Below are 144179 nucleotides of genomic sequence, written 5' to 3'. Positions count from 1 at the left end.
TGAGCTAGTATCAATTGCCATTTGCGGAAGAGCGTTCCAAACTTCTACCACCCTTTGTGTGTAGAAATGTTTTCTAATCTCGCTCCTGAAAGGTCTGGCTCTAATTTTTAGACTGTGCCCCCTGCTCCTAAAATCCCCAACCAGCGGAAATAGTTCCTCTCTATCAACCCTATCTGTTCCCCTTAATATCTTATAAACTTCGATCAGATCACCCCTTAACCTTCAAAACTCCAGAGAATACAACCCCAATTTGTGTAATCTCTCCTCGTAACTTAACCCTTGAAGTCCTGGTATCATTCTAGTAAACCTACACTGCAATCCCTCCAAGGCCAATATGTCCTTCCAAAGGTGCGGTGCCCAGAACTGCTCACAGTACTCCAGGTGCGGTCTAACCAGGGTTTTGTATAGCTGCAGCATAACTTCTGCCCCCTTGTACTCCAGTCCTCTCGATATAAAGGCCAACATTCCATTTGCCTTCTTGATTATTTTCTGCACCTGTTCATGACACTTCAATGATCTATGTACCTGAACCCCTAAGTCCCTTTGGACATCCACTGTTATTAACTTTTTGCCATTTAGAAAGTACCCTGTTCTATCCTTTTTTGATCCAAAGTGGATGACCTCACATTTGTTTACATTGAATTCCATTTGCCACAATTTTGCCCATTCACCTAATCTATCAATATCGCTTTGTAATTTTATGTTTTCATCTACACTGCTTACAATGCCCCCAATCTTTGTGTCATCGGCAAACTTAGATATGAGATTTTCTATGCCTTCATCTAAGTCATTAATAAATATTGTGAATAATTGAGGCCCCAAGACAGATCCCTGCAGGACTCCACTAGTCACATCCTGCCAATGTGAGTACCTTCCCATTATCCCTACTCTCTGTCGTCTTTCGTTCAGCCAACTTCCTAACCAAGTCTGTACTTTTCCCTTGATTCCATGGGCTTCTATCTTAGCTAACAGTCTCTTATGTGGGACCTTATCAAATGCTTTCTGGAAGTCCATATAAATAACATCCATTGACATTCCCCTGTCCACTACTTTAGTCACCTCTTCAAAAAATTCAATCAGGTTTGTCAGGCACGACCTACCTTTCACAAATCCATGCTGGCTCTCTCTGATTAACTGAAAATTCTCGAGGTGTTCAGTCACCCTATCCTTAATTATAGACTCCAGTATTTTCCCCACAACAGATGTTAGGCTAACTGGTCTATAATTCCCCGGTTTCCCTCTCTCTCCTTTCTTAAAAAGCAGAGTGATATGTGCAATTTTCCAATCTAGAGGGACAGTTCCTGAATCTAGAGAACTTTGAAAGATTATAGTTAGGGCATCCGCAATGTGCTCACCTACTTCCTTTAAAACCCTGGGATGGAAACCATCTGGTCCTGGGAATTTGTCACTTTTTAGTGCTATTATTTTCTTCATTACTGTTGCTTTACTTATGTTAATTTTATCGAGTCCCTGTCCCCGATTCAATATAAGTTTTCTTGGGATTTCCGGCATGCTATCCTCTTTTTCGACTGTAAATACTGACGCAAAGTAATTGTTCAACATGTCCGCCATTTCCCCACTGTCAATGACAATATCCCCACATTCAGTTTTTAAGGGGCCAACACTGCTCCTGACCACCCTCTTTTTCCTAATATAACTGTAAAAGTTCTTCGTATTGGTTTTGGTATCCCTTGCGAGTTTCTTTAAACATTAAAGGGCTGGAAATCCTATGCAGTCGATTGCAGGGTAATGATTTGTATAAATTAAGGTGCTGTTTTAAGAAGAAAGATTGTTTTAACTCCTGGAAAACCATGCCGTGCACTGACTTCTGCACCTGAACTTGCGATACGGACTCTTGTTACACAAAGCTTTGGGACAGAGGGCAGTAATTCTTTAAGTCTGATATCTGGATTAAAACCAGAACAGCAAACCCTCAACTCTAGGAGCTAAACAACGACATTGGCAAACTGACCTTTACCTGCTCACCATTGTAATCTCTGAAGAAAGCTGCAGTCCTGCTTGAACTCAGTTGGGCCAATCTGAATGTCTTTCTCTTCCTTCTCTAAGGATCTCCTGTCTCTTCCAGCTGACGCTCCCATTTTCTGTATGGCCTTTAACCCATTCTTGTTTCCAATCCTGAAGCCATGCTTTAAACGCCATCTTGGAGGCAATCACCAAATCGCCAACTTGTAGCTGGGTAAAGGGGGGGTTGGGGTGGAGGTGAAATGTAGTGTCATCAATCTCTGGTACATCTCTCCATGATCCAAAGAAGGCCCTGACTCCATTTTGTTACAAGGTTCAGATGCGTTGTTGGAAAAACAATCATTTTTTGCATCTGTTTTCACTATGGAGAAGGACGATGTAGACATAGAAATATGGCAGGGGGACTGTGATATACTCGAACATATTAACATCGAGCGGGAGGAGGTATTGGCGGTTTTAGCAGGCCTAAAAATGGATAAATCCCCAGGCCCGGACGAAATGTATCCCAGGCTACTGTGTGAGGCAAAGGAGGAGATTGCGGGGGCTCTGACACATATATTCAGAACCTCTCTGGCCACAGGGGATGTGCCAGAGGACTGGAGAACCGCTAATGTAATACCATTATTCAAGAAGGGGAGTAGGGAAAAAGCGGGGAACTACAGGCCAGTGAGCCTAACATCAGTGGTAGGAAAATTATTGGAAAAAATTCTGAAGGACAAAATTAGTCTCCACTTGGAGAAGCAAGGATTAATCAGGGATAGTCAATATGGCTTTGTCAAGGGAAGATCATGTCTGACTAATTTGATTGAATTTTTTGAGGGGGTGACTAGGCGTGTGGATGAGGGTAACGCAGTGGATGTGGTATACATGGATTTCAGTAAGGCCTTCGATAATGTCCCCCACAGGAGACTGGTCAAGAAGGTACGAGCCCATGGAATCCAGGGTGCCTTGGCACTTTGGATACAAAACTGGCTTAGTGGCAAAAGGCAGAGGGTGATGGTCGAAGGTTGTTTTTGTGACTGGAAGCCTGTGGCCAGTGGGGTACCACAGGGATCTGTGCTGGGGCCCTTGCTGTTTGTGGTCTACATTAATGACTTGGATATGAATGTAAAAGGTATGATCAGTAAGTTCGCTGATGATACAAAGATTGGTAGGGTGGTAAATAGCGAGGAGGATAGCCTCAGTCTGCAGGACGATATAGATGGGTTGGTCAGATGGGCGGAACAGTGGCAAATGGAATTTAACCCGGAAAAGTGCGAGGTGATGCACTTTGGAGGGACTAACAAGGCAAGGGAATACACAATGAATGGGAGGACCCTAGGCAAGACAGAGGGTCAGGGGGATCTTGGTGTGCAAGTTCACAGATCCCTGAAGGCGGCGGAACAGGTAGATAAGGTGGTAAAGAAGGCATATGGGATACTTGCCTTTATTAGCCGAGGCATAGAATATAAGAGCAAGGAGGTTATGATGGAGCTGTATAAAACACTGGTTAGGCCACAGCTGGAGTACTGTGTGCAGTTCTGGTCGCCACACTACAGGAAGGATGTGATCGCTTTGGAGAGGGTGCAGAGGAGATTCACCAGGATGTTACCAGGGCTGGAGCGCTTCAGCTATGAAGAGAGACTGGGAAGATTGGGTTTGTTTTCCTTGGAGCAGAGGAGGCTGAGGGGGGACATGATTGAGGTGTACAAAATTATGAGGGGCACAGATAGGATGGATACTAAGGAGCTTTTTCCCTTCGTTGAGGGTTCTATAACAAGGGGACATAGATTCAAGGTAAAAGGCGGGAGGTTTAGAGGGGATTTGAGAAAGAACTTTTTCACCCAGAGGGTGGTTGGAGTCTGGAACTCACTGTCTGAAAGGGTTGTGGAGGCAGGAACCCTCACAACATTCAAGAAGCATTTGGATGAGCACTTGAAATGCCATAGCATACAAGGCTATGGACCAAATGCTGGAATATGGGATTAGAGTAGACAGGGCTGATGGCCGGTGCGGACACGATGGGCCGAAGGGCCTCTATCCATGCTGTATAACTCTATGACTCTATGACTCTATTTATTTCGACACCAGAAAAGCCACCTGCTGTGCCACAGATCAGTCAGTGCACCATGTCAAAAGCAACCTAAACAGGACGCACGATTCAGAGCTGTCAAGAATGGGACCCACTAGCCAAAAGTCGCAGTTGTGGCCTCACACTGAAGGTGTGATGGGCTATACCTCCAGACTCAACTATTCCAATGTTCTCCTGGCCGGCCTCCTATCTTCCATCCTACGTAAACTTCAGCTCATCCAAAACTCTGCTGCCCGTATCTTGACTCGCACCAAGTCCTGTTCTCCCATCACCCCTGTGCTCGGTGACCTACATTGACTCCCAGTCCGGCAATGCCTCAAATTTAAAATTCTGATCCTTGTGTTCAAATCACTCCATGTCTTTGTCCCTCCCTCCAGCCCTACAACCCTCCGAGATCTCGGCATTCCTCCAATTCTGCCCTCTTGTGCATTCCTGATTTCCTTCGCGTGGCCGTGCCTTCAGCTGTCCAGGCCCCAAGCTCTGGAATTCCCTCCTTAAACCTTTCTGCCTCTATACCTCTATCTCTTCCTTTAAGAGGCAGCCTAAAATCTATCTCTATTACCTAGCTTTTGGTCACCTGTGCTAATATCTCCTTAAGTGCTTCAGTGTCAAATTTTGTCTAATAACGCTCCTGTGAAGCGCCTTGGGATGTTTTACCACGTTAAAGGCACTAAATAAATGCAAGTTGTTGTTGTTGTTGTTATATCTTCTCCCACATTATACCGAAGTCTATTTTCTGTAAATCTGTCAAGTATTAATTGTTTGGAGAGTGACAATCACTCATTGAGGTTTACAATGTCACCTACTGTACTGTACATCACACTGCAAAGTCAATACACAGTTAGTCCAGGTCATAAATCTCACTCCTAACATTTCTTCAGCTTTGACTGTGTGGGGAAAGGTTTAATCAGACTGTCCTGAACTCTACCAATGCTGCACTGCTATTGATTTCTCTTTATAATGTACTAATATTAATCTTTAGCCTTTGCATGTTAAGCAGTGAAGTTTAAGTCATTTTAAGTATCACTGGACTATTGGACCAGGGCTGGGTCTACAGCAATGATCATTTTCAGGATGAAGCAATGAGACATGCCATTGCATACTGATTCCTAAGTTTCAGATAACTTTAATCATTTGATAACAATATGGGAAAACATGTAACAGACAGTAACTCCTCGATTTTAAAATTCTCATCCTTGTTTTGAAATCCCCTCCATGGCCTCGCCCTTCCCTATCTCTGGAACCTCCTTCAGCTCTACAACCCTCCGAGATCTCCTCGCTGATCCAATTCCGGCCTCTTGCGTGTCCCCGATTTTCATCGCTGCGTCATTGGCGGCCGTGCCTTCAGCTGCCTAGGCCCTAAGCTCTGGAATTACCTCCCCAAACCTCTCTGCCTCTCTACCTCTCTCTCTCCTCTGTTAACAGGATCCTTAAAGCCTACCTCTTTGACCAAGTTTTTGGCCACCTGTCCTAATATCTCCTTACATGGCTCAGTGTCAAATTTTGTTTGATAATCGCTCCTGTGAAGCGCCTTGGGACGTTTTACTATGTTAAAGGCGCTATATAAATGCAAGTTGTTGTTGTTATGCAAAGGAAAACATCTGGACATATATCATCATTTTTAATTGGCATTGCTGATACAGAAACAAAGACATGCTTATAATAATATGTTTCACTTAGTAGAACAGCAATTATATGGATCAAGAGTGATAGGATAACAAAGTAAGGGAGCTATCAGTGTTAGTCCAATGGGGAAAGAGCTTGTTAAGTAAGAAAAATAAAGTTATTGATAAGGGATAAATCACTCAAATTCTCCCCATTGTAAGATGGCCGCTGTGTTGGATTGACACATGGAATGGCCACTATATTAAATTGGGAAACTGTTGCTCGGCTGACTGTTAATGAGAAGATGGGTCATGAGGCTCACTGACCAAACTGATCAAGTGAGATTCGCACACAATTAATCACCGTGTCGCAGCCACAATAATTCAGGACATAAATATAAGGGTAGTGAGGGATCTGGGCACTGCAGTCAAGAACGAGTCCTTGGTTTGGTCCCCAATTTGAGGCACCCAGGGCAAGGTAAGCCTGACCAGCACTTGAGTCTGGGTGGCATAAACGGGAACCCTAAAGGTACTTACTCTGCGTATGTTGTGCTAAAATTGTGTTTGTGTAACTCGAGTTAGACAAATAAAAGTGTTAATGGTTAATCTAACATTGTGTGTATGTGACTGTAATTCCCAGAGTCACGAGTATTGTAACGTAGGGTAAAGGCACATTCCTTTCTGCCTACATATTTGGCAACCACGACAGGACCCTGAGGTTAGACTATTATACAGAATGTGGGGCTTAGGCGGTAAGGGGAAGAGAAAGTGGCCCACTCTGGGCCATGAGCAAAGGACCAGTATTGTCTGTGAAAGATAAATCCTAAGGAAGAATGGATGAAATCTATTTTGGTAGCATCCAATCTGAAGGACCGAGCGTTTGAGTGGTCGGAAAGTTCGGCCCGAAAAGAGAAATCCGAGCGGGCAGTCTGGCTTTTGGCCGTGAATCATGAAATTACTAATAAACAAGGGGAGAATACCCAACAAGATGGGGAGATCAAACGGTTGAAGGAACAGTTGAGTAATCAGTAAACAGTGGTAGAAGGGTTGATGGAAGAGCTACAAAAGGTGGGGGAGGAGAAGTTACAAATGCAGGAAGACTTTAAGTGTGAAAAGCAGTTTCGATAGTGTTCTCTGACTAATGCGAAGGTTAAATTGCAGAAACAAACACAGGGAAGAGATGAGTGGGAGCAGAAATGTGAGACTGCGGAACAGGGGTGTGAGGATTTGGAGGCAGCTTATAGAGTTTTAAAACAGCAGCAAAGTGAGATTGCTTGTCAGTGTCAACAAGAAATTAATAGGCTGAAAACAGCACTCAGTGCCCAATGTGGGGCTGTCTGTCGAATGACCCAGGCTATAGAGCGGGACGAGACAGAGGTACAAGGACCCGATGACGGGACCCAACGTGCTGAGAGTCGCCCTCCTCCATTTAACCCCTGTGGCCCTCAGGCAAGCCCGATGTTGCTGATCGTGCAATGGAAATACCCCCGGGTCAGAATGAGGGTGACGAACCCGTACTTGTGAGCACCCTTTTTGATTCCCCACACTACGGGCCAACTACCAGAACTTGCTATGAATTTGCCACCTATCAGACACGGCCAATCGCCCGAACCCACCTTCTTAATGGCAGCACAATTTGCCGGCATTCATGGCCTGGACGAGGAAGAAAATCGGAAATTGTTGTTATTTACTCTTGATCCTGGGATATACGGGGGGGCTGGGACAGGACCTGAAACTAGGTCGGGGGACTACCACCGGCTTGAAGGCAGCGATCTTGAAAGCTGTCGGCATGTCAGGAGGGAACCCCATCCTGGAATATTCCCAGACCCGAGAAAAGCCAGGGGAACACCTGCAAGCTTTCACCGATCGACTTTGGCCTTCCTATTTACGAGCCCAAGGAGGGGTGGCAGCCTGCTACCAACTACAGGACGGCCTTCTAAACCACTGGCTCCGGACACTGATCAGTCAGTGCCTTCCCTCGATCCAAGTCAAGGCACTTAATTGGTTTGACCCAGTCAATGAGAATAACACCGAGGCAGAGGTCCTACGGAGACTCACCCTCCTCCATACTACCGACCGAGCGCCAGAACTCAAGTCTGGCAAACTGTTCGAGAATCACCCAGGAGGAGAATAAGCAATGGAGACAAGAGGGGAAAACCCCTCCAAACCGCAGACAGGGCTGTGCTATAATTGTGGGAGGAGAGGCCATTTCGCAAAGGAATACAGGAAACCGCGGCCCCCGCGGGATTCTAAAGACCAGTCCTCAAACAAAGGTGAGCTGCAGTCCATGCTGCTTCAATTGAGGCGTGCCCTGCAGACCCAGTGAACCCGTACACGCTGCAATGGGAATGACTAGCGGACCCCCAGGGTCTGCCCCGCGATGGCCCAGCCTGAGAATCTGACCCCGATCACCTGTGATGGGTGGGGTCGCCCCTGGGTGAAATTAAAGGTGACGGGCATGGGGGGAGATTATTTGGTGGACTCCAGGGCCTCCAGGACAGTTGTCCACGATGGCGACCCTCTTAACTCAACCCACTCATGGGGAGAACCTTAGAATCTCTCAGGATTCACGGGCCAGGAAAGGGCTGGGGGGATATCCAAACCTTTAACAGTCACAATCGGTCTGCTCCAAATGGATTGGACCTGTATTTTAATGAGATGGGAGCATGGGGGCAGTGGGGTACTCGGGCCTGACTGGATGCTTCACCATCAGGCGATTATAGATTTTTAAAATAATTGTGTTTGGGCAGGGGCAGGAGGCGCAGGGAGTCTGGACGCCGTCATGATCATTCCCCCTGAATGGGGACCGGTGTGTGTGTTACACCCGTCCACTGCATATGACCTAGAACAGCTGAGTGCTAATCCCCCTGAGACATTGAGGGGAGTGGTTAAGAAACATGTTTTTGCATGTCATATGACTGAGGGAGAATGACCGGGGTAGAAATTTGCATCGACAGACAGCCAATGCCAAAGCCACAAAAGCAATATCCCTCCCCCCGCGGCGGCAATCCCCACCGTGAGCCAACGGTTAATTCCCTGGTTGAACAAGGGGTTTTGTGCCCCATCGCCACTGAGGTTAATTCCCCTATCTGGCAGGCGAGGAAACCAGATGACTCATGGCGCATGACTACAGACTATCACATTCTAAACCAGCGTCCGCGCCCACCGTGGCAGCGGTGGCGGACCTTGTGCCAATATTCCCCCGGCCGCCACCACTTTTACCATCTTGGATGTCTCCATTGGGCTTTGGTCAGTTCCCATTAGAAAGGAAGATCGATATAAATTTGCTTTTACTTTCAAGGGATAACACTACTCTTGGACCTGTCTCCCACAGGGAGTCCCTCTATTTATCACCAGTGTATGGCGCAGGCACTTGAGGGATTCTCTAAGCCCTCTTCATTGGTGCAATATGTAGACGGCCTCCTACTATTGACCGAAGGTGGGGAAGATCATGGGCAGCTGCTGGGGGCACTCCTCCAGTTACTGCAGCAGGCAGGATTACAGCTCAACCCAAAGAAAGCCCAGATCGGACAGTCACAGCTCCAATTCCTGGGTCTTACCATAAATCAAGGTGAAAGGGGCATAGACCAGGCCAAACGGGAGGCTGTTCAAGCCCTCCCTATTCCGGCGAATGTCTCTACCCTCCGATCGTTTCTTGGTTTCACCGGTTACTGCAGGGAGTTTATTGAGGACTATGCGGCGATGGCAGCCCCTCCGTACTCCCCTTTAAGGAAAGATCAACAGTGGACCTGGGATCCCAGTTGCCAACGCACTTTTGAGACCTTAAAGAACCAGATTCAACAGGCCCCAGCTCAGGGCTCCATCCACCGGAATAGACCCTTTGTTCTCAAGGTAGCCGCCTCAGAACTAGGGCTCAGTGCTGTCCTGATGCAGCCCATGCACGGTAAAGATCGGCCCGGATGCTCGGCCACCTGCTGGGGGTCTTTTGGGCGGTCAAGCACTTCACAGTCTTTACAGGGGAGAGTCCCATTCACTTGCTTACACACCACACCCCCACTAAGTAATTATATTACTGACTGGACGACCGCAGGATGGCACTGTTAGCTGGACGTTCCTACTGCCCAGTCAACAGATAGCCGTGCAACAGTTAACGCAGCCCAAACTGGCCCAAAATAAGGCTAATCCAGGGACCCCACGTGAGTGCCGCTTGGAACATAATGGTTGTATTTACGGGGTCTTGCTTACCGAGCCATGCCACAGTATAGGGATATGGACCCCCACAGTATAGGGGTATGGACCCCGTATGGTATAAGGGTATGGACTCATCCACGGTATAGGGGTATGGACCCCGCACGGTGTAGGAGTATGGACCCCGCACGGTGTAGGGGTATGGACCCCGTATGGTGTAGGGGTATGGACCCCGCATGGTGTAGGGGTATGGACCCCGTATGGTGTAGGGGTATGGACCCCGCACGGTATAGGGGTGGACCCCGTATGGTGTAGGGGTATGGACCCCGCACGGTGTAGGGGTATGGACCCCTCACGGTGTAGGGGTATGGACCCCGCATGGTATAGGGGTATGGACCCCGTATGGTATTGGGGTATGGACCCCACACGGTGTAGGGGTATGGACCCCACACGGTGTAGGGGTATGGACCCCGTATGGTATAGGGGTATGGACCCCACACGGTGTAGGGGTATGGACCCCACACGGTATAGGGGTATGGACCCCTCACGGTGTAGGGGTGGACCCCGCATGGTAAAGGGGTATGGACCCCGTATGGTATAGGGGTATGGACCCCGCACGGTGTAGGGGAATGGACCCCGTATGGTATAGGGGTATGGACCCCGCACGGTGTAGGGGAATGGACCCCGTATGGTATAGGAGTATGGACCCCACACGGTGTAGGGTATGGACCCCTCACTGTATAGGGGTGGACCCTGCACGGTATAGAGGTATGGACCCCTCACGGTGTGGGGGCAAATAAATGAAAGAGGAGAAAGCCACTTCGGTTTTCACTTAATTAACTCACAAACTTCCTGAGGAACAAGCCAATCAGGAGAGTTACCCGTGTGTTCTCTTTTAGGTTGCCACGACAACTCCAAAGATTGCAATGTCCTGCAGAATCGTAATGCCAATGCTGGGACTTGTACTTATGGCCTCTTGGGGTCCAGAGTGATCACTGCTCACCAAACAACGGGCATAAATGATGAATACAACGTGAGTAGCACCCTATGCTCCAACGGACAAGTCTGTTTAAATACACAGAGCCACTATCAATGTGCCTCAGTAAAAAGGGGACCGCTACAGGGATATAAGATGCCCCAGAATTGGAGACCAATCTGCTACTGTGGGATGGATGCAAGGCACGTGTAACATGTTTGTTTCATGCGATGATTGTGTTCATATTCCGGTTGATAACGGTAAGTCAGGGATACTGAATATCACAAAAGAGTCGGGTGTGAATCTATGGTTTGTATGTTTGGCTATCCCCGAGGAGCTGGAGAGTGTCAGAGGTTGTACAGCTGACAGATCACCTGGCAGACCCCCAGGGAAAGGAATCCAGTGGTCCAGAGGGGGAGACGTCAGGGAAGACTGGCCTTCTTGGACTTCGGCCCAAAGCGTCGAGTGGCCGGTCACCGCTTTTACACATATGGTGCAGTGATGTAGGGACAGAAACCCAGGGATCACCTTTTGAGAATAGCGTTAAAATAGTAGTGGTACCTGGGAAAAAGACCCATTTTGACACCAATCATACTTGCTCGGGTATTTGGCAAGGGCCTAGTAATGGCCGGTGGTACACCACACACACCAGATCGTGAACAATAACATCGTACGGGAGAATGTTCCCTTGGTTTTTGAGATCTCGGCTCTAAACGTTCTGGAACAGTTATGTGAGCGGAGATACCGATGACTATTCCAGACTCTGTTAGACCAAACAATTGAGAACTTTTCTAAACGCACTGCAGGAAGAGAGTGGGGAGATGAGTGGCCACCAGGAGAGGAAGAATGGGTCAAGGTGCCTGAACAGGAGGGGCCGAATAGCTCCAGCAAGGGGAATATAACTGTATCGTAGAGGGGTATGCATAGAAAGAGAGACCTCATGGAATGGCTAGGGATAGGAGGAGCCCTGGGAACCGCAGCAATGAATTCTTGGGATATAGAGGATTTTTGGGAGGAACATCAGGCTCGGGCAAAGCTTGCACGGTTTGCTGAAAGATATGAATGAGGAACAAAAGCGGTTTCTAAGTGAGCACACCATAATGCTCCAGTCAATTATTGAGGTCGTGACATTATTTCGGAAAATGAGGAATGCAAAGGCGGTAGCGTGCACGGTGTACGGGAATTTCCTCCTCACACCAGTACAGGAGGGACTACAAGACCTAGAAAAGGGGACGATCTCTGGCTGTCTCTCCAACGTACCCTGGAATTGACTCCCCTCCTCTGTGTAAGATCGATAGATACGGGAGGGCAATGGTGGCCCGAGGACCGTGCCCTAGTAGTAATCACACGGATAACAGTCCCAGACTCTTCATTGGGGCATCCCTCTGGTTGCCTAAAATGGAGAAGTCACAGGAATGGGAATTATTTACGGTGTCCTCGGTGGGAGTATTAGATGGTGAAGTACATTCGGAGCACATTAAACCGGCCCGGACCTTGATAAGGAGAGGCGTAACTTGGAAGGCACTTAACACTGAATGTTGCCACCTGATTGGAGGAATATTGGATGGCTCCTGTGATGTAACCGAACCAGGGGATCCGGGATCTGATTCACCTTAAACGAGGACGATCCCTCGGCCTGTTCCATGAGGGTTGAAAAATGGGGCATCCTGAATCATAGGGTGGTATCTGCCCCCAATGGCACAATCTGTGGAGTATCCAATCGAAAAACGTATAAACATGGATTAAAGGCATGCGCGTTGACACCCTCTAACCTCTGCTTCCGCCCCACTGAGAAAACCATCATTGGGGAGGATCAGTACTATCTCCGCACCAGCACAACTCCACCGCCCTCCGAGTAAAAATCAGAGCAATCACTGCAGCCGTTGAGGCAGCACACGCCTTCGGGCACCCAATCCCTCCATTCTCTCTAAATCTGAAGCAAATCTTACAAGGCACCTTGACCTCCCAGACACATCTGGTAACCATGCAACAGAAGGTTAAGGAAAGAACTAGTCAGATAGATGAGGAATTAGGAGTGGGACCCTAGCATCGGACAACATACAACCTGTCCCAAAATCCCTGGCTACGTCTAACATCAGTGATATTGTTATTTGTACAGTCTTGTTTTGTCCTTATAATGCTTATGTATTGCTGTTATGTTCTGTGCCTGGTGAGGAGCCTACGGGTTACCCAGGGCCAGATGGAAATGGTGCAATTACTATACTCTGCGGGAGAAAATAAATTGTAACGTGAGAGGGGGACTTTATTTGTGCTGCCCAGTTGCCAATGAACATGCCTTCTCTGACTTTCAGTCAGTAAAGGCGTGTGAGGGGGGACATGTAAGGTGGCCATTGTGTTAGATTGACATGTGGAATGACCACCATATTAAATTGGGAAACTGTTGCTCGGCTGACTGTTAATGAGAAGATGGGTCATGAGGCTCGCTGACTAAACTGATCAAGTGAGATTAGCACACAATTGATCATCATGTTGCAGCCACGATAATTCAGGACATAAATAAGAGGGTAGTGAGAGATCTGGGCACTGCAGTCAAGAACGATTCCTTGGTTTGGTCCCCAAGTTAAGGCACCCAGGGCAAGGTAAGCCTGACCAGCACTTGAGTCTGGGTGGCATAAACGGGAACCCTTAAGGTACTTATTCTGTGTATGTTGTGCTAAAATTGTGTTTGTCTAACTCGAGCATTGTAACGTAGGGTAAAGGCGTGTTCCTTTCTGCCTACATAATGCCAGTTGTTGTTCTGCAAAGGAAAACATCTGGACATATATCATCATTTTTAATTGGTATTAATGATACAGAAACAAAGACATGCTTATAATAAAATGTTTCACTTAGTAGAACAGCAATTATATGGATCAAGAGTGATAGGATAACAAAGTAAGGGAGCTATCAGTGTTAGTCCAATGGGAAAAGAGCTTGTTAAGTAAGAAAAATAAAGTTATTGATAAGGGATAAGTCACTCAAATTCTCCTTATATAGAGTTGTATGTTAACTTTTATATAATTACCAAATGCAGAATTGTATGGATTGTCACGTGTATAAAAACAGTTTGTAATAAGTATTTAGATTTGTTAAGACCTAAGATATTGTGCTCAGAACTGCGACACGATTGAATCTCCAACCATCCATCATAGGGTGTGGGTGTAAGTTCTACGCTTTAACTGCATGTTTAAGTACTATAGCATGTACTGTATGATTAATAAATCTATGGCCAAGATCCTCACGCTAACGGCTGCTCCAAGCAAGGTGAGGTACACAGTAGGGAGACAGAAGGGGAACAGAAGCTCTCGGTTGCATCAGTGCTAATGATAATCCAAAAGTTGCTGGCCGCCCAAACACCATCAATTATGCGACATATACTGAGCATCTTACTGAATCCTCAGGGACTACAATTCACCCTGTCAATCATTTAAAGGAAATCACATTTTGTACTCTCAAGAATTTTTCACTAAAACTATTGACAGGACAATATCAAGAACTACTTGAATTTATATATATTTCAGCTCTATTGTTATCTAAGAGTATTTCTGAGTGGCTTTACCCTCAACCAACATAGGATTTAGGACTTCTTGAATTTCATGCATTTTCATAACCTATAGAGAACACTTTATACACAGGCAAAGCCCAGCAACCACTACCTTAAAGCCACAGGAAAATTAATCAAAAGAAAAATTACCAGAATTATTCCAACAAACAAAAGTTGAATCACACTTAAAACACACAGCACCGACCAATCGACACACTCCACCAAAAACACACAGCACCGACCAATCGACACACTCCACCAAAAACACACAGCACCGACCAATCGACACACTCCACCAAAACACACAGCACCGACCAATCGACACACTCCACCAAAACACACAGCACCGACCAATCGACACACTCCACCAAAAACACACAGCACCGACCAATCGACACACTCCACCAAAACACACAGCACCGACCAATCGACACACTCCACCAAAACACACAGCACCGACCAATCGACACACTCCACCAAAACACACAGCACCGACCAATCGACACACTCCACCAAAAACACACAGCACCGACCAATCGACACACTCCACCAAAAACACACAGCACCGACCAATCGACACACTCCACCAAAACACACAGCACCGACCAATCGACACACTCCACCAAAAACACACAGCACCGACCAATCGACACACTCCACCAAAACACACAGCACCGACCAATCGACACACTCCACCAAAAACACACAGCACCGACCAATCGACACACTCCACCAAAAACACACAGCACCGACCAATCGACACACTCCACCAAAACACACAGCACCGACCAATCGACACACTCCACCAAAAACACACAGCACCGACCAATCGACACACTCCACCAAAAACACACAGCACCGACCAATCGACACACTCCACCAAAAACACACAGCACCGACCAATCAACACACTCCACCAAAAACACACAGCACCGACCAATCGACACACTCCACCAAAAACACACAGCACCGACCAATCGACACACTCCACCAAAAACACACAGCACCGACCAATCAACACACTCCACCAAAAACACACAGCACCGACCAATCGACACACTCCACCAAAAACACACAGCACCGACCAATCAACACACTCCACCAAAAACACACAGCACCGACCAATCGACACACTCCACCAAAACACACAGCACCGACCAATCAACACACTCCACCAAAAACACACAGCACCGACCAATCGACACACTCCACCAAAACACACAGCACCGACCAATCAACACACTCCACCAAAAACACACAGCACCGACCAATCAACACACTCCACCAAAAACACACAGCACCGACCAATCGACACACTCCACCAAAAACACACAGCACCGACCAATCAACACACTCCACCAAAAACACACAGCACCGACCAATCGACACACTCCACCAAAACACACAGCACCGACCAATCAACACACTCCACCAAAAACACACAGCACCGACCAATCAATATTTTAATGCTCTTTCGTGGGACCTGGTATTGGTTTTTCACACTGTAAATAGCAGCTCAGATCTGACCTCGGTCAGACATATCCCCTAAACCGCTCCCCACCCCCCCCACTCCCCCAACTGCCCCAGTGTAGGGAACCTGTGACCACTTGTGTAGCACTTGCTTATGGTGACTTCCACCATCGAAGCACATGGTGTAGTTAATACATGTGATGTAAACCTTCCCTCATTCTGCCAACATTCATTCCCAAATAATGACAGAAAAAATGAAGGAAACCCCACAATATATGTATTGGCCAAAGGAGATGACGTGCAGCATTCAGTGTAAATATTACAGGGAGAAACAATTACAATTCTACTACTACATTACAACAGTGAGTACATTTCAAAAGTACTTAATTGGCTGCAAAGCGCAATAGGACATCCTGAGGTTGTGAAAGGCGCTATAGAAATGCAATTCTTTCTTTCTTATGCTTCATTCCTGCTATTTGCGATGCTCAATAAGCACTAGATTGACTCCTGGGATGAGAGGGTTGTCCTATGAGGAGAGATTGAGTAGAATGGGCCTATATCCTCTGGAGTTTAGAAGAATGAGAGATGATCACATTGAAACATAAGATTCTAAGAGGGCTTGACAGGGTAGACGCTGAGAGGCTGTTCCCACCGGCTGGAGAGTCTAGAACTAGGGGGCATAGTCTCAGGATAAGGGGTGGGACATTTAGGACTGAGATGAGGAGGAATTTCTTCACTCAGAGGGTGGTGAAAATTTGGAATTCTCTACCCCAGAGGGCTGTGGATGCTCAGTCGTTTAGTATATTCAAGACAGAGACCGATAGATTTTCAGACTCTAAGGGAATCAAGGGATACGGGGATCCAGCAGGAAAGTGGAGTTGAGGTCGAAGATCAGCCATGATCTTATTGAATGGCGGAGCAGGCTCGAGGGGCCATATGGCCTACTCCTGCTCCTATTTCTTATGTTCTTATGTGAGGAGAGGAGTTAGGAGAAATTTCTTAATGCAGGAACGTTGTTGGAACTTGGAATGCTTTTGCCACAGAGAAAAGAAATAGGGAAAGAAATTCTTGCATTTATATGGCACTTTTCACAACCTCGGGACATCCCAAAGTGTTTTACGGCCAATTAAGTAATTTTGAAGTGTAGTCACTGTTTTAATGTAGGAAACGCAGCAGCCAATTTGCGCACAGCAAGCTCCCACAAACAGCAATGAGATAATGACCAGATAATTTGTTTTTAGTGATGTTGGTTGAGATATAAATATTGGCCAAGACACCGGGGAGAACTCCCCTGCTTCAAAAGTACTTAAAGGTGAAGCAGACACCATTGTATCCTTCAATGACTGTCCAAGCAATCGCAGAAATATAAAAGACCTCATGACACAGGTGTGAATAGTGTCACGAGATCTTCCACATCCACGAGTAGGTAGACAAGGCCTTGATTTTATATCTCATCTGAGAGGTGACCTTGAACACTGGAGCACTCCCTCGGTACTGAAATGTTTTCCTAGATCATCTTGTCAAGACTTGAACTGTCTGACGCAGAGGTGAAAGGGTCATCAACTGGGCCAAGCTGACACATGAACTCCAGCAATTGTTCCCATAGCCTGCTTGTTCACCTTATGATTGAAGTCAGAAGACTCCAATGAGCCATGTTCCTCAGACAGCTACATCTCCTGCTTCCTGGCTGCACGCCGACACCTGCTGCTACTGGACCAGTGCATGTGTAGGTGATGCTTAGTCCAGGGTGCTATGTGTTGGAGGAAAGGAAGTTGTAGAAACCCTCTGTACTATCGGTAAGTTCTACCACCAGCCCAAGACTGTGTGTGAGAGCCACAGTGAGTGCCTGTCACACTTAGTGACTGACAAATGGTAGCCCTGCTGGTCGAACCAGTTTCACTGTACACGTACATAAATCAATGCTTAAGAACATAAGTACATAAGAAATAGGAGCAGGAGTAGGCCATTCGGCCCCTCGAGCCTGCTCTGCCATTCAATAAGATCATGGCTGATCTTCCACCTCAACTCCACTTTACCGCCTGATCCCCATATCGCTTGATTCCCTTAGAGTCCAAAAAATTATCGATCTCAGTCTTGAATATACTCAACAACTGAGCATCCACAGCCCTCTGGGGTAGAGAATTCCAAATGTCCAACCCCTTATCCTGAGACTATGTCCCCAAGTTCTAGACTCTCCAGCCAGGAGAAACAATCTCTCAGCATCTACCATGTCAAGCCCTCTTAGAATCTTATATGTTTCAATGAGATCACCTTTCATTCTTCTAAATTCCAGAGAGTTTACACCCATTCTACTCAATCTCTCCTCATAAGACAACCCTCTCATCCCAGGAATCAATCTAGTGAAACTTCGTTGCACTGCCTCTAAGGCAAATATACCCTTCCTTAGGTAAGGAGACCAAAACTGTACACAGTACTCCAGGTGCGGTCTCACCAAAGCCCTGTACAATTGCAGCAAGACGAGACCGTCAGCCACCTCCTTCTGGAATGTGCCTTTGCAAAGAAGGTCTGGAGAGAGATGCAGTAGTATCTGTCCAGGTTCATCCCGAGCAGTTCTGTAACACAGAACTCTGTGCTCTATGGGCTGTTCCCGGGGACGCACACTGAGACGGACATCAACTGCTGCTGGAAGACCATCAACTCGGTGAAAGACGCCCTTTGGTCTGCCCAAAACTTGCTGGTCTTCCAGTGCAAGGAGCTGTCCTCGACCGAGTGTTGCAGACTGGCACATTCCAAGGTCCAGGACTACGTGCTCAGGGATGCACTGAGGATGGGTGCGGCCGCCGCAAAGGCTCTGTGGGGAAAGGCAACCGTTTAGAGCCTTCCCGCCATTGTATACCGAGGGGCTGCAATCAGGGAAAAACCCCCTCGGGCAGATTGTAAAATTCTATTTGATGTAATGTAACTGTAATGAATCTGAAATGAACCTGTAAAGAATCTGTAATGTACCTGTTATCAATAATCTGTATTGAGTGTATTGCAATGAGGCACCCTAGAGTGTCATGAACTGTAATTATGTCCAATGTGTTCATTGAACTGTACTTGATGTAACCTGCAAATTGTATAATCTGTATTGTGTACGTTTGGAATGTGATATGAGAACTGGATTGCATGTATTGCTGCAAATTTTATGAATAAAGCATATTTTTTGAAAAAAAATGACTTCCTTACTCTTGTACTCCAACCCCCTTACAATAAAGGCCAACATACCATTTGCCTTCCTAATTGTTTGCTGTACATGCATGTTAACTTTCTGTGTTTTGTGGACAAGGACACCCACATGCCTCTGAACACCAACATTTAATAGTTTCTCACCATTTAAAAAATATTCCGTTTTTCTATTTCTCCTACCAAAGTGAATAACCTCACATTTCCCCACATTATGCTCCATCTGCCACCTTCTGCCACTCACTTAACCTGCTGATATCCCTTTGCAGACTCTTTGCGTCCTCCTCACAACTTACTTTCCCACATAGCTTTGTATTATCAATAAACTTAGATACACAACATTTGGTCCCTTCATCTAAGTCATTAACATAGATTGTAAATAGCCGAGGTCCAAGCACTGATCCCTGCAGTATCCCACTAGTTACAGCCTGCCAACCTGAAAATGACCAGTTTATTCATATTTTCTGTTTTCTGCCTCAATCCTCAATCCATGCTAATATATTACCTCCAACCCCATGAGCCCTTATCTTGTGTAATAACCTTTTATCTGGCACTTTATCAAATGTCTTTTGAAAATCCAAATATACGACATCCACTCGTTCCCCTTTATCTACCCTACTAGTTACACCCTAAAAAACTCCATTAAATTTGTCAAACACAATTTCCCTTTCATAAAACCATGTTGACTCCACCTAATCATATTATGATTTTCTAAGTGCCCTGTTACCACTTCCTTAATAATAGATTCTAGCATTATCTTAAATTCTCACTATCTCACTAACTTAAATTGATGACCCAGCCAGAGGAAATAATCTTTCTCTATGCAATTTATTAAAACCCTTCCTAATTTTTGAAACATACATGAATTCCCCTTTTAGCCATCTCTGCTCAGTGAAAATATTTCCAGTAATTCAAGATTCTCCCCTTTGATATCAGCCTTGTCTCAGTGGTAAAACTCTTTCCTTTAAATCACAAGGTTGTGGGTTCACACCCCATTCCAGAGACTTGGGTACATATTCTAGGCTGACGCGAGAGGGAGTAGAATGGTGCAGTACTGAGGGAGCGCTCGTGAGATGTTAAACTGAGGCCCTGTCTGCCCTCTCAGGTAGATGTAAAAGATCCCATGGCACTATTTGAAGAAGAGCAAGGGAGTTCTGCTGGTGCCCTGGCCAACATTTAAGGGGCCTCACCACTCCCTGTCTCTGTAACCTCCTCCAGCCCTACAACTCTCCGAGAACTCTGTGTTTCTCAAACTCTGGCCTCTTGCACATCCCTGACTTCCTTCACCCGACCATTGGCGGCCGTGCCTTCAGCTGTCCAGGCTCTAAGCTCTGAAATTCCATTATAAACTTCTCCGCCTCTCCGCCTCTCTCTCCTCCTTGAAGAAGCTCCTTAAAACCTACCTTTTTGACCAAGCTTTTGGTCACTGGCTTTAGCACACTTTTACTGCAGGTTTCTGGGGTTAATTTTTGCTGGGAGTTTTATTCATCAATTATTTTCCTATGCAGAATTTTTTGTTTGGTTAGCAGTATGTTTATGTAGAACCTAATCTAGCTAAATATTGACCATCAGTCAACTGGAAAGCTGACTGGCACCCCATCTACCACCCTAAACATACACTCCCTTCACCACCGGCGCACTGTGGCTGCAGTGTGTATCATCCACAGGATGCACTGCAGCAACTCGCCAAGGCTTCTTCGACAGCACCTCCCAAACCCGCGACCTCTACCACCTAGAAGGACAAGAGCAGCAGGCACATGGGAACAGCACCACCTGCACGTTCCCCTCCAAGTCACACACCATCCTGACTTGGAAATATATCGCCGTTCCTTCATCGTCGCTGGGTCAAAATCCTGGAACTCCCTACCTAACAGCACTGTGGGAGAACCTTCACCAGGCGGACTGCAGCGGTTCAAGAAGGCGGCTCACCACCACTTTCTCAAGGGCAATTAGGGATGGGCAATAAATGCTGACCTCGCCAGCGACGCCCACATCCCATGAATGAATAAAAAATAAGTATTTAGGAGAGCAGAAAGGGCAGAAAAGAGGTGAACACACAAAAGCAAGAAAAACTTACATTTCTATAGCGTCTTTCATGACCTCAGGACGTCCCAAAGTGCTTTACAGCTGATGAAGTATTTTTGAAGTGTAGTCACTGTTGTAATGTAGGAAACGCAGCAGCCAATTTGTGCACAGCAAGGTCCCACAAACAGCAATTAAATAAATGACCAGATAATCTGTTTTAGTGATGGCAGTTGAGAGATAAATATTGACCAGAGCACCAGGGAGAAGTTCCCTACCCCTCTTTGAACAATACCGTGAGACTTTTTATGTCCACCTGAGAGGACAAACTGGGCATCGGTTTAATGCCTCATCCGAAAGACAGCACCTCCGACAGTGCAGCACTCCCTCAGTACCACACTGGAGTGTCAGCCTAGATTACATGCTCAAGTCTGTAGAGTGGGACTTGATCCCACAAACCTTCCAACTCAGAAGCCAGAAAGCTACCAACTGAGCAACGGCTAACACCTAAAAATAAAATAAATAAAAGGAACTCTTACAGTACAAACTGTCAAAGGGGCTTAGGGAGTTACAAGGTGTGTCGGTAAGTCAAGTCCAACTTAGCGAGGGCGTTTTTTTTGAAGTACCAAAATTGCTGCATTTCATGGTTAAAGTGGCACCCAGTGAAAGAAATCATCGCAGAGAGATCATTGAGCATGAAAGCTTGTACCAACCGTATGCGTCATTATGCCCGCATTATCTGCAGGACTTTGTTCACACATGTGGCAAAAACCATGGGAAAGTGGTTCAGCAGGTTCTCAGCCAGCGCATAGCTAGTAACAGATGTACACCAACTGCTCGAGTAGCAGATGTGTGCCACCTGCTCTAGTAACAGATGTACACCACCTGCTCTGGAGGCAGATGTGCGCCACCTAGTCTAGAGGCAGATTTGTGCCACCTGCTCTAGTGGCAGATGTGCGCTACTTGCTCTACAGGCAGATGCGTGCCACCTAGTCTAGAGGCAGATGCTTCCAGGACAACAGCAGCCAACCAGCACCGCAGCAATGGTGCTGCCAGGGAAAGTCAAGGTAACCTCCTCCCTTAATTTTTCACCACTACTTCCTGCTGTCCTCTGGGAAGGATGCCCTGGTGTGGCAAAAAGGGCAACCCTCCTCTCACTCACACTTCCTGCAGCAGCACCTCCACTTGGTCAGCCATCAAACAGTGGGTTCAGGCGTTGCACCCTTCCATTACTTGTCCACAAACTCCATTGCACCAGGTACTGGATTTAACCAGTCACTCCCTCCACCACCGGCGCACCATGGCTGCAGTGTGGACCATCCACAAGATGCACTGCAGCAACTCGCCAAGTCTTCTTTGGTAGCACCTCCCAAATCCACAACCTCCACCACTTAGAAGGACAGGGGCAGCAGGTGTATGGGAAACATCATTAACTCCAAGCTCCCCTTCAAGTCACACATCATCCCGACTTGGACATATATTGGCCGTTCCTTCATCGTTGCTGGGTCAAAATCCGGGAACTCCCAACCTAACAGCACTGTGGGAGCATCTTCACCAAACCGACTGCAGTGGTTCAAAAAGAAGGCAGCTCACCACCACCTTCTCAAGGGGCAACTAGGGATGGGCGATAAATGCTGGCCTTGTCAGCGACACCCAAATCCCAAGAATGAATTAAAACAAATTCTCCTCCAAATAGCCATCAGAAAGCCTGAAATAGTCATTTAAAATATCTCCAGCTTTTTTCAAAGCTAACAAAATTATTGCCCCCACTTACTCTGAAGGGTCCACAACCTTTGAATTTTTCCGGTTGCTTCTAAAGAGCAGAGGGGGGGAGTGCAATCTCCCACCCACCACACGGCAACACACACTGCAACCCTCTGACGACCTCCCAGGATCAAGCCAAGAAGCTTTCCTGCATATTTACTTAGGGCAGATCTCTGAACGTCCCAGGAGATTGGACCCAGGTTGAAAGCTGCAAGCATAAAACCCTCTGCTCCCTCACATCAGGGCATTTATTTTTTAACAGCACCACATTTATAGAAGAAAGAAAGCGAAAGATTTGTTATAAAACTTTTTTTAATTGGTATAGTAAATAGTACATTCCAGTCATATTAAAGATCCCAGATTTAACCCATGTTGTCAGGATGTGCTGTGCACACGAAAAGAACTCTAACGACGACAGTGCCTTTAACGTAGTAAAACATCCCAAAGCGCTTCACAGGAGTGTAATCAGACAAAAATTGACACTGAGCCATAAAAGGTGACATTAGATCAGCTGCTCGAAAACTTTGTCAAAGAAGTAAGTTTTAAGGAGGGTCTTAAAGGAGGAGAGATGGAGAGGTATGGGGAGGCAATTCCAGAGCTTAGGGCTGAGACAACTCAAAGCATGGCCGCCAATAATGGGGCGAAGAGAATCGGGGATGGACGAGGCCAAGATTGGAGGAGCGCAGAGATCTCGGAGGGTTGTAGGGCTGGAGGAGGTTACAGAGATAGGGAGGGGTGAGGCCACGGAAGGATTTGAACACGAGGATGAGAATTTTAAAATCGAGGCGTCCGGGGACCGTGAGCCAATGTAGGTCAGGAAGCACAGGGGTGATGGATAAACGGGAGTTGGTTTGAGTCAAGATTTTTTACAGTGTTAAGTTGTATGCCTTCTTCAAGCCAGTTTTAATTGCATAACTATCGCTGTAACATAGTTCTACAATCCCACCAGTAATTTTTAATAAACTGAGTAATATAAATGATGCCCACCAGCAAACCTCACTTAAAAATACTTTTTAAATTAAATGTTGTGCTCATCAAGGGAAGCGATGTCAATGGTTGGGGAATGGAACATTTCCTATTTCAGCTTCCCAGGCCCAGAGAGAAGCCCTTTGACTCTGCCCCAAGATAAGAAAAGTGCCCCCAGTGTCCCAGTGTGACATTTTCCCCATTTCCTACATCAGCCGTCTTATGGCCTGTCTGAGTGAGATTGCGAATTAGTATCGAACTGGGGACAGTTTTGCACATTGTCCACTAGAAAGTAGGTTGAGACCGGCCAAACTCATCTCATACAGAACCCTTACAGCCAGCAGACAGCGGAGACTTTCATCACGCCAGTCTGGGCTGGATTTAAACCCCAGTGCCAGGGGGCAAAGGTCAAGACCACTGCTCCATCCACCAACAGACCTCCTTTAAAAAAATACTTCTTAAGCTATAACGATATGTTACATTTAATATATTAGTCTTATCTCTGATTTACTTCTTAAATTCAAAGAGCTAGTGCAATCTGCTATGTGCACGTGTCCAGAGTGTTGGCTTGAATATTTGGTTCCTCAAGGTGAGGGAACTTCATTGAACTCAAATCCAGCCACCCTACCTCTGCCCATTTCAAACAGGGCTCCAGAGAACAAAGTTCAACACTTCCCAGCTTCCTAAAAACCTGGATCGGGGCTGGTGAATGAGAACCTTCAGGGGGCGAGCTGAATAAAGTATCTCTGTAAGAGACTCTGGGACATCTCCTTGCACCCTGTCGGATTCACTGACGGAGGAGAAGCCCTGGCACTAGAGCCAGGTGGGAGAAGTAATGACTCTTAAAATGGATCTCTCCCTTATCACAAGTTGCTTGGAGAGCCATCTTCTCAATACAGTAAGTTCAACATTTTTACTACAAATGCCTTGGAAGTCGTTAACTTTTTGGTTGAGGCTGCACTTTCGCACAAGGCTGTTTTCATATTCTCCGTTCATTTGTTATAGGAGAAATAAATCACCGACCGATCCCTCGGAAAAACCAAAACTACAGGCACTCTGCACAATCTCCAAATCACCGAGCTTAAAAGAAATGCCTTCATCTGAGATGGAGGCACTGCAACAGCTCTCATTTGTTGGAATCCGTTCTTGGTTATTGCTGGTCCATGAGTTACAAAGTGCTTTTAACATTGTGTCCAACAGCTAAGAAACCTTCAATTTAAAGGCACACAGGTCCTGTACATAAGACACTCAACTGCCCCTGGAGTAGGGCTAACATCAGCTCATTTTCCACTAGCCTCCTGGGAGATAGAATTGAGGGCCTTTCCATTCGTCCATCGCTTCTACATTGAAGGAGACCTTTCCTGCGAATTTTTCTGAACGTTGCTGATCTTTTTTTGGTGACACAATATTCTCTTCATGAGAAACATCTTGGGGGAAAATAGAATTAGGCAGAGAAAAAGGAATCCAAACTCAAAATCTGCAGCAGCTCGGTCAATCTGCAGGCCTCTCGCAGCTAGGCTATTCAATGTCACTAGATTTCCAGCAGTTTCTTCCTTTTTATTTCTGCTGCATGTCACTTCTTTCCCAATTTAAATGAGTACGGACATCTCCGGACACCCGAGAGTCAAGAAAGATTCCTTCATATTGGTTAAAAAGAACATTGGGGTAGAACTTCCGATCAGCGAAGTTCGATTATTTAACACGCTTGTGTCCCGTATTCACTGATTAACACTGTTGTTAACGCTTCTATTTAGCGGTATGAACACTTTATTGTTTTTCCATGAACTTTGACAATTGGAAGTTCTACCCTGCAATTGTCTTCTCTCCTTGTAAAACATTTTTTAGTTGCATATGTGCTGCTCTTTATGTTCACAGTTCTAGGGCTTAATGTCTGAGAAATCTCCTAATTACCCAAGTTATTTTTGTGCCCTTATTATTTAGGGGCGGACACCCATTTCCCCGTTTGTGGCCCACCTTGGGCCAAAACAAAAAAGTTCTGCAGTCCTGAAGAAATAACCATCACCCTAGAGAGAACCCAACAATAGTTTTTTTTAAAAAATAAGAAATAAACCATCTGCCAAGTTTTTGGAAAGTAAAATCAGGAGGAGGCAGGTCCACAATAGTGAGGGGACAATCTCCTCCCTCCACCTACCATGTCCCATTCCCCATTCCCACCACCAACAACCACCACCCCATCAGCCATTGTCACTCCCCCAGCCCGTTCATCTCTCTCCCATTCACCGCTCTCCTAGCCCTATACATCTGCTTCCCATACCATTCTGTCACCCTGTCCACCCTGCCTCCGATCGGTTCCCAACCGATCTGGTTGCAGCTGTCCATAGTCAGTACTGGTATTCAGTGCCACTTCCCCGTGCTGCAAGAGAAAGTGATGAATCCTATTAAGAGCAGCGGGTCTACCAGGTTCCGCTGTGTGAGAAGGCTTCATTAACACTGCAGTCCCATCGCGATAAAAGAGCATCTTCACTCCTGCTATGAAAGGTGGCACAGTCTCACCTCCCGCTAGCGTTCCTCCACTTTATCTCAATGGAGAGGGCAGCACTGAATCCTAACACCACAGCCAGACTAAGGCAGGAACAAAGCAGTGGCCCTGAGGTTGGGCTGTGCAAGATGGGAAAGAGAGGTGCACGGTGATGGGATTCTGAGAGTATTGGAGGGGAAAAACAGATTCAAGTCAAGTCTAGGTTACTGGCAGGTCTTTTTGAAAGAAAAAATCATCTCAACAATGTATAGATGACGATTATGGTGAAGTGAGATATTTGATAACTCCAGCGTTCTTTAGCTTCTTCAAACACAGGTGTTCATGGGAGATATTGTGCACGGAGTTCTGAAAAAGCAAAAGCGGTCATAATTATTAAGTAGGCAACAACCCCAAAGAGCAAGCTACTTATTACCAATATACAAAGACTGAGGAGAAACCACCACACCAGAGTCAGGGCACTGACATGAGTCAAAGGGGTACATTTTCCTGCTCTTGAGTGCAGTGTACAGGGGAAAACAAAGACACCGAGTATTAAAGCAAGGGAGTTATGCTAAACCTTTATAAATTGCTGGTTAGGCCTCAGCTGGAGTACTGTGTTCAATTCGGGGCACCACACATAAGGAAGGATGTCAAGATTTTGGGGAGGATGCAGGGGAGATTTACCAGAACGATGAAAGTTCATCAACCTGAAACTTTAACTCTGTTTCTCTCTCCACAAAATGCTGCCTGACCTGCTGAGTGTTCCTCGCATTTTCTGTTTTTATTTCAGATATCCAGTATTTTGCTTTTGGCTACTAGAATGATACCAGGGATGAGGGACTTCAGTTATGTAGAGAGACCAGGGTAGCTGGGATTGTTCTCCTTAGAGCAGAGAAGATTAAGGGGAGATTTAATAGAGGTGTTCAAAATTATGAATGGTTTTGATAGAGCAAATAAGAGAAAACTGTGGCAGGAGAGTCAGTAACCAGAGGACACAGATTTAACATAATTGTCAAAAAGGAGATGAGGAGAATTCTTTTTACGCAGCGAGTTGTTATGATCTGGAATGCACAGCCTGAAAGGGCGGTGGAAGCAGATTCAATAATAACTTTCCAAAGGGGAATTGGATAAATATTTGAAAAGGAAAAACTTGCAGGGCTATGGGGAAAGAGCAGGGGAGTGGGACTAATTGGATAGCTCTTTCAAAGAGCCAGCACAGGTACGATGGGCTGAATGGCCTCCTTCTGTGCTGTAAGGTTCTATAAAATCAAGCAGGAAAGAGCACATTCTCATTAAGATCCTGCCCAGTTTTCCGTCTGCCCCGGTGAACCAGTCCCAAACTTCGACCTTTTAACCTAGAATGGCAGACAACAAGAACATTCTAAAACTATTGAACATTCAGGTATGGAGAACACCATCGCTTAAAGCAGTGGTTTTCAAAGTATGGGTCGCAGAACATTAATCACTGGGTCCCTTCCCCGGGAGGCCGAGTCCCCCGCCTGCCACGATCGCGCTGGCCTCTGTCCCACGACAAGCTCATCATGAAGAGTCGCCCCGATGCGTCGAGCAACAGCCAGGACGCGCTGAGCCCTCTCACCCCCCCTTACTGCTGCTGCACGCTGCTCCCCGTGGCGACGGGAGAGGGGACGAGACGAGCAGGTGCATTGTGGGTGCCGTAGGCCGCAAGCTGGAGAACAACCATGGCGACCAACATCGAGGAGATCTTCCGGTCTTTTGTGGTAAAGAAGATAAAGGAGATGGAGAACGAGAAGCAGCGGAGATAAGGGTGGTGGGGGCTGTTCGATTTTAAAGAAAGATAGAGTGGGGCGGGGGTGGGAGGAGAAAACAATACAATGGTTTTTGTTTTAAATATAGGTGATATGGTTCACGCTCTCAGTAAATTTTCAACCTGATCCCGGCGGCTGTGAATCCTCCGGGTGAAAATGGGAGACGGACCTGGAGTAACATGTTTATAAAGAGAGATCAGGGTTTCCAGTCCGGAGTTTAATTTCAGACCGTTTTATTCACTCGCCCCCACGTCTTTTGTTGGGCTCAGAAAACAGGCCTCGTCCCGCTGTTCTCCATAAAGAAAACACCCACCACATCCTGGCCCGTGTACTGGGAGCAGCGCGGCGGCCACTCCTTCAACTGATCAACCCAGAGGGCCACAGCAGGCAGCCTGTTTCTCCTGAAGTTTTTTTTAGTGGGGGGGAGCATGTGGAAGTTGACTCCGACTCCTCTTAAGAAGTTTCTTCCTGAACCGCTGAGCTACAGGTCATCTCGTCAGCTTTGCAATGTTCCTTTTTGGAAAATAGGCCTGCACAAAGGACTGAAAATGTAATCCTCCTAAAGGCAATTTAATATTCTAACTATCTAATTTCTGATATAAACTGGATTGAATTGATTTCACCTTGTGCTGTAGCGCTGGCCTCTTTTTAGGAAGTGACCCTGTATTTTTCCCCTGGGGAAACAGTAGCAGTTTACAACCTGAAAGTTCGTTCTTCCACAGATAGCTGGCAAACGTGAACATACCTGACATTTACAAGTTGAAACGACTGTGATCGTTCTTTGACAAACCCTCACGTCCACCCCTCCAAAAAAGTATTCAGAAAGTTACCGTTCAAGTCTTCAACATCAATGTTCTCTCAGCTACTATAATTTCTTTGTGTTATTATATTGAAACTGCCCTGTATTTGTTTTGTACTGGTGTAGATTTGAGACTGCAGCAAGTTGGCAGTATCAAGTTATATTGTCCCACACGCATCACCCAGATTGGGGGAGAGCAGAGCCTCTGCATGTGCTTATCCAAATGTGGGCACAGAGCTGTGTTTACCAGCTGAGAAATTTAGATGCAGTCCAGCAGCAAGGAAAGTCTGGGTTATTTAAAAAAATATATACTTTAATAAGTTAATCCTGAATCAATAATGAAGCTAAACTTGATGCCTGAGCAATCAAACGAGCCGTGCAACTCACCTGTGATAGCACATTGAAAACACGCCTTAGGCCATTCAGTTTGTCATCTTTTGGGAGCAGTGCTTTCAAAGAATATCCACTGTTAAGGTTAGTGTTCTGATGTTACCGTCCACAACAACCTACATGTGCCAACTGGGATTTTTGACTTTGACAGGATTAAAAACAAGAGCGAGAAACCAACTTAACAGCGCTCCTGATCTGCGTGTAGCACTTTCATCTTGCGATCCAGATTGGAACGCGATCATGAACAACCGGCAGACTCACCCATCACATTCAGTACGAGAAACTCAACCTGATCTTTTTTTATATACTCTGTTTAAAATGTTCTTCAAGTAACATCGATGTCTAATTTTAGTTATTACTTGAAGTGAAGTGGGTTAATTTAGCATGTACTGCCCTTTATTGTGATGTTATGCAAACTCTAGTTTTTTGGGTCCCTGGGGTAAGTGTTTTCTGTCACTGGGTCACGAGAAAAAAAAAGTTTGCAAAACACTGACTTAAAGGTACAGTTTGTGTGGTATAGTGTTTCGTTACCAGAGTTAGTCTCCTGCAATAGCATCATTGATGACACACCATAAAATCTGATGTTTCTAAAATCCAATGCAGTTCAAACGTTCACATTCCAAAAATCAGTACCATCACACCCAGGTACATAGCAGTCAGCACATGAAAAGGTCCAATCTAAATATCTAAACTGAGTTTGAAAGATTGGCATGGAGGAGGAACATAAGACACAGGAAACAGAAGTGAGTAAAGAATAAACAATTTTTTTTACTTTGATGAGTAGCAAAGTTTTACTGTTGAATAAAACATTGTTACTCTATATAACACGTGTAACTATATTCTTCCAGTTAAGTTACCACCTCTCTGTACCCTATCCACGTAGGCTTCTGCCCCACCCACAGTACTGAAACAGATCTAACTGAAATTTATCCCTTTCTTTCATTGTCCAGCTCTATGGGACTGCCTTCATCTGGATCCACTCTTACCGATCTGATCAGGGTGACTCCAGCAGTTGTTCCTTTCCCTGTGCCACACCATCACCTCTGGAGTCCCCACAGATCCATCCTTGTACCCCCTTGCCCTTTGGCAACGTCATCTGCGGACATGGGGTCAGCTTCCACACCTATACCGATGACATCCAGCTCTACCTTTCCACCACCTCTCTTGACCCCTCCACTTCCTCTGTGCTGCCAGACTATTTGTTCAATATCCGGTTTTAAATAAGCCCTTATTTCCTCCAGTTGAACAATGGGAGGACCAAAGTTAACATCTTCTGCCTCCACCACAATGTCTACACCCTCGTCACTAACTCCATTCCCTGCTCCGGCCGCTTTCTTAGGGTGAAACAGACAGTTCAGCATCCTGTTTCACCCTGAGCCAAGCTTCCGACCCCAGAACCTCTCCATCACGTAGACTGCCTACTTCCGTTGCTGCCCCTCCATCATCCCAACTGCCACTGAAACCCTCATCCATGTCTTTATCATCTCCAGACTCAACTATTCCAATGCTCTCCTGGCCAGCCTTCCATCCTCTACCCTTCAAAAACTTTGGTTTATCCAAACCTCTGCTGCCCATAACCTATCCTGCACAAAGTCCCAGTTACTCATCACCCCTGGTCTCCCTGACCTACATTGGCTCCTGGTACCCTAATGCCTCAAATTTAAAATTCTCACCCCTGTGTTTAAATCCCACCATGGGATTATCCCTCCCTATCCCTGTAACCTCCTTCAGCCCACAACTGCCCCGCCCAAAGTCTCTGTTCCTCTGAATCTAGCCTCTTGTGTATATCCCTCCATTTTCCCTACAATTAGCGCCTATGCCATCAGCTGCCGAGGCCCCACAATCTGTATTTCTCTCCCTAAGCCCCTCCATCTTTCAATCTCCCTCTCCTCCTTTAAAGACCCTCTTTAAAACTCACCCCTTTGGCCAAGGTTACCTCCACCTCCAATAATGTTTTCTTCTTTGGCTCAGCAGCTGGTTTTCTTTATGCGTCCATGAAGCACCTTGAGACATTTTTCTACATTAAAGGGCTGGAATTTTCATGAGGGTTCTCCAACAGGAGATCAGCAGAACTCCGGGGGTAGTAGGGGCCGGGGAAAAAGGCACAAACACTACAAATGGACATTTACGCCACTTCTCTGGAAGATCCGCAGATCTCCAACTGAAGGTACGGCAAAAGATTGGAAAATCCCATGGAAATTCAGGGCTGTTATATAAATGGAAGTTGTTGTTGCGAAATCAGTCTGAGGCAGCCTGTTCAGCTAAAAACATGATACATGATACTTGAAAGTCGAATATTTTCCATTAGAACATAAGAAGATAAGAAATAGGAGCAGGAGTAGGCCATCCGGCCCCTCGAGCCTGCTCCACCATTCAACAAGATCATGGCTGATCTTCTATCTCAATGCCATTTTCCTGCACTATCCCCATATCCCTTGATGCCTTTAATATCTAGAAATCTATCAATCTCTGTTTTGAATGTACTCAATGACTGAGCCTCCACAGCCCTCTGGAGTAGAGAATTCCAAAGATTCACCACCCTCTGAGTGAAGAAATTTCTCCTCATCTAAGTCCGAAATGGCCGACCCCTTATTCTGAGACTGTGACCCCAGGTTCTAGACTCCCCATCCTCCCTGCATCCACCCTGTCAAGCCCTGTAAGAATTTTGTATGTTTCAATGAGATCACCTCCCATTCTTCTAAACTCTAGAGAATACAGGCCTAGTCTACTCAATCTCTCCTCATACAACAATCCCGCCATCCCAGGAATCAGTCTGGTGAACCTTTGTTGCACTCCCTCCATGGCAAGTATATCCTTTCTTACGTAAGGAGACCAAAATTGTACACAATATTCCAGGTGCGGTCTCAACATGGTCCTATATCATTGCAGTAAGATATCTTTACTCCTGTACTCAAATCCTCTTGTAATGAAGGCCAACATACCATTTGCCTTCCTAATTGCTTGCTGCACCTGCATGTTAGCTTTCAGTGACTCATGTACAAGGACACTCAGGTCCCTTTGAACATCAACATTTCCCAATCTCTCACCATTTAAAAACTACTCTGCATTTCTGTTTTTCCTACCAAAGTGGATAACTTCACATTTTTCCACATTATATTCCATCTGCCATGTCCTTGCCCAGTCACTTAGCCTGTCTATATCTCCTTGAAGCCTCTTTGCATCCTCCTCACAACTCACATTCCCACCTAGTTTTGAGTCCTCAGAAAACTTGGAAATATTACATTTGATCCCCTCATACAAATCATTGATATAGATTGTGAATAGCTGGGGCCCAAGCACCGATCCCTGCGGTACCCCACTAGTCACAGTCTGCCAACCTGAAAAAGACCCGTTTATTCCTACTATCTGTTTTTTTTAATTCATTCATGGGATGTGGGCGTCGCTGGCGAGACCGGCATTTATTGCCCATCCCTAATTGCACTTGAGAAGGTGGTGGTGAGCCGCCTTCTTGAACCGCTGCAGTCCGTGTGGTGAAGGTTCTCCCACAGTGCTGTTAGGAAGGGAGTTCCAGGATTTTGACCCAGTGACGATGAAGGAACGGCAATATATTTCCAAGTCAGGTTGGTGTGTGACTTGGAGGGGAACGTGCAGGTGATGTTGTTCCCATGTGCCTGCTGCCCTTGTCCTTCTCGGTGGTAGAGGTTGCAGGTTTGGGAGGTGCTGTTGAAGAAGCCTGGGCGAGTTGCTGCAGTGCATCCATCCTGAGGATAGTACACACTGCAGCCACGGTGCGCCGGTGGTGAAGGGAGTGAATGTTTAGGGTGGTGGATGGGGTGCCAATCAAGAGGGCTGCTTTGTCCTGGATGGTGTCGAGCTTCTTGAGTTGTTGGAGCTGCACTCATCCAGGCAAGTGGAGAGTATTCCATCACACTCCTGACTTGTGCCTTGTAGATGATGGAAAGACATTGGGGTGTCAGGAGGTGAGTCACTCGCCGCAGAATACCCAGCCTCTGACCTAATCTTGTAGCCACAGTATTTATGTGGCTGGTCCAGTTATGTTTCTGGTCAATGGTAACCCCCAGGATGTTGATGGTGGGGGATTCGGCGATGGTAATGCCGTTGAATGTCAAGGGGAGGTGGTTAGACTCTCTCTTGTTGGAGATGGTCATTGCCTGGCACTTGTCTGGCGCAAAAGTTACTTGTCACTTATCAGCCCAAGCCTGGATATTGTCCAGGTCTTGCTGCATGCGGGTACGGACTGCTTCATTATTTGAGGAGTTGCAAATTGAACTGAACACTGTGCAATCATCAGCGAACATCCCCATTTCTGACCTTATGATGGAGGGAAGGTCATTGATGAAGTAGCTGAAGGTGGTTGGGCTTAGGACACTGCCCTGAGGAACTCCTGCAGCAATGTCCTGGGCTGAGATGATTGGCCTCCAACAACTACTACCATCTTCCTTTGTGCTAGGTATGACTCCAGCCACTGGAGAGTTTTCCCCTGATTCCCACTGACTTCAATTTTACTAGGACTCCTTGATGCCACAATCGGTCAAATCCTGCCTTGATGTCAAGGGCAGTCACTCTCACCTCACCTCTGGAATTCAGCTCTTTTGTCCATGTTTGGACCATGGCTGTAATGAGATCTGGAGTCGAGTGGTCCTGGCGGAACTGAAACTGAGCATTGGTGAGCAGGTTATTGGTGAGTAAGTGTCGCTTGATAGCACTGTCGACGACACCGTCCATCACTTTGCTGATGATTGCAAGTAGACTGATGGGGCGGTAATTGGCCGGATTGGATTTGTCCTTCTTCTTGTGGACAGGACATACCTGGGCAATTTTCCACATTGTCGGGTAGATGCCAGTGTTGTAGCTGTACTGGAACAGCTTGGCTAGAAGCACAGCTAGTTCTGGAGCACAAGTCTTGAGCACTACAGCCGGGATGTTGTCAAGGCCCATAGCCTTTGCTGTATCCAGTGCACTCAGCAACTGTTTTCTGTCTGTTAACCAATTCTTAATCCATGCCAGTATATTACCCCCAATTCCATGTGCTCTAACTTTGTTCACCAACCTCCTGTGTGGGACCTTATCAAAAGCCTTCTGAAAATCCAAATACACCACATCCACTGGTTCCCCGTTATCTCTTCTATTAGTTACTTCCTCAAAGAACTCCAATAGGTTTGTCAAACAAGGTTTCCCTTTCATAAATCCATGTTGACTTTGCCAAATCCTATTATTATTTTCTCAGTGTCCTGTTATCACATCCTTTATAATGGATTCTAGCATTTTCCTTACTACTAATGTCAGGCTAACAGGTCTATAGTTCCCTGTTTTCTCTCTCCCTCCTTTCTTCAATAGTGGGGTATCGCTATTGCTACCTACAATTGCATTGTAGTTTTGTCCAAATATTCTGTACAAAGTGGGTGTCCTTGTACAAGTATAAACTGTGCTGCTCAAACTGTAATAACCCAGTATCAGTTTTCCACATCCATGTACAGTTGCCTTCTTGTTCATATTTTTCAGGTCAAATACAGACTGGCTGCTGGGCTTTGGGAGGGACTATTTTTCAAAGGACACTCCAAGGGATGGTAGGGCTGGAGGGAGGGGCACTCTCAGTCACCGGTGATGCAGCTGTTGGCACCACACCCCTCCCAGAAAGGCCTTTAGACCTCTCTAAAGAGCTCCAAATAGCTAAATCCAGAAGCAACAGTGGTGTTGGGTTGCTGTTTGCATGCTCCTTTAATGAACACATTCCGTCTGCTCAACCAACCATGTCCAGTCCAATTTCATGGTGCTATGTGGTTGAAGCACAACAATGTGCACTTGGCTGTTGCCAGACCACACATTGGCATGGACACTGCCCATGGCCTGCTGAAGTCGGTCCAAACCCTCCTTGGCTATTTTGGGGCAGGTTGTTTCAAAAGGTTGCATCCAGCTTTTGAGGTTGATATTTCCCCTCATCTCCTGATGCAAAAGTTTGAGGTTCCTCTGGGCCAAACCTGAGGAATCAATGACAGGTTAAGAGGTCTTCCTGCCACTCAGCACATGGTGTGGACTGTTCTCCCCAAGGTGGGTACATGTCAAAGGCTGTAGATAATGCTCTCAGAATGGTCTCCACAAGAAATGGAATGGAGCTGGAGGATGACAACCCATCTAAGGAAACAAAAAAGGACAATGTCTACAGTTATGATTTTATGCATACACTGAAGGGATACGATAGACTATTGCACACAGGGCTACGTCCATCGAAGAGACTGTAAACTGTAAGTTAAACTCACCAGACAGCTGCATGATGTTTCAGCTTCAGGTATGAAGATCTCCACCATCTGGTCGTCCAGCAGTTGGACTTCCTTTGGGTTGAAGATTACTACAAAATTGTCCCTTGGCTAATCGAGCATTATACTCACCAAACTTTCCATGTCTTCATTGTCCACACGTATAAACTTCCTCCCACCATTGCACAGAAAGCAAAATATTTGTCTCCTCCTGGCCTCTATTTTTCATCTCGATCAGCAACTTGCAATTTTACTTCATTTCAATTATTAACATACATGATAAAACATAAAGACCCTCATTTCAATACCTGCAACTAGCTTCTGATTAGATGTCTTGATTTGGCACCAGCTGCAATGTTTTGCAAGAGTTGCCACTTATGTACTTAAGAGCTAACTAGGACCCATTACAATCAGGACCTTTTCTAAGAGCTCTATACCTACAGATTAAGTCATCACCTCCTCCACATTCCAATGCTTTGCTCATTGATCCCCAAAATACCCTATTAATGGGCAGTAGCTTTGGGTGATGGATGCTACGGAACTGCTGGGGCTGATTTTACTGGTGTAAGCTGGGTGGACCAGATGGAAAGACTGGTCAGAATTCCATCAGGCCGGATCTCCACTCAATTTACGTCACATAGGCGGAGGACGCCAGCAGTGGAAACCTCAAACAAGCGGGCGCTTCATTTAAATACTTATTTGGGGGTGGGGACCTCCTTCACGCCATTTCTCGATGCTCTGCCGTCCAGGACTTTGGTTCCAAGTAATGCCAATGTGAAATGTGCATCAAAAGTTGATAATGAGACAATTGTAATTGGTAGCTTATTTAAAGAGCACTGTAGGTAAATTGATTCAGCAGTTTGAAAGCGATTCCTGAACCGCTGGCTCTCATGAGAGCCTACCACCCCACAACTCCCAACACCAGTACTGGTACCAGTGGGAATCCGATTATTTGAGGTTTGGTAGGAGAAGATCATCATTGGAAGGATGCCAGGTGTAAGGATCAGTAAGCTCTGTAGAATAGTAAGAAGCATTTAGGTATGCATTGATAGAGGCAAGGGTTAAATTGTATTAAACCACACACTGGACACACTAAGGCATGGCAGCAAGAAGTTAGTTGTAGGATGGTTTGAAAATTGCAAGTTAATTGCTGGGCCAACGCCAAAACGTCTGGTGAGGGGTATGCGAGTGTAAATGAAGAATAGGCCTCTCTGCAATAAATGCCTAGAAGAACAATGGGTGTTCATGTGTGTGGAATGTAAGGAGAACAGTAAACAGGTAATGTCACTGACGAGCATGTGCGAGAGGGAGAAAGTGGTCTGCGTGACCACAAATGTGCTTACGTATTAGCTCTGCATATTTACGGACTAACCGGATGTACTAGCAACCAGCTTACATACTAATACCATGATTACCTTATGTAATTAACCGTATAAAGGTACAGCACACTTTAAGAACTAGAAGGGATGAGACTACCCTGAGCAGTCAGAGGATGCGGTACACGAAGCCCGATGAGTTCTTTGTTTGTGAGTATAATTGATGTCAATCTCAAACACTGCGAGTACTGGGTTGTATTAGTGTGTTTACAAATAACGATTATTAATCACTGTGTTGCTGTTCACTGGGAGCTGGTTTGAGACTGGATGAACGAACATTACTGAGGACCCTCTTCAATAATGGCCTGGTGTTTCTAACACATTCCACTGTCTGAAAGCAAACCCCAGAGCATTTTATAAACACACGTTTAGATGTGCCAGGTTAGAAAAATGTTCTGGACAAAAGAAGCAGTCACGTTTTTGCATTTTTTGACCATTTTTCCACAGAAAGGAGCTGGATTTTTAATAGCAATGGAGTAGAATTATGCAGGGATTCCTCGAACTCCCACCCTAACCTCAGTGGAAGATCGGCAGCATTTCCAGAGAAACTGCATAATTGGCTGCTTACGCCATTTCTCCAGGGTTTCCATCAATCTACCGTTGACGTTACGGTGGGAGATCAGAAACACAGCCATAGAAATTCCAGATGACTGTATATTCTCACAAGCCTAAAGAAGGAGACAATTATATGAAAGGTGGTTAATATGCTAATCGGAAGTTGTTACTCCCAGGCACCAAAAAATAAGCAATTCATTAGTTTGTCATGGTATTTGGAAAGACATCGTTCACCATTGTTTTGGAAAACCCTTTGATCTCTGTCAGTCTGTGAGATGAGCACAGAGTAAGAGCCTTTTAAGAATGGAACATAAATAGCAAGGCTGGCAGAAAATGGCTGCCAAAGACAGGGGTTGCTTTAGTGAGAGAGGTTCTGCCCTGGGCTGTAGGATAAGATGCAGAGGGATTTTTAAAGTTGAGTAAAATGATCCAGTGAAGTGGAGATGGCGGTGCCTATTTTTTATTTTGTATCATTTCAAGAATGTAAGTTGTACCGATTGAATTAAGAGAGCCTGCTCTGTGTATTTCACCATACTGTGGAGTAAAGCAGCTAACAATTCAAGCCAAAGTTCACCTCATCCACTGTTAAATACCTGGATATCCAGTTCAGGTCACAAGAGGTTCTACTGTTACTGCCCCTAGGTCTTGCTACTGTACAGGTAGACTGTAGAGGAGAGATTGACTAGAATGGGCCTATATTCTCTGGAGTTTTGAAGAATGAGAGGTAATCTCATTGAAACATATAAGATTCTAAGAAGACTTGACAGGGTGGATGCTGAGAGGCTGTTTCTCCTGGCTAGAGAGTCTAGAACTAGGGATCAAAGTCTTAGGATAGGGGGTCGGTCATTTAGGACGGAGATGAAGAAAAATTTCTTCACTCAGAGGGTTGTAAATCTTTGGAATTCTCTACCCCAGAGGGCTGTGGATGTTCATCCATTGAGTATATTCAAAGCTGAGATCGATAGATTTATGACATTAAGGGAATCGGGGGATATGGGATAGGGTGGGAAAGTGGAGTAGAGATAGAAGATCAGCCATGATCTTATTGAATGGCGGAGCAGGCTCGAGGGGCCATATGGCCTACTCCTGCTCCTATTTCTTACGTTCTTATGTTCTTAGACCTAGGGCAGTATGAGTCAACTCCCATAAAAGTAAGATGTCCAGACCACTTATGGGAATGGCTGATGCCACTAAACACAAGGTAACTACAGCAGACCTGAATTCAAAACAGAAGCCTTAAAGTAGAATATAAAACCATCCACAGGGATTGTTTCCATCTGATACTTACATACATCAATTTCATATTTAGCCGATCGAAGTAATGAATCGGTGCGTCTTTTTGATTTAACGGATAGCCAAATCCAGCAATGTGGACTTCATCACAATAGTTCAGGGCCATTGTGACAGCTACAAACCCAGTGGTTGGGTGAGCTTTTCTCTGTGGATGGAGAAAGAGATTTATATTGAAATATATATCAAAGCTAAAGGCTTAACAGTGAGACAACATGACTTGGGAATCAGTGTATGAGGGAGAGAGGGGGAACAGAGGAGACCAAAAGAGAATGAGGGAAGGTTCAAATGACAAAGTGATTACGAGAGGCATAGTGTGGAGGCAGGGAGAGAGGGAAAGCGAGACTTTTGAAATGAAGACAGTCTAGTAAAGAACAAAGCTCCATAGTGCAGGCCACTGGGAAGGAATGGGTTTCAAAATATCAAGCATTAGGTAATGAATAGATGACTGGGTTTGCAATGAAGAAAAAGGGATCGAGCAAGGTGAAGAGTTTCATAATTTTGAGGTCCCGAGAAAGAACGAGCAGGAAACAATGAGATGAGTTTTGGCTTCAAGACAATATGAATGCAGGGAGGAAGAAGATAATGCAAATTTGGAGCCTAGGAGGAAAGCTCACATGGGCAATGCCCATAATATTATGGATAAAACAAAAGGGAGACAAGAACCATTACAATGGAGAGTGGCTGCTTCCCCAGGTATGGGAGTAGCACTGAAGTCTTGGACACATTTCTGTCTTATTTTATTTGTCCTGGGGATATAGGCAACACAATATTTATTGCCCATCCCTAGTTGCCTTGAGGGCATTAAGAGTCAGCTGCATAGTGTGGGACTGGAGTTACATGTAGGCCACGGGAGGTAGGAGTGGTAGATCCAGCAGCTTTCATGGCTCACAAAATACCAGATTTATTGAATTCAATTTCACAACTTGCCGTGGTGGGACTTGAACTCATAACCTCAACACAATAACTTGGTTATGTAGTCCAGTACTATAACCATTAGGCTATCATATCCTAGTCATAGCAAGCTAAGAGTCATTTATGGACAATAAATGTTTGATATGAAAGAGGAATCCAGGCTTTCTGAAGAGAACTTTAGTAAGTGTAAAGTGCTGCACATAGGAAGCACATGGGCAACACACGTACTTCATGAATGGTGGTGAAATAACTAAGGTTGAAGTTGAAAGAGACATAAGTGTCTTAGTAGACATGAAGCTCAGCATGGCCAACCAATGCCAAAGCAGAAAACAAAGGCAATAAATGTTGAACTATCCAGCAAAAACAGAAGAATAAAAGTCAGAGGAAGTAATGATCCAAATATGACTGGAGAACACTTTGAGTGGTGGCTTCAATTCTGGTCATCGAGACATAAGGGAGACAATCAAACATTGGGTGCATTACAGAAAAGAGCTTTGTGTTAGAGGTATGAGTTATGAGGAAAGAATGGAGAATCTTGGCCTTTTCAGAAAGGAGGCATCTCAAAGGTGATCTTCAAGAGATATATAAGATTGCAACAATATAGAAAAGGTAAATCTGGAAAGTTACTTTAAATTAAATTGCGAGAGTAAAACAGGGATCAGAGGTTCAAACCAGTAAAACGGCAGATTTAGGACTGATATCAGCAAGTTGTTCTTCACAGAGAGAGAGGGATCAAGACACAGAATAGCCTCTCAGAGAGGATGGAGGCAAAATCCCTGGAATCATTTAAAAACCAATTGGATGCTGCAAGGGAAGGGACTTTAGGCAAATTGTACATGGATGAACGAAGGCTTGAATGGCCTGTCTCATTGTAATTACCTTGTGGTCCTCTGAGATAGTGAGACAGTTAGTAGTATTACAAAAGATTAATTGCACACATATCTGAACCCTGCTCTTTGTTAATCCTCTCTTACACCCTTCGGCCCTCTGATTCTAGAGTATTGTGCACCTTCTCCTTCCCTTTATCACACCATTGGGAGCAGGGCCTTCAGCTGCCTTGGCCCTACTCCTGGAATTCCCGATCTAACCTCCCCACTCCACTTCGCTCTCTACCTTTAAAAGCCTTCTCAAAACTCATTTTTGGCCAAGCTGTGGGTCACCTCTCCAAACTCTCACACCGTACCTCAGGAAGACAAGGGCAGCAGGTGCATGGGAACACCATCACCACCACGTTCCCCTCCAAGTCACACACCACCCCGACTTGGACATATATCGGCCGTTCCTTCATCGTCGCTGGGTCAAAACCCTGGAACTCCCTCCCTAACAGCACTGTGGGAGAACCTTCACCACACGGACTGCAGCGGTTCAAGAAGGCGGCTCACCACCACCTTCTCAAGGGCAACTAGGGATGGGCAATAAATGCCCGCCTCACCAGCGACGCCCACATCCCGGGAATAAATATAAAAAATAAAGCATCTGCTCCTTTATTCCTTTTCTCTTTCTTTCCGTTTCCTTCTAACCCCCTAGGAAATGCCTTGGGACATTCTCGATGTTAAAGGGGATACACTGTTACTTTCTTTATCTCTGGTTATGACAGTATTCCCAGATGCCGGCCACATTTAATAACACACACCCTCAAGTGTCAGCTTGGCTCAGTTAGTGACATGCACACATGAGTCAAAACGTCATGAACCCAAGTCCCAACTTCAGGGCTTCAGCACATAATCTAGGCTGACCCTTCCATGCAGCACAGAGGGAGTGCTGTCTTTCAGCTGAGATATGAAACCAAGGTCATGTCTGCCTGTTCTGGTGAATGTAAAAGATTCCACTGCACTATTTAGAGAAATCGAGGGCTGCTCTCCCAGTATCCTGAAAAACATTTATCCCTCAACACCACCAAAACAGATTAGTTGGTCATTTATCTCATTTGCTGTTTGTAGGACCTTGCTGTGCATAAATTAGCTGCTGCATTTGCCGACATCATAGTGACTACAAATGCAATTGGCTGTCAAGCACTTTGGACATCCTGGTGTTCTGACGGGTGCAAGTGTTCCTTCTTCTTTCTTCTTCATTCTGTTTTTGGGTCTTTTTACCTTTATTACCCTAGATAGTTTTGGCTTGCATGTTTCAGACTACTCCCCTAGGTGAGGCTTGACTCCCTTGAGACCGTTTACACTTATCCTGACCTCTATTAATAGCATGACCAGGATAATGAACAGAAAACCCTTCGGACTGGTTCTATCCTATGTGTCCTCAGGATCCTCCTCGTCTTTGGAAAGCGGCTGTATTAGATCTTGTTTGAGGCTTTAACTGCCATGAACACTAAATTAACTAATGAATAAACAGCAGAAACTTGAATATATGGAGCTGAAATCCCACTCCCGTGCCAATGGTGCAGGCACAGAAAACAGGAGGCAGAGGCTTTGCTCCTGGCTTGCACTTACCCCAGGTTAATCATTGGGCCTGTGGTGTGGGAGGAGTAGCAGGGCCACACTGTTTTGTGTGCGAGCCTCATTACAGGCACCAACTCTATTGATTTGGGGGCAAGTCCTTGCTGCCTCAGATACTCCAACGTGTCATGTCATTGCCATGACATCACTGTGCACCTGTAAAACCTGGAGCAGTACCCTCGTTGGCCATTGGAATGGCTCTTAGAGTGACCCTGTCTGACCTTTTTGTAATCATTTTGGAGAGCTTGGAGTCAATATTAACCGCCCTACGATGGGCGGGAGGAGGTTGGGAGGAGAGTTAAAAATTAAAAATCATGAAACAGCGACTCCAACCTGGCGCATGCGTGCCTGCCACCATTTTTACGGCGGTGGGTTGTGAGCCGTGTCTGTGTCCCGCCCTTGAGATGCGGGTTACTTTATTATAATATTTAAATCAGGCTCCAATAGTGCAGTTGGGAGCCTGATTTAAATTTAACGCTGGCTGGCTGGGTTTCCCAGGACTCAGAAAACCCAGCAGTGGAATGGAGATGGGAGCAGCCGGATCCAGCAGGTAAGTGTATTTCCACCACTGCTTGTGAGCCAGGAGGAGCAGGAGTGCACCCGCCCCCGGCCCCTCAAGCAAACCTTCTGCCGACCGTGGCCTCTCTTTGCTGCTGCCCTGCGATCGTCCAACCCCTCCGCCCCGCCCTCCCCCCCCCCCACCCGCCATTTTATGCTCTGCGATCTTTCCCTCGCTCCCTCCCGATTGCCGGTCCGACTTACCCCCTTCAACCCATGATCTTTCCTGACCACCCGGTCTCCTACCACTGGCTTTCCCACCTGGCAGCCGGCTAGCCTTCAATCTGGCCGGCTGCCGGGTGGGAAACGGAATAAAGAAAAATGACCTCCACATTTTCTGGATATCCCCCCACAACTGCACTCTCCCACTCCGTCCCTACTGTTGGCCAGGAGCTGAAGTAACCTGAGATTCCCAGCTGCTGACACACAGGCAAAAGCAACTTTTGAACTGAAGTAACCTGAGTTCAGTCGCTGGCCTGAGCTGGCTGGAACCGGTTTGAATTAGCTAAGTTTTGTGAAAGACAAAGGAGATGTGATAAGACACAAGTCCTTATTTAGAAAAGGAGTAATGAGATAATGCTACCTACCAACGGGAGAGAGAGACAACACAGCTTGAAGAGATAAGATTCGGAATAAGAATGAAGAATCTGGGGCGTGGAGCCAGAGCGAAGACTCCGGAGACCAACCATTGCGGAAGTGGAAGAACCTATGTCAGGGACGTAGAGACGACGTCGAGAGAGAAAGAGAGAACGGAACGTCTGGCCAGCGTCAGCTCTCCTTTTCGGGTATTATCCTTTATATTCTGTGACCACTCAGGGAGTGTCAGAGAAACCTAGTGGGTGTGCGTTTAGATCCTAGTTTGGGTATAAAACTGTATAACCTGGTGCAAACTGCATGTCTATATCTAACCAGACGTTTTTGCTATATTTATATGATCTAACGGCGTGAATAAAGCAAATTGAGAGTTAAGAGAGAATTGACTTTTCTCTTTGTACTAAGCCAATAACCGTAACCGGTAACTACAAATATCGGGGCCATTGCTTTTGACCCTTAGATTCTTGGCATCGCACTTTTGTTCCATCACACTTTATTCAGATTGGATCTTTAACTCGTTCCCTGCACTTTGTTTGAATTTAACTTTTGCTCCCCTTCCAGTCAAAGTACAGCACTCGTTGGGTGCTTTGAGCTTTCCTTTGGAATTCCCCTTGCCCTTGGGGAGCTGGAATATGAATTTTTTGATGTGGCTGGCAAGGCTGGAATTTATTTCCCATCCCTAGTTGCCCTGGAAAGGTTTGATGCAACTGAGTGGTTTGCTCGGCCACTTCAGAGGGCAGTTAAGAGTCAACCATGTTGCTGTGGGACTGGAGTCACATATAGGCCAGTTCTGGGTAAGGATGGCAGGTTTCCTTCCCTAAAGGGCATTAGTGAAGCAGTTGGGTTCTTTTCATATCTGCTGATACCAGGCTTTTTATCCAGATTCATTTGAAGCTGAATTCAAGTTCTCAAACTGCCATGTGTGGGATATGAACTCATGTTCTCTGTTTTATTAGTCCAGTAATATAACTATTACAGCACCGGACTATTATAGAAATTTTAAAGCCAGGAACCAGAGGCAGGACATCAGAGTAAGGTTCAGCAGGGCTATGCGGATCCAAGTTGCCATGTGTTAAACCCACACAATGGTGACCTGATCACATCTGAAGAGCTGTGCCTTCACCAGAGAGGCAGTCACAGAACTTTGCCACCTTCTGCAAGTGTGTCCCTCCAAACCTCCTCTATGATTGGCACAGCTCTGCCCGTGACGGTGACGGTCACAATTGCCTCGAACTTTTATGCCACAGGCTCATTTCAGGAAGCCAAAGGTGACATGTGTCAGATCAGTCAATCCTCTTGACAGTTGAATGAGGCATAGATTTCCAGGGCCAAAACCTTCATCAGTTTTCCGAAGGCTGAGGAGCATCTATCGGAGAGGGCTCATCACCATTTCAGAACGGCAGGATTCCTGAAAGTGAAAGGCCCATCAATGCAACCAAAGTGGCCATATGGGCCTCTTCCAACAAGGCTATTGCATTCATTAACAGGAAGGGATTCCATTCTATGAACGTCAGAACATCAGAACTTCATCATGCAGGTAAATGCCAGGTATCCTCGAAGTTGCTGCGATGGATCCATTCTACACCCACCCCACCCACCTCCTTATTTCAAGGTGGATCAGCCCTTGGGATATCATCTTGATCCCTAGCTGATGACACCAATCGGAACAGCAGCCAAAAGAAAATATAATGGAGGCACAAGGAACCATATCATAGAATCAACAGCATGGAAAGAGGCCATTTGGCCCATCGAGTGTTTGCGGGCTCTTTGAAAGAGCTATCCAATTAGTCCCACTCCCCTGCTCTTCCTCCATAGCCCTGCATTTTTTTTTCCTTTTCAAGTATTTATCCAATTCCATTTTGAACATTACTGTTGAATCTACTTCCACCGCCCTTTTGGACAGTGCATTCCAGATCGTAACAACTCGCTGCGTAAAAACATTTCTCCTCATCTCCCCTCTGGTTCTTTTACATAGAACACAAAACTGAACTGCTCAAGGAACTGTCTGGATCGATCTGGGGGCAGCAGCTGTACAGTCCTGAAAAGTGCCCACAGTGCCTAATTTTAGTGTCCAGGGAGGACTCATTGTGCAGCAAGGGCAGGAGGCCAGTCACGAAGAGGGTCGAAGAGGCTGGAACAATGAGGCAGAACCTGCCAGTTCCACCCGAGTATTAACATGCCCAGGAAATCCGCCAATCGATACTCGAGAACAAATTCGCACAAAATGTTCAAGCTTTTGAGCACACGATATTCTTGGATTAAGATCCGCACGAACTGTCACGCCCAACCCCATGGAATGTCATGACCCCCAGACTGTACCTCACTCAACATCAATGCAAGTCCGATCATATGCTAATGCAGGAAGATCTACAGACACAAATGAAACCCCAGCACCAAGTTCAAGTGTAAATGTGTTCAAATCTATTGAGAAGAAAAATGTACTTCTTGCGTGGCTTTGCAAGTGTTGGATCTGCCATAGATGTTCTCCCTGGTTCAGTGATGGTCACTTCTGTAGATGGATCTCGTGTCTCTTACATTCGGGAGCTCTACGTTCGACCGTACTGTCCAGTATGTAGTCATATGATAGCAGAACCCAGAGGGTGTAACAATGGGAGCCTCTTGTTACATGAACTGGTTGTGATGATCTTCACACGTGCATTTTTCCAGTCTTCCAGAACGCAATCTGATTCCCACTTTAATGAGATGAGATGTATTGCGAGTCCATGAGTCAGTTTATTTTGCATTTGTTAAGTGAACAAATAGATAAATGTTGCAAGTAATTCCCAAAATATGACTTGATCTCGTATCCCTTCTCAGATCAAGCAATAATTACGCCTCATAGAATCTTAGAATCTTACAGCACAGAAGGAGGCCATTCAGCCCATTGTGCCTGTGGTGGTTCTTCAAAAGAGCTGTCCAATTAGTCCTATTCCCCTGCTCTTTCCCCACAGCCCTGCAAATTTTCCCACTTCAAGTATTTATCCAATTCCCTTTCGAAAGCTACTATCCACCCGAGGGTCTTAAAAGAAGTGGCTACAGAGATAGTGGATGTGTTGGTGGTAATCTTCCAAAATTCACTAGATTCTGGAAAGGTCCCAGTGGATTGGAAAACCGCAAATGTAACACCCCTATTCAAGAAAGGAGGGAGACAGAAAGCAGGTAACTATAGGCCAATTCGCCTAATATCTGTCATTGGGAAAATGCTAGAATTGATTATTAAGGAAGTAGTAGCAGGACATTTAGAGACTCAAAATAAAATCAAGGAGAGTCAACATGGTTTTATGAAAGGGAAATCGTGTTTGACAAATTTATTAGAGTTCTTTGAGGAAGTAACGAGTGGGGTGGATAAAGGGGAACCAGTAGCTGTAGTGTATCTGGATTTCCAAAAGGCATTCAATAAGGTGCCACATAAAAGGTTACTGCACAAGGTAAGAGCTCATGGTGTTGGGGGTAATATATTAGCATGTATAGAGGATTGGCTAACTAACGGAAAACAGAGAGTCGGGCTAAAGGGGTCATTTTCAGGATGGCAATCTGTAACTAGTGGGGTGCTGCAGGGATCGGTGCTAGGGCCTCAACTATTTACAATCTATATCAATGACTTGGATGAAGGAAGCGAGTGTACTGTGGCCAAATTTGCTGATGATACAAAGATAGGTGGAAAAGTAAGTTGTGAGGAGGACACAATGGGCTCAGTTTTGAAATGGTGGCAGGTTGGCAGCGGGGGTAGGGTTGGGGGGGTGAAGGTGCACGTGGCAAACCCACATAAACAAAACTTACCGTTTCAGACACGATCGCATGATGATAATTAATGTGCTCTCCAGGTTTCGCATTCGGCATCCAGCCTTTATTTCAAGGGGGATGGAGTATAAAAGCAGGGAAGTCTTGCTACAACTGTACAGGGTGCTGGTGAGACCACACCTGGAGTACTGCGTACAGTTTTGGACCCCCTTATTTAAGGAAGGATATACTTGCATTGGAAGCGGTTCAGAGATGGTTCACTAGGTTGATTCCGGGAATGGAAGGGTTTTCTTATGAGGAAAGATTGAGCAGGTTGGGTCTATACTCACTGGAGTTTAGAAGAAGGAGAGGAGATCTTATTGAAACATATAAGATTCTGAGGGGGCTTGACAGGGTGAATGCTGAGAGGATGTTTCCCCTCATAGGAGAATCTAGAACTAGGGTCATGGTCTCAGACCAAGGGGTCGCCCATTTAAGACGGAGATGAGGAGAAATTTCTTCTCTCAGAGGGTTGTGAACCTTTAGAATTCTTTGCCCCAAAGAGCGGTGGAGGCCGAGTCATTGAATATATTCAAGGCTGAGTTAGAGAAATTTTTGATCAGCGAGGGAGTCAAAGGATATGGGGAAAGGGCGGGAAAGTGGAGTTGAGGCCAGAATCAGATCAGCCATGATCTCATTGAATGGCGGAGCAGGCTCGGAGGGCCAAATGGCCCACTCTTGCTCCTGTCTCTTATGTTATGTCCTTATATTGAATCTGCTTCCACCACCCTTTCAGGCAGTGCATTCCAAACCATAAAAACTCTCTGCATAAAAAAAATTCTCCTCATCTCCCCCCCGGTTCTTTTGCCAATTAGCTGTGTCCTCTGATTACTGACCCTCCTGCCACTGGAAACAGTTTCTCCCTATTTACTCCATCAAAACCGTTCATAATTTTGAACACCTATATTAAATCTCCCCTTAACCTTCTCTGCTCTAAGGAGAACAACCTCAGCTTCTCCAGTCGCACCACATAATTAAAATCCCTCATCCCTGGTACCATTCTGGTAAATCTCCTCTGCACCCTCTTCAAGGTCTTGACCCTTTCCGTGGGCTAAAAGCATCCACTTTCCTTGTATAGTCTTTTTCTCTGAAACCTGACCAGCTGCCTAAGCTTAGGCCGGCTTTCTTCTTAAAGGAGACTTGCCTCCTCCCTGTCTCACTAGACGGCCTTTGTTAGAACTGACCCTGAACATGTGTTTGTCTCTTCTTTTGTTCCCTGGACAGGAAATTGGGGGAGGAGAGTTCAGACTCTGGCCTAACCTCTGCCCAGTAAAGCTGAGTCAGTAAAACTGCCAATTAAATTTGCTCCCCAACTCACCCTGCCCGAAATCATGGAACTCGACATCTGGGAGCTGGCTCTCTGCCCAATGTCCTGCCGCCACCTGCATTTGCTCCTCCTCACCCAGTGCTCCCTGATCTACCTCGGCACCTTCCCTTGGAATTGATATTCCCTGGCTGACGGAGTGAGTGACGCAGCACGGTGGGAAGTAGATGGACCATCTGCTGCTGCTCCGGCAGCCCTACAGAAACAGCGCAGAAAAGCATGAGACCTTACTGTTGGCAAACTAGCTGCAGATTCTCCATAGAAAACACTGACTGCACTTCAAAAACAATTCCGTGACGCGCTTTGGGACCTCCTGAAGACCAGAGAAGCCTTTATATAAACGTGTTCTAGTCTCAGTTAGCCGATGTAATTGATTCCTATTTAGAGGACATTTTGGTAGCCACCGACATAATGTTCTAGTGTCAGGCAAGTTGCCTATTGGTAGAATGCAAGAGTGAAGGATAAATTTCTGGATGGAATAGAAGTACGGGAGAATTCGGCTTCTTGCTTGCAGATTCACATTTTCCACAATGGCGACCATGGATGGCAGCCCATTATGTCCAATGGTGTGCGAGCGGTTTCAGATTCGTAGGATCCCCTCCAGTTTTCAGCCTTCCCCTTCAATGGTGGGTTTCCTTTGGCTTCCATCATAAAGACACTGATAAAATACTGTTTCCTCATGCCCACCATAGCTATGTAATTGGTGCGCCTTTCAAAACAAGAGTGCCAGAACACTCAGTATACAGGTGGGTATTGGGAGACTTGTCGTGGTCCCATCCTCCATCAGCGAGAGGTTTACAAGGAAGATGAAAGAACTGTATTGCCTAAATTTGGGTTGCCTTGATTATTAGAGCAAAAATAAGAAGGTATCCCAAGTGAGCCTGCAACCTATTGAGGTGAAAGTTTGTGTGTACATTGTTAAGAGGCAAGTACAGGTTAGAAATTGCTATTACAAGGAGTCGTTGAGGCGAATAGCATAGATGCCTTTAAGGGGAAACTAGATAAACACATGAGGGAGAAAGGAACAGAAGATTATGCTGATAGGGTTAGATGAAGAAGGGTGAGTGGAGGCTCGGATGGAACATAAACACCAGTTGGGCCAAATGGCCTGTTTCCGTGCTGTACATTCTGTGTAATTCTGTGCACAACAGATACTTATCTTCGCAAACGTCAAGGTGTTGAATTTCTTTATTATCTGTGAGGGTGGCGTCTTCATTGCAAACACTGCATTTGCCCACTCAGCCTCCTCCTCCCTCCTGACCTCCTTGACACCATCTCCCTCAGGGCCTCCAGGACTCTCAATGAAAAGGGAGCTGTCCTCCTACCCCCAATCCAACAGAAATTAGATACACTGCAGAAAAAACAAAACTGGACAATTTGCAGCCAACAGGAAACTTTACGGAGCTGCACTTCCTCTTTGAAACTGCAGCCCAAGAAATCCCGCCCTCCCCGAGCACTGCACTCCCAGCAGGTGATGCAATTTACGCTGTGAGTGCTGCAAGGGTTTGCAAATGTGGGACTTCAGAAACCTAGAGAGATTCACTCGGTGCACTGGAAACTCTAAATTATACTGGGAGTCAACGGGTGTCCAATGCACTATCGCCCGTTATACAGAGATTCAATGGATCCACTATCGCCCGTTATACAGAGATTCAATGGATCCACTATCGCCCGTTATACAGAGATTCAACGGGTGTCCAATCCACTATCACCCGTTATGCAGAGATTCAACGGGTGTCTGATCCACTATCACCCGTTATACAGAGATTCAACGAGTGTCTGATCCACTATCGCCCGTTATACAGAGATTCAACGGGTGTCCGATTCACTATCGCCCGTTATACAGAGATTCAACGGGTGTCCAATCCACTATCGCCCGTTACACAGAGATTCAACGGGTGTCCAATTTTTTTTTTTTATTCGTTCACGGGATGTGGGCGTCGCTGGCAAGGCCGGCATTTATTGCCCATCCCTAATTGCCCTCGAGAAGGTGGTGGTGAGCCGCCTTCTTGAACCGCTGCAGTCCGTGTGGTGACGGTTCTCCCACAGTGCTGTTGGGAAGGGAGTTCCAGGATTTTGACCCAGCGACAATGAAGGAACGGCGATATATTTCCAAGTCGGGATGGTCTGTGACTTGGAGGGGAACGTGCAGGTGGTGTTGTTCCCATGCGCCTGCTGCCCTTGTCCTTCTAGGTGGTAGAGGTCGCGGGTTTGGGAGGTGCTGTCGAAGAAGCCTTGGCGAGTTGCTGCAGTGCATCCTGTGGATGGTGCACACTGCAGCCACAGTGCGCCGGTGGTGAAGGGAGTGAATGTTTAGGGTGGTGGATGGGGTGCCAATCAAGCGGGCTGCTTTATCTTGGATGGTGTCGAGCTTCTTGAGTGTTGTTGGAGCTGCACTCATCCAGGCAAGTGGAGAGTATTCCATCACACTCCTGACTTGTGCCTTGTAGATGGTGGAAAGGCTTTGGGGAGTCAGGAGGTGAGTCACTCGCCGCAGAATACCCAGCCTCTGACCTGCTCTCGTAGCCACAGTATTTATATGGCTGGTCCAGTTAAGTTTCTGGTCAATGACTCCCAGGATGTTGATGGTGGGGGATTCGGCGATGGTAATGCCGTTGAATGTCAAGGGGAGGTGGTTAGACTCTCTCTTGTTGGAGATGGTCATTGCCTGGCACTTATCTGGCGCGAATGTTACTTGCCACTTATGAGCCCAAGCCTGGATGTTGTCCAGGTCTTGCTGCATGCGGGCTCGGACTGCTTCATTATCTGAGGGGTTGCGAATGGAACTGAACACTGTGCAGTCATCAGCGAACATCCCCATTTCTGACCTTATGATGGAGGGAAGTTCATTGATGAAGCAGCTGAAGATGGTTGGGCCTAGGACACTGCCCTGAGGAACTCCTGCAGCAATGCCCTGGGGCTGAGATGATTGGCCTCCAACAACCACTACCATCTTCCTTTGTGCTAGGTATGACTCCAGCCACTGGAGAGTTTTCCCCCTGATTCCCATTGACTTCAATTTTACGAGGGCTCCTTGGTGCCACACTCGGTCAAATGCTGCCTTCATGTTAAGGGCAGTCACTCTCGCCTCACCTCTGGAATTCAGCTCTTTTGTCCATGTTTGGACCAAGGCTGTAATGAGGTCTGGAGCCAAGTGGTCCTGGCGGAACCCAAACTGAGCATCGGTGAGCAGGTTATTGGTGAGTAAGTGCCGCTTGATAGCACTGTCGACGACACCTTCCATCACTTTGCTGATGATTGAGAGTAGACTGATGGGGCGGTAATTGGCCGGATTGGATTTGAACATAAGAACATAAGAAATTGGAGCAGGAGTAGGCCAATCGGCCCCTCGAGCCTGCTCCGCCATTCAATAAGATCATGGCTGATCTGATCCCAACCACAAATCTAAAGAACACAAGAAGTCGGAGCAGGACCCGGCCACATAGCCCCTGGGCCCTCTCCGCCACCCACAGGGCATTGACCGATCCGAACTCAGCTTCATGTCCAATTTCCTGCCCGCTCCCCATAACCCCTAATTCCCTTTACTTCTAGGAAACTGTCTATTTCTGTTTTAAATTTATCTAATGATGTAGCTTCCACAGCTTCCTGGGGCAGCAAATTCCACAGACCTACCACCCTCTGAGTGAAGAAGTTTCTCCTCATCTCAGTTTTGAAAGAGCAGCCCCTTATTCTAAGATTATGCCCCCTAGTTCTAGTTTCACCCATCTTTGGGAACATCCTTACTGCATCCACCCGATCAAGACCCTTCACAATCTTATATGTTTCAATAAGATCGCCTCTCATTCTTCTGAACTCCAATGAGTAGAGTCCCAATCTACTCAACCTCTCCTCATATGTCCGCCCCCTCATCCCCGGGATTAACCGAGTGAACCTTCTTTGTACTGCCTCGAGAGCAAGTATGTCTTTTCTTAAGTATGGAGACCAAAACTGTATGCAGTATTCCAGGTGCGGTCTCACCAATACCTTATATAACTGCAGCAATACCTCCTTGTTTTTATATTCTATCCCCCTAGCAATAAAAGCCAACATTCCGTTGGCCTTCTTGATCACCTGCTGCACCTGCATACCAACTTTTTGATTTTCTTGCACTAGGACCCCCAGATCCCTTTGTACTGCAGTACTTTCCAGTCTCTCGCCATTAAGAAAATAACTTGCTCTCTGATTTTTCCTGCCAAAGTGCATAACCTCACATTTTCCAATATTATATTGCATCTGCCAAATCTCCGCCCACTCACCCAGCCTGTCTATATCCCCTTGCAGGTTTTTTATGTCCTCCTCACTCTCTACTTTCCCTCCCATCTTTGTATGGGAGATTTGGCAGATGCAATATAATATTGGAAAATGTGAGGTTATGCACTTTGGCAGGAAAAATTGCCCAGGTATGTCCTGCTTTTTGTGGACAGGACATACCTGGGCAATTTTCCACATTGTCGGGTGGATGCCAGTGTTGTAGCTCTACTGGAACAGCTTGGCTAGAGGCGCAGCTAGTTCTGGAGCACAAGTCTTCAGCACTACAGCTGGGATGTTGTCAGGGCCCATAGCCTTTGCTGTATCCAATGCACTATCACCCGTTATACAGAGATTCAACGGGTGTCCGATTCACCATCGCCCGTTATACAGAGATTCAACGGGTGTCCGTTTCACTATCGCCCGTTATACAGAGATTCAACGGGTGTCCAATGCACTATCGCCCGTTATACAGAGATTCAACGGGTGTCCGATTCACTATCGCCAGTTATACAGCGATTCAATGGATCCACTATCGCTCGTTATACAGAGATTCAATGGATCCACTATCACCCGTTATACAGAGATTCAATGGATCCACTATCGCCCGTTATACAGAGATTCAATGGATCCACTATCGCCCGTTATACAGAGATTCAATGGATCCACTATCGCCCGTTATACAGAGATTCAATGGATCCACTATCGCCCGTTATACAGAGATTCAACGGGTGTCCGATTCACTATCGCCAGTTATACAGGGAGTCAATGGATCCACTATCGCTCGTTATACAGAGATTCAATGGATCCACTATCGCCCGTTATACAGGGAGTCAATGGATCCACTATCGCCCATTATACAGAGATTCAATGGATCCACTATCGCCCGTTATACAGAGATTCAATGGATCCACTATCGCCAATTATACAGGGAGTCAATGGATCCACTATTGCCCGTTATACAGAGATTCAATGGATCCACTATTGCCCGTTATACAGGGATTCAATGGATCCATTATCGCCCATTTTCAGCCACTGCTGAAACTTACAATCAGCCCTATTGCATCAAACTTAGCTGGACATGAAAGGTCTGAGTTAAGTTGTTTTTTTTGTGTACCATGACTGATGAAAAGGAGCCAACACCAAGAAGCTAAAACTGGGACAAAAAAAATGCCTAATTTTTGTCACAGTGGGTACTGAGATACAGAGTTAAGATAACCCACTGAATAAACCGTAATTTCACGCAGTTATACAAGGAATAATCTTTACCAACCGCAAATCTTCACTGAACAGGGACAAGCAAGGTAATTTTACAAATTCACCCCTATGATTTTCTGATATGCACAGCCAGCAGCTGAGAGCTTTAGCCCAAGAGTGTGAACTTGGAAAAATCGGCCTCATCACATTCACATTCAATAATGTTCATGGATATTTTTCAGCAAGCAGTAGTGGCACTCTTGGAATAATACGCATCGTTCCTGAGAAGATTTATATCCTCGATTTCCACCCCTCCCTCACCCTGCCATGACCTGAACCCACCTATATTTCTGGGTTCAGGTAATTAACATTGACCCTGACATGCCCTGGTATAGGCCCACTCCTTGATAGAGACACGCGACCAGAACCTGGGTGCAAATCCAGCCGCCAGCTTGGGGTGAGGAGGCCTTCTAGTGCTGTCCAAAAATGCCAACCAGTAGGCCTCCAGCCCTTGAAGATCTTCTCAGGTGTCCACAAGGAGAAAGTACCATCTGGGTGGATCCACTGGCCGACTCCCAGGCCTGCTCAGATTCTCCGATCCGAACAAGGCCGGGTGCAAGGCCCATTCCTTAGACGACCTTCTCCAAATGAGCACCAGCCTGGCTGTTAAGAGAGGAAACATGAGACAGAAGGCACGATGAGGCTCTACCCGCCTCACTTAAACGTCATCGGAAAAACGCCGGCAATCCCGGGGCAATGCAACAGCAGAGGAGACCCCACATAGCAGCAATTCTGGCCTCTTGCACATCTCCAATTTCCTTCACCCCAACATTGGCAGTCGTTCCTTCAGCCGTCTCGGCCCTAAACTCTGGAATTCCCTCCCTAAACCTTTCTGCCTCTCTACCTCTCTCTTCTCCTTTAAGACGCTCCTTAAAACCTATCACCTATCCTTATATCTGCTTATATGGTTCAGTGTCAAATTTTGTTTGATAACGCTCCTGGGCCGATTTACTACATTAAAGGCGCTATATAAATGCAAGTTGCTGTTGTTGTTGAAAGGCAGAGGAAAATCTATGCCATCCTTTCCTGTGGTGTTAATGACCGCTCTGTTTTTGGGAGACTAGAGTTTCTCTGTTAGTACCTTCCCAGCAAACTTAACAACAACCTTTACAGATCAGAACAGAAACACACCCCTACCTGCTCAATCATGGCTGGATTTTCCAATAATTTTGACGCAGCTTGATGTATATAAAAGGGGTTGAGGATCCGAACCTTTGAAGGGTCCAATTTCTTTACCGAGGCTGGAAGCTTCCAGAATCCTTGCTGAACCTAGTGTGAAGAATAATTGCAGTTCAGGGGAACATATTAAAAAGCAACACTAAAATCTGGATCCGCAGGCAGTCCTGCTCCAGCATTACCTCACGTCCAAATATGTGATTACATGATGAAGAGGGAGTTTGTCAACTAGAACTTTTCAGATCTTTTTCTCACATGCCCTCATGCATTCCTTCAAACCTCGAGAGAAGTGTCTGTGCCTCCTGTAATGAAGTGTGCATCCCCTCCCGATATTATTGGGCACTAGAAGCATGGGAAGTGGATGGTGGCAGCCATTTAGACTCCAGATAAATGGTCGCAGGTGCCCCTGAACAAGCAATTTGCTTCCTGTCCAAGGAACTTAAACCAACACTCAATCGCCCACCTTAAAGTGTCAGAGCGGGGCACCCCTGGTTCACCTGCGGTTAGGGTCATATTTCGTTTCACCACATGAACTATTTGTTCATTCATTCTCAAAACATGGTCCACAATGTTTATCCCCTTGGAGGCCTGCTCCTCCCGGGTTTCGTTGGCCATGCCCAAGATCCCGAGGCTGACTCCCGTACAGAGGGGAGAACGAGGAAAACCCCATTGGCGATTGTGGAACCTCCTGAATTGCGGGCATTGGAGAGGGGAGTGGGTTAGCATCCTCCCATGCAAACTTCCCAATCATTTGTTTTGCTGAATTGCTCGACCAAACCGTCTGTCTGTAGAAATCAGCGACCTTTCCAGCTTCAGTAGTTTACACAAGGCCTGCTGCTGCTGCTGTTGTATCTGTTGCTGTCCGTTGTTGTTGTTGTTGTTGTTGTTGTGGCTGTTAGTGTCATGGTATATTACAGCACAGAAGGAGGCCATTTGGCCCATCGTGCCTGTGCTGGCTCTTTGAAAGAGCTATCCGATTACTCCCATTCCCCTGCCCTTTCCCCGTAGCCCTGTAAATGTTTCCACTTCAAGTATTTATCCAATTCCCTTCTGAAAGTTATTATTGAATTTGCTTCCACCGCCCTTTCAGGCAGTGCATTCCAGATCATAACAACTCTCTGCATGAAAAAATGTTTCCTCATATCGCCTCTGGTTCTTTTGCCAATCACCATAAATTGATGTCCTCTGGTCACTGACACTTTTGCCACTGGAAACAGTTTTTCCTTATTTACTTTATCAAAACCCTTCATGATTTTGATCACCTCTATCAAATCTCCTCTTAACCTTCTCTGCTCTAAGGAGAACAACCCCAGCTTCTCCAGTCTCTCCACATAATTGAAGTCCCTCGTCCCTGGTACCATTCGAGTGAATCTCTTCTGCACCCTCTCTAAGGCCTTGACATCCTTCCTAAAGTGCGGTGCCCAGAATTGACCACAATACTCCAACTTCTTTTACTGTTTTGCCTGCCAATTTTTGATTCCAATCCAGCTGAGGCTTAATTAGTATTTCATAAAGATTTAGCATAACTTTCTTGCTTTTGTACTCTATGCCTCTATTTATAAAGCCCAGGATCCCATACGCTTTTTTAACAGTCTTCTCAACTTGTCCTGCCACCTTTGAAAATTTGTATATATACACCCCAGGTCTCCCTGTTCCTGTACCCCCTTTAAAATTGTACCATTTAGTTTATATTGCCTCTCCTCATTCTTTCTACCAAAATATATCACCTCATACGTCTCTGCGTTAATTTTCATCCTCCATGTTTCTGCCCATTTCACCAGTCTGTCTATCCTGAAGTCTGTTACTATCCTCCACATTGTTTACTACATTCCTGAGTTTCGTGTCATCTGCAAACTTTGAAATTATACCCTCTATACCAAAGTCCATATCATTAATATATAACAAAAAGAGCAGTGGTCCTAATACTGACCCCTGGGGAACACCACTGTATACTTTTTTTTAATTCATTCATGGGATGTGGGTGACGCTTAGTGAATTTTATATCCACGCTGCCACTGTCCCTTTAATCTCATGGGCTTTAATTTTGCTTACGAGTCTATTACATGGTACTTTATCAAATACGATTTTTCTTTAACAAATCCACACTGACTTTCTTTTATTTTCATATACTTTTCCAAATGCCAATTAATTTTGCCCTGGACTATTGTCTCTAAAAGTTTCCCCACCACCGACGTTAGGCTGATTGGCCTGTAATTGTCGGGTTTATCCCGCTCTGCTTATTTGAACAGGGGTGTAACATTTGCAATTCTCCAGTCCTCTGGCACCGCCCCCATCTACAGAGGATTGGAAGATTGTGGCCAGAGCCTCTGTAATTTCCACCTTTACGTCCCTCAGTAGCCTAGGATGCATCCCATCTGGACCGGGTACCTTCGCTGTTTTGAGTACTGCCAACCTTTTAAGTACATCCTCTTTATCTATTTTTATCCTATCCAATATCACCACTACCTCCTCCTTTACTGCTACAATGGCAGCATCCTCTTCTCTAGTGAAGACGGATGCAAAGTACTCATTTATTACCTCAGCCATGCCCTTTGCCTCCAAACGAAGATCTCCTTTTTTGTCCCTAATTGGTCCCACCCTTCCTTTGACTACTCTTTTACTATTTATATGTTTATTGAAGACTTTTGGGTTGTCTTTTATGTTAGTTGCTAATCTATTCTCATACTCTCTCTTTGCCCCTCTTATTCCCTTTTTTAGATCTCCTCTGTACTTACTATATTTAGCCCGGTTCTCTACTGTATTATGAACCTCACATTTATCATAAGCCTCCTTTTTCAGTTTTATTTTAATCTCTATATTTTTAGTCATCCAAGGAGCTCTAGTTTTGGATGCCCTTCCTGTCCCCCTCATGTGAATGTGTCTGCTCTGCACCTAAACCATCTCCTCCGAGAAGGCCTCCCACTGTTCAATTACTGTTTTGCCCATCAATTTTTGATCCCAATCCACCAGGGCAAGTTCTCTTTTTAACTCACTGAAATTAGCCCTCCTCCAGTTAAGCATTTTCACATTTGATTGTTCCTTGTCCGTTTCCATAACTATTCTAAACCTAATGATATTATGATCACTGTTCTCCAAATGCCCCCCACCCCCAACTGAAACATGCTCCACCTGCCCCACTTCATTCCCCAGAACTAGATCTAGCACTGCTTCCTTCCTGGTTGGGTTGAAAACACACTGTTCCAGAAAGTTCTCTTGTATACATTTCAGGAATTCCTCCCCCTCTTTGCCCTTCACACTGTTAATGTCCCAGCCTATATTGGGATCATTGAAGTCCCCCATTGTCCCTACTTTATAATTCTTGCAATTTTCTGTAATTTGCCTGCAAATGTTCTCCTCTGTCTCCTTCCCACTATTTGGTGGCCGATAGTATACACCCAGTAGCATAATAGCTCCTCTATTATTCCTTAATTTTAACCAATAGTCCTGCAAAGTCCTCCTCACGAACATCTGGGGACCTGTGCCAAAATTAGGAGAGCTGTCCCACAGACTAGTCAAGCAACAGCCTGACATAGCCATACTCACAGAATCATACCTTTCAGCCAACGTCCCAGACTCCTCCATCACCATCCCTGGGTATGTCCTGTTCTACCGGCACAAGACAGACCCACCAGAGGTGGCGGTACAGTGATATACAGTCAGGAGGGAGTGGTCCCGGGAGTCCTCAACATTCACTCTGGACCCCATGAGATCTCATGGCATCAGGTCAAACATGGGCAAGGAAACCTCCTGCTGATTACCACCTACCGTCCTCCCTCAGCTGACGAATCGGTCCTCCTCCATGTTGAGCACCACTTGGAGGAAGCACTGAGGGTAGCAAGGGCACAGAATGTAATCTGAGTGGGGGGCTTCAATGTCCATCAACGAGAGTGGTTTGGAAGCACCACTACTGACCGAGCTGGCCGAGTCCTGAAGGACATAGCCGCCAGACTGGGTCTGCGACAGGTGGTGAGCGAACCAACACGAGGGAAAAAACGACTTGACCTCGTCCTCACCAATCTACCTTTCGCGGATGCATCTGTCCATGACAGTATTGGTAGGAGTGACCACCGCACAGTCCTTGTGGAGTTGAAGTCCCGTCTTTGCACTGAGGACACCATCCAACATGTTGTCTGGCACTATCACTGTGCGAAATGGGATAGATTCACAACAGATCGAGCAGCTCAAAACTGGGCATCCATGAGGCGCTGTGGGCCATCAGCAGCAGCAGAATAGTATTCCAGCACAATCTGTAACCTCATGGCCCGGCATATTCCTCACTCTACCATTACCAACAAGCCAGGGGATCAACCCTGGTTCAGTGAGGAGTGTAGAAGAGCATGCCAGGAGCAGCACCAGGCGTACCTAAAAATAAGGTGCCAACCTGCGGAAGCTACAACTCAGGACTACGTGCATGCTAAACAGTGGAAGCAACATGCTATAGACAGAGCTAAGCGATTCCACAACCAGCGGATCAGATCAAAGCTCTGCAGTCCTGCCACATCCAGTTGTGAATGGTGGTGGACAATTAAACAACTAACAGGAGGAGGAGGCTCTGCAAACATCCCCATCCTCAATGATGGCAGAGTCCAGCACGTGAGTGCAAAAGACAAGGCTGAAGCATTTGCAACCATCTTCAGCCAGAAGTGCCGAGTGGATGATCCATCTCAGCCTCCTCCCGATATCCCCACCATCACAGAAGCCAGTCTTCAGCCAATTCGATTCACTCCACGTGATATCAAGAAACGGCTGAGTGCACTGGATACAGCAAAGGCTATGGGCCCCGACAACATCCCGGCTGTAGTGTTGAAGACTTGTGCTCCAGAACTAGCCGCACCTCTAGCCAAACTGTTCCAGTACAGCTACAACACTGGCATCTACCCGACAATGTGGAAAATTGCCCAGGTATGTCCTGTCCACAAAAACCAGGACAAATCCAATCCGGCCAATTACTGCCCCATCAGCCTACTCTCAATCATCAGCAAAGTGATGGAAGGTGTCGTCGACAGTGCTATCAAGTGACACTTACTGACCAATAATCTGCTCACCGATGCTCAGTTTGGGTTCCGCCAGGACCACTCGGCTCCAGATCTCATTACAGCCTTGGTCCAAACATGGACAAAAGAGCTGAATTCCAGAGGTGAGGTGAGAGTGACTGCCCTTGACATCAAGGCAGCATTTGACCGAGTGTGGCACCAAGGAGCCCTAGTAAAATTGAAGTCAATGGGAATCAGGGGGAAAACTCTCCAGTGGCTGGAGTCATACCTAGCAGAAAGGAAGATGGTAGTAGTTGTTGGAGGCCAATCATCTCAGCCCCAGGACATTGCTGCAGGAGTTCCTCAGGGCAGTGTCCTAGGCCCAACCATCTTCAGTTGCTCCATCAATGTCCTTCCTTCCATCATAAGGTCAGAAATGGGGATGTTCGCTGATGATTGCACAGTTCCATTCGCAACCCCTCAGATAATGAAGCAGTCCGTGCCCGCATGCTGCAAGACCTGGACAACATCCAGGCTTGGGCTGATAAGTGGCAAGTAACATTCGCACCAGACAAGTGCCAGGCAATGACCATCTCCAACAAGAGAGAGTCTAACCACCTCCCCATGACATTCAACGGCACTACCATCGCCGAATCCCCCACCATCAACATCCTGGGGGTCACCATTGACGAAACTTAACTGGACCAGCCACATAAATACTGTGGCTACAAGAGCAGGTCAGAGGCTGGGTATTCTGCGGCAAGTGACTCACCTCCTGACTCCCCAAAGCCTTTCCACCATCTACAAGGCACAAGTCAGGAGTGTGATGGAATACTCTCCACTTGCCTGGATGAGTGCAGTTCCAACAACACTCAAGAAGCTCGACACCATCCAGGGCAAAGCAGCCCGCTTGATTGGAACCCCATCCACCACCCTAAACATTCACTCCCTTCACCACCGGCACACCGTGGCTGCAGTGTGTACCATCCACAGGACGCACTGCAGCAACTCGCCAAGGCTTCTTCGAAGGCACCTCCCAAACCCGCAACATCTACCACCTAGAAGGACAAGGGCAGCAGGCACATGGGAACAACACAACCTGCACATTCCCCTCAAAGTTACACACCATCCCGACTTGGAAATATATCGCCGTTCCTTCATCGTTGCTGGGTCAAAATCCAGGAACTCCCTTCCTAACAGCACCGTGGGAGAACCTTCATCAGACGGACTGCAGCGGTTCAAGAAGGCGGCTCACCACCACCTTCTCAAGGGCAATTCAGGATGGGCAATAAATGCCAGCCTCGCCAGCGACACCCACATCCCATGAACGAATGAAAAAAACAATAGATTCTGCCTTTGACCCCTCAACTACATCATCCCTTTCCAGTCCTATAATAGTTTCTTTGATCAATACTTGGAGGGGAACGTGCAGGTGGTGTTGTTCCCATGTGCCTGCTGCCCTTGTCCTTCTAGGTGGTAGAGGTCGCGGGTTTGGGAGGTGCTGTCGAAGAAGCCTTGGCGAGTTGCTGCAGTGCATCCTGAGGATGGTGCACACTGCAGCCACAGTGCGCCGGTGGTGACGGGACTGAATGTTTAGGGTGGTGAATAGGGTGCCAATCAGGCAGGCTGCTTTGTCCTGGATGGTGTCGAGCTTCTTGAGTGTTGTTGGAGCTGCACTCATCCAGGCAAGTGGAGAGTATTCCATCACACTCCTGACTTGTGCCTTGTAGATGGTGGAAAGGCTTTGGGGAGTCAGGAGGTGAGTCTCTCGCCGCAGAATACCCAGCCTCTGACCTGCTCTTGTAGCCACAGTATTTATGTGGTTGGTCCAGTTAAGTTTCTGGTCAATGGTGAACCCCAGGATGTTGATGGTGGGGGATTCGGCAATGGTAATGCCATTGAATGTCAAGCTATTGTTGTCGTTGTTGTTTTTGCTGTTGTTGTTGTTCAGGCTGCTACTGATATTTTTGTACGTGCTTTTGCTATTATTGCTTTTGTTGTTGCTGCTGCTGCTGCTGTTGTTGTAGTTGCTGCTACAAGTGCAAGAAGATGGCAGATGGAGCATAATGTAGGGAAATGTGAGGTGATTCACTTTTGTAGGAAAAATAGAAAAACAGAATATTATTTAATTGGTGAGAAACTATTACATGTTGGTGTTCAGAGAGTTTTGGGTGTCCTTGTAAAAGAAGCACAGAAAGTTAACATGCAGGTACAGCAAGCAATTAGGAAGGCAAATGGTATGTTGGCCTTTATGGCAAGGGGGTTGGAGTACAAGAGTAAGGAAGTCTTGCTGCAATTGTACAGGGCCACACCTGGAGTACTGTGTCCAGCTTTGGTCTCCTTACCTAAGGAAGGATATACTTGCCTTAGAGGTGGTGCAACAAAGGTTCACTCGATTAATTCCTGGGATGAGAGAGTTGTCATTTGAGGAGAGATTGAGTAGAATGGGCCTATTCTCTCTGGAGTTTGGAAGAATAAGAGGTGATCTCCTTGAAACATATAAGATTTTGAGAGGGCTTGATAGGGTAGATGCTGAGAGGCTGTTTCCTCTGGCAGGAGAGTCTAGAACTAGAGGACATAGTCTCAGGATAAGGGGTCGGCCATTTAGGACTGAGATGAGGAGGAATTTCTTTACTCAGAGGGTTGTGAATTTTTGGAATTCTCTATCCCCGAGGGCTGTGGATGCTCAGTCGTTGAGTACATCCAAGGCTGAGATAGATAGATATTTGGACTCCAAGGCAATTAAGGGAAATGAGGATTGGTCAGGAAAGTGGAGTTGAGGTTGAAGATCAGCCATGATCTTATTGAATGACAGAGGAGACTCGAGGGGCCGTATGGCCTACTCCTGCTCCTATTTCTTATGTTCTTCTGTTCTTATGTAGAAGTATCTGTATGTCTACATAATGGAAGATTCTGTGTATCTACATATCAGAAGCGTCCACGTGTCCATATAATGGAAGTGACTGTGTATCTTCATAACAGAAGTGCCTGTATGTTTACATAACAGAATCAAGCGATATGGAGATCGGGTGGGAAAGTGGAGTTGAGGCACAAGATCAGCCATGATTTTATTCAAGGTGGAGCAGGCTCGAGGGGCCGTATGGCCTACTCCTGCTTCCATTTCTTATGTCCTTATGTCTGTTTGTCTATATAACAGAAGTGCCTGTATGTCTGCATAATAGGAGTGTCTGTGTGTGTGTATATAATGAAAGTCTGTGTGTGTGTCTATGATGAAAGTCTCTGTGTGTGTCTATAATGAAAGTCTCTGTGTGTGTATATGATGAAAGTCTGTGTGTGTGTATATAATGAAAGTCTGTGTGTGTGTATATAATGAAAGTCTGTGTGTGTGTATATAATGAAAGTCTGTGTGTGTGTATATAATGAAAGTCTGTGTGTGTGTATATAATGGAAGTGTCTTTCTGTGCATAAATGGAAGTGTCTGTGTGTCTATAATGGAAGTGTCTGTGTGTATATAATGGAAGTGTCTGTGTGTCTATAATGGAAGTGTCTGTGTGTATATAATGGAAGTGTCTGTGTGTCTATAATGGAAGTGTCTGTGTGTCTATAATGGAAGTGTCTGTGTGTATATAATGGAAGTGTCTGTGTGTATATAATGGAAGTGTCTGTGTGTCTATAATGGAAGTGTCTGTGTGTATATAATGGAAGTGTCTGTGTGTATATAATGGAAGTGTCTGTGTGTCTATAATGGAAGTGTCTGTGTGTCTATAATGGAAGTGTCTGTGTGTATATAATGGAAGTGTCTGTGTGTCTACACATTAGAAGCATGTGTAATGGAAAGTGAAATGCCATTTATTGCGCAAGTGAATCAGACCCTGTGGCAAATATCTGATACTGACTGGTTCGCCCTTATAAATATTCCTCTTCTTCCCAATCCCATCACAGAAGCCGTTTATACAGCTGACATTTTGTGCAAATAATGTACTGTTAGATGAGTATTTAAGGCAATGTTTAGGCTGGCTTCAGTCTGGCTTCTCTATGAGGAAACATGAGGAAACAAACAAGAAGAGTCCATTTGGCATATCAAATTCTATCCCTGATGCACCATTAATTCAGGGACAATATTCTCCCTGGGGTGTATGATGTCTTTGTAGTCAGTTAAATGTTGGTGAATGGCTTTGCTAAGTATTTATGCAGAAACCCTGTAAACACCATTAGTCACTAAACCTCTCATCAGTGGCAAGTTAAGACACCCAATCACAAGTGACTTGGAATCATTCAAGTCTATTTTTTGCAAATGCTAATAAACACAATGTAGAATGCTGGTGGCGGAAGAGGCAGAAAAGATGGAGTCGAGAAGGAGAAGTACATGTCACCCAATCCTGACCACACCAATGCCTCCTTAGACTAAACTAACCCTTTCCAACTTGTAACAAATGCCCTCAAGCCGCATCCTCTTATTCAGTTGGCTTTGTTAACAACAAGCTTCACATTGACTGGATACTTTCAGTCAACGGTTGATAATCATCCCACATTCCATCTCATTGTGGCCCTTTCCTAATGGGAGTCCATTCTTCATGCGGATTGTTTGTGCTTTCTGCTGCCATTTTGTGTCACCTCACATTACTCCATAAAAACATCCGTCTGCTATTTCGAAGCCCTTCAACTTCACCAATTGGCTTTGAATGCTTGCAATGGCCAACTGCTCCTTAGTTTGCTGCTATCAGCAAGTTTGACAGTACTAAACAGCTCTCCTGCAGCACTGAAGGGTATGTTGTTTTGCAAGGACAGGTGTGTTATACCATATAATGTGCAATGTATTATTTTCTGCCAAAATGAAGGTGTGTGGTAACTCAGTATCTCCCTACGGCCACAAGTTATGACTGCTGTGTCTTTCTTGCTCAGTTAGAGGCAAATTGTTCTTAGGCAGATCCTCAGGTCAATTAGAGGTCCAACCGTCTTCCTTTCTGGATAGTTTAGTTTTAATTTCTGTGAATCCTGAAGTCACTGAGAAGGTGTTTCTTTTGGTGAAGAATCTGTATATTGGAAATGATTGGCTTGGTTCCTCATTTTAACTACATTTTTTTTATAAATGTGACACAGATGTGACAGTGAGGCACAGAAGTGTGACAAACGTGTCTCTAAACATCTGAGTATGTACAGAAAATATATTAAAAATCTTACAACTGCATGCACTTCCATCGTAAATGTCTTGCCTCTGTAAACTGTCTGTAGTTACAGTCTCCCACCAGAGGGAATTCTGTAGCATCTCCCAGTTCCTCAGCCTGGACTGCACAGAAACCTTTACATTCCAACCAACTCGACCTCTCTGCTTCCCAAATTGCTGTAAATTTTTCTACTTAGCTACAAATAATAATATAAGAAATAAGGACAGAATGTACAACTTTAAAATTACGTTTGCATGCCATGTTTGATTTGTACCCCACCACCTGAGACCTGAAGGCTGGAACTTGGTCTCTAAATGTCTCTAAAATATATTAAAAACTTGGAACTTGGGTCTTCACTTCCTGTTTGCACTGCCAAGGAGGCGTGACTATCAATATTATACATATACTCTCTCGATACACAGATGCCTCGGCTTTGCGCAGGGCCACTGATTTACGGTGACTAAATAGGGCTGAATTTCCTCCCCTATCCCGCACGCCCTCTAGTCTGGGTGTGCAACAGGTGGAGTGCAAATTAAGTACACTTCACCTGACAGGACCTGAACCTGCCTGCATTTCCAAGTTCAGGTCATCAGTCGAGGGAGAACTCCCCTATCATAGGCCCATGCTGGGGAGTTCTCCCTTGACTAATAGGGCTTTGCAATTGGAAATTGGGATGGGAACCTGTTTGCTGACCCAGGCTTGAGTGCTGGAAATGGCCATTGACTGCAAGGCCTTCAGGCTGCTGTCCAGGCCTGGGGATGGTATCTGGTACCTGTAAAGATAAGATGCCATTTTACGAGCCTCTATCTTCTTCTTGCTTGACCTTCTCAGACGCTCCGATCTGAGGGGCCCTGGGGTCAGGGTTTAAGGTCACTTCTAGGTGCTCCTCAAAATGGGCACCTAGCTGGGTTTTGGGAGAGGAGAATAGGTGGAAGAGTGGGCTACGCTCCCATTTCTATGGCTGTGCCTTCTTGGAATGTAATTGCTTCCAATCCGCCCGGGAATCCTCCAGGAAATTCCTGGGCAACTTTAAGGAAGTGGAAGCCCAGCATAACAGATTTAGACCCAGGAATTCAGCATTCCCCAGGGGTAGGGGGAGGGATATCAGTCCGCAAAAAGCAAATTGTGTTTTCATTATCTGGTATTCCTAGTTTTTATTTGTGTTTAGCGAACTGAATTCTGCAACTGTTCATTTCTCTATGAAAACCAGAAATGAGGGCCTTCATTTTATGTATAGTTTTTTTTACCTATATGTTTGATTTTTATGCCTTGCTTTTTTTTTTAAAGCTGAGGATGCACAGCAAGTTGGTATGCAAGATGTTGGAGGTAGGTACTTCGTGTTTCTCAGTACTGAGGAAGGGGGTGTAACAGGCTTCAGTAGCACTGCGGCAGTACTGAGCATTGGTAGAACGGAGGAATGGTTCTGGCATTTTGCTGAGATGGGATTGCTAGGGTTTGCCTGTGGGGGTGCAGCAAGGAGGAAGTTGCCCTTCAGCTTGGTAGCACTGTGTTGGAGGAACCTGAAATTTGGCAGAACTTGGTTCCTGGAACAATGCCGCTTTCCCTAGATAATAAGTATCACAGCGACATAAATAATTATGTAGATCACACTCTCAGTTGGGCTGACTAAACATCACTGCTGCACTCTGGGAAGTTGTGCAGGCGGCATAAGTTCGGACTGGACGGTCTGCCCTCAGCTGGCAAAGTCATCATTCCAGGTGAAAATATCTGGGGCAGCATAGAGGAGAAATGGATGTGGGCATATATGCTGGTATCAACCCCAGCCCTCAAATTTTCATCCATTTAAATGAATGGAAAGGAAATTGGGGGGTTTCCAATAGGGTGAAATGCTCTCCTCCATTTTTCCTTTATACACTCTGTCCGAACAAGTTCTTTACACCTGAGCACTAAATCTTCCCTATAAATGGGAGCTCAGGTTATTGAGATGGGCTCGGGGTCCTGAAGTAAAAACTTTAATGAAGGGAAAGAAAGAAAGAAAGGAAGGAAGGAAGAAAGATTTTTAGATATATACCTTGCTATGTCTCATTGTATGCACTGGGGACATAATCTTAAAATTAACAACAAGGATACTTCCGGGTCTTACAAAACTAAGTTATGAGGAGAACCTCGCAGGGATGATCTTGTTTTCAATAGAAAAAAGAGGATTAGGACATAAGAACAGGAGGAGACCATTCAGCCCCTCGAGCCTGTTTCACCATTCAATTTGATCATGGCCGATCTGCGCCTCAACTCCATTTACCCCCCTTTGTTCTCTATCCCTTGATACCCTCACCTAATGAAAATCTATTGATCTCAGTCTTGAAATTGTCAATTGACCCCCAGCATCCATAGTCTTTTGGAGGACAGTTCCAGATTCCTACTACCCTTTTGTGTGAAAAATTGCTTCACTCCTAAATGTCCTAAGTCTAATTTTAAAATTATGCCTCCTTGTTCTGGTTTCCCCACCAGCGGGCACAGTTTCTCTGTATCTACCCTATCAAATCAGTCAAAACTTAAAACCACACTGGTGAAACTCCTGGAAATAAGGTTGAATTCTTGTTACAACAGAAGCAGAGGTAAGACTTCCCTCGGGCAAGCCTTCATTGGTGTTTGGGGTGTCCATGTTTGATGTGTGTGGAAAGTTCCCTTTGTGTCTTGGCCAGTTGATGTCTTGGGATTGATGGCTAAAGACAATCCAGAATATAGAGGCTCCGATGCAGAAGCATGTGACAGTCTTATTGACTGAGACTGTGAGTGCAGAACAAGAGGATCAAAATTAACAAACTTCAAGCAAGCCTGGAGGTTAGAATTAATATTCTCCCCACACAGTAATGGACATTCCCCAAAGCAGCTAACTCAATAACTATTTCAAAATGTTGAAAGGACACAAGAGATTAACTAGTGACAGATGATTACCACTGGTCAGTGGGCCGGTCACAAGGGGCAAAGGTTCAGGATTAGTACTAAAAACATACAGGGGAGGTTAGAAGGAATTTTTCCACACAGTTACTAGATTATGAATGAATTACCACATGTGGCTGTTGAAACTGAGACAATTCTGGTATTTTGGACGCAGTTAGAGAGATAATCTGGATGAAAAGTATTAAAGGGTACAGGGAAAGAGTTTTTATTGGAGTTTTTATTTGGACAAAATTAGTCTCCACTTGGAGAAGCAAGGATTAATCAGGGATAGTCAACATGGCTTTGTCAAGGGAAGATCATGTCTGACTAATTTGGTTGAATTTTTTGAGGGGGTGACTAGGCGTGTGGATGAGGGTAACACAGTGGATGTGGTATACATGGATTTCAGTAAGGCCTTCGATAAAGTCCCGCACAGAAGACTGGTCAAGAAGGTACGAGCCCATGGAATCCAGGGTGCCTTGGCACTTTGGATACAAAACTGGCTTAGTGGCAGAAGGCAGAGGGTGATGGTCGAAGGTTGTTTTTGTGACTGGAAGCCTGTGGCCAGTGGGGTACCACAGGGATCGGTGCTGGGTCCCTTGCTGTTTGTGGTCTACAATAACGACTTGGATATGAATGTAAAAGGTATGATCAGTAAGTTCGCTGATGATACAAAGATTGGTAGGGTGGTAAATAGCGAGGAGGATAGCCTCAGTCTGCAGGACGATATAGATGGGTTGGTCAGATGGGCGGAACAGTGGCAAATGGAATTTAACCCGGAAAAGTGCGAGGTGATGCACTTTGGAGGGACTAACAAGGCAAGGGAATACACAATGAATGGGAGGACCCTAGGCAAGACAGAGGGTCAGGGGGATCTTGGTGTGCAAGTTCACAGATCCCTGAAGGCGGCGGAACAGGTAGATAAGGTGATAAAGAAGGCATATGGGATACTTGCCTTTATTAGCCGAGGCATAGAATATAAGAGCAAGGAGGTTATGATGGAGCTGTATAAAACACTGGTTAGGCCACAGCTGGAGTACTGTGTGCAGTTCTGGTCGCCACACTACAGGAAGGATGTGATCGCTTTGGAGAGGGTGCAGAGGAGATTCACCAGGATATTACCAGGGCTGGAGCGCTTCAGCTATGATGAGAGACTGGGAAGATTGGGTTTGTTTTCCTTGGAGCAGAGGAGGCTGAGGGGGGACATGATTGAGGTGTACAAAATTATGAGGGGCACAGATAGGATGGATACTAAGGAGCTTTTTCCCTTCGTTGAGGGTTCTATAACAAGGGGGCATAGATTCAAGGTAAAAGGCGGGAGGTTTAGAGGGGATTTGAGAAAGAACTTTTTCACCCAGAGGGTGGTTGGAGTCTGGAACTCACTGCCTGAAAGGATTGTGGAGGCAGGAACCCTCACAACATTCAAGAAGCATTTGGATGAGCACTTGAAATGCCATAGCATACAAGGCTACGGACCAAATGCTGGAATATGGGATTAGATTAGACAGGGCTTGATGGCCGGCACGGACACGATGGGCCGAAGGGCCTCTATCCGTGCTGTATAACTCTATGACTCTATGACTCTATGAAATAGTTTCATTGTGGAGCTAACACTGGCACAATAGACTGAATGGTTTCCTTCTGTGCTAAAATTGTCTATGATTTAATGGTTGAAAATTAGAGGGGTAGGTATATAGTGAGATGATCAAATGTTCCATGGATAAGATGCCCTTCTTTTACTGGAGCCATTGGAAACGGGCATCTCCCTCCCCCACCATCAGCCCAGGAATAAAGAGGCTAATTGCTTGCTTCCTCCCCTCCGCCCTCAGCCCTACCAAGTTCAGCTAACTCAGTACAGACCAGTGACTGAACCTGGGTGATTCTTTGGTCTTTACAGCTGAGAACCATGAAGTGTGATTATCCATCGAGATGCATGAGAGCGGTGTGGGGTGACTCGCCCTCCCTGCTGCCTCTGGGAGTTACCTGACCTTCACTTACCAACATGGCTGAGGTCAGGGCCTCATTGTGTGGTAAACTGTGAGTGAAAATTCATCCCACCATTCCATGATGCAATGCATTGGGCGTTTAACGCAACATGACAGTACGGCACACGGACATTCAAAAATTGGGCTTTCAGCACCCCAATTTTTGAATGTAATTCTCCGTCACTTAATCACTCCATGAACTCAGCGCAGGGGCACCTCAGAGTAACCCTGAGTGGCTCCAGCTCTGGATGCAGCTAGCGAGATTCTGTGCAGTTCCAACCCTCGATACCTACTCTTGTTTCATTATACACAATCGCCTTCAACCAGTGGATATCAACTGTCTTAAATGGTGTGAGCACAAAGAGTGTGTCGGGATTGTTTTCGGCAGCGAGGTCTTCAGACGCTGATTCAGGGTAAAAAATCCTCAGAGTTGTTTTGTTGCCAACATCCTTTTCATAGCCTCTCATTGGAGCATTGTTTAGCCTAGGAACATAGGAACAGAGAGCATTTAGGTGCACGAAACAGGCCATTGCGTCCAATAAGACAGCCCATTTTGATTAAGCTCAACCCCATCTACTATCATAGAATCATAGAAAGTTACGGCACAGAAGGAGGCCGCTCGGCCCATCGTGTTTGTGCTGGCCGAAAAAGGGCTTTCCAGCACTTGGTCCGTAGCCCTGCAGGTTACGGCACTTCAAGTGCTCATCCAAGTACTTTTTAAATGAGTTGAGGGTTTCTGCCTCTACCACCCTTTCAGGCAGTGAGTTCCAGACCCCCACCACCCTCTGGGTGAAAAAAATTCTCCTCAGCTCCCCTCTAATCCTTCTACCAATTACTTTAAATATATGCCTCCTGGTCACTGACCCCTCTGCTAAGGGAAATAGGTCCTTCCTATCCACTCTATCTAGGCCCCTCATAATTTTATACACCTCAATTAAAAATCTCCCCTCAGCCTCCTCTGTTCCAAAGAAAACAACCCCAGCCTATCCAATCTTTTCTTATAGTTGTAGTTCTCCAGCCCTGGCAACATCCTCATAAATCTCTTCTCTATCACATGACTTAATTATTTACAAGAAGAACTAAGCAGCATTTAGACTTTACTTGGGTGATTTTACGACTTTGAACTCCAGCAATGAGCATTGGCCATTGGGAGGACATAACGGAAATTACACGACCACTCCCTTCGATTTTTTTGTAAAATGATCCCTTATCTCCACAAGGGAAATGCTCGCAGAGAAAGTCGCTCTCTTTAGAACATCTCTGTTACAGACATTCCAAGGTAGTCACTCGGCTGTCCCTGACTGATTTTCCTGAAAACGAAATGCATTCTCATCAAACCTACCCACCTTCTCACCGTGCACCTCAGGACCCTCTTTTACATAGAATTACATACATGTATTACATAGAATTTACTGCACAGAAACAGGCCATTCGGCCCAACTATGCTGGTGTTTATGCTCCATACGAGCCTCCTCCCATCCCTCTTCATCTAACCCTATCAACAAACCCTTCTAACCCTTTCTCCCTCATGTACTTACCTAGCTTCCCCTTAAATGCATCTATGCTATTCGCCTCAACTACTCCTTGTGGTAGCACGTTTCATATTCTCACCGTTCTCTGGGTAAAGAAGTTTCTCCTGAATTCCCTATTATGAATTACCAGGTACAGTTCTTTCCTGAGCCTGTTTATACTATTTGATTCACTGGCTTTCCCTGGTAACAGTTGGTTGTTTTACGTCTCCCGTTAGGAGTTGGGCAGGGTGAGAACAGTGATCGCATGGAGGAGAGGCAGGGGGTACTTGCGCAGTTTCGAAGACAGCCCTCATTTGCATGACATAGGGGAGCTCCGAGCACCAAAACCCACTCCCCATAGGCAGCTCGCCAATTTGGAGGTGGAAAATTAGATTCTGCGGCAGGTTCATAAGGGCCTGCAGCAGCTTAAAGGGGAGGTGTTTTTTTTTGTGGCCAAAATATAGAAACAACACCTTGGTGCTGTGGGGGGCAAGAAGAGTTCCAGCCGAGCAGTGAGGTTTGCAGATACAGCCATGAAGATGCTGGTGAAGCAAGTTGAGAACAGAAGGGAGGTCCTCTTCTCCATAGATAATCAATGGATACCACAGCAAATTGACACAGCAAGAGATGGTACAAGTAAGTGTGATCGGCATCATCTCCAGGATCTAGGGCCAGTGCGGGAAGAAATTTAATGATCTCACCAGGGCTGCCAAGGTAAGATTTCTCTTTCACATCACTCACACTTCCTGCACAGCCCTGCACAACCCTACCTTTGCCCAGCGCTATCAATCTGTCCCTCCCCTGCTCTACATGGCTTTGCATAAATTGGCAGGGAAGACTTCAGTGCACCTCCTTTCTGTTTGCACTCCCACGCTCCAAAGCCGCTACTGCACTCACAACTGCTTCTCCCTCTTGGCCTCACCTGCTGCATCTTCCTGTCATCATACACACTACGGTAAGCTGGCTCATACATGGCGAGGGTTGAAAGCCCTTCCTCAGGACACATGTCTATCTTCTTCCAATCTTCTTTTAGGAAGACTCAACAGGAGGGGGACAACCAACACAGGAGGACCACTTGCCACACTTCAAACACTCACCCCGTGTAAGAGCATTGACATTATAGAAAGAAAGAACTTGCATTTATATAGCGCCTTTCACAACCTCAGAGCGTCCCAAAGCACTTTACAGCAAATGAAGTAGTTTTTGAACTGTAGTCACTATTGTGACATAAGAAATGCGGCACTGACCATTTTGTGCACAACAAGCTCCCACAAACAGCAATATGATAATAACCAGATAATCTCTTTCTGTGGTATTGGTTGAGGGATAAATATTGGCCACGACACTAGGGATAACTCCCCTGCTCATCGAAATAGTACCATGAGATCTTTTACATCCACCTAAGAGGGTAGACAGGGCCTCGGTTTAACATCTCACAGTGCAGCATTCCTTCAGTACTGGACTGAAATGTCAGCCTGGATTTTGTGCTCAAGTCTCTGACATAGTGAGAGCTGCGGCTCAGTGGGTAGCACTCTAGCCTTGAGAGGCAAGAGTGCTACCCACTGAGCCGCAGCTGACACTGCCAGGAAGACACACAGCATCCAGCATCGGAGATGGTGAGACCAGAGGCCTGGCACAGCAGGGTATGTCAACCTCTTCATCTTCGCTTCTCCTTCTGCTGAACTCCTTCAGTCACACACTGAGCATGACAACCTGATGTTGCATTGTACTGCCACCGATCTGCTAGTGCATACCCGGACAATACGTCCTAACCCGAGACTCACTCCCCTTTTCCAGGTCAATCAGAAGACTTGGTCACTAGTACCAGACAGACTGATTATTCAGCAATAAACTGCATTTGTCAAAGGTTGTTATCAGAAATATTTATTGACAGGACGGAAGGAGTTGGTACAGAGACCTGTGAAACTCCTTACACATGGGCTCCTCCGTCAATTCCCATTTGCTCGAAATTAATGCCGCTCGAAAATCAAAGTGCACTGACGTAACAGCACATCAAAGTTGTAACGATTTGTGTCACTGTGTCAGGATGAGGTTATGCATCCATGATCTCCAGGTGGCGAGTTCCCTATCTCAGCCATGTGTCGGGGGGGGGGGTCGGGGGGGTGATGAGTAGAGGTCAGCACTTGCCCACTGGGAGACAAGGAAAACATTCAAAAGAGGGAAGCAGAGATATTTAAGATCTATTTTTTACAAATTTTTTCCTTGTTTTCTTCCTACCCCTTCCCTCTTCTCCTGCAAATGCTGACTCCCTGCTTGGTTATGGTTCTGTTAAATAGCCATGTGAGGGAATGGACATTGAGCATTGACAAGCAATTTGACAGTGAGGTATCACATTCAAGCCACAACCTATAAAATATCCACATACACACACTTTCCAGCATGGGCCACTGGATAGCAACCAGAACTGGAAACCCTGTCTGATTTTCCCCTTCCCAGGAGGACAATTGTGCCCCCCAGTGCAACCAAGCTCAAATTAGGTCATTCAACACAATCTCAAACTGAACCATGGACCTTCTGGTCTGTATGGCTCTTTCACGCCACCTTAACTATCTGAAGTTGTCAGCTGTGGCTCAGTTGGTAGCACTCTCATCTCTTAGTCATGAAGGCTGTGGGCTCTAAGTCCCACTCCAGAGACTTAAGCACATAATCTAAGGTTGACACTTCAGTGCAGTACTGAGGGAGTGCTGCACTGTCGGAGGTGCTGTCTTTCAGATGAGATGTTAAACAACTTGCCCTCTCATTGGATGTTAAAGATCCCATGGCACTATTTGAAGAACAGAAGGGTTTTCCTGGTGTCCTGGCCAATATTTATCCCTCAACCACCACCTAAAACAGATTATCTGGCCATTTATCACATTGCTGTTTGTGGGATCTTGCTGTGCGCAAATTAGCAGCTATGTTTCCTACATTACAACAGTGATTAAACTTCAAAGGCTGTAAATTGCTTTGGGACATCTTGATGTTGTGAAAGGTGCTATATAAATGCAAGTTTCTCCTTTTTTTTCTTTTCACCCATCAAGAGAGCTGCAAGAACTTAGGTTAAAACAATCAAAAACACCCAATCAGAACCATCAGAATGGGTCATCTTCTCTTTCACCTCAGAACTAATGCCCCCATCACCATTTCAGGTTAAACCTTATTCAAATACAAGTGGATATGAGTGGAGTAGAATCTTTGGGCTTCCCAACTCTAAGGTGCATTAATAGAATTGAATGACATCTGAATATGACACTAACTGAATGAATATGAGGAGTGCCTAGGTCTGGGTCATTAGTACTGTATGCTGAGGGGTAGCTCTTGGAGCTTTCGAATAAGTCTACTACTGAAGACCTCACGCAAATGCCTGCTACACACAGTTAAATACCCCTGAGCTACATGGCAGGGCAATACACTACTGCTGCAATGAGTGGTACCATGGTACAGAAGGATGTAACTATAAGCTTGCAGATGCCTTCTCCAAGGCACTCTCATTCAGCTTAACGGCCAACTCACGTGCAGTGCTGATCGGAGCCTGGGAGAAATTGGCCTCCCCACTCACTCACCCTAGGAATGAAGACCAAAAGAGAGGAAAATAGAAAGGAAGAACTTGTTTTTTTATAGCACCTTTCACTACCTCAGGAGTCCCAAAGCTCTTAACAGCCAATGAAGTTGAGATGAAGAATTACCAATGTTGTAATAGAGGGAAATGCAGCAGTCAATTTGCATAAACAGCAATGAGATAATGACCAGATAATCTGCTTTGGTGATGTTGGTTGAGGGATAACTATTGACCAGGACACCAGGAGAACTCCCCTGCTCTTCTTTGAATGAAATCTTTTATGTCCACCTCAGAGAAAAGATGGGGCCTCGGTTTAACATCTCATCTGAAATCCGGCACCTCCGACAGTGCAGCACTCCTGAAGTGTCAGCTTAGATTATATGCTCAAGTCTTTGGAGTGGGACTTGAACCCATGACCTTCTGATTCAGAGGTGAGAGTGCTGCCCACTGAGCCATGGCCGACACCAAACAGAAAGAAATAAGCTGCACGTCACTCACCGAATGACAATGTCGTATTTGTTGATTGTTTCTCCGAGGGAGCTGTTTCTCAGGGTGTATCCGTTGCCGATGACAACGCATCTCTTACAATCCAACCTGACAAAAGACAAGGCGCCTTTATTAAAGAAGGAAGGTCAGTGCAGTGGCAGAACAAATTTTAACTTCTTATTTGATTGATTAGTAAATAACCTCTATGGAGTGAGTTATGGCCACCAGGACCTGACAGGTAAATGTTTGTCCAGGATTTAAGATTGCTTTTAAAAGAGCACGCAAACTCATTCTTTTAATGATCAAGACTATTTGTACATTTCTTTCTGTTGTGAACCTAGATATGTCAGCCTATATTCTTTAAATGTAATCCAACCCATTGTAGGTTTTAGAGACATGGCTAAGACAGGCATTATAGATAGGTGAGGTTAGCCTGAGTTAGTATATGCAGACAGTCCCGTAGCCCAAGTGTTGTTGCCACAGTACAGGAAGAAGAGAACATCCTCGAGCAAACCAGACAGGGTATACTAAATCAAGAATAAATAATAGAATCCATCAGGTTATAAAATATGATTTTGATACAATACAAATGAACATAATCAACAGAAAATCAGATAGGTTAGGGATAATGGGAACACACTGAGGAAAAGGAATGAGCTCTGCTGGACAGTGCAACACAGATAAGAATGAGCCCCCGATGCAGCTTTATTGTTCATTCTTGATTTAGTCTACCCTGTCTGGTTTGCTCAAAGATGTACTCCAGTGCAGTACTGATGGAGTGCTGCACTGTCAGAGGTGCTGTCTTTTGCATGAGATGTTAAACCGAGACCCTGTCCGCCCCCTCAGGTGGACATAAAAGATCCCATGGCACTATTGCGAAGGAGAGCAGGGAAGTTTTTCCCAGTGTCTAGGTCAATATTTATCCCGCAACCAACATCACTAAAACAACAGATTACCTGGTAATTATCACATTGCTGTTTGTGGGACCTTACTGTGCGCAAATTGGCTGCTGCATTTCCTACATTACAACAGTGACTACACTTCAAAAGTACTTCATTGGCTGTAAAGTGCTTTGAGACATCCTGAGGTTGTGAAAGGCGTTATATAAATATAAGTCTTTCATTATTTTTCTTTTCTTTAGATTCACACTAAAATAGACATGAAGGCAGAGGCTTGTCAGAGGGTGTGGGTTGTTAGTGGGTATAAAAGTTGATGTATCCTAGTGGCCTGTGGGCAGCTTGGACTAAAAACATCAGACAGCAAGCTCAGGGAGGCCGAGGTTCATCCATAACAACATAAGAAATAAGAGCAGGAGTAGGCCACATGACCCCTCGAGCCTGCTCCGCCATTCAATAAGATCATAGCTAATCTTCAACCTCAACTCAACTTTCCCGCCCAATCCCCATTTGTCTTCATTCCCCTAGAGTCCAAAAATCTATCCATCTCAGCCTTTGAATATACTCAATGACTCAGCATCCACAGCCCTCTAGAGTAGAGAATTCCAAAGATTCGCAACCCTCTGAGTGAAGAAATTCCTCCTCACCTCAGTCTTAAATGGCCAACCCCTTATCCTGAGACTATGTCCCCTAGTTCTAGACTCTCCAGCCAGGGGAACAAACCTCTCAGCATCTACCCTGTCAAGCCCCCTCAGAATCTTATATGTTTCAATGAGATCACCTCTCATTCTCCTAAACTCCAGAGAGTATAGGCCCATTCTACTCAACCTCTCCTCATAGGGCAACCCTCTCATCCCAGGGATAAATCTAGTGAACCTTCATTGCACCGCCTCCAAGGCAAGTTTATCCTTCCTTAGATAAGGAGACCAAAACGGCACACAGTACTCCAGGTGTGGTCTCACCAAAGCCTGTACAATTGAACAAAACTTCCTTACTCTTGTACTTCAATCCCCTTACAATAAAGGCCAACATGCCATTTGCCTTCCCAATTGCTTGCTGTACCTGCATGTTAACTTTTGGTGTTTGTTGTACGAGGACACCCAAATCTCTCCGAACACCAACATTTAATAGTTTCTCACCATTTAAAAAATATTCTGTTTTTTTATTCTTCCTACCAAAATGAATAACCTCACATTTCCCCACATTATGCTCCATCTACCACCTTCTTGCCCATTCACTTAACCTGTCTATATCCCTTTGCAGACTCTTTGTGTCCTCTTCACAGCTTACTTTCCCACATGGCTTTGTATCATCAGCAAACTTGGATACATTACATTCGGTCCCTCCAACTAAGTCATTAATATAGATTGTAAATAGCTGAGGCCCAAGCACTGATCCTTGCGGCCCCCCACTAGTTACAGCCTGCCAACCTGAAAATGACCCGTTTATCTCTATTTTCTGTTTTCTGACCAGTAATCAATCCCCTATTCATGCTAATATATTACCCCCAACCCCATCAGCCCTTATCTTGTGTAACAACCTTTTGTGTGGCACTTTATCAAATGCCTTTTGAAAATCCAAATATATTACATCCACTGGTTCCCCTTTATCTACCCTGCTAGTTACATCCTCAAAAAACTCCAATAAATTTGTCAAACATGATTTCCCTTTCATAAAACCATGTTGACTCTGCCTAATCATGCTATGATTTTCTAAGTGCCTGGGTGCCCTCCAATCGGTAGTCTGCTTGTCAGTATATAGACATATATCATTTGCTTGCTTACTATGATTGATGAATGAGATAAGGCAGAGGCTAAATCTTATATTTCGTAATAAAGTTTCAAAGTTGCTGAAACTAGATACTCAAACCTATTAATTAATAAGATGAGGCAGAGTCTGAAACTTACAACCTCCACCTGCAAATAAGCCCCTCATCATCCAATAGAGAAAACCAATGTGGGCACCTGCTGCCATTGTGGATTTTAGGTCAGGGAATTTCCCACTTTCTGATTGAACAAGGGCCTCATTCTGAGCCCCCATCCGTCCTCCTAAAAGCCTAGAAGTTATTACTGTGAATATTAGCGGAGCAAATGCTAAATGCATTGGTGTAATGTTACTCTGTCTGTTAGTTTAACAGAGACATTAGTAACTTTAAAGTAAACACCAGTTAAAGCATGGAAACAAACAGCAACAACCTGCATTTATATAGCGCCTTTAACATAGTAAAACATCCCAAGACGTTTCACAGGAGTGTTATCAAACAAACAGTTTGACACCGAGCCAATGAAGATGGTATTAGGACAGGTGACCATAAGTTTGGTCAAAGAGGTAGGTTTTAAGGAGTGTCGTAAAGGTGGTGAGAGAGGTGGAGAGGCGGAGAGGTTTAGGGAGGGGATTCCAGAGCTCAGACTCTAGGTAGTTGAATGACCGCCAATGTTGGAGTGAAGGAAGTAGGGGATGCACGAGAGGCCAGAATTGGAGGAACGCAGAGGTCTCGGAGGGTTCTGTCCTACATAAAAGGCTGATGCTCTGCACGTATGTACTAAACGATACTTTTTTTCAATAAAAGAAATGGAAGGGTGCAAATAAAGACTGGACAAAAGGTTCTAATTAACCTTATTGTGAGTCTATGGTAATTGGAAACCTCTGAAAATTTCACCCAGCCGACACATCTACTAAATGAATAATGGAGATCCTGTTTGCTCTTGCATCTGCTTTTAATTGTACTTTCAACTGAGGAGCATTTCTTTGATGAGAAAGAGACGCTCACTGCTTTAACAATGATAACTGTACATTGGGGTAAGCTCTTGACAGCTGTGGATTTTGTCAGAGTCTTTCAGGAAATTTCAACACGAGTCCAAAACCAACGCTCAGTTCTTTCTCTTTCAAGATAGGCTCTGCTGTTGCTGAGTGGACTCAAGAAGGTGGGGTAGCTTCACACTGAGTCAACTCCTATAAACCAAGCACTGGAGCCAAACTGCAAGCAGCTGCTTCAGAGGATATGAAAGCTGCATTGTTAGGGTGGGTGAATTCGTCCGAGTGTTGGTCATAGACTTAATCCTGGAAGTTATTGCTGGGATAAAGCATTACAACAGCAACAAGAGGCGGGTAGCAAGGTTGGGCGTTCGGTGTAATGCTCATGCAACACATGGTTTATGTCTCGACCAAAATGGCTAGGAGAGGAAACTAAATCAGACTGCTAATCCCCTCAAATCACCGAAGAGACTAATGAACTGATCAGATTGATTATTCACTCCATGTAGTAATACACATAGGCTTGCTTTTGAGTCTTCATTTCAACTAATTTCCAGGTTTTTGGCCATAGAGGAGGACCAACAAGGCCAGCGGGTGCTGCCCGTGGTGTCAGGTGGCATGCATGGTATATCATCAGTTCTCACTGCTCTGTCTAAACAGTGGTACAACCATCTCCTAGAGACAGTGAAGATGTGCCTAAGGCTGTGACAGGATAATGCCATGTTCCGCGATTTCAGAAGATGGTAGAATAAGCATTCTAATAGACATTGACTTAGGCAAAAAACTGCCAGTTTTGTTAAATGTTACATGGATAAGTGAACAGAAGCAATAACACTCTGTGGATCTCGAGCAGTTGCAGGCTTACCTATCCCTCCTCGAAACTTCTGCTGTGCTCAAAGTCAATGTAAATTGGACCAGACACAAGGTACGTGAATACTAACCTATATTTGGCAGCTTATTGCTAACCATGCAAGGAATCTCTCTAGCCTATCTATCTCTTTCTTATGGTTTCCGCTGGACTACCCATTTTCAACAAGATAAGCCGAGAAATACTTTTCAAAATTTGTCCGGGACAAAGGAAATGTAAATTTGTGTCTCTTATACTCAAAGGTTGCTGGCAGTCAATGATAGATTCAAACAAAGCCAACAGGATGCTTCTATTTGAATTGAATGGCTTGACTCTCCCCACTCCCCGACTGCATGAAGCAGACATAATGGGGAAGAAATCCGTCTTGGACGGTAGTGTAAAACAGGCGATATCGCATAGGCTGCCTGTGATGCGCCCAGATCGACGTTAAGCTTCAGTGGAGACAAATATTGGGCTGAAGTGCACAACAGGCAGCAATGTGAATACAGTCCCTTGCGCGTTACCGTCCAAAGATGAATTTATCCCCCAACATCTGTTCGGGGGGCTATTGTATAAATTTAAATGGGTGGGAAATTGAGTGAGGTCTATTCTGGGTGTGCAATGTTCCCCACCCAATATTCTTCTGTACAATCATCCTTTATTCCCATGTGCTACAAGAGCAAAAAAGACACTAAATTTTCTTTCAATAAAAGGATCCACAACAGGTAGAATTTTAGCGCTATTATTTCCCGAGGCAAATAAAGCTTGAGTTAGTGCTGAGGCACTTTTGTCCCACTTTAGTCATGGCTGTCCCTTCAAAGCCACTCACAAATATATCGTCGAGCAGAAATTGATAGCCAAGTTCCACACCCATGAGGACGGCCTCAACCGGGATCTTGGGTTCATGTCACGCTACACGTTACCCCACCAGCGAACAAATGTTATCTGTTTTTAATATAACGGGTCAGTTGCTGTCTTTTCTATGTTTCTACCTCTCTATCTCTGTTTTTTTTGTTTGTTTTTTTTTTGGTGATTTGTATATTCTGTGAGACCTGGCAGGTAACACCTGTCTGTCTGCACACTGATTGCCTTGGCAACGGGCAGTTGAAAAAACTGTCTGTACTCACCAAGCATTGTTCTGTGAATTATAAATGCAATTTCATTTCGAGGATTTCATTTTCACATCGTTCACCTGACGAAGGAGGAAGCCTCCGAAAGCTTGTGAATTTAAAATAAAATTGCTGGACTATAACTTAGTGTTGTAAAATTGTTTACAATTGTCAACCCCAGTCCATCACCGGCATCTCCACATCATGACTACCATCGACACCACAAACTGCCGGCTCACAGTGGAAAGGATATCCAAGAAGATCGCGCATTTAGACACAGACATCAAGTTTTTACAGAGCTGCAAGAAAGCAGACAAGATCCCGAAAGGACTCCAGATCACGAACCCACTCAGGTCCACATACAACTCGGATTATGCTGAGAGACTCTGCCGCCGTACCTCTCGCACACTCCGCAACCATCTCATACACCAACTCTACAGCAGACGCCACAACCTCGAAACCAAGATAGAGTCCATACTCTCAACCTGTACTCAGGACACAGCAGACCAGCTACGTTATACCGCCAAACAGACGAGGCAACGGAACTACGCTGCCTACATGAAAACCAAGAGCAGGAAGCTTGAGAAACTCGGCATCACCACCAGCATCGACCAAGCTTCCCCTGGTACCACGGTTGCAACCACAGGGAAGTCTATTGTCAATTTGTCCGACCACACCCTTCAACCAGACGAAATCGAAGTTCTCAGCCGAGGGCTCAATTTCTGCCCCACTACCAAAATGGACCCCACTAGTCTCGCGGCGGACACAGAGGAATTCATCAGGAGAATGAGGCTCCGGGAATTCTACCACAAACCCCAAGATTTCAGCAGCGAACCCAATGAGACAATCGACGATCCGGAACAGCAGACAGAGGGATCCGCGGTACAGCAACCGAAGAGGAAAGAGTCAAACTGGACTCCTCCGGAGGGTCGCTGCCCTCAGCTGGACATGTATGCTCAAGCTGTCAGGAAATGCGTCAATGCCAGATTCATCAGCCGCACTCAGAAGACAGTCCAGAATGTCACCCGAGCACAACGCAACGCCATCAACGCTCTCAAGACCAACCGCAACATCGTCATCAAACCAGCGGACAAAGGAGGAGCCATAGTCATACAGAACAGAACGGACTATTGCAAAGAAGCATACCGACAACTGGACAACCAGGAACACTACAGACGGTTACCCGCAGATCCGACCAAAGAACACACCCACCAGCTCAACAAACTGATCAAGACCTTCGATCCAGACCTTCAAAGCATCCTACACACTCTCATCCCACGTACTCCCCGCGTGGGAGACTTCTACTGCCTCCCAAAGATACACAAAGCCAACACACCCGGACGTCCTATCGTATCAGGCAACGGAACCCTGTGTGAGAACCTCTCTGGATACATCGAGGGCATCCTGAAACCCATCGTACAGGGAACCCCCAGCTTCTGTCGCGACACTACAGACTTCCTACAAAAACTCAGTACCCACGGACCAGTTGAACCAGGAACACTTCTCACCACGATGGACGTCTCGGCACTATACACCAGTATCCCCCACGATGACGGCATCGCTGCGACAGCATCAATACTCAACACCAACAACAGCCAATCTCCGGAAGCCATCCTACAACTCATCCGCTTCATCCTGGATCACAATGTCTTCACCTTCGATAACCAGTTCTTTACCCAAACACACGGAACAGCCATGGGGACCAAATTCGCACCCCAATACGCCAACATTTTCATGCACAAGTTCGAGCAGGACTTCTTCACTGCACAAGACCTCCAACCAACACTATACACCAGATACATCGACGACATTTTCTTTCTATGGACCCACGGCAAGGAATCACGAAAGAGACTACACGATAACATCAACAAGTTCCATCCCACCATCAAGCTCACCATGGACTACTCCTCAGAATCAGTTTCTTTCTTGGACACACGAATCTCCATCAAAGACGGGCACCTCAGCACCTCACTCTACCGCAAGCCCACGGACAACCTCATGATGCTCCACTTTTCCAGCTTCCACCCTAACCACGTCAAAGACGCCATCCCCTATGGACAGGCCCTGCGAATACACAGGGTCTGCTCAGACGAGGAGGAACGCGATGGACACCTACAGACGCTGAAAGACGCCCTAGTAAGAACGGGATATGACGCTCGACTCATCGATCGACAGTTCCGACGGGCCACAGCAAAAAATCGCATAGACCTCCTCAGGAGACTAACACGGGACGCAACCAACAGAGTACCCTTTGTCGTCCAGTACTTCCCCGGAGTGGAGAAACTACGCCATGTTCTCCGCAGCCTTCAACATGTCATCAATGAGGACAAACACCTCGCTATGGCCATCCCCACACCTCCACTACTCGCCTTTAGACAGCCACCCAACCTCAAACAGACCATCGTTCGCAGCAAATTACCTAGCTTTCAAGAGAACAGCGTCCACGACACCACACAACCCTGCCACGGTAACCTCTGCAAGACATGCCAGATCATCGACACAGATACCACCATCACACGAGAGGACACCACCCACCAGGTGCATGGTTCATACTCCTGTGACTCAGCCAACGTTGTCTACCTCATACGTTGCAGGAAAGGATGCCCCAGAGCATGGTACATTGGCGAGACCATGCAGACGCTGCGACAACGGATGAACGGACACCGCGCAACAATCACCAAACAGGAGGGTTCCCTCCCAGTCGGGGAACACTTCAGCAGTCATGGACATTCATCCACCGACCTTCGGGTAAGCGTACTCCAAGGCGGCCTTCGAGACACACGACAACGCAAAATCGTCGAGCAGAAATTGATAGCCAAGTTCCACACCCATGAGGACGGCCTCAACCGGGATCTTGGGTTCATGTCACACTACACGTAACCCCACCAGCGAACAAATGTTATCTGTTTTTAATATAACGGGTTAGTTGCTGTCTTTTCCACGTTTCTACCTCTCTATCTCTTTTTTTTTGTTTGTTGTTTTTTTTGGTGATTTGTATATTCTGTGAGACCTGGCAGGTAACACCTGTCTGTCTGCACACTGATTGCCTTGGCAACGGGCAGTTGAAAAAACTGTCTGTACTCACCAAGCATTGTTCTGTGAATTATAAATGCGATTTCATTTCGAGGATTTCATTTTCACATCGTTCACCTGACGAAGGAGGAAGCCTCCGAAAGCTTGTGAATTTAAAATAAAATTGCTGGACTATAACTTGGTGTTGTAAAATTGTTTACAATTGTCAACCCCAGTCCATCACCGGCATCTCCACATCATAAATATATAAGTAGCTTTAAAAAAGGACTGCCAGACAAATCCTTGTCTGTGGCTTTCGTTGGTTAGAGAGAGATCATTCAAATTTAAACAATGCTGTCTGAATGGTTCAGTTTCTATTTAACTGAGAGTTCCTTTTATGGATTTGCGGGGTCAGATATTTAAAATCTAGCAATTCTTTTATGGGATACAAAAAAAGATGGATCTGTTTGAATCAGGGGCATCTTCAAAATTCCATGACTGAAGGCAGTTTGAAATTTCAGAGAAACGGCTAGTCAGTATTTTGACATTCTGGAGAGAAAGAAGAAACAATCTGAGGGTGAATTTCTCGGAATATATCTAAGTTTGCCAATGACACAAAGATTGGTATGATGTGGAGATGCCGGTGATGGACTGGGGTTGACAAATGTAAAGAATCTTACAACACCAGGTTATAGTCCAACAATTTTATTTGAAAATCACAAGCTTTCGGAGGCTTCCTCCTTCACCTGACGAAGGAGAAAGCCTCCGAAAGCTTGTGATTTTCACATAAAATTGTTAGACTATAACCTGGTGTTGTAAGATTCTTTACAAAGATTGGTGACATAGTAAGACGGGAGCATAAAATTACAAAGAGACATTAATAGATTAAGTGAGTGGGCAAAACTGTGGGAGATGGATTTCAATGCAGGTAAGTGTGAGGTCATCCATTATGGACCAAGAGAGGATAGATCCGGGTATTTTTAAATGGTGAAAAGCTAGGAACAGTGGAGGTCCAAAGAGATTTAGGGGTCCATGTACACAGATCACTAAAATGTAGCAGTCAGATACAAAAAGTGATCTAAAAGGCTAATGACTGTTAGCTTTTATAACTAGAGGGCTAGAATATAAAGGGGAGGAAGTTTTGCTACAGCTTTACAAAGCCCTGGTTAGACCACATCTGGTACAGTTCTGGGCACCGCACCTTCAAAAGCACATATTGGCCTTAGAAGCGCAGATTCACTAGAATGTTACCAGGGCTCCAAGGGTTAAATTATGAGGAGAGATTACACAAACTAGGCTTGTATTCCTTGGAATATAAAAGTTTAAGGAGTGACTTGATTGAGGTTTTTCGGATTTTGAAAGGAATTGATAGGGTAGATAGAGAGAAACCTTTCCCGCTGGTGGGGGAATCTAGGACAAGGGGACATAACCTTAAAATTAGAGCCAGGACATTCAGGAGAGAAGTCAGGAAACACTTCATCATGCAAAGGGTGGTAGAAGTGTGGAACTCTCTCCCACAAAAAGCAGTAGATGCTAGCTCAATTAATAATTTTAAATCTGAGATCGAAAGATTTTTATTAGCCAAGGGTATTAAGTGATATGGAGCCAAGGCAGGTGGATGGAGTTAGAATACAGATCAGCCATGATCTCATTCATTGAGGGAACAGGCTTGAGAGGCTGAATGACCTACTTGGGTTCCTATGTTCCTAATTGCTCCCGTTCTACCACCATAACTGTGTGGCAGTGTGTCGGAAACCCCATTTACATTGGTGAGAAAAGACCCCAAACCATAACACGGACCTATTGCCAAAAGGTTAAGTAAACCAACAGTGCTGAATGGTACCACCAGGAGCAGCCACGAGGAAATTCCCAGCCTATACTTTTAAAACTCATTTGCAAAGGATTAGCTTCGTTTTTGTGATCTTCTTATTATTTTGTCAGCTGAGAAGTTAGGAAGAAATTTTTTCTAATGTAAATATATAACAATGTTACATGGCTGTTCCTTATTTGCTCGTTCAATTCTTGTAAAATTAATTTGCTTGATATTTTAAACTTAAGGAAAGGAAAGTACTTGTATTTATATAGTGCTTTTCTCCACCTCAGGACGTCCCAAAGTGTTTTATAGCCAATGAAATATTTTTTCAAGTGTAGTCACTGTTGCAATGTAGGAAACATGGCAGCCAATTTGTGCGCAGCAAGGTCCCACAAACAGCAATGAGATAAATGACCAGATAACCTGTTTTAGTGATGTTGGTTGAGGGATAAATATTGGCCAGGACACCGGGGAGAACTCTTCTGCTCTTCTTCGAAATGAAGTCCAGTGTGATGCTCTGCTACTTTCAAAGACCAGAGCACAGGATACTTTCAGAAGTTAAAACTGATTACCAGACATGGTTTACTGATCATTTTCTGGGCAAATTATCAAAAGTTTAGCCAGACCTCAACTTTATAGAAACTGTAGAATAGATCCCAAATCTTCCAGTTAAAATTTCAGAGGGGTAGTTGTCCTGCTTATGTGCATTGGGACTATTGGGCATGGAGGACCGCAATCCTAATACACAATTGATCCAATTTACTGTCCGGACATTCTGTGTAAAGGGTGTACTAATCTCCGCACCCAATTTGTGCCCCTGTCATGTTCTGATCAGCGTTAGGAGTAAAAAAACCAGAAAACATACCCTCAGGTCTCAGCCCATGAAGAGAAAGCCCAAAAGTGACATTCAAAAGTAGACCCCTATGGGTAAAAGTTTTACCTGTCTATCTCATCCGGCATGTTGGACTGTGTTCGGAGCAATATCATTTTGATAATCGCTTCTGAAAGGAAAAGAAAAGGTTTACGATGACGCAATGAATGTTTCAGAGTGTGTCAGTTCGTCCTTCAATTGCTACTTCTCACACTAGCTGTTTTACATCAACATTAAAGAAAAACTATTTACATACAAGTTTTGAGAGTGTCTATCACATTCCAAATGTAACACTTGCGGCGTCACTCTCCATTTGTCATACTCGAGGCGTCACACTCGAGGCGTCACACTCGAGGCATCACACTTGAGGCGTCACACTTGAGGCGTCACACTCCAAACACACTCAAGGCATCACTCTCCAGATGTCACAATCCAGACGTCACACTCCAGACATTACATTTCAAAGATTCGAAAGGACTTTCAAGAGAAAGAAAGATTTGCTGTTTTTTTCTGACCTTGTGCCAGAAATGTGCACACAATTGGTTGTTTGCAAACTTCACAAACTACAATTAAACTCTGACTTCAGACTACTTCCCCACAGTGAGTACTGCAGACGGTGCTGGGAAGGCATTTATGGCCCATTCAACCATTGACAAGGCCACCTTAATGAAAAAGTCACAGAATTGGCAGTAAAGTATGATGGTGGGTAGTCTGTAAGTGGGAACTTTTCAAGTTGACAAGTCATTAAGTGCACAGTACTAAAGGGTTGGATTTGTAGCTATTCTAAACAGATGATAATTACTCAGACAATGGCATCATAAATAAAACCGACCAAAGAGAAAATGAACAGCAATGTTCTGTGGGATAGGCTTGAATGTCTTTATACAAACATAATTTTGACTTTGAGTGATAGTGTATAACGGGCGATATCAGATTAGCTGCCCTCTGTACACCCTGTCTGATTCAAATCAATGGAATTGAAAACTTGGAGAGATGTATAACGGGCGGCTGATCCAATATCGCTCATTTTACACGTTCGCTCAAAGTCAAAATTACCCCGAAGGAGCAATCGGAATAACAAATGTGGGGTTGAGCGATCTCCAATCAGCCAACACATTAGCAGTGTTGGCATCTCGGAAACATGGCCAGCAGCAGAGAATGGCTGAGAGCTGAAACTCAGATGATATAAAGTGTTTCACGAAGATAGGCTGACAGAGAAATGTGAAGGAGTTGCTAGATAAGGAATGATAGAGCAGATATTTAAGGGGTGGATGTAGCAGCAGAAGGAGATAGGGTTGAAACAATATGGAGAAAATGGAGCAATGATAGAGTGGCAAATTATTAATTGTTACCTGTTACAGACCACTAGCTCAAGGTGACCAGGTGGGTGAGGGGCTGTATGGGGCTCATCATAATGTGCTAGTCACAGGGGCTTCAACCACCTGGGGATAGAATGGACACATCAGGGACAAAGTGAAGGGAGGAGTGAGAATGGAAACACTGAGGTGTCCAAGGATGGTTTTCATCGCACAACAGGTACTAGAGCAGAGGCTGTGTTGGATTTGATGTTTAGCAGTTCACCAGAGCTGGGTAGTACCCTGGGATCCAGTGACTGTTGCGCTATTGGATTTGGTATTATTGTTAAAACTAAGGCCAAAAACATCAATGGGGAGATGTCACCTCGGGAGCAGATTTTGAGGCTATGAGAAGAGAATGAGGGAAAATTAGCTGGAAAGTAAACTTAACAATACAACAGAACAGAAGAAAATTGAACTGTATTTAAGATTTCTCTGTGACTTCCTCCAGCCCGACAACCCTCCGAGATCTCTGTGCTCCTCCAATTCTGGCCTCTAGTGTATCCCCGATTTCCTTCCCCCCACCATTGGTGGCCGTTCCTTCAGCTGCCCAGGCCCTAAGCTCTGGATTACCCTCTCTAAGCCTCTCCACCTCTCTCTCCTCCTTAAAACCTACCTCTCTGACCAAGCTTTTGGTCGCCTGTCCTTATATCTCTTCATGTGGCTCAGTGTCAAATTCTGTCTGATAACGCTCCTGTGACACACCTTGGGACGTTTTTACTACGTTAAAGGTGCTATATAAATGTAAAGTGTTGTTGTTATATAAAGAATGAAGGTAGAAAGTATATTCCAGAGTGGTTTAATAAGGAGGGTAGAAGGAGCTTAAAACATACTAGGAAACAATAATAGGGATTCCTACAAAAGACAACTGAGGATAGCTAAAGAAAATATTAGAGATAATAAGAGAGAAATAGAGAGACAAATTCAGAGGGGCCCTTAAAGTTCTACAGATAGGTTAATAATAGAAGGAAGATCAAAGAACAGGTGGGTCCATTTAAGGATTCATGGGGAGGGGGGAAACTATTACAGATGATCAGGGTATGGCAGTGATATTGAATGGATCTTCACCTCAGTTTTCACAAAGGACAATTTCCAGCCATAATAATTGGGGCTAAGTAATCTACAATACATGTAAAAGTTAGTGAAGAATGGGTTATGGAAGAATTAAATATCCTACAAGGCTCCTGAACTATATGGGACACATTACAGAATCCTCGAGGAATTAAAGGAGGAAATTAGTGATTCTTTGGTCATAATTTTTCAGAACTCCATAAATGCAGGAGGACTGGAGAATGGCAAATGTAATGAATATTCAAAAAAGGTGCAAGGCACAAACTTGGGACTTACGCTGCAGTTTCCACTGTGGAGGAAATGCTTAAGGCATTCTACGGAATTACGAATTAAGAGCAGGAGTAGGCAATTCGGCCCATCGAGCCTGCTCTGCTATCTGATTGTGACCTCAAACCTACTTTCCCGACTAACTACTATAACCTTTGACTCCCTTGTTAATCAGGAATTCTATGAATGAACATTTAAAGAGCACAGGGAGAAGTCAGTATGGTATAAGCAGTAATAGGTCATGCCTTACTTGAATCCTTTGAGGAGTGAAAGGAAGCCAGTGCTCAGGGGACAGAGTTAGTGATAAATGGAAAATATTCTACTTATGAAGAAATCACCAGCGGGTTTCCACAGGGATCCACTGTGATGTGCCGTTTTTATGAATGATTTGGAGCTGGGTGTCTGTAGCAGTAGCACTAAAATTGCTAATGACTCTGTGGGCAGCAATAAGTAGGAAGTAGACTGACTATCTTCAGAAAGACTTGGACCAATTCTGTAAGTGGTCTTGCTGCAGAAGCTGGCCTTATTTGGTATTTTTTAAGAGTACAATTTTTCTTCTTTGGATCGTTTTGCAGCAATTCCCATGAGGTATGTCCGGTTCTCCCACATTGTCGTAGACCAATTTGCAGGTGGTATGTGCTCCCAGGCTAGTAATTCTTCAAATAGCAGTGAACCGCATTGTGCTCTTTGCTTAGCTTCAAGCTATGCTGTTAGGTTGTATTGCGAGAGACAATATCACCATGCAGACAAGTGTTCACACGGCTGTCATTCAGCTATTGTAATTACTTATAATTTGAAAAGCACTCGGAAGCACAGGGAACAGAATTCACCAAAGCAAATAGTGCACAGCACCAGGCAATGCTTACACACAAAGAGAAAGAAAGACTTGCATTTATACAATGCATTTCATGTCCTCAGGACATCCCAAAGCACTTTACAGACAATGAAGTACTTTTCGAAACGTAGCCACTGTTGTAATGTAAGAAATGCAGTAGCCAATTTGCGCACAGTAAGATCCCACAAACAGCAATGTGGTAATGAGCAGATAATCTGTTTTAGATATTAGTTGAGGGATAAATATTGGGCAGAACCCCAGGGAGAACTCCCTTGCTCTTCTTCGAATAGTGCAGTGGGATCTTTTACGTCCGCCTGAGAGGGCAGGTTGGTTTAACGTCTCATCCGAAAGACGGCACCTCCGACGGCTCTCAAAGCTCTTCTCCAGCGGAAACATGGTAGAGTCTCCCGCAAATTAACAAACCGTATCCATCACACTAGACCCACTGGCCCATCATGGTTAACTACTGTCTCCAGGAGCTAGCTTGATTGCCGCGAAGCAGCTGTGGGGGAATTTTCTCGAGTGTTTCCTGAGCTTTGTCACAGATTTTTTTTCCTCTGAATTTTGCCTCCCCCCAGGGGTCAGCATCACTAGTGATTGGGGAGGGAGGTGAACGAGGTCAGCATCAGTGGCCCTGTTGGTCTTTCCCCATCATTCTTTTCAGGTATTCGACTGCGCTCAGTGCGCTTCCTGCTGCACTGACACAAAGGACCATTGGCTTTCCTGGTGTTAGCCTCACCCTGTACAGATAGCGTCACAGATTTCACATTACTCCACAGTCCCAGAACTCTCTGTTCACCATACTCTACTTTTTACCTTTCTCTCCCTTCCTTTCTTGTAGGTATTAACTCCTCGCTGGGGCTCAGTTTCACGTGTACAAGTCACCCTTCAGTACTGCGCCCCAATTGTAGGCAGGCCATTCAACCATAGTGGCATCACAGTCAAGCCCAATCCTGTCTAATTACGCAGTTTCCGGCAAGACTCACTCGGATGGTGTTCAGAGGCACTGCCTCTCCCTGCTCCAGTGGGGGGGGGGGTGAAGCCAATTACACCACCTGTTCTACCTCACCCCCCACCCCACCTAAGATCAGCTGATTCAGACCAGGAACCAAACCCGAGACCTTCTGGTTTAGAGCCATAGATCCCAACAAGTTTATAGCTCAAAAGGAGGCCATTCAGCTCATCACGTCTGCTGGTTCTTCACGAAAACAACCCAAATCTAATCCCACTGTCCTGGCCTCTCCCCATAACCTTCCATCCGCCTCTATTTCACATATTTTCCTTTAAAAGAGGCAATGATCTCTGCCTCAACCATTCCCTGTGGCAGAGCATTCCATGCTTGTGTACAAAATGTCTCCGAACCTCTCTCCTCATTCTCTTAGTGCCAACTTTAAATTGATGACCTCCCCGGCCCCTGTCACTGACTTTGCAGCTAGATCAAATGGTCCATTCCTAATCACCCGATCAAAACCCTCCATAATTTAAAAAAATTAAATATTAAATCTTTATTAGTTGGTTGATGAGGCTTGGTTATGGGCTGTCCTCACCAACTGAGTCATCGAGGGACGAGCGCTATCATACATTTTGGAATAAGAAAGACAAAATGAAAGTCAATTAAAGGTTCCTCACCGTTGCCTTTAATGCCATATGGTAATGTGTGAAACACATAGTTCGGCTGGTTCCACCAATCATCTCCAAGCTTTAAAAATAAATTAGCATTTCTAGTAAAACTGAAAAACAAAAAACAAAATCAAATCAGAATAGAGCTAAGAGACAGAATCTGGAATGGTCAACTCCTGACACAATCAACAGGTGACTTACTTTGCGATTATCTGTTCACTGACTTTGTTTGAATACCAGGTTGGGCAAGGTGTGTCTTTTACACTGTGATCAAGCAGAGACATGTTTATGCACAAAGGAATCTTTACCCCACATGGTGTATGACAAATTGAACCTTTTAACCACAGCTCTCTCCGACAGCAGAACCAATCGCCTCCCATTTCTAAGCTGCGTTGTGATTGCTGAATGTTGCATAGTTCAGCTAAACTCTGAAAACAACATAGCTGAACGTCCTTTTAATCCCACTCTGTACCATCAAGGCCCTGTCCATTGTGTCACTGCCTTGGGCTACTTACAAGGCAGTAAAGGTAAGGGGCCCGACACAGGCCTATATATAGACCTTCCAGGAAAGAGGATTTCTACTTTGTGATCACCAGTCTTAGTAATTGAGAAGGCCCCTCCTGATCTAAGCAGTGTCTACAGCATATACAATGAAGGCTGGTGGTGCATTTTAATGAAAGAAATCATTTCTCATAACGTTATGAATCTGCGCTGTGAAGAGTCGATTTTCATCCTATCAGATAGAATGAATCGCTTTTTGGGCTCTGAATGACACCCGCATTGCCTGCTGTGATATTTATACAATAGGCATAAATTAAGGTTAAAGTAAGCCAGCTTGGACTCAATCATAGTATCAGCAATAAAGGTAATGCAAGCCTAAAGTTAAAATACAGAAAACAAAATTTCAGCTCTTTATATTTGTTTTTATTTGTTCTCAGGATGTAGCTGACTCTGGTAAAGCCACATTTATTGCCCATCCATAATTGACCTGCAAAGGTGGTGTTGGGCCTATCAGAGAATATCAAGGGCTGTGGAATTATGAGAGCAAAGTCGATTAAACACTGGTTAGAAGGGAGAAAACAGAGAGTCGGAGTTGAGGACAGTTTCTCAGGGTGGTTAAAAGTGGGTAGCGGTGCCTCGCGGGTTCAGTTCTAGAGCTGCTACTGATCACCAACCGCAACATCGTCATCAAACCAGCGGACAAAGGAGGAGCCATAGTCATACAGAACAGAACGGACTATTGCAAAGAAGCATACCGACAACTGGACAACCAGGAACACTACAGACGGTTACCCGCAGATCCGACCAAAGAACACACCCACCAGCTCAACAAACTGATCAAGACCTTCGATCCAGACCTTCAAAGCATCCTACGCACTCTCATCCCACGTACTCCCCGCGTGGGAGACTTCTACTGCCTCCCAAAGATACACAAAGCCAACACACCCGGACGTCCTATCGTATCAGGCAACGGAACCCTGTGTGAGAACCTCTCTGGATACATCGAGGGCATCCTGAAACCCATCGTACAGGGAACCCCCAGCTTCTGTCGCGACACTACAGACTTCCTACAAAAACTCAGTACCCACGGACCAGTTGAACCAGGAACACTTCTCACCACGATGGACGTCTCGGCACTATACACCAGTATCCCCCACGATGACGGCATCGCTGCGACAGCATCAATACTCAACACCAACAACAGCCAATCTCCGGACGCCATCCTACAACTCATCCGCTTCATCCTGGATCACAATGTCTTCACCTTCAATAACCAGTTCTTTACCCAAACACACGGAACAGCCATGGGGACCAAATTCGCACCCCAATACGCCAACATTTTCATGCACAAGTTCGAGCAGGACTTCTTCACTGCACAAGACCTCCAACCAACACTATACACCAGATACATCGACGACATTTTCTTTCTATGGACCCACGGCGAAGAATCACTGAAGAGACTACACGATAACATCAACAAGTTCCATCCCACCATCAAGCTCACCATGGACTACTCCTCAGAATCAGTTTCTTTCTTGGACACACGAATCTCCATCAAAGACGGGCACCTCAGCACCTCACTCTACCGCAAGCCCACGGACAACCTCACGATGCTCCACTTTTCCAGCTTCCACCCTAACCACGTCAAAGAGGCCATCCCCTATGGACAGGCCCTGCGAATACACAGGGTCTGCTCAGACGAGGAGGAACGCGATGGACACCTACAGATGCTGAAAGACGCCCTAGTAAGAACGGGATATGACGCTCGACTCATCGATCGACAGTTCCGACGGGCCACAGCAAAAAATCGCATAGACCTCCTCAGGAGACTAACACGGGACGCAACCAACAGAGTACCCTTTGTCGTCCAGTACTTCCCCGGAGCGGAGAAACTACGCCATGTTCTCCGCAGCCTTCAACATGTCATCAATGACGACGAACACCTCGCTATGGCCATCCCCACACCTCCACTACTCGCCTTTAAACAGCCACCCAACCTCAAACAGACCATCGTTCGCAGCAAATTACCTAGCTTTCAAGAGAACAGCGTCCACGACACCACACAACCCTGCCGCGGTAACCTCTGCAAGACATGCCAGATCATCGACACAGATACCACCATCACATGAGAGGACACCACCCACCAGGTGCATGGTTCATACTCCTGTGACTCGGCCAACGTTGTCTACCTCATACGTTGCAGGAAAGGATGCCCCAGAGCATGGTACATTGGCGAGACCATGCAGACACTGCGACAACGGATGAACGGACACCGCGCAACAATCGCCAAACAGGAGGGTTCCCTCCCAGTCGGGGAACACTTCAGCAGTCAAGGACATTCAGCCACCGACCTTCGGGTAAGCATACTCCAAGGCGGCCTTCGAGACACACGAGAACGCAAAATCGTCGAGCAGAAATTGATTGCCAAGTTCCGCACCCATGAGGACGGCCTCAACCGGGATCTTGGGTTCATGTCACGCTACACGTTACCCCACCAGCGAACAAATGTTATCTGTTTTTAATATAACGGGTCAGTTGCTGTCTTTTCTATGTTTCTACCTCTCTATCTCTGTTTTTTTTGTGTGTTTGTTGTTTTTTTGTTTTTTTTTGGTGATTTGTATATTCTGAGACCTGGCAGGTAACACCTGTCTGTCTGCACACTGATTGCCTTGGCAACGGGCAGTTGAAAAAACTGTCTGTACTCACCAAGCATTGTTCTGTGAATTATAAATGCGACTTCATTTTGAGGATTTCATTTCCACATCGTTCACCTGAGGAAGGAGGTAGCCTCCGAAAGCTTGTGAATTTAAAATAAAATTGCTGGTCTATGAATTGGTGTTGTAAAATTGTTTACAATGTATCAATGATTTGTGCCTTCATCTGTCCATGTTCTAAGCTCTGGAATTCCCTCCTAAACCTTTCTGCCTCTCTACCTCTCTCTCCTCCTTTAAGACGCTCCTTAAAACCTACCTCCTGTTCCAATACCTCCTTATGTGGCTCGGTGTCAAATTTTGTTTGATAATCGCTCCTGTGAAGCGTCTTGGGACATTTTACTACGTTAAAGGCGCTATATAAATGCAAGTTGTTGTTATTGATGGATATACGGCTAGAGGGAGTGGTGTCCAAATTTGCACACAATCCTAAAAAGGCAAATAACTCCGAGGAACAAATGAAGGTGCAAGGGAGCATTGATAAGATGATGGAATGGACAAAAAAGTGTCAAATGGAAATAAGGCTGCTATTTAAACTTGGAGATGGGAACAGAGCATGTGAGGAGGTAGAGGGCGAAAAAAAGAACCAACTTCACGAGACGAGGAGGCCTGGACGATTTTAATGATCGGGCCTTATTTAAATAATGTGCTCAGAGGGTTAGATGAAGTAAGGTGGGATGAGGCTCATGTGGAGCATAAATGACGGCACAGACCGGTTGGGCTGAATGGGCTGTTTCCGTGCTGTAAATTCTATGTAATTCTACATAAAACTTCCAGGTTTCTTGGCCCATTCACGCGTCTGTGGATGTCCCACCCACCCGCATGACACAATTTCCCGTCGAAGTCCCGGCCACTATTTAAAGACTCAGTCCACCTCGCCAAGGGAGGCTGAGGGATAGCATTACCTCAAGTGAAAAGGATTGTTAAAAATCGCTACAATGGCTGGAAAGAGAGGGTAGGTGCCCCCCGCCCAGCGCAGAGACTGGCACATCGAGTGGACGTGTTGCTCAGAGACATGGGCCAGGCACCTGGTGAGTCTCACAGCACGAGTGAGCAAGAGCAGGTAGCCGAAGAAATATACACCGAAGGGCGTCATCCTCTCCAAGCCCTGCTCAGCAGGGCAGAGATGTACAACCCCGGGAGCCAGCCATGTAAAGGGGAATACTGGAGGCACAGGAACAAATGTGGGAAGTGTTAGCCGTCCTGTTCACTGTGTTAGAAATTCCAAGCTTTTGATCCAGCAACAATGAAGGAACAGTGTTCAAATCAGGATGGTGTGTGATTTGGAGAGGAACTTGGAGGTGATGGTGTTCCCATGACCTTGTTGCTCTTGCTCATCTGGGTGGTCACAGAGGTGATGTTAAAGGAACCTTGATGACTTGCTTACTACATCCTGTGGATAGCACATACTACAGTCACAGTGAGCAAGTGGCAGAGGGGAGGGAGGAGGGTATATTGAAACTGGGGGGAAATTACCAATTTTACTTACAAATGGGCAGAATAAGATGTGTCGACTCTTTTCAATCTGAAGCAAGATATAAAAAATTAGAGTATGAGACTCAAACACCTACAAGTTACATATACTGAGTGAATTCTGCTGTTATATACCAAACAATAACGGGTCCAAAATGTAGGTGATATCCTCTTGGTATGTTATCTGCTCAGTACCTCACTCCACTATCTCATGGTGAACAAAACCCTTAATGTACATGATCCAAAAACATAATTTAAGCTTTTAAAAGGATAGGCTTTCAAACCAGGGACCAGAGACCCTACTGGCAGTCAATGAAGTGATACCAGGGGGATCTGCAGTCATCCGTTACTTGTACATGTGGAGCCGGTCATACTGTGCATCGTGAGTGCGGTGAGTGGAGAGTTCCATATTCGATATTTACCTGTATTTCGTACCTTACCAACAAATTGGGGGTAATTTTAAGCCAATCCGCCCAGCGGGAAACTGACGGAACTGGAACACCCGCTCCCTTTACAAACTGCCCAATTTTACAATGGAAAGTCAGATTGAATGGGGTGTGAAACGAGCAGGCTATTAGTTTCTCATCGGGTGGCTTAGGTTAAAATTACCCCCATTATTTTTGTTGCGATATTCCAATGGCGTTTAGAGAACTGATTTCCTTTAAGCAACTCTCACTGGGGTGCAGGTGAACTGTTTCACCTTATGTGTGTAGTGATAATGTAAACACATTCAGGGACACTTCCTTTGCTCAGAGTTTCAAGGACGCAGTATTTGAGCATGTTTACCATCTTCATGGATACGTTTATGTTGTCACCACACGCAGTGGGCAAAGCATAAGCAATTCTTATTGGAAGCTAGGGCAGGGATTAAGCAGAGTGCGTCAATATTTGCAGAGTGTCTCCAAGAGACTGCCAATATGTTCAGAGGGCAGTCACCCCGCCTGCCCCCCAGAGTGTGGTGATATCTGCAGGGGTCCCCCGTACAGAAAAGTTTCAAAACTACCGCTCTAAAATACCAAGAAGAATATAATCGGGGTGTGCTTCTCTGTCAGAAGACTTCTCGCCAGTTCTGACGAAAGGTCTTTGACCTGAAACGCTAACTCTGTTTCTTTCTCCACAGATGCGGCCTCACTTGCTGAGCTTTTCCAGCATTTTCTGTTTCCAGTTCAGATTTCCAGCATCCGCAGTATTTTGCTTTTGATGAGAGCGCAGATATACTGAGTAGGATTAATCAACTAGCGGCAGAATCATCAAAGGGTGACAACAAGAAGCATAAAAGCATAAAGCTTTATTTTCAACGTGAATGAAAATACTCAGTAAGCCATAAGTCTAAGAGGCCAGAAAGAGATACCGGGATAGGACAAAAGGGATATTTGGATATGGAATTTCAGCTTCTTTCATCAAGGAAGAAGACTGTAGTTTAGGTACAAAATCCTTGAAAATTCCTCATTCATTTAGCTTCCACATCGACAAGCCCACGATGGGAAGCATACCTCAGGAGTACAAGAGATTGGAAGAGGCTACATGTGGACTCGGACCTGCAAGGATGCTATTGACCACTGCACTGGATGGTTTAACTGCACGAGGCCTCTAAACAGCCATTTGTGAGGAAAAAGTCATCATGAGCAAAAGAACAGAGAATGACAAAAAAAAATGTTTTTACTTACATTGGGGCAGAGATGTACTTATGGAATTTCTCCAATTGAAGGAAAGACCTAAAACACAAATATCACCAGTCAGACACAAGTTACATACATGAGGCAAGAGTGAATTTGGGTGTTGCATTAAATAGTATTAAGGAGTCCAAAATACATCTCACTGGTACAATATATATCCAATGCCCTCCTCTGCTGATTAACAGTTGAATGTGGCCTTTAACACCCATGATACAGAGACATGATCTAAACTTTTTAAGAGTCGGTTTTCAAACTGAGATTTGCAGGATCTTAGAGGGTCCACAGATTCCAATCCATCTTGTCCATCAGCAGAAGCCTGACAGTAGGCTGGCTGTCCATCCTCCCAGCCAGGAAATGGCAAGGAGTGGGGTGGGGGGGTGGGGGGAGAGACAATTACATCAGTAAATAATACTAAAGAGAGGGTGGCATAAAGGACAGAGAACAAGACCTTTAATATATAATGTGGCTACAATTCTCACCAATTTGATTTGATGGGGGAAATACTAAAAACTGGAAGTGAGACCAGCGTCAATCTTGAATCACCATAGAAATGGGGTAATGCCCATTATTATACAACAGAATTACATAGCTCCCAGATCAGCTGCACAAAAGAGAAACTTCCTATTCAGAACTTCCATTGGAACAGGCAAAAAGCCAGGCCCAGGGGCTAGGCCTCAATCGGGAGTCCGGAGTCCAGAGTTTTGAAAGAGGTGGCTATGGAGATCATGGATGCATTGGTTGTAATCTTCCAAAATTCTATAGATTCTGGAACGGTCCCTGTAGATTGGAGAGTAGCAAATGTAACCCCACTATTTAAGAAAGGAAGGAGAGAAAACAAGGAACTACAGACCTGTTAGCCTGACATCAGTAGTAGGGAAATTGCTAGAATCCATTAGAAAGGATGTGATAACAGGACACTTGGAAAATAATAATAGGATTTGGCAGAGATTTATGAAAGGGAAATCATGTTTCACAAACCTATTGGAGTTCTTTGAGGATGTAACTAGTAGAATAGATAAGGGGGAACCAGCGGATGTGGTGTATTTAGATTTTCAGAAGGCTTTCGATAAGGTCCCACACAGGAGGTTGGTGAACAAAGTTAGAGCACATGGAATTGGGGGTAATATACTGGGATGGATTGAGGATTGTTTAACAGACAGAAAACAGAGAGTAGGAATAAATGGATCTTTTTCAGGTTGGCAGACTGTGACTAGTGGGGTACCGCAGGGATCAGTGCTTGGGCCCCAGCTATTCACAATCTATATCAATGAATTGGATGAGGGGATCAAATGTAATATTTCCAAGTTTGCTGATGACACAAAACTAGGTGGGAATGTGAGTTGTGAGGAGGATGCAAAGAGGCTTCAAGGAGATATAGACAGGCTAAGTGACTGGGCAAGAACACGGCAGATGGAATATAATGTGGAAAAATGTGAAGTTATCCACTTTGGTAGGAAAAACTGAAATGCAGAGTATTTTTTAAATGGTGAGAGATTGGGAAATGTTGATGTTCAAAGGGACCTGAGTGTCCTTGCACATGAGTCACTGAAAGCTAACATGCAGGTGCAGTGAGCAATTAGGAAGGCAAATGGTATGTTGGCCTTTATTACAAGAGGATTTAAATACAGGAGTAAAGATGTCTTACTGCAATTATACAGGGCCTTAGTGAATCCGCATCTGGAGTATTGTGTACAATTTTGGACTCCTTACCTAAGAAAGGATAAACTTGCCATAGAGGGAGTGCAACGAAGGTTCACCAGACTGATTCCTGGGATGGCGGGGTTGTTGTATGAGGAGAGATTGAGTAGACTAGGCCTGTATTCTCTAGAGTTTAGAAGAATGGGAGGTGATCCCATTGAAACATACAAAATTCTTACAGGGCTCGACAGGGTGGATGCAGGACAGATGTTTCCCCTGGCTGGGGAGTCTAGAACCAGGGGTCACAGTCTCAGAATAAGGGTTGGCCATTTAGGACCGAGATGAGGAGAAATTTCTTCACTCAGACGGTGGTGAATCTTCGGAATTCTCTACCCCAGAGGGCTGTGGAGGCTCAGTCATTGAGTACCTTCAAAACAGAGATCGATAAATTTCTCGATATTAAAGGCATCAAGGGATATGGGGATAGTGCAGGAAAATGACGTTGAGATAGAAGATCAGCCATGATCTTATTGAATGGCGGAGCAGGCTCGAGGGGCCAGATGGCCTACTCCTGCTCCTATTTGTTATGTTCTTATGTTCTAGCTGATTGGTGAGTAGCTGGTCAGTGTTTTTTTAAAGACTTTAGTTTATTTCTGTTAAGTTTATTTAGTAATCTAATAAATCGAGGCATGGCAGGGCAGCTCAGTCCCATTGAATGCACGGCCTGTGCCATTTGGGAACTCCAGGACGCTTCCCTTGTCCAGGACAACCATATGTGTAGGAAGTGTCACCAGTTGGAGGAGCTCGATCTCCAGGTATCGGAGCTTGAGCAGCGGTTGGAGTCACTGCAGTGCATCTGCGAGGCTGAGAGTTTCGTGGATAGCACATTTTAGGAGGTGGTCACCCCGCAGCTTAAGAGTGCAGGCAGAGAGGGACTGGGTGACCGCCAGGCAGACAAGGAGGACCAGGCAGACAAGGAGGACCAGGCAGATAGTGTAGGAATCCCGTGAGGGCATCTCACTCTCTAACCGGTAAATACTGGTGAGGGAGAGGGTTCCGCTGGGGAGTGTAGCCAGAGCCAAGTCCACAGCACCATGGATGTCTCAGCTTTACAGGAGAGGAGGAGAAAAGTCAGGAGAGCAATAGTGACAGGGGATTCAATAGTTAGGGGAACAGACAGGCGTTTCTGCGGCCGCAGACATGAGTCCAGGATGGTATGTTGCCTCCCTGGTGCCAGGGTCAAGGATGTTACTGAGCAGCTGCAGAACATTCTGAAGGGGGAGGGTGAACAGCCAGAGATTGTGGTCCATATAGGTACCAACGACATAGGTAGAAAGAGGGATGAGATACTGCAGGAAGATTTTAGGGAGTTAGGAAAGAGATTAATAAGCAGGACCTCAAAGGTAGTAATCGCCAGATTACTCCCGGTGCCGGGTAGTGAGTGTAGAAATAGGAGGATAGAGCAGATGAATGCATGGCTGGAGAGTTGGTGCAGGCGGGAGAGCTTTAGATTCCTGGGGCATTGGGACCAATTCTGGGGGAGGTGGGACCTGCACAGGCTGGACGGGTTGCACCTCAACAGAGCTGCGACTAATATCCGTGTGGGGATGTTCGCGAGTGCTGTGGGGGAGGGTTTAAACTAATTTGGCAGGGGGATGGGCACCAGGATTTAGCATTGGAAAGGAGAAACAAGGTGCACAAAGATTGGGAGAGACAGATAGCACTAGAGTAAGAAATAGTACAGTAATTAGGTGGGATCAGATTAAGAGAGAATTTTTTTTAAAATTCATTCATGGGATGTGGGCATCGCTGGCGAGGCCAGCATTTATTGCCCATCCCTAATTGCCCTTGAGAAGGTGGTAGTGAGCCGCCTTCTTGAACTGCTGCAGTCCGTGTGGTGAAGGTTCTCCCACAGTGCTGTTAGGAAGGGAGTTCCAGGATTTTGACCCAGCGACGATGAAGGAACGGCGATATATTTCCAAGTCGGGATGGTGTGTGACTTGGAGGGGAACGTGCAGGTGGTGTTGTTCCCATGTGTCTGCTGCTCTTGTCCTTCTAGGTGGTAGAAGTCACGGGTTCGGGAGGTGCTGTCGAAGAAGCCTTGGCGAGTTGCTGCAGTGCATCCTGTGGATGGTACACATTGCAGCCACAGTGCGCTGGTAGTGAAGGGAGTGAATGTTTAGGGTGGTGGATGGGGTGCCAATCAAGCGGGCTGCTTTGTCCTGGATGGTGTTGAGCTTCTTGAGTGTTGTTGGAGCTGCACTCATCCAGGCAAGTGGAGAGTATTCCATCACAATCCTGACTTGTGCCTTGTAGATGGTGGAAAGGCTTTGGGGAGTCAGGAGGTGAGTCACTTGCCGCAGAATACCCAGCCTCTGACCTGCTCTTGTAGCCACAGTATTTATGTGGCTGGTCCAGTTAAGTTTCTGGTCAATGGTGACCCCCAGGATGTTGATGGTGGGGGATTCGGCGATGGTAATGCCGTTGAATGTCATGGGGAGGTACTTAGACTCTCTCTTGTTGGAGATGGTCATTGCCTGGCACTTGTCTGGCGCGAATGTTACTTGCCACTTATGAGCCCAAGCCTGGATGTTGTCCCGGTCTTGCTGCATGCGGGCTCGGACTGCTTCATTATCTGAGGGGTTGCAAATGGAAGTGAACACTGTGCAATCATCAGCGAACATCCCCATTTCTGACCTTATGATGGAGGGAAGGTCATTGATGAAGCAGCTGAAGATGGTTGGGCCGAGGACACTGCCCTGAGGAACTCCTGCAGCAATGTCCTGGGGCTGAGATGAATGGCCTCCAACAACCACTACCATCTTCCTTTGTGCTAGGTATGACTCCAGCCACTGGAGAGTTTTCCCCCTGATTCCCATTGACTTCAATTTTACTAGAGCTCCTTGGTGCCACACTCGGTCAAATGCTGCCTTGATTCAAGGGCAGTCACTCTCACCTCACCTCTGGAATTCAGCTCTTTTGTCCATGTTTGGACCAAGGCTGTAATGAGGTCTGGCACTGAGTGGTCCTGGCAGAACCCAAACTGAGCATCAGTGAGCAGATTATTGGTGAGTAAGTGCCGCTTGATAGCACTGTCGACGACACCTTCCATCACTTTGCTGATGATTGAGAGTAGACTGATGGGGCGGTAATTAGCCGGATTGGGTTTGTCCTGCTTTTTGTGGACAGGACATACCTGGGCAATTTTCCACATTGTTGGGTAGAATACAAGAAGGTCTAAGATAGGTTTACAATGCATGTGTGTAAATGCACGAAGTGCAGTAAACAAGGTTGGTGAGCTGCAGGCGCAATTAGCCACATGGGAATATGATGTTGTGGCGATAACGGAGACCTGGCTCAAGAAAGGGCAGGATTGGGTACTAAATATTCCTGGATACAAGGTGTTCAGGAAAGATAGGGAAAGAAAGAAAGGATTGGGGTGGCAGTATTGATTAAGGAGAATATTGCAGTGCTGGAGAGAGAGGATGTCCTGAAGGGGTCAAGGACAGAATCTATTTGGTTAGAGTTAAGAAAGAATAGAGGTACCATTGTACTACTGGGTTATTCTATAGGCCACCAACTAATGTGAAGAATATAGAACAGGGAAATTATAGAGATGTGCAAGAGTGGCAATAATGGGGGATTTCAACTATCCTAATTTAGACTGGGATAGTAATAGTGTAAGAGGCAAAGAGGGGGAGGAATTTTTGAGGTGTGTTCAGGAAAACTTTCTTTGCCAGTATGTTTCTGATCCAACGTGGAAGGAGGCATTGCTGGATCTGGTCCTGGGGAATGAGCCGGGCCAAGTGGATCAAGTGTCAGTGGGGGAACATTCAGGGAACAGTGATCATAGTATCATAAGGTGTAGAATAGCTATGGAAAAGGACAAGGACCACTCTAAAGTAGAAATACTCAATTGGAGGAGGGCCAATTTCTGTGGGATGAGAACGGATCTGGCCCCGGGTAAATTGGAATCAAAGATTGGCAGGCAAAACTGTAATTGAACAATGGGCGGCCTTTAAAGAGTAGATGGTTCAGTTCAGTCTAAGCACATTCCCACGAGGGGGAAAGGTAGGGCAACTAAAGCCAGAGCTCCCTGGATGACAAAAGAGATAGAGAGTAAGATGAAGCAGAAAAAAGGGGCGTATGACAGATGTCAGGTTGATAATACAAGTGAGAAACATGCTGAATATAGAAAGTTCAGATGGGAAGCAGAAAAGGAAATAAGAAGGGCAAAGAGAGAGTATGAGAATAGACTGACGGCCAACATAAAAGGGAATCCAAAAGTCTTCTATAGGCATGTAATCAGTAAAAAATGGGTAGTAAGAGGAGGGGTGGGACCGATCAGGGACCAAAAAGGCGATCTACTCATGGAGGCAGAGGTCATGGCTGAGGTACTAAATGAATACTTTTCATCTGTCTTTACCAAGGAAGAAGATGCTGCCAAGGTCACAGTAAAAGAGGAGGTAGTTGAGATACTAGATGGGCTAAAAATTGATAGAGGAGGTACTAGAAAGGCTGGCTGTACTTAAAGTAGATAAGTCACCCGCTCCAGATGGGATGCATTCTAGATTGCTGAAGGAAGTAAGGGTGGACATTGCAGAGGTACAGGCCACAATCTTCCAATCATCCTTAGATATGGGAGTGGTGTCAGGAGACTGGAGAATTGCAAATGTTACACCCTTGTTCATAAAAGGGTGTAAGGATAAACCCAGCAACCACAGGCCAGTCAGTTCAACCTCGGTGGTGGGAAAACTTTTAGAAACGATAATCCGGGACAAAATTAACAGACACTTGTGGATTAATTAAGGAAAGCCAGCATGGATTTGTTAAAGGCAAATCATGTTTAACGAACTTGATTGAGTTTTTTGATGAGGTAACAGAGAAGATCGATGAGGGCAATGCGGTTAACGTGGTGTAATATGGACCTCCAAAAGGCGTTTGATAAAGTGCTGCATTATAGACTTGTCATCAAACTTGAAGCCCATGGAATAAAAGGGGCAGTGGCAGCATGGATACAAAATTGGCTAGGTAACAGAAACAGAGTGTAGTGGTGAACAGTTGTTATTCGGACTGGAGGGAGGTGTACAGTGGTGTTCCCCAGGGGTCGGTACTAGGACCAGTGCTTTCCTTGACGTATATTAATGACTTGTACTTGGGTGTACAGGGCACAATTTACAAATTTGCAGATGACAAAAAACTTGGAAGTGTAGTGAACAATGAGGAGGATAGTGATAGACTTCAAAAGGACATAGACAGGCTGGTGGAATGGGCAGACACGTGGCAGATGAAATTTAACGCAGAAAAGTGTGAAATCATACATTTTGATAGGAAGAACAGGAGAGGCAATATAAACTAAGGGGAACAACTCTAAAAGGGGAGCAGGAACAGAGAGATCTGGGGGTATACGTACACAAATCACTGAAGGTGGCAGGACAGGTTGAGAAAGCAGTTAAAAAAGCGTACAAGATCCTGGACTTTATAAATGGAGGCATAGAGTACAAAAGCAAGGAGGTTATGATGAGACTTTATAAAACACTGGTTCAGCCACAATTAGAATATTGTGTCCAGTTCTGGGCACCGCACTTTAGGAAAGATGTGAAGGCCTCAGAGAGGGTGCAGAAGAGATTTACTCGAATGATTCCAGGGATGAGGGCCTTCAGTTATGTGGATAGACTGGAGAAGCTGGGGTTGTTCTCCTTAGAGCAGGGAAGGTTGAGAGGAGATTTGATAGAGGTGTTCTAAATCATGAAGGGTCTAGGCAGTGTAGATAGAGTGAGACTGTTCCCATTGGCGGAAGGGTCAAGAACCAGAGGACATAGATTTACGGTGATTGGCAAAAGAATCAAAGGTGAAATGAAGGAAAACTTTTTTACACAGCGAGTAGTTATGATCTGGAATGCACTGCCTGAGGGGGTGGAGGCAGATTCAATCATGGCTTTCCCTGACGAAGGAGAAAGCCTCCGAAAGCTTGTGATTTTCAAATAAAACTGTTGGACTATAACCTGGTGTTGTAAGATTCCTTACATTCAGCTTTCAAAAGGGAATTGGATAAGTACTTGAAGGGAAAAAATTTGCAGGGCTACAGGGATAGAGCGGGGGAGTGGGACTAGCTGGATCGCTCTTGCAGAGAGCTGGCACGGACTCGATGGGCAGAATGGCCTCCTTCCATGCTGTGACCATTCAATGATTCTATTCAATTTGTGATTCTAAAAAAAATTACAGAAACCAAATCCTGCTTAAAGCTACTAACATTCAACCAGTGCAATCATTAATTCCACTCAGGACCAGTGCAGGGAAATGCTTTTAGATGAAGGCACATTTGAAAAGACTTACCCAAGGAACAAATTCCAACCAAGGGCCAAAAGGGATAGAATCAGCACTGCATACCCAAGGTGAAAAAGACATTTAATCTTATTCCAATCTAAAAACAACGGTGGAAAAAAAAAAGGTTAATTTGTACTGCTGCACCATTCCACATCAATTGTTAGACAAAACAGTAATTGAACAATGGGAGGCCTTCAGGGAGGAGATGGTTCGGGTACAGAGCAGACACATTCCCATGAAGGGGAAAGGAAGGGCATCCAAAGCTAGAGCTCCATGGATGACTAAAGATATAGAGATTAAAATGAAACAAAAAAAGGAGGCTTATGATAAATGAAAGATTCATAACATAGTAGAGAACCAAGCTGAATACAGAAAGTACAGAGGAGATCTAAAAAAGGAATTATGAGGGGCAAAGAGAGAGTATGAGAATAGATTAGCAGTTAACATAAAAGGGAACCCAAAAGTATTTTATATCAGGGAATCAGGGGGAAAACTCTCCAGTGGCTGGAGTCATACCGAGCACAAAGGAAGATGGTAGTGGTTGTTGGAGGCCAATCATCTCAGCCCCAGGACATTGCTGTAGGAGTTCCTCAGGGCAGTGTCCTAGGCCCAACCCTCTTCAGCTGCTTCATCAATGACCTTCCCTCCATTATAAGGTCAGAAATGGGGATGTTCGCTGATGGTTGCACAGTGTTCAGTTCCATTCGCAACCCCTCCGATAATGAAGCAGTCCGAGCCCACATGCAGCAAGACCTGGACAGCATCAAGGCTTGGGCTCATAAGTGGAAAGTAACATTCGCGCCAGACAAGTGCCAGGCAATGACCTTCTCCAACAAGAGAGGGTCTAAACACCTCCCCTTGACATTCAATGACATTACCATCGCCGAATCCCCAACCATGAACATCCTGGGGGTCACCATTGACCAGAAACTTAACTGGACCAGCCACATAAATACTGTGGCTACGAGAGCAGGTCAGAGGCTGGATATTCTGCGACGAGTGACTCACCTCCTGACTCCCCAAAGCCTTTCCACCATCTACAAGGCACAAGTCAGGAGTGTGATGGAATACTCTCCACTTGCCTGAATGAGTGCAGCTCCAAAAACACTCAAGAAGCTCGACACCATCCAGGACAAAGCAGCCCGCTTGATTGGCACCCCATTCACCACCCTAATCATTCACTCCCTTCACCACCGGCGCACAGTGGCTGCAGTGTGTACCATCCACAGGATGCACTGCAACAACTCGCCAAGGCTTCTTCGATAGCACCTCCCAAACCCGCGACCTCTACCACCTAGAAGGACAAGAGCAGCAGGCACATGGGAACAACACCACCTGCACGTTCCCTTCCAAGTCACACACCATCCCGACTTGGAAATATATCGCCGTTCCTTCATAGTCGCTGGGTCAAAATCCTGGAACTCCCTTCCTAACAGCACTGTGGGAGAACCTTCACCACACGGACTGCAGCGGTTCAAGAAGGCGGCTCACCACCACCTTCTCAAGGGAAATTAGGGATGGGCAATAAATGCCGGCCTTGCCAGCGACGCCCACATCCCATGAACGAATTTTAAAAAATAGTAAAATGGTAGTCAAGGGAAGGGTGGGGCTGATTAGGGACAAGAAAGGAGATCTTTTTGTGGAGGCAGAGGGTATGGCTGAGGCACTAAATTAATACTATTTTTTTCATTCATGGGATGTGGGCATCGCTGGCGAGGCCAGCATTTATTGCCCATCCCTAATTGCCCTGGAGAAGGTGGTGGTGTGCCGCCTTCTTGAACCGCTGCAGTCCGTGTGGTGACGGTTCTCCCACAGTGCTGTTAGGAAGGGAGTTCCAGGATTTTGACCCAGCGACGATGAAGGAACGGCGATATATTTCCAAGTCGGGATGGTGTGTGTCTTGGAGGGGAATGTGCAGGTGGTGTTGTTCCCATGTGCCTGCTGCTCTTGTCCTTCTAGGTGGTAGAGGTCGCGGGTTTGGGAGGTGCTGTCGAAGAAGCCTTGGCGAGTTGCTGTAGTGCATCCTGTGGATGGTACACACTGCAGCCACGGTGCGCCGGTGGTGAAGGGAGTGAATGTTTAGGGTGGTGGATGGAGTGGCAATCAAATGGGCTGCACTAGAGAAGAGGAAGCTGCCAATGTAGCAGTAAAGGAGCTGGTAACAGCAATATTGGATAGGATAAAAATAAAGAGGAGGTACTTAAAAAGTTGGCAGCACTTAAAGTAGAAAACTCACCCAGTCCAGATGGGATGCATCCTCGATTACTGAAGGAAGTAAGGGTGGAAATTCCAGAGTTTCTGGCCCCAATCCTCCAATCCTCCTTAGATATGGGGATGGTGCCAGAGGACTGGAGGATTGCAGATGTTACAGCCCTGTTCAAAAAAGGGGGAAACGATAAACCTGGCAACTACAGGCTAGTCAGCCTATCGTCGGTGGTGGAGAAACTTTTAGAGACAATAATCCGGGACAAAATTAATTGGCACTCGGAAAATTATGGGCTAATAAATGAAAGTTGGCACAGATTTGTTAAAGGAAAATTGTGTTTGACTAACTTGATTGATTTCTTTGATGAAGTAATGGAGAGGGTTGATGAGGGTAGTGTGGTTGATGTTGTGTATATGGACTTTCAAAAGGCATTTGATAAAATACCGCATAATAGATTTGTTAACAAAATTAAAGCCCATGGGATTAAAGGGAGACTGGCAGTGTGGAAGCAAAATTGGCTAAGGGATAGAAAGCAGAGAGTAGTGGTGAATGGTTGTTTTTCAGACTGGAGGGAAGTGTACAGTGGTATTCCCTAGGGGTCAGTATTAGGACCACTGCTCTTTTTGAAATATATATTAATGATCTGGACTTGGGTATAAAGGTTACAATTTCAAGTCTGCAGATGACATGAAACTTGGGAATGTCGTAAACAATGTGAAGGATAGTAACAGACTTCAGGAGGACATAGACAGACTGGTGAAATGGGCAGACACATGGCAGATGAAATTTAATGCAGAGAAGTGTGAATTGATACATTTTGGTCGAAAGAACTAGGAGAGGCAATATAAACCAAATGGTACAATTTTAAAGGGGGTGCAGGAACAGAGAGACCTGGGGGTGCACACACACAAATCTTTGAAGGTGGCAGGATAATTTAAAAAAGCTTCAGGGATATAGGGCTTTATTAATAGAGGCTTAGAGTACAAAAGCAAGGAAGTTATGGTAAACCTTTATATAATACTAGTTGGGCCTCAGCTGGAGTATTGTTCTCAATTCTGGGCACCACACTTTAGGTAGGATGTCAAGGACTTAGAGAGGGTGCAGAAGAGATTTACTAGAATGGTTCCAGGGATGAGGGGCTTCAGTTATGTGGAGAGACTGGAGAAGCTGGGGTTGTTCTCCTTAGAGCAGAGAAGATTAAGAGGAGATTTACTAGAGGTCTTCAAAATCATGAACGGTTTTGATAGACTATATAAGGAAAAATTGTTTCCAGCGGCAGAAGGGTCGGTAACCAGAGGACACAGGTTTAAGGTGATTGGCAAAAGAACCTGAGGCAACTTGAGGAAACATTTTTTTACACAGCGAGTTGTTGTGATCTGGAATACACTGCCTGAAAGGGCAGTGGAAACAGATTCAATAATAACTTTCAAAAGGGAATTGGATAAATAATTGAAGGGAAAAAAAAACAAGGCTATGGGGAAAGAGCATGGGAGTGGAACTAATTGGATAGCTCTTTCAAAGAGCTGACACAGGCATGATGGGTTGAATGGCCTCCTTCTGTGCTGTACCATGCTATGATACTATCACATACCATACAGCCAGAGGCAGGCAATGAGCAGTAAAACCCATACATCATCCACTGCAACACCATAAGGTGAGATAGCACATGTCCCCATACGTTGAACTGTAATTTGTCCTTTTCACATCACATTGCTTGAAGTGGGAAGGAATATGGAAGCAAAATGAGAGAGAAAGATCAGATTCCAGTCTGAGTAAGTTGAGGGTCGTAATAAAAGTCTTCAAATCTCAACAGTCCACAGCACACAAGATCGAACTATTCATTTTTAATTGTAGTATTCTTCAAATCTAGGCGAGACTCCCCATACCATGGCTAATTCATATTCATATCTCTTAAAGTTAGAGGGAACGCACTGATCTTCAATTATCAAGAAACTGCTGAGCCAAGACCCATACTGCAGGACACCATCCAAGGTGGAAAAGGTGGTCAGAAAATAAGCCAAAATCAGGAAGTAGTGATTAGTTGAAGCCAAGCTTGGGATTTTAAAAGCCCATGGATTGTAGGAGAGAGAGAAGCTGAGGAAGGTAAAGAGTTCCACAATTCCGAGGTTCTGGAAAAGAATGGGTTGGGGTAGATGCCAATGCAATGAGGCAACATTACAACAAGTTCATTCTATATATTGATCGCTCTGTGTGAGGAACTTCCTGACATCCTGGATTTACCATTTTAGTATTTTGGACCTATGGCCCCTTGTCCTACTCTTTGGATTTCGTTTTATGTAATGTTTAGTTTGAAGTAATTATTTTCTATGCCTCCTTTTGAGGAAGAAAAGCCCAAGTTTCTTCAATCTTTCCTCATAACTAAGATTGCTAATACTGCCATGGTTTTCAGCATGATATTGGTTTTGATGATTGTTACTCAGCAGTGGTTAGATATCTTGAGTGTTGAATCTACTAAGACTCTTGAGTCTCTTAATGTCTCTTAACACCGTTCGTGGAGTACATGTCCCAAATGTCCTTCCTATGAGCTGCACTTTACACTTGTCCATGTTAAATTTCATCTGCCTTTGGTCCACTTACTTTTATAACGATCTCCTATCTCTTGGATTTATTTGTTTTGAGCCCCTTTGGGACGTCCATCTTTTATGCTGAAGTCATCAGTTCTACTTTGGTTATAATTACGTAGGGAGGACGTCCCTTGTGAATACTTGGAAGAAGTAGTCATTCAGAATACTGTCTTCATCCTCTATTTCAGCCATGTTTACATCTTTAATGGTTCTAACCTTTGCTGACTGCCCTCTTAAAAGCATACTTTGTGTTTTACATAAGTAACTATGCTTTTTTCCAGGTCTTTCTTTGCTTTTCCGGCCAACTTTTAACACGTTTCTGCATGTTCCTGTATTCATTCCTCACCTATCTGCCTGCAGGATTAATAGCGATTTTCTCTCTTTGCTTTGATTGATTTCTTAATCCATTTAGGGTCACGTTTGTTCAGTCTACATTACTTTATGGAGAAGGGGTGACTCATAAACTCAATATATCCCTTATCAGAATTCATACACATTTTCATTCTCCTTGTCTCTATACCTTATTTTCTCCATTCCCTCGTCTTCTCTGACCACAAGACAATGGCATTTATGAGAGAGGATGGATGGCCTCATACCCAGAATGCAGCTACGTTGCTTCTGAGACAGCCACTAGCAGCTGTTCAATGATTCACTCTCCAATTTGAGTCTCTGAGTCAGAAGGTTATGGATTCAAGTCCCACATCAGAGACTTGAGCACATAATCCTGGCTAACACTCCAGTGCAGTACTGAAGGCATGCTGCACTATTGGAGGTGCCGTCTTTCGGATGAGATATTAAACCGAGGCCCCTTCTGCCCTCTCAGGCGGACATACAGGATCACATGGCACTATTTCAAAGAAGAGAAGGGAACTTTTCCCTTTTGTCCTGGCCAATATTTTATCCTTCAATTGACATTAATAAAACAAACATCTGGCCATTATCACATTGCTGTTTGTGGGAGCTTGCTGTGTGCAAATTGGCTGCCGCATTTCCTACATTACAACAGTGACTTCACTTCAAAATTACTTCATTGGCTGTAAATGCTTTGGGACGTCCTGAGGTCATGAAAGACTCTATATAAATGCAAGTTCTTTCTTTCTTTCTTTCCCCATGGTGCTGCCCCATTGGTCACCCAGCCCCATCATTCATCTGTAAAATTGCAATGGGCCCTGCAATTGCCACCATCTTGATTATCCACAAATTACCACACAGAGTTACAACCACAAGACTGACAAATGAAGCACAACAAGCAGAGGCTGCAGTGTACAAGAAAACCTCCCTACTTGGTCTCCACTTCATCCTTATCGGTCAGCCAACTGTTGACAGAATCCTCACTCCTTGGAATTAGTGCTTCACAGTAGATTTATCCTGTAACAGAAGAAAGGGTTTTTTTTCTGTCAAAACTGTTGCTTACCAGAGCAATTCAACTTTATGAATCAAAAATTATTGATTAGTGCGTGTACATGATGGGATCTAAAGCTTTAAAACTCCATCAGTTAAGAAATATAAATAAAAAAGTATCTGAGAATCACTACTACGCATCAAAAGATTTTAAAGATGTGAAATTGATGGGACTACGATAGTCCTCTGGCATAAAACTCTGCCCCAAAATAAATCAATGTTCTATCCTCACAATATATCAACACCCCTAACCCTACAGTGTATCAACACCCCTAACCCTACAGTGTATCAACACCCCTAACCGTACAGTGCATCAACACCCCGCCTCACAGTGTACCAACATCCCTAACCCTACAGTGTATCAACACCCCTAACCCTACAGTGTATCAACACCCTGCCTCACAGTGTATCAACACCCCTAACCCTACAGTGTATCAACACCCTTAACCCTACAGTGTATCAACACCCTGCCTCAAAATGTTCCAACACCCCTAACCCTACAGTGTATCAACACCCCTAACCCCACAGTGTATCAACACTCATAACCCTACAGTGTATCCACACCCTGCCTCACAGTGTATCCACACCCTGCCTCAGTGTATCCACACCCTGCCTCACAGTGTATCCACACCCTGCCTCACAGTGTATCCACACCCTGCCTCACAGTGTATCCACACCCTGCCTCACAGTGTATCCACACCCTGCCTCACAGTGTATCCACACCCTGCCTCACAGTGTATCCACATCCTGCCTCACAGTGTATCCACACCCTGCCTCAGTGTATCCACACCCTGCCTCACAGTGTATCCACACCCTGCCTCACAGTGTATCGACACCCTGCCTCACAGTGTATCCACACCCTGCCTCACATTGTATCGACACCCTGCCTCACAGTGTATCCACATCCTGCCTCACAGTGTATCCACACCCTGCCTCACAGTGTATCCACATCCTGCCTCACAGTGTATCCACACCCTGCCTCACAGTGTATCCACACCCTGCCTCAGTGTATCCACACCCTGCCTCACAGTGTATCCACACCCTGCCTCACAGTGTATCCACACCCTGCCTCACAGTGTATCCACATCCTGCCTCAGTGTATCCACACCCTACCTCACAGTGTATCCACACCCTGCCTCACAGTGTATCCACACCCTGCCTCACAGTGTATCCACATCCTGCCTCACAGTGTATCCACACCCTGCCTCACAGTGTATCCACACCCTGCCTCAGTGTATCCACACCCTGCCTCACAGTGTATCCACACCCTGCCTCACAGTGTATCCACACCCTGCCTCACAGTGTATCCACATCCTGCCTCAGTGTATCCACACCCTACCTCACAGTGTATCCACACCCTGCCTCACAGTGTATCCACACCCTGCCTCACAGTGTATCCACACCCTGCCTCACAGTATATTAGCACCCTGCCTCACAGTATATTAGCACCCTGCCTCACAGTGTACCAGCACCCTGCCTCACAGTGTACCAACACCCTGCCTCACAGTATATTAGCACCCTGCCTCACATTGTACCAACACCCTGCCTCACAGTGTACCAACACCCTGCCTCACAGTGTACCAACACCCTGCCTCACAGTGTACCAACACCCTGCCTCACAGTGTACCAACACCCTGCCTCACAGTGTACCAACACCCTGCCTCACAGTGTACCAACACCCTGCCTCACAGTGTACCAACACCCTGCCTCACAGTGTACCAGCACCCTGCCTCACAGTGTACCAACACCTTAACGCCACAGTGTACATAAGAACATAAGAAATTGGAGCAGGAGTAGGCCATATGTCCCCCTAGAGCCTGTTCCGCCATTCAATAAGATCATGACTGATCTTCAACCTCAACTCTACTTTCCCACCCAATCCCCATTTCCCTTGATTCCCTTAAAGTCCAAAAACCTATCCATCTCAGCCTTGAATATACTCAATGACTGAGCATCCACAGCCCTCTGGGGTAGAGAATTCCAAAGATTCACCACCCACTGAGTGAAGAAATTTCTCCTCATCTCAGTCTTAAATGGCCGACCCCTTAACCTGAGACTATGCCCTCTAGTTCTAGACTCTCCACTCATGGGAAGCAGCCTCTCAGCATCTACCCTGTCAAGCCCTCTAAGAATTTTATACGTTTCAATGAGATCACCTCTCATTCTTCTAAATTCCAGAGAGTATAGCCCCATTCTACTCAATCTCTCCTCATAGGATAACCCTCTCATCCCAGGAATCAGTCGAGTGAACCTTCATTGCACCGCCTCCAAGTCAAGTTTATCCTTCCATAGATAAAGAGACCAAAATTCTACGCAGTACTCCAGGTCTGGTCTCACCAAAACCCTGTACAAATGTAGCAAGACTTCCTTACTCTTGTACTCCAACCCCCTTGCAATAAAGGCCAACATGCCATTTACCTTCCTAATTGCTTGCTGTACCTGCATGTTAACTTTCTGTATTTCGTGTACAAGGACACCCAAATCTCTCTGAACACCAACATTTAATAGCTTCTCAACATTTAAAAAATATTCCGTTTTTCTATTCTTCTACCAAAACGCATAACATCACATTTCCCCACATTATGCTCCATCTCCCACCTTCTTGCCCACTCACTTAACCTGTCTGTATCCCTTTGCAGACTCTTTGTGTCCTCCTCACAGCTTACCTTCCCACCTAGCTTTGTATCGTCAGTAAACTTGGATACATTACACTCGGTCCCTTCATCCAAGTCATTAATATAGATTGTAAATAACTGAGGCCCAAGCACCGATCCTTGCGGCACCCCACTAGTTACAGCCTGCCAACCTGAAAATGACCCATTTATCCCTACTCTCTGTTTTCTGTCCATTAATCAATCCTCTATCCATGCTAATATATTACCCCCAACCCCATGAGCCCTTATCTTGTGTAACAACCTTTTATGTTGCACCTTATCAAATGCCTTTTGAAAATCCAAATATACTACATCCACTGTTTCCTCTTTATCTACCCTGCTACTTACACCTCAAAAAATAAATAAATTTGTCAAACACGATTTCCCTTACATAAAACCACATTGACTCTGCCTGATCGTCTCATGATTTTCTAAGTGCCCCGTTACTTTGTCCCTAATAATGGATTCCAGCATTTTCCTGACTACTGAGGTCAGGCTAACTAGCCTGTAGTTCCCTGTTTTCATTCTCTCTCCTTTCTTGAATAGCGGTGTTACATTTGCTATCTTCCAATCCACTGGGACTGTTGCAGAATCGAGGGAATTTTGGACAATCACAACTAATGCATCCACTATCTCTGCAGTCACCTCTTTTAGAGCACTCCAAGGCCAATATGTCCTTCCGAAGGTGCGGTGCCCAGAACTGCTCACAGTACTCCAGGTGTGGTCTAACCAGGGTTTTGTATAGCTGCAGCATAACTTCTGCCCCCTTGTACTCCAGTCCTCGAGATATAAAGGCCAGCATTCCATTAGCCTTATTGATTATTTTCTGCACCTGTTCATGACACTTCAATGATCTATGTACCTGAACCCTTAAGTCCCTTTGGACATCCACTGTTTTTAACTTTTTACCATTTAGAAAATACCCTGTTCTATCCTTCTTTGATCCAAAGTGGATGACCTCACATTTGTCTACATTGAATTCCATTTGTCACAGTTTTGCCCATTCACCAAATCTATCAATATCGCTTTGTAATTTTATGTTTTCATCTACACTGTTTACAATGCCACCAATCTTTGTGTCATCGGAAAACCTAGATATGAGACTTTCTATGCCTTCACCTAAGTCGTTAATAAATATTGTGAATAATTGAGGCCCCAAGACAGATCCCTGCGGGACTCCACTAGTCACATCCTGTCAATGTGAGTACCTACCCATTATCCCTACTCTCTGTCGCCTTTTGCTCAGCCAACTTCCTAACCAAGTCCGTACTTTTCCCTCGATTCCATGGGCTTCTATCTTAGCTAACAGTCTCTTATGTGGGACCTTATCAAATGCTTTCTGGAAGTCCATATAAATAACATCCATTGACATTCCCCTGTCCACTACTTTAGTCACCTCTTCAAAAAATTCAATCAGGTTTGTCAGGCACGACCTACCTTTCACAAATCCATGCTGGCTCTCTCTGATTAACTGAAAATTCTCGAGGTGTTCAGTCACCCTATCCTTAATTATAGACTCCAGCATTTTCCCCACAACAGATGTTAGGCTAACTGGTCTATAATTCCTCGGTTTCCCTCTCTCTCCTTTCTTAAAAAGCAGAGTGACATGTGCAATTTTCCAATCTAGAGGGACAGTTCCTGAATCTAGGGCTTCTGCAATGTGCTCACCTACTTCCTTTAAAACCCTGGGATGGAAACCATCTGGTCCTGGGGATTTGTCACTCTTTAGTGCTATTATTTTCTTCATTACTGTTGCTTTACTTATGTTAATTTTATCGAGTCCCTGTCCCCGATTCAATATTAGTTTCCTTGGGATTTCCGGCATGCTATCCTCTTTCTCGACTGTAATTACTGACGCAAAGTAATTGTTCAACATGTCCGCCATTTCCCCATTGTCAATGACAATATCCCCACTTTCAGTTTTTAAGGGGCCTACACTGCTCCTGACCACCCTCTTTTTCCTAATATAACTGTAAAAGTTCTTCGTATTGGTTTTGATATCCCTCGCGAGTTTCTTTTCATACTCTCTTTTTGTAGCTCTTACTATCTGTTTTGTGACCCTTTGTTGATCTTTGTAACTTTCCCATTCGCCAGGATCTGTGCCATTTTTTGACTTTTTGTATGCCCTTTCCTCATGTCTTATACTGTCCCTTACCTCTTTAGTTGTCCATGGCTTTTTTTTTTGGCAAGTAGAGTTCTTGCCTCCCAGGGGTATAAACCGATTCTGTATCACGTTAAATGTTTCTTTAAACATTTCCCACTGATCATCAGTCGTTTTACCCATTAACAGATTTGCCCAGATTACCGTGGACAGTCTCTGTCTCATCCCATTGAAGTCGGCCTTACCCAAGTCTAGAATCTTAGCAGCTGATTCACTTTTTTCCCTTTCAAACACTACATTGAACTCAATCATGTTATGATCGCTATTGGATAGATGTTCACGCAGTTAAGCCGTTAACTAAATCTGGTTCATTACTCATTACTAAATCTAATATGGCTTGCCCCCTTGTTGCCTCTAGGACATACTGCGGTAGAAAACTATCCCGAACACACAAGAAATTCACTACCTTTCTGACAGTTGCTAGTCTGCTTTTCCCAATCTATGTGAAGGTTAAAGTCCCCTATTAAGGCCACTATGCCTTTGTTACATGCTTGTCTAATCTCTGCATTTATACAATCTGGCACTTCAGAGCTGCTGCCAGGGTCCTATATACAACTCCCACTATAGTCTTAGATCCTTTCCTATTTCTCAATTCAACCCATAAGGTCTCTGTTGGCTGCTTACCTCTCGTTATATCCCCCTTTATCATTGAAGTGATTTCATCTCCAATCACTAAGGCTATTCCTCCCCCTCTTCCATTTTCCCTCTCTCTCCTGTAGACCTTATAACCTGGTATATTTAGTTCCCAATCCTGACCATCCTGCAGCCATGTCTCAGTAATAGCTATCATGTCATACCCTCCAATTTGAATTTGAATCTGTCGTTCATTTAATTTATTCCTTATACTCCGTGCATTTGTATATAGAACTCTTAGTTGGGCCACACACCCTAGCCTGACCTTCAGCTTTGATGCTGGTTTAATCACCTTACGCCTTCTAGTTTTTACTTTATTCGTAGTGCCTAAAGTACACTTTCTTTCTGCTGCTCTACGCTTTTCCCTTTCACTTGTTCTTGAACAACTGTTTGTGCTATTTGTATTATAAATTTCCCCTGGGTCTTCCCCTCTCTTGCTGCTCTCAACTTTACTCCCTTCTGACTCCCCGCTCAGGTTCCCATCTTTTTGCCACTCTAGTTTAAACCTTCCCCAACAGCGCTAGCAAACACCCCCGCGAGGACATTGGAAGACTGAGAAGTGACCTGATAGAGGTCTTTAAAATTATGAAGAAGTTCGGTAGGGTAGATATAGAGAAGATGCTTCCACTTGTGGGGGAGTCTAAAACTAGGGGCCATAAATATAAGATAGTCACCAATAAATCCAATAAGGAATTCAGGAGAAACTTCTTTACTCAGAAAGTGGTGAGAATGTGGAACTTGCTACCACAAGGAGTAGTTGAGGCAAATAGCATAGATGAATTTAAGGGGAAGCTGGACAAATACATGAGGGAACAAGGAATAGAAGGATACATTGATAGGGTGAAAGGAAGTAAATAGAGTGGGAGGAGGCTCATGTGGAGCATAAAGACCGGCATAAAGATGGGCTGAATAGCCTGTTTCTGTGCTGTAAATTCTATGTAACTCTATGTAACAGTGTACCAATACCCATACTCCACAGTATACTAACATCCTAACTCCACATTGTACCAAGACCCCACCCTACAGTGTACCTACATTCAGCCTTACAGTGTACCTAAGCCCTACCCACAGTGTACCTTATCCCTATCCATGGTATACAAACTGTGCCACAGTTACCAACTTCCTAACTCCACAATGTACCTACACATTGCCCCACAGTGTACCAGCTTTGTGCTCAGGTGATTATTGCTCTTCTTCTTGCTGCTGACACTGATTCTGTGAATCTACATGGAGTGTTTTTTTGGTAGTGACCTCGTTAAATACAGTCGGAATGTTTTCTATGTTCATTAGTGAAATTGTAAATGCAGTCTTTTTGAAAAGTTTAAATATCAATAAGAGGAAATCTTCACACAATGTTTACTAGATCAGTAACATATAACAATATTGCTCTAACCTACTTCAATATCCATAATATATTTTAAAATATGTCAAGTAAACCTTACTTCCTGTTGCCACATTTTTGCCACATGTTTGTGACAACTTTTCCATTATAAATTCTTAGGTTGACAATTATAATGGAAACTGCCTATGTAAACTTCTCACTGTAATTACACCCTCCTACCCGTGGTCACACTGTAACACCAGGTTAGCATCTCTCAGCTCGTCAACTTGTACTGTATAGAAACTCCTATGTTCCAACTCTGATTCCCAATGTGCTGTAAATGAACTATTGGTCTTTTTCTTATTAAAAATCTTACATCTGTGAATACTTTCTGTATACAAAAGCTTACTTCCTGTTGTCACATTTTTTGGTCAACTTTTATCGATTATAAATTCTTATGTCCATATTTATAATGGAACCCATCTAAGTAAACTCATTGCCATGTAATTCCTTGTGATTGCACAATCTGGCCACTGGTGACCTTTTCCCACAAATCACTCAAAATGCTTTCTGAAAGTTTTAATGCCATTTTTTCTCAGTAACTAAATTTTCTAATGTCCAAAATAAGGATTTAAGCAAAATTTTAAAAATGAACAAATTTATTTATTGAATTTTCTTTTGTGTCTTTTCATTCCTTCATTAATGCAATTACCTGAAGGAATCAACATTTCTCAAAAGCCTAGGATTGTTATGATTCTGTGATCTGAATTTGTATTGTGTAGTCTGAGCAGGTGCAGTGTTCCTCATTTCCCAAGATGCTTCCATACTGTTCAATCAACTGTATACTGGAACAATTTTCTTTAGTAACAGTTTGCACTCAGTTATTTTTCAAAATCTTGAAAAGCTAGCGGACGCATTTCAAAAGCTTTATTCAGGTAAAGTTTATGTTGTGTGTATTTTTAAAACAGTCTGTCTGTCTGTTTTTCTCTTGCGCACACACATACACACACGCACACGATGTGTGTGTGTGTGCGCAAGAGAAAAAAAGACAGAAACATTGAGGAAAAAGTAACAGTATATTGATTACATGCCTATTGTAGGTTTTGCTTTGTGTTTCATAAACTTCAGAATATGCATTCAACTGGGAGGGAGTCCATGTATGGATGTGTATTCTTTCTCCCATGCTAATGTTAGTTCAATTTTCAACTAAAAAATACCAATTGAATTTTGAAGCCAATTAATTATCTCCCCTGTGTTTTGTTGACAGGCTAGGAAAGGTGAATGTTCTAATTTGCAACATCTGTGCAATAAAGCGTGAGCTGTACAAAGAGAGAGGCAGATGGTCATTCTAATTTTATTTCTTTAAGAAAGGAACAAGATGAATTTTGCAAACCAAGCCTCTTTGAGGAAAATGGATAGGAATGGAAAGTAAGAGCAGGCACAAGTAAGGAGGGAAGCAGGTTGAGGATGAGAAACACTCTGGGTTCTTGCCCCTGGGGGAGCAAGTAGGGCTGAAGTAAGTGAGCAAAGGGTTAAGGGAGAGGTGAGTGACATAAGAATGAGGGGGGGGCGGTGGAAAGATACAGAAGTTGAGCAGGTAGTTCAAGGGGAAGAGATAGGGGTAGTGATAGGAGTGGGGAGGTGATGGGACAGAAAGGCATAGTAGGAAGGTGAAGTGAATAGGAGATGCAGTGGAATGAAGAGGTGGAGCAATGCATGGGTGTTTAGAGGAGGGGATGGGAAAGGAGCCATTGAGGGCTACACTTGCCCAGCAACAACCACCTCAAATTTAGCCTGCAGCCATTGGTGTTTCCTTTCCCTGCCACCCCGCACCACCCAACAATGTCCACCTGAAAGCAAAGAAGAAAAGAGGACAGAAACGAAGCAAAATTAATTATGGCGAGAGAAACCAAACAGCAACACAAAGTCAACAGAGAGACCATGGGAGATTGACTAATAATATAAAATCAAAGTATTATATTAAAAGAAAGACAGACTGAAATACTTTAAAATGGAGATTAGATTACATCTGTGTACCCCTGGTGCAATTATCTCCATCCTCTAACTCTGCTTTACCTGAAGACTACCCTCGGTCTTGACTCACCATGTCCAACACCACGGGAGATCAATTAGTTTATCAGTAATTGTAAGAGGTTCCTTATAAACAATATACTGTCCCCAAGGGGCACGAGTGGAAAATATCCCCAAGCAGAGGAGTGAAATTAATTATCTAATGTGTCCCGAATACTTGGAGAAACTTGAATCCTGGTACAGGAGATGCGAATAAACCACACAACAAGAGATCGGAACAAGAGAAAAACTCATGGGGGTAGACTTTACAAATAAAATAAATAAAATTAGAATGAGGTATGCATCTGTGCATCTGTCTTCCTCTTTGTGCTCCTGCACGGAAATTCCCATTCCATGAACACACACCAGAGATTCGGGGCATGGAGGCTAAGTGGTCTTCATGGTTTTCCACCTGTTAATTTTAATGGTTACAAAATCTGGTAGAACATACTGCCTCCACGCCTGAATTCCAATTGCACTCATGTCTTCCAGCAACCACTGTCGCAAAAAGATCTGTACTGTAAGAGTAGACATACTAGGTGGAATAGCTATATATATATATATATATATATATATATAGCTTGCAGTATATATATATATATATATATATATATACATATATATATATAGACACTTATAGACATGTACTCAGCAAAGCTAATTTGTAAAATTTGCCACGTAATCTCTACGTCAACGATAGATTGTTTTTGTTGAATATATATATATATATATTCAACTAACTCTGTAGCAGTTAGGGGTTAGGAATTAATAAGAATGACATCAGTCTCTGAGCGCTGGAAAATGTGGGAAGATGTAAGAAAGGAATTTAAAGGAACGGAATGGTGAGAGCTAGTCTGGGTGTAGAAGGAGAGTGTAAGAGATGAAAAGCTCTCTCTGTAATAAATATCAAAGAGAGATAGGTAAGTGGAGGCCATGTCAGACAGCTGAGGTCACTCATGTAGAGGGAACAATGAACAGAGAATTGTAGTAGTACGCATCCGCGCTGGGGAAAGGGAGCAGTAATGTCACTTGGCGTAGTCACATATCAGGCAAATGTACCCGTGTAGATGGAACGCGCTTATGTAGTAACACCATGTCAGGAAGACACAATTAACCCTTTAAAGGCACAGCACATCAGAGCTCCTTGAGGACTTTTATTTAGTCTTGCTTAGGCTAGCGTGAGCAGTCAAGGTGACACACTTACAGGATCCAAAGAATCTGTTGTTCATGAGTGCATCTCAGTACCGGTCTCATGGACATTGCATGTAATGGGTTATATCAATGTTTCAATCAATAAATATTATTAATAAGATGTCTCAGCCTTTCCTGGTCCTCAAAAATGTATTAAGGGAAAGGATAAATGACTATCCTATAAACCCAACATTTTGACGACCATAGCAGGGCCAGAAATAATTGAGTGTTTGAGTGTTTGATTTGGGGACTGGCCATCTCTAGTCAGACAGACCCATACAGAGCAGATTCGGGTAAGTATGGAGGACCTGGGCAAATGTATAGACACGTACTCAGCAAAGCTAATTTGTAAAATTTGCCATGTAATCTCTACGTCAACGATAGATTGTTTTTGTTAAATAACAGTGGGAGCAGACAATACAATGTAGAGTAGCAAGCACCAAGCTTCATGTGCTAGGAGGCACCGATCAGAATATCACTCAAGCATCACAGGAGGCCCAAAGAGCGGCTACATAAGAAGCATGAGAGTAGAACGGTGAGTCTGAAACAGGCAGAAGAAAAATCAAAAAGTGAAGACAAGGAGGAGTGGCAGGGGTAAGCTAGTTTAAGTATTTCGTTTATTGGTTAGTGGTTTTAGTGGTTAGTGTTAAGTTAGTGTAAGTATTTGGTTTATTGGTTAGTGATTTTAGTGGTTAGTGTTAAGTTAGTGTATTTGGTTTATTGGTTCGTGATTTTAGTGGTTAGTGTTAAGTTAGTGTAAGTATTTGGTTTATTGGTTAGTGATTTTAGTGGTTAGTGTTTTTAGTGGTTGGTGTTTATAGTGGTTAGTGTTTTTAGTGGTTAAAGGGTGATGACACCTCAGGGGAGTTTAGTCAGAAGCAAATCCATGGCACCATGGGAGACTCGACTGCACAGGGGGGAACAAGAAAGTGTGGAAATGCAGTTGTGATAGGGGATTCGACAGTCATGGGGATAGACAGTCGTTTCTACAACCGCAGACATGAGTCCAGGTGTGTTGCCTCCCAGGGTGCAGGACATTCTGTGAGGAGAAGGGGAACAGCCAGAACCAACAATATAGGTAGGAAAAGGGTTGAGGTCCTCCAGGCAGAGTTTTGGGAGTTAGGAAAAAGTTTCAAGAACAGGACTTCAAATGTGCTCATCTCTGGATTATTCCCAGTGCCACGTGCTAGTGAGTACAGAAACAGGAAGATAGTGCAGGTGAATACGTGGCTGCAGAAAAGGTGCAGGAGGGAGGGCTTCAGATTCCTGGAGCGTTGGGGCCAGTTCTGGGGCAGGAGGAACATGTACAAGCAGGACAGGTTGCACCTGGACAGGGCTGGAACCAATGTCCTCGCAGGGAAGCTAACTAGTGTTGTTAGGGGTGGGAGGGGAGGGGGTTAAACTAATTTGGCAGGGGGAGGGGAACCAAGGCATAAATGCAGAGAGAATGGACAAGGTGCACAGAAAACTAGGAGGGACAAATAGCAAGAGAACAAAGAATAGTGTCGAAAAAGCAGGAATTAGATAATGGAAAAAAGCAAAACCAACTAGCATGGTGTTGGAATGCATGTGTGTTAATGAGAGGAGTATTACAAATAGGATTGATGAGCTGCAGGTACAAGCTGCCACACGGGGTTATGATATAGTGGCTATAATGGAGACCTGGCTTAAACATGGGCAGGAACGGGAACTAAACATCCCTGGCTATAGTGTTTTCAGGAGGGATAGGGAAGGAAAAAAGAAAGGGGGGAGGGGGTGGCAGTATTGATCAAGGATAATATTACAGTTCTACAGAGCGACGATATACTCAAGGGTTCAAAGACTGAATCTATTTGGTTAGAGCTAAGGAACAGAAAAGGAGCTGTTACATTGCTGGGTGTTTACTATAGATCCCCAAATAGTGAAAAGGAGATAGAGGAGCAAATCGGAAGGCAACTTTCAGAGAAATGTAAAAATAATAGAACAGTAATAGTAGAGGACTTCAATTACCCTAATATAGACTGGGGAAAAAACAGTGTAAAGGGCAAGGAGGGTGAAGAATTCCTAAAATGCGTGAAGGAGAATTCTCTTAATCAGCATGTTTCTAGCCCAATGAGGAAGGAAGCAATGCTGGATCTAGTTCTAGGGAATGAAACAGGGCAAGTGGAGTGTGTTTATGCAGACGCCCCTGTAATATACATGACTTGCTAAACAGAGTAACGATGGGAATTTGGTGAAAGTGGGAATTCGGTGAAGAGGGGGAAGGAGGTCCAAAGTAAATTAAACCAAAGGGCAACAGTAAAAAAGTAAATATATAAATAAATAATCAGAGTAATTAATTGGATCTAAGGGGAATAAATTAAAATTAACTAAATAGAGGATACCAGCATTAAAGGGATCCAAATTGCATTAAATAAAAATCTGATATACATAAATAATAAATAGGAATTAAGGGGAAACTAAAATAAAGAAGTTAATAAATAAAAAACAAGACCAATTAGTTACAAATTAATCTGAAATCAAACTATATCCATCTACTGAATATAACCTAGAACTCAAGTAATTGTATTATATCTAAAATTAAATTACTACTAATAAATAAATAAAAACTAGAAATGGCAGTACAGTCTATGTGTCAGGACTGCGATATGTGGGAGTTTGTGGAAAGTGAGACTATCCCGGATTGCCGCATCTGCAGGAAATGTCTCTGCCTTGAGACATTCCATCTCTGGGTCCTTGAGCTGGAGTACGAGTTAGAGACATTCCGACATAGAAGGGAGGGAGAGGAATTTCTGGATAGTTTTCTCCAGAGTACAGTCACACCTCAGAGGTAAGGGCAGGTACAGGAAGGGTTGAGTGCGACTGTTAGTCAGCAGGGTAAGGGGAACCACGGAGAGGTAGAGTAGGAGGTACCACAGACACTGGTCCTTTCCAACAGGTACAATGTACTTGATGCCTGTGAGGATAAGGATATAGGCTGCGGGGTGGACAGCCAGAATGCTAACCATGGCACCATGGAACAGGAAGCAGTCCAAGGACGGAGGAGCAGAATAGAAGGGTTGTCATAGATGAATCTATAATTAGGAGGATAGGTAGCATCCTCTCCAACAGCGATCGAGAATCCAGGAGGGTGTGTTGCCTCCCTGGTGCAAGGGTAAAGGACATCTCGGAGCAACTGGAGAGGAACTTGGAAAGGGATGGATAAGATCCAGTTGTCGTGGTCCATATTGGGACCAATGACATAGGGAAGAAAAGGGAGGAGGTCCTGCTAAGAGAATATCAGAAGCTAGAAACCAAATTAAGAAACAGAACCTCACGGGTGGTAATCTCGAGATTACTACCCGAGCCACGGGCTAATTGGAATAGGGATAGACAGATCAGGAAGGTGAATGCGTCACTGAAAGACTGGTGTGGGAAGGAGGGGTTCCATTTCATGGGACACTGGCACGGGTACTGGAACAGGAAGGAGCTGTATCGCTGGGACAGGCTGCACCTGAACTGGAATGGGGCCAGTGTCCTAGCAGAAAGGACAAATAGGGCTATGGATAGGACTTTAAACTAGTAAGACAGGGGGAGGGATCTGGTGAAAATAGCATAAATCTGAAGATAAAAGATATAAGAGATGAGAGTAAAGGTCAGACCAAGGTAAGGAATAAGGGTGACATAAATGATCAGGGAACAGATACAGTTAAAGAACATAAGCACAAAATCATTGTTAAAAATACAGCGAGGAGAACAATTATTAAAAATAAATTCAGTTGCCTGTACAGCAATGTGCACAACATCTGAAACAGAACGGGGGAACTGGAGGCAATAATTCATAGCGAGGAGCCTATGTGGTAGGGATAACTGAAACATGGCTACATAAGGAACAGGACTGGCAATTAAATATTGCAGGATATAATGTATTTAGAAAGGATAGGGAAGGGAGAAGTGGGGTGTGGGGTAGCTGCAATAATTACAGACACCATAATGGCAATGGAAAAAAGGGACAAAAGTAACATTAAGATAGAAACAGAATCCATATGGATTGAGACAAAGGATAAGAAGGGATCAATCACGTTAATAGGGATATTCTACAGACCACCTAATAGTAGAAGGGAAGTGGAGGAAGACATATGTAGGCAAATCTATGAAATGAGTAAAAAACATTAAATAATAATAATGGGACATTTCAACTACCCCCAAATAAGCTGGCAAGAAGAGGCAGGGAAAGGGGAAAGAGGAATGGAGTTTTTACGGTGTGTACAGGACTCCTTTCTTATCCAGTATGTGAGAAGACCAACAAGAGAGGAATCACTGCTGGATCTAGTAATGGGAAATGAACCATGTGGGCAGGACATTAGAAGAAGAGATCAAAAAAAATAACGGCATTTAAGATAGAAAGGGGGCAGATAATTGATAAACTAATCAAACTCAGAGGATAAAACCCCTGGACAAGATGGATTGCATCCACACATATTAAAAGAAGTTAAGGAAGAGATAGCAGACACTATTACATATATATAAAAATTCATTAGAAAAGGGAATAGTGCCAGAGGACTGGTGGACAGCGAATGTTATTCCTATATTTAAAAAGGGAGAGAGAACAAGTCCAGGGAACTATAGACCAATTAGCTTAATGTCGGTGGTAGGAAAGATAATGGAATCTTCAGTCAAAAGATGTAATAGAAAGACATCTAGAGAATAAAAATATAATAAAGAATAGTCAGCAAGGATTTCAGGAGGGAAAGTCATGCTTGACAAACTTTATTGAATTCTTTGAAGAAGTAACAGAAGGAGTAGACAAGGGTAATGCAGTAGATGCAATATATTTGGATTTTCAAAAGGCCTTTGATAAGGTACCACATAGTAGACGCATGACTAAGGTCAGAGCATGTGGAGTCAGGGGACAAGTAGCAGAATGGATAGCAAGCTGGCTACAAAACAGAAAACAGAGAGTAGGGGTTAAAGGTAACTACGCAGACTGGCAAAAGGTGGGAAGTGGTGTTCCACAGGGATCAGTGCTGGGATCTCTGATGTTCACAATTTGCATTAATGATTTGGACTCGGGAATCGGAAGTACAATTTCAAAATTTGCGGATGATACCAAATTGGGAGGTGTAGTTAATACAAAGGAAGAATGCGTCAAAATGCAAGAAGACATTAATAACCTTGCAGAATGGGCATGTAATTGGCAAATTAATTTCAATATAATTAAGTGTGAGTTGGTACTTATTGGTAGGAAAAATAAGGAGGCCACATACTACTCGGATAATAAGAGTCTAACTGGGGTAGAGGAGCAAATGGATCTGGGGTACAGATACACAAATCACTAAAAGTAGCAACGCAGGATAATAAAGCCATAGAAAAAAGACAAACCAAGCACTGGGTTCATTTCTAGAGGGATAGAATTGAAAAGCTGAGAAGTTATGTCAAACCTGTATTGAACCTTGGTTAGATCACATTTGGAGTACCATGCTCAGTTCTGGTCTCCATATTACAAAAAGGATATAGAACGACTGGAGAAAGTGCAAAAAAGATTTATAAGGATACTACCAGAACTGAAGGGGTACAACTATTGGGAAAGACTGAACAGGCTGGGGCTCTTTTCTCTAAAAAAGAGAAGGCTGAGGGGTGACCTGATGGAGGTCTTTAAGATAATGAAAGGATTTGATAGGGTAGACATGGAGAACTGTTTCCATTTGTGCGGAATCCAAAACTGGAGATCATAAATATAAGATAGTCACTAATAAATCCAATAGGGAATTCAGGAGAAACTTCTTTACCCAAAGAGTGGTAAGAATGTGGAACCCACTACCACAAGAGTAGTTGAGGCGAATAGCATAGATGAATTTAAAGGAAGCTTGATAAGCACATGAGGGAGAAAGGAATAGAAGGATATGCTGATCAGGTTAGATGAAGTAGGGAGGGAGGAGGCTCATGTGAAGCATAAACACCGGCCTGTTTTTGTGCTTTAAACTCAATTTAACTTGATGCGTTTCAGTGAGAGAACATCTGGGTAATAGTGATCATAATATAATTAGGTTTAAAGTAGTTATGGAAAAGGACAACGAAAAATCAAAGGTGGAAATACCCAACTGGAAGAGAGCCAATTAAAATGATTTGAGAAGGGATCTAGCACAGGTGGACTAGAAGCAAAGATTGGTCATGAAAACATTAAATGAGCAATGGCAAGGCCTTCAAGGTGGAGATAGTTCAGGTACAAACCAAGCATATTCCCATAAGGAGGAAAGATAGGGCATTCAAAGCTAGAGCTCCCTGGATGACAAAGGAAATAGAGGTTAAAATAAAACAGAAAAAGGAGGTTTATGACAAATGTCAGGTACAGAAAACAGTAGAAAACCAGGCAGAATACAGGGAGTGCAGGGGGAAATTGAGAAAAGAAAAGAAGAAGGGCAAAGAGAGGGTATGAGAAAGATTAGTGGATAACATAAAAGGAAACCCAAAAATCTTTTATAAATATATAAAATGTAAAAGGATAGTTAAAGGAATGGTGGGGCCGATTAGGGTCAAAAAGGAAATTTTCTTGTGGAGGCAGAGGACATGACTGAGGTACTGAACGAGTACTTTGCATCTGTCTTCACAAAAGAAGATGATGAAGTTAATGTCGTAGTAGAGGAGGAGGGAGTAGAGATACTGGATAGGATGAAAATAGATAGAAAGGAGGTGCTAAATAAGTTGGCATCACTCAAAGTTAACAAGTCACCCAGTCCAGATGGGATGTATCCTAGGTTGCTGAGGGAAGGAAGGCTGGAGATAGCAGAAGCTCTGACCACAATCTCTCAATCCTCCTTTGATATGGGGGCGGTGTCAGAGGACTGAAGGATTGCAAATGTTTCACCCTTATTCAAAAAGTGGGAGAGGGATAAACCTGGTAATTACAGGCCAGTGAGTCTAACATCAGCAGTGGAAAAACTACTGGAGACCATTTTTAAGGACAAAATTAATTCTCACTTGGAGAAGCATGAGTTAATAAGGAACAGCCAGCACGGATTTGTTAAAGGCAAATCGTGTCTGACTAACCTGATTGAGTTCTTTGCTGAAATATCAGCGAGGGTTTAATGGGAAGTGTACGAAGTTCAGTGTCTGATCCACTGGTAAAATCTGCCCCGAAGCCTCTGTTCTGGTTAGCCACACAAAATCAGCCAGTTACAAGTCAAAATCAAGTAACTGCTCGAAAATCCGATTTTGCCACATTGATCTCACAGGCCCTGAAAATGTGTCAAACTGCACGACCCTATCTGAGGGAGTACAGTACCCGGGGTCAGGGGAGCGTCACCTACTTCAACTATCACTAGCAAATGGCCATGCCACTATGCAGTCATCATTTGGTTAATGAGTTCCCTCTTTTTGGTTAATCATTTCTCCACGTAGAATGGTTAACGATTTCCTCCTTTTTGGTTAATCATTTCTCCGCGTAGAATGGTTAACGATTTCCTCCTTTTTGGTTAATCATTTCTCTGCGTAGAATGGTTAACGATTTGCTCCTTTTTGGTTAATGAGACCCCCGCGTTCTGGTTAACCATTTCCCCTTCCAGACTTAGTCTGTCCAGAGGAGGTGAGGTAGGAATTGCTGCAGTGCTGAGGAGCTAGTGCCACTGCTGGCGGCAACAACCATAAAAATGTTTTTCTTGTGTACAGTTTTGGTCTCCTTACCTAAGAAATGGCTGACCCCTTATCCTGAGACTATGACCCCTAGTTCTAGACTCTCGAGCCAGCAGCAACAGCCTCTCAGCATCTACCCTGTCGAGCCCTCTAAGAATTTTATACGTTTCAATGAGATAAGAACATAAGAACGTAAGAAATAGGAGCAGCAGCAGCCCATCTGGCCCCTCGAGCCTGCTCCACCATTCAACAAGATCATGGCTGATCTTCTACCTCAACGCCATTTTCCTGCATCATTCCCATATCACCTGATGCCTTCAATATCTAGAAATCTATCAATCTCTGTTTTGAATGTACTTAATGACTGAGCCTCCACAGCCCTCTGGGGTAGAGAATTCCAAAGATTCACCACCCTCTGAGTGAAGAAATTTCTCCTCATCTCAGTCCTAAATTGGTTCTAGATTCCCCAGCCAGGGGAAACATCCTCCTTGCATCCACCCTGTCGAGCCGTGTAAGAATTTTGTATGTTTCAATGAGATCACCCCTCATTCTTCTAAACTCTAGCGAGTACTTAATCTCTCCTCATACGACAATCCCGCCATCCCAGGAATCAGTCTGGTGAACCTTTGTTGCACTCCCTCTAAGGCAAGTATATCCTTTCTTAGGTAAGGAGACCAAAATTGTACACAATACTCCAGGTGCGGTCTCACTAAGGCCCTTTATATTTGCAGTAAGACATCTTTACTCATGGACTCAAATCCTTTTGTAATAAAGGTCAACATGACATTTGCCTTCCTAATTGCTTGCTGCACCTGCATGTTAGCTTTCAGTGACTCATGTATAAGGACACCCAGGTCTCTTTGAACATCAACATTTCCCAATCTCTCACCATTTAAAAAATACTCTGCATTTCTGTTTTTCCTATCAAAGTGAATAACGTCACATTTTTCCACATTATATTCCATCTGCCATGTTCTTGCCCACTCACTTAGCCTGTCTATATCCCCTTGAAGTCTCTTTGCATCCTCCTCACAACTCACATTCCCACCTAGTTTTGAGTCATCAGCAAACTTGGAAATAATACATTTGGTCCCCTCGTCCAAATCATTGATATAGATTGTGAATAGCTGGGGCCCAAGCACCGATCCCTGCGGTACCCCACTAGTCACAGTCTGCCAACCTGAAAAAGACCCGTTTATTCCTACTCTCCGTTTTCTGTCTGTTAAACAATTCTCAATCCATCCCAGTATATCCCCCCCAATTCCATGTGCTCTAACTTTGTTCACCAACCTCCTGTGTGGGACCTTATCGAAAGCCTTCTGAAAATCCAAATAAACCACATCCACTGGTTCCCTCTTATCTATTCTACAAGTTGCATCCTCAAAGAACTCCAAAAGGTTTGTGAAACATGATTTCCCTTTCATAAATCCATGTTGACTCTGCCAAATACTATTATTATTTTCTAAGTGTCCTGATATCGCATCTTTTATAATAGACTCTAGCATTTTCCCTACTACTGATGTCAGGCTATCAGGTCTGTTGTTCCCTGTTTTCTCTCTCCCTCCTTTCTTAAATAGTGGGGTTACATTTGCTACCCTCCAATCTGCAGGAAGCATTCCAGAATCTATAGAATTTTGGAAGATGACAACCAATGCATCCACTATCTCTGTCGTCACCTCTTTCAAAACCCTGGAATTATAGATCATCAGGTCCTTGGGATTTATCGACTTTCAGTCCCATTAATTTCTCTAGTACTATTTTTTTACTAATACTAATTTCCTTCAGTTCCTCATTCTCGCCAGACCCTTGGTTCTCTAATATTTCTCCTCCTGCATTACCTGCATGATAACTTTCTGTGATTTGTATGCAAGGACACCCTAATGCCTCTGAACACCAACATTTCTTAGTCTCTCACCTTTTAAACTACATTGTGCTTTTCTATTCTTCCTACCGAAGTGGATAATTTCACATTTCCCCACATTATACTCCATCTGCCACCTTCTAGCCCACCCCCTTTGCAGACTATGTCCTCCTCACAGCTTACTTTCCCATCTAGCTTTGTATCGTCAGCAAACATGAATACATTACACTCAGTCCCTTCATCTAAGTCATTAATATAGATTGTAAATAGCTGAGGCCCAAGCACTGATCGTTACGGCACCCAGCTAGTTACAACCTATAACATTGTGCAATGTATCCCACATAAGATACTTAAGCAATGCTCAGTTAACCCTTGACCAGCACTCCAACATTAATCTGTCCTGTGTAATTTGCTCTGTGCTTCTGCCATACAGCCCTTCAAACTGACAGAAGAGAATAGGCAATGGTAGCATCTCATAGAAAAAAACATGCTTTTTGTCTCGGCCAGCAAGCTATGAGTTTCATGCTGTGACCAGCTGGATTAGTGACCTTTTCATGGGACCATAGGAATCACTAGACGAAAATAATCCGTGTTCCATCTAGTTCACCTTCTACCATCCTGGTAGTCGCATGATATAACGATAATGGAGTTGTTGACTAATCAGAGCAATCAATCTCCATCAATTAGCCCACAACAGACCCAGACATGAGGTGAGGAAAACCCCCAGTGGCGGAGAGCTTTGGAAACCATCTGTCCAAAGTCACCTGTTCCTCCCGAGCCTGCTCCACTCACCACAGGTCACGTCTCAAATTACTCATATACTGTATCCCAAAATAATATTTTCTGAAAGGAACCTTATTATTGAAGAGTCTGGTCATTCATTCCTGGGTTTAAATCCAGCCCGGACTGACTGGATGAAGCTGTCCTTTCTCTGGAACTCAAGCCCGCTCCTTGTAGGTGCAGTTCACTGCTTCATTTCATGTATATCCTGTAAAAAGACCAAGCTGAAATGCAAATCCCTTTCTAACAACAAAATAGTTCCTGATCATCTATCACTTGTGTAACATTATCTTTTCTCCACAGTTCGCCCCTTGGATCCTTCCTTTCTCAGTTTCAAACTTTCACCTCTATCATTAGATTTTCTTTGAATGAATATTGTGTGCTCTGATTAAGAATGTTTGCACAACTCAAGTATGCAAAAGTAACCGAACCCTTACTACACTTCTGTACACAAGTGAAGGGCTTAACAATAGGAAATAAGAAACAAAGGTATTTCTGTCTTCAGAGATCAACCCGACATATTTTACTTTCTTTAAAAGTTGTCAATATTGAAGTTTTAAGGTAAATAATTCTCTATTCTATTTAACCCATGCTGGCATGAGTAACACAAGTGTTTGCTTAATGTGCTCACCGCAAGAAACCCTAGGCACACTGGAGGGAAAGGTAAGGAAACCTGGCAGAATGACAACAGACTGCAGACACATTGACCAAACAGCAGGCATCTCAAGATATAAAGATTAGCAGAGGATGGCTAAAAGGTCAAGGTGCAGAGGCCTGGATATTTCTTAGAGATGCAGCTGACTCTGGAACAGTAAATTCCTGTAACAGTCTTAGCTCACACAGCGAGTACTGTAAACAGTCATAACTTATACAGTGAGTACTGTAACAGTCACAAATTATACTGTGAGTACTGTAACAGACATAGATTACAGTGAGTACTGTATATAGTGATTGCTGTAACAGTCATAACTCATAAAGTGAGTACTGTAATAGACATAGATTACACACAAACACTGTCACCGACATAGGTCATAGAGTGGGTACTGAAACATTCAAAACCTACACACAAGTACTGTAACAGTCATAGCTCATACAGTGAGTACTGTAACAACATAAGCTCATACAATGAGTACTGTAACAGTCATAGATCATACAGTGAGTATTGTAACAGTTATAGATCATACGGTGAGTACTGTGATAGTGATAACTCATACAGTGAGAACTGTAACAGTTTTAGGTCATTCGGTGAATACTGTCACAGTCATAGCTCACACAGTAAGTAAAGTAACAGTCAAGCTCATACAGTGAGTACTGCAGCAGTCATAATGTATACAGTGAGTACTGTGATAGTTACACTTTTACTGTGAGTACAGTAACAGTCACAAATTATACAGCGAGTACTGTAACAGTCATAGCACATACAGTGAGCATTGTCACAGTCATAGTTCATACAGTGAGTACTGTAACAGTCATAACTTATACAGTTCATACCGTAACAGTCAGATCATACAGAGTGCTGTAACATTCATAGCTTATACATGTTTACAGTAAGTCAACACATATAGTGAGTACTCTAATAGTGTTAGCTTTTACTGAGAGCACTGTAACAGTCACAAATTATACAGCGAGTATTGTAACACTCCTAGCTTATGCAGTGAGTACTGTAACAGTCATGATTATACAGCCAGTACTCTTATGCTCTTAGCTGCTACAGTGAGTACTGTAACAGTCATAGCTTATACAGTGAGTACTGTAACAGTCATTGACTGTACAGTATACTGTAACAAACATAGCTCTTAGTGAGTACTCTAACATTCATAACTCATAGTCAGTACTGTATCAGTCATAGCTCTTACAGTCAGTACTGTAACAGTCATAGCTCATAAAGTGAGTACCGTAATAGACATAGATCATACAAGAGCACTGCTACCAATATAGATCGCAGTACTGTAACAGTCAAAACCAAACACAAGTACTGTAACAGTCAGAGCTCAGTGAGTACTGTAACAATCATTGATTGTACAGAGTACTGTAACAGTCTTAGATCATACAGTGAGTACTGTAACAGTCATAGATCATACAGTGAGTACTATAACAGCGTAAGCTAAAACGGTGAGTACTGTAACAGTGTTAGCTCATATAGTGGGTTATATAATACACACATCACTGGATATTAAAGGCAACACGTCAGGTTAATAAGGCTATAAAAAAAATAGCTATTGAATTCTGGTTTTTGTCAGTAAAGGTACAGAATATAAAAGCCAAGAGGTAATGATGAGCCAATATAAAACCTTAATATGACCTCAGAGTGCTGTGTGCAGTATTGGGCTCCACACTACAGGAAGGATATTGAGATTTTGGAATTGGTACAATGCAGATTCACTAGGACGCTGCCTGACATGGTGGAATAGAAATCTGGAGAAAGCCTTGAAGGATTGGGTCTTTTATTTTGTTAGAACAACACTGACGATCGATTGATATAATAAACAAACTTAAAATGATGAAAGGATGGGCCAGGGTTAATAGAAGCATCCTTTTAACTTTCAAAATTATAGATACAAGAGAACAGACATGTTATGAATTCATAAAAAAATAATGTTGAGACCAGAATGAGGATAGAGAGAAGTGATTGACAGGTTACACACTGACTGGACAGCACTAAATCAATTGAGCAATGCTGTTGGCAACAACAGGGCAGATTTACAATTATCCCCACTCCCCATTCAGCAGCCTTTTTCTCCCCAGAGCTCCATTGTACACTTTAACTTTCATCCAGATGTCAAAACCACAGATAAACTTGCCATTCATTCCTCAATCACATGACTGCATCTCTAGGCAACGTCCTGTCCTCCAGTGTCATGTGTACAAAAAACGCATGGGAAGTGGAACATATAACACAGAAAAATCCTCCCAATTCATACAACACACAGTGAAATATTCTCGATTCAGACAACACACAGTGAAACACTCCTGATTCACACAGCACACAGAGAAACAATCCCGATTCAGACAACAAACGGTGAGACACTCCCAATTCAGACAACAGACAGTGAGACACTCCCGTTTCAGACAACAGACAGTGAGACACTCCCGTTTCAGACAACACACAGCGAAACATTCCCCATTTAGACAACACACATTGAAACACTCCTTATTCAAACAGCACACAGAGGAACTCTCCCGTTTCAGACAACACACGGCGAAACACTCCCGATTCAAACAACACACGGTGAAACACTCCCGATTCAGACAACACACGGTGAAACATTCCCGATTCAGACAACACACGGCGAAACACTCCCGATTCAGACAACACACGGTGAAACATTCCCGATTCAGACAACACACGGCGAAACACTCCCGATTCAAACAACACACAGTGAAACATTCCCGATTCAAACAACACACAGTGAAACACTCCCGATTCAGACAACACACAGTGAAACATTCCCGATTCAGACAACACACAGTGAAACACTCCCGATTCAGACAACACACAGTGAAACATTCCCGATTCAAACAACACAGTGAAACACTCCCGATTCAGACAACACACGGTGAAACATTCCCGATTCAAACAACACACAGTGAAACACTCCCGATTCAGACAACACACGGTGAAACAATCCCGATTCAGACAACACACGGTGAAACACTCCCGATTCAGACAACACACAGTGAAACATTCCCGATTCAGACAACACACAGTGAAACACTCCCGATTCAGACAACACACAGTGAAACATTCCCGATTCAGACAACACACAGTGAAACATTCCCGATTCAGACAACACACAGTGAAACACTTCCGATTCAGACAACACACGGTGAAACATTCCCGATTCAGACAACATACAGTGAAACACTTCCGATTCAGACAACACACGGTGAAACATTCCCGATTCAGACAACACACAGTGAAACATTCCCGATTCAGACAACACACGGTGAAACATTCCCGATTCAGACAACACACAGTGAAACACTTCCGATTCAGACAACACACAGTGAAACATTCCCGATTCAGACAACACACAGTGAAACATTCCCGATTCAGACAACACACAGTGAAACACTCCCGATTCAGACAACACACAGTGAAACATTCCCGATTCAGACAACACACGGTGAAACATTCCCGATTCAGACAACACACGGTGAAACACTCCCGATTCAGACAACACACAGTGAAACACTTCCGATTCAGACAACACACAGTGAAACATTCCCGATTCAGACAACACACAGTGAAACATTCCCGATTCAGACAACACACAGTGAAACACTCCCGATTCAGACAACACACAGTGAAACATTCCCGATTCAGACAACACACAGTGAAACACTCCCGATTCAGACAACACACAGTGAAACATTCCCGATTCAGACAACACACGGTGAAACATTCCCGATTCAGACAACACACAGTGAAACATTCCCGATTCAGACAACACACGGTGAAACATTCCCGATTCAGACAACACACAGTGAAACATTCCCGATTCAGACAACACACAGTGAAACACTCCCGATTCAGACAACACACAGTGAAACACTTCCGATTCAGACAACACACAGTGAAACATTCCCGATTCAGACAACACACAGTGAAACACTCCCGATTCAGACAACACACAGTGAAACACTTCCGATTCAGACAACACACAGTGAAACATTCCCGATTCAGACAACACACGGTGAAACATTCCCGATTCAGACAACACACGGTGAAACATTCCCGATTCAGACAACACACAGTGAAACATTCCCGATTCAGACAACACACAGTGAAACATTCCCGATTCAGACAACACACGGTGAAACACTCCCGATTCAGACAACACACAGTGAAACACTTCCGATTCAGACAACACACAGTGAAACATTCCCGATTCAGACAACACACAGTGAAACATTCCCGATTCAGACAACACACAGTGAAACACTCCCGATTCAGACAACACACAGTGAAACATTCCCGATTCAGACAACACACAGTGAAACATTCCTGATTCAGACAACACACGGTGAAACATTCCCGATTCAGACAACACACGGTGAAACACTCCCGATTCAGACAACACACGGTGAAACACTCCCAAGCACTAACTCTCCCCACAGTTCAAACAATGCACAGCACTAACACTCCCCACAGGTGAGAGAACACACAGCACTAACACTCTCGAGTTCAGACAACGAACATCACGAAAACTCTCAAGTTCAGAAATCACACAGCGCCAACACTCCAGAGTTAAGACAACACACAACACTAACACTCCCCACAGTTCAAACAACACACAGCACGAACACTCCCCACAGTTCAAACAACGCACAGCACTAACACTCCCCACAGTTCAAACAACACACAGCACTAACACTCCCCACAGTTCAAACAACGCACAGCACTAACACTCCCCACAGTTCAAACAACACACAGCACTAACACTCCCCACAGTTCAAACAACGCACAGCACTAACACTCCCCACAGTTCAAACAACGCACAGCACTAACACTCCCCACAGTTCAAACAACACACAGCACTAACACTCCCCACAGTTCAGACAACACACAGCACTAACACTCCCCATAGTTCAGATAATGCACAGCACTAACACTCCCCACAGTTCAGATAATGCACAGCACTAACACTCTGGGTTCATACAAAGCACAGCGCTAACACTCTTGAATTCATATAACGCATATCGCTAACACTCCCGAGTTCAGATGCCGCACTGCGCTAACATTCCTCACAGGTGGGACAACACAGAGCTAACACTCTTGAGTTCAGACAACTCACAGCGTTAACACACCCCACAATTCACACACAGGCTCGACGATCCAAATAGCCTCCTTCTGAGCCGTAACCATTCTATGATTCTATGACAGCGCACGGCACTAAAAATCCCCACGGGTGAGACAACACACAGCACTAAAACACTCGAGTTCAGACAATGCACAGCGCTAACACTCCTGAGTTCAGACACATACAGCTCTAACACTCCTCCCAGTTCAGACAGCGCACAGCCTTTTGGAGGGAGAGAATTCTAGATTTCTTCTCCCCTTTATGTGAGCAAGTACTTCCTGATTTCACTCCTGAACAACCTAGCTCTAATTTTAAAATTTATGTTCTGGACTCCCCCACCAGAGGACACAGTTTCACTGAATCTACCCTATCGAATCGTTTTATCATTTTCAACACCTCTTTTAGATCTACCCTCAATCTTCTATACTCAAGGGCTATGTTAAGCTTATGCAGGCATAATTTAACCCTTTATAATTCTGCTGAATCTATGCTGCATCTCCTCCAAGGTAAATAGTGCAGGAAGCCCCCAGTGGCCAAGTATATAGGAGAGTGGAGAGAGCGGGGAGAGAGTGTGGGGTTCCCCCAGCGGCCGAGTATATAGGAGAGTGGAGAGAGCGGGGAGAGAGTGTGGGGTTCCCCCAGCGGCCGAGTATATAGGAGAGTGGAGAGAGCGGGGAGAGAGTGTGGGGTTCCCCCAGCGGCCGAGTATATAGGAGAGTGGAGAGAGCGGGGAGAGAGTGTGGGGTTCCCCCAGCGGCCGAGTATATAGGAGAGTGGAGAGAGCGGGGAGAGAGTGTGGGGTTCCCCCAGCGGCCGAGTATATAGGAGAGTGGAGAGAGCGGGGAGAGAGTGTGGGGTTCCCCCAGCGGCCGAGTATATAGGAGAGTGGAGAGAGCGGAAAGAAAGCAAAAATAATCATGCTGTGAGGAAGACACATCCAGCGCTAAACTGGGCCGTGTAGCGCCTGTTGTTTCTTGGTATAGGAATTAGCGCAGGTCAAGATAACACACGCTGGAATCATGTAAAGTAGGGAGAAAATGGCTTCAATCAGTGTGCAATGCTGATTTAAAGTGATAGACACCATTTTGGGACTTAACACTCAACTCAAAGCACAGTCTTTACCCCGGCCATCTGGAGGACCCCCCCACCGGTGCTATTTAAAGGGACCATGCAGGATTTACAGGTTAGTGGCTGGATTATTGCTTCTGGCTGCCAAGACATTTGTAGGAGGTCTCCTACACTTGAATACTGGGACGCAGGGACATAATCTAACATTTAGAGCCAGGACGTGCAGGAGTGAAGTTAGGAAATGTTTCTACACACAAAGAGTGGGAAACTTTTGGAACGTTCTTCTGCAGGCAGCAGTTGATGCCAGCTCACTTGTGAATGTTAAATCTGAGATTGATAGATTTCTGTGAACCAAGGGTATTAAGGGATGTGGGGCTAAGGCGGGTATATGGAGTTAGGTCACTGGTCCACCATGATCTCATTGAATGGTGGAACAGGCTCGAGGGGCTAAATGCCCCGGCCACTTGCTGCCTCCTGATATGCGCCACCTTCTCCTTCAAGAAAGCGGGACGTGTGTCTGGGTGATGTGCCTGTCATGGTTGAATAGCTGCCAGTGTGCGAGGCCTATGAATTGTGGGCAGGCAGCTTGAAATAGTGGTAATGTGTAAGGGTGAGAGGAAGTATCTGGCTGGAAGAGTTGAGTACTGATGGAAAGAGTTTGTTGCTATGTGGGTGATGGGGGTGTAGTGTGTGGTACAGTTGGTAGGAGACACCACTGGACAGTTGACCTCACTCACCTTGACCACTCATGTCAAAGCATTGAACTTCTTCCTGCACTGCATCCATGTTCATGATGCTGTGCGCCTGGCATTGACTTCGTCCCCCGCTGCCCCCCACTGCCTTTTGGGTATATGTCTGGAGGGCCTCTTGCCCCCCCCCCCCACCCACCACCCCCATGGATATAGGATGTCCCTCCTTCTGTCCACCTCTTGAACCAAGGTCTCTAGTGCATCATCAGAGAACCTTGGTGCACGCACTCTCACAGGCCTGGTACAAACTCATTGGTGAGATCTGGCATACAGATTGGAGGATTTGGGATTTAGTAATGCACAACCTTTATTCAATGTTTTAACATAACTCATCAGTGTGTAAACATAGGGATGGGACCTGCATCTGTGTTTTACGTGTGCGATTTCTGGTCTCTGTTCAGACTCCGTGCAGACAGTAGACTGTTATTTTCAGCAAATAACAGGTACCAGCTACCTTTAAGAGATTTCTAAGAAATATCCTCCCTTTAAGAGATTGAGCTCCCCCTGATGGTGGAAAGTGCGAATTTCATTGATTCCACGTGCAAGACCTGGAATGGAACGCTGATTGTGGTGAGTCCTGGGGTGGGCCAAAACTTGAGTCCTGCCTGTGCAGGGGTCATTGGGTGTGGGGTAACAGCACATCACACTACCTACGCCCAAAAACAGCCCCTATCCAATTTCTCCCCCATAGAGTCTGCAAAGGGATATCGACAGGTTAAGTGAGTGGGCAAGAAGGTGACAGATGGAGTATAATGTGGGAAAACGTGAGGTTATTCACTTTGGTAGGAAGAATAGAAAAACAGAATATTTTTTAAATGGTGAGAAACTATTAAATGTTGGTGTTCAGAGAGCTTTGGGTGTCCTCGTACAAGAAACACAGAAAGTTAACATGCAGGTACAGCAGGCAATTAGAAAGGCGAATGGTATGTTGGCCTTTATTGCAAGAGGGTCAGAGTATAAGAGTAAGGAAGTCTTACTACAGTTGTACAGGGATTTGGTGAGACCTCACCTGGAGTACTGTGTACAGTTTTAGTCTCCTTACCTAAGGAAGGATATACATGCCTTGGAGGCAGTGCAACGAAGGTTCGCCAGATTGATTCCTGGGATGAGAGGTTTGTCCTATGAGGAGAGATTGAGTCGAATGGGCCTATATTCTCTGGAGTTTAGAAGAATGAGAGGTGATCTCATTGAAACATATAAAATTCTTAGAGGGCTTGACAGGGTAGGTGCAGAGAGGCTGTTTCCCCTGGCTGGAGAGTTTAGAACTAGAAGTCATAGTTGCAGGATATGGGGTGGGCAATTTAGGACTGAGATGAGGAGGAATTTCTTCACTCAAAGGTTTGTGAATCTTTGGAATTCTCTACCCCAGAGGGCTGTGGATGCTCAGTCGTTGAATATATTCAAGACTGAGATCGATAGATTTTTTTGGTCTCTAAAGGAATCAAGGGATATGGGGATCAGGCAGGAAAGTGGAGTTGAGTCGAAGATCAGCCATGATCTTATTGAATGGTGGAGCAGGCTTGAGGGGCCGCATGGCCTACTCCTACTCCTATTTCTTATTTCTTATGTTCTTAAATATATCCTTTCTGAGGTGCAGTACCCAAACCTGAACACAGTAATCGGGATGGGATCTGACCAACGCTCTGTACAACTGAAACATAATTTCCCCCCCATAAGATAAAGGCCAATCTTTAGCTTTTTGATTGTTTGTTGCAATTGTCCACTAGCTTTTAGTGATTTCTGTCTATGGTCACCCTAATTTTTGCTCATCAACAGTTCCTAGTTTCTCACCATTTAGAAAATACTCCGATTTGCCTTCCTTGGATCCAAAGTGGATGACCTCACACTTCCCACATTGAACTCCATCTGCCATAGTCTTGCCCACTCACTTAACCTGTCTATGTCCCATTGTAACTTCTGCTCCCATTTGCACTACTTACGGCACCACCTAGCTTGATGGTCATCTGCAAACTTGATTATACAACTCTCTATTCCTTCATCCAAGTCATTGGTAAAAATTGTGAAAAGCTGAGGCCCCAGTACAGATCCCTGAGGAGCAACACTTGTCACATCCAGCCAATCAGAGTACATTCTCTTTATCTCTGTCTCCTATCTCCCATGTCACAATGTTGGCTCCAATTCCGTGAACTTTCATTTTTGTTAATAATTTCTTGCATGGAACTTTATCAAACGCCTTCTGGAAGTCCATAGAGATAACATCTGTAGACACTCCCTTACCCATCATGATAGCGAGCTCCTCAGAAAATTTTATTAGCTCAGGCATGATTTACCCTTCACAGGTCCATGCTGACTCTCTCTGCTTAGCTCAAATGGAGGGCCAAACAGTTGAGAGTTTGAAATTGTCATTGTAAGTGACTTGAGGGAATTTTTTTTTCCAGGAGCGAAGTGGGGTTTGAAGGGGAATGTGAGTTGTGAGGGATACATGGAAGTGATCAGAGATGGCCTTGCCTGTGATTGCAACAATGGCAATAGAGAGATAGGGGGATAGGGGGATGGCCCGGAATATGGGTAGGAGCATTTATGTGGAGGGAGAGGTTAAGAGAGGACAAGAGAGCAGTGAACTCAGCAGAGAGAGGGCATGATGAGTTGAGATGGAGGTTGAAATCACAAGGATGAGAAGTCTCAGTGGTTTAGGTGGGGCAGGTGGTGGAAGATGTAGCCGGGCAGGGAGGCATCATTAAGGGGAAGGTGTCATCACCTGTGAGCCAAGTTTCCGTCAAGGCCATGATGTCAATGCAATCATCCATAATAAGCTCATAGATGGCAAGGGTCTTGTCCACAAGCGAATGGACATTCTGGAGGGAGACGCGGAAAGAGGTGGTGATTGTTGATCCGCTGGCACAGTCCACAGGGTTAGTGGTGGGAAGGGTGAATGGGATGGGAAAGAGGTTGTCAAGATTAGCCTGCAGTGGGTGCGATTGGTGGGAAGGTCCGTGAGAGAGTAGGATGGGACATTTGGGCAGTGCCTCAATGGGCCCTTCGGAAGATGCCAAGAGAGCCACGGAGGGAAGCTGTAGGCTTATCCAAGAGGGAGTCAAGCCTGGGACGGGGGGGTCGTGGAGTAGGGAAGGGTTGGGATAGGGATTTGGAGAGCCAAAATACCCGAGAAGGGAGAAATGAAAGGAGGCCTGACTGGGTAACAGGAAGGTGAGGAGACAGGAGAGAAGGGTCCAGAGGGGTAAAGAGAAGAGAAAGAAAAAGGGAGATAGAAGCAACGGTCTTGTGTCCGGAGCAGCAGCCAAGATGCACATGTGAATGGACATAGGGAAACTTAGGTTATATAAACATAGCCAACATCAGAATAGATATATCCTGGTTGTAAACGGAGAATGCGGGGGGGGAGACAATAAGAGAGATTCTAAAGTTAAAGTCAGAGGTCCCGTGATGGGATGAAATTGACTTATAGATTGGGTGGACTCAGTTTGGAGCACCGACAAACTGGTGAACCTAGGGCCTAACATTCCTTTTGTTAGCCTTGGCTCACAGGTAGCATTCTCTCCTCTCAGTCAGAAGGTTGTGGGTTCAAGCCCCACTCCAGAGACTTGAGCATATAATCTAGGCTGACACTCCAGTGCAGTACTGAGGGAGTGCTGCACTGTCGGAGGTGCTGTCTTTCAGATGAGACGTTAAACCGAGGCCCCGTCTGCCCGCTCAGGACGTAAAAGATCCCACGGCACTATTTCCAAGAAGAGCAGGGGAGTTCTCCCCAATGTCCCGGCCAATGTTTAGCCTTCAACCAATATCACTAAAACAGATTATTTGGTCATAATCACATTGCTGTTTGTGGGATCTTGCTGTGCGCAAATTGCCTGCCGCGTTTC

At 44.9% G+C, this 144179-nt stretch overlaps 1 protein-coding gene across 1 annotated transcript; it reads right to left on the bottom strand.

Moving 5' to 3' along the window:
- Positions 1-26296: 26296 nt before the first annotated feature.
- LOC137301342 (CMP-N-acetylneuraminate-beta-galactosamide-alpha-2,3-sialyltransferase 4-like) lies at positions 26297-92046 on the bottom strand (the record flags this gene model as incomplete). Its single annotated transcript, XM_067970789.1, has 7 exons — positions 26297-26580; positions 38646-38795; positions 54911-55042; positions 70228-70417; positions 75503-75598; positions 86862-86922; positions 91950-92046. Coding segments are annotated over 7 exons (813 nt in total), but the record flags the coding sequence as incomplete, so codon positions are not given.
- Between the last annotated feature and the right edge of the window lie 52133 nt (positions 92047-144179).

This window comes from Heptranchias perlo, chromosome 33 (genome assembly GCF_035084215.1).
Source record: "Heptranchias perlo isolate sHepPer1 chromosome 33, sHepPer1.hap1, whole genome shotgun sequence".
Lineage (NCBI taxonomy): Eukaryota > Metazoa > Chordata > Chondrichthyes > Hexanchiformes > Hexanchidae > Heptranchias > Heptranchias perlo.
The sequence above is the reverse complement of the archived record's forward strand: the minus strand, read 5'-3'. Positions and strand labels throughout refer to the sequence as shown.